Below are 144,179 nucleotides of genomic sequence, written 5' to 3' on the forward strand. Positions count from 1 at the left end.
ACCACTCTTCATAAATTTTCTATGCTTTTTCTATAAGATATAAAATAATTGTCTCAGGATAAAGGAGATTTGAAAATTTCTATATTTATTTCTTTTTAAATAGCTTAAAAGGCTGATATTGTCATATATCTAAGGATAAGAAAACATATTTCATTAACATACTTATAATATGTAATGATGTTTATCATATACAGTCAAAGTACACTTCTTAGAGTTGAGACTATTTTAATTCTAGTTTTATTCTGTCTAATATTAGAGATTAAGTGACACCATAGAATTTCAAAGCCAGGAGGAGAAAAGTTTAAATGATACTCAAGAGAAAACTGTGGCTCAGGGAGACTAGGTAAATTTTTTCTAGATCCCACAGCTAAACTGAGACAAAGCTATAATTTCAGAGCTGCTATCACATAACATTCTACACAAATTTACTAGGTAACTCTTCAGAATACAGGGTAGGCTGCAGGAAAATAAGAGCTGTAGAGAAAGAAATGTGCACAAGATTTTACATTTGAGATTTCTTGAAGATGAATATGCACAGACAAATGTCTGTGGTCCTTAATGATGCCAGTGATAGTAGGTTTTGCAGAAGGAATGAAACAACAATAAATTATATGCAATATTTCCTACTGGCAAATTTAGCAATCATAATTTCCAAGATGACTGTTAAGATATGAAATTATTATTTTTACATGACAGGTAAATAACAAGTTTCCATTAATTAGACTAGATTAAGAAAAGTGAAATTCTTTTGAAAAAAGCAGTGGAATGGAGTGGTGTCTTTCATCAAGAGCAGAATCATGTTAATGTCTTATGCTGTCTAGTTACCATGACAAATAGGTTGTGGTACATGCACACTTTAATTATTAACACTGAAATCTGCTGAAATTGAATTATTGCCCTTAGTAAGAGCTATTACCACTGAAATGACCCATTTAATAGTGACCCATGGTATCAAAGTATGGATTTATATTGGTAATTAATAACAGTTCATTTCTGAAAATGTTACACAGGAGTTCAACAAAAATGCTAACTAGATCTCAAATACCACACACAGTATATTGACATATTAATGTGTATTATGTTAAATACTTTGTAAATCTAGATATGAAACAAGATGATAAGTAAATATATTTCTCTAGTGTCCACTGAGTCATTAGTAAACTTAGTGGATTAGTTTACTTTTTATTTACAGGGTTTAGACCTAAAATTTTTTATGCAAGAGTTTCCTTTAACCATATTCTACAGAAGTCCAATAAACGGAAGTGAAAAAGAAATTAAATTTGAGAGCATAACCCTGAGGAGGAATTTTGCATGTAGATGTGTTGCTCATTTTACTGGTTACTTGTTCCAAGTCCCATATAACAACTAGCTGCCCCACACCCATTCTTTTTCTGCCTTTCCAGAAGAAGAATATAAAGCTCCGTAGGGTGACACATAATCTATTACATTATAATACAACATTAAATGATATTTTAGTAAACACAGAAAACAAACAAAACAAATAAAATTAAACATGCCTATGGCAACATGATCATTTCCAGAGTCATTAACATGTGGTTGGAATATATTGATTGATATTTGTTGAGATTTATTTACTCAATTGGCTTGTCTTAAACAGATATAAAAATCAAATTATGTTCTCTGAATATATTGACTAACAGTATCTTAAATCTGTTAGAATAAGTTAAGAGAAAAGAATGTATGATTTACAATTTTCTAACTATAATTTTAAAACTGCAACTTCCACCTCAGAATAAGTATATACTATATTATACTAACTATGATGAATATAAAAATATGCTGAATGATAATCATTCATCACCACCTAGGTCTTTAAATTTAAATAAGTATGGCAGAAAATTTTAAAAATTTAGGGACGTATATCAGTACATTTTTTTCAATATGATTGTTAGTGTCTACTTTAACACATAAAATAGAAATATGTGGTAGAAAACATTTCAAAACACTTTGAAAATAAGTACACATACACCACACATGCACATTGATTTTTTTTTAACCAGAACATTTTTTAATGACTAATTAGTCCATTACTTAAGATGAACTGAATGCTGTAGCAGCTGTCCTCTCATATCTGGGTATCATTCCTTCAGGGACCTCATGCCTGAATCTGTGGTCTGCTGTACCAATGACATTTTGTCATTTAGGCTTGGCACTGGAGTTATACATTCTCTTTGTGCTTAGAAGTTTAGATACATTTGTCACAGGTCCACTTCTTAAGGTGGTCGAATTATAGTGGCATCATATCATGTATATCTTATTATGACACTTTCCATTCCATTTGTCATCTGATTTCTGTGACCCAAACCAAAAATGATTACTTTATCTTTAAAGGAGATAGAGATATCTCCATGCTTATCTCTGTATTATAAGCATGGGCATTTATCTGTATATATAATGATTAGATCTCTGTCACTGTTGTCTTCAGAAACAAATCATAGGAATGCAACAAATTTTAAGCAATATGTTGAAAATTTCTCTTTTTGAGAAATTTATGAACTTAATAACCTATAAGAGAGCTGAAATTTAGAATATTCCAAATTCACTTACTCTAAATGTAAGTTGCTTTTGATAGATTTTATAGAAAATGTTTGCTTTATTACCTAAGAACTTACATATATACGTGTGTGTGTGTGTGTGTGTGTGTGTGTGTGTGTGTGTGTGTGTGTGTATCTGGCATAATAGCAACAAAATAGTTCATTAAGATTGTGACTAGCCATATATTGTAGTAGTATATGTTTAATACCTCCTGATACAGCAGTATAGTAAGTTATACTACTATTATCCCTAAATTATGAACAGTTAGGGAAAGCAGGTGTAGGAAGAATAAAGAGGATGAAACATGCATCTTTTAAAATCAATAACTGACTGCCTCTTCTAGGTTTTAGAGGATTTGGATTAATTCTTCCCTGGATAATTGGCTCATTTTGTAGAAACATGGTTTTGTTCTCAAACTTGTTTGTAAAAATTAGTGTTCCTCTCCTTTGTCAAAAGAATTAGACCTTGGTTGTACACATGTAGATATGACTTGCTTCATCATAAAGTGAGAATTTAGAATTTTTGAATACAAAACTTTCAGACCGAATAAAAAGTAGAATTACATTTTTAGAGTTTTACTTAAATATCCATTTGTTTTCCTTAGTAGGGTTACATTTGCTGTATTTTAAACAGTTTCTCTCAAAAGCCATCCTGGATGGATTTGTTTCTTTATTTATGTGACAAAAATATTTATGGCATAATCACTCTGTATTAACAGACATCTTTATTTGAAGCATCATCTTTTGAACATAAACATCTCCAAGTTTTGAAAGATTTATAGTTAATCTACAGGCATCCCTCAATTTATAGTGCCTCACTTTACTGTGCTTTTCAGATATTGATTTTTTTGCTTTTTTTTTTACAAATTGAAGATTTGTGGCAATTCTGCATTAAGCAAGTCTATTCGCACCATTTTTCCAATAGCATTTCTTCACTTAGTATCTGTTTTACATTTTTATAATTCTCACAACACTTCAAACTTTTTCATCATTATATTTGTTATGATGATCTGTAATCAATGATCTTTGATATTACTATTTTAATTGTTTTGAGGCACCATAAACTGTGCCCATACAGGATGGCAGACTTAATTAATAAACATTGTGTGTAATCTAACTGCTCCACTCACTGCTTTGTCTCTCTCCTCAAGCATCCTTGTTCCTTGAGACACAACAACATTGAAATTAAGCCAGTTAATAACCCTACAATGGCATCTAAATGAGTGAAAGCAAGAGTTGAACACTTCTCACTTTAAATCAAAATCTAGGAATGATTAAGCTCAGTGAGGAAGGCATGTCGAAAGCTGAAACAGGCCAGAAGCTAAGACTCTTGCACCAGTTAGCCAAGTTGTAAATGCAAAGTGTTGTCAGAATCATGGTAGACTGACACATTCCATGTGTTTCTCCCCTTTAATCTACAACCTGTAAAACAACCACCACCTAACAACGGTACCTCTGCCCAAAACAACAGGATATCAGAGAATTCCACATTTCTGTACATCTAACAGTGGATCAACTGGAACAAATAGAAGAGGTAGAACTGGAGGAAGAGTAAAGGTGCTGCCTGCAATTCTGGCCCTCTGGCCATGACAGAGGAGCTTGCAGCCACAGAGAACCCAGTAGCATCAATAGAGGGCATGTACATGACACTGAACTCCTGGCAGCAGTGGCATCTGTGGCCATAGGTAACTGGGAAGCAATGGTGTCTGGGACCCCAAGCCTCTAGTCACAAAGGCATGTGTAACCCTGGCCCCCTGATCCCCAACCCACAGCAGTGAAGCCCATGAATATTACAGCAATAGGCACAGCAGAGGTACCCATGCAAACCTGGATACTCCCCACTTCCCATCACCTTTCAGAGGCAGAACCTGTGACTCAGTATTTCACAGTTATGGTGGAAGAGCACATGATCCTGGTGCCATAGGCTTTGATGCCAATGACACTGGAAGCAGCAAGGCACCAATGACCTTGGAGGCACAAGAAGTGATAACAAGGGCATGGGGTGAATCTTCTGACAAATATGGTGGAGGATGGAAAGTGACAACTCTCAAATATAACCAGAGACAGCTCAGGTAAGAGAAACCAAAAACTTGAACGATTGGACCACCTACCAGAAAAGAAAAGAAAGACCTCTGATTTCTTACCTACTGAATCTCTAAAATCAAGAAGAAATGAATAGAAGTATTGAATCACAATGTTGTATAACAGGATCTAAGATAGTGTTCTGCATGAATCATACTTTAAGAACAAACAAACAAACAAATAGAAATAGACATAAAATCAGATCTGTGGTTACTGGAGGCAGGGGGTGGGGGAGGGAGAATTTGATACAGGCACTCAAAAGGCAAAAACTCCCAGTTATATGATAAATACAGGGACATTATATACAAAATGATTGATATAATTAACATTGCTGTGTGTTATATATGAAAGCTGATGAGAGTTAATCCTAACAGTTCTCATCACAAGGAAATTTTTTTTCTATTTCTTTAATTTTGTTTCTATATGAGGTAATGTTCCTTAAACTTACTGTGATAATCATTTCATAATTAATGTAGGTTAAAAAAGTTCTTGAAGGGTATTAAAAATGCTACTCCAGTGAACACATGAATGAGAAGAAAGTATAAAAGTATTGGCAGTGAATGCAAATAAGGGGAAATTTGTAGTGGTCTGGATAGAACATCAAACCAGCCACAACATTACCTTAAGCCAAGCCTAAGCTATAGCAGTGCCCTGTATTCAATTTTATGAATCTTAAGAGAGATGAGAAACCTTCAGAGGAAAAATTTAAAGCTAGCAGAGTTTGGGTAATGAGGCTGAAGGAAAGAGGACATCTCCATCACAAAAAAAGTACAAGGTGAAGCAGCAAGTGCTGATGTAGAAGCCACAGCATGGTATCCAGAAGACCTAGCTAAGATAATGAATAAAGGTGGCTACACCTAACAAGAGAGTTTCAATGTAGGTAAAATAGCCTTCTATTGGAAGGTATCATGTAGAACTTTCATGATTTGAGAGGAGAATCAATGCCTGGCTTCAAAATACAAGTTGACTCTCTTGTCAAGGGCTAATGCAGCTAGCAACTTGAAGTTGAAGCCAATGCTCATTTACCGTTCTAAAAATCCCAGGACCCTTAAGAATTATGCTAAATTTACTCTACCTATATTCCAAAATTAAACAACAAAAGCTGAATAAGAGCACATCTCTTTACAACTGAATATTTGAAGCCCACTGTTGAGGTCCATTACTCAGAAAAAAGGTTCCTTTCAAAATATTACTGCTCATTGAAAATGCACCTGGTAACCTAAGAGCTCTGATGGAGATGAACAATGAGATTCATGTGTTTTCATGCTTGCAAACACAAAATTCACTTTGTAGCTCGTGGATCAAGGAGTAATTTCAACTTTTAAGTCATATCAATTAAGAAATACATTTTAAGGCTATAACCTCCATACATATGATTCCTCTAAAGGATCTAGACAAAGTGTATTGAAAACCTTCTAGAGAAGATTCAACATTAGAGATGCCACTAAGAACATTCATGATTCCTGGGAAGAGGTCAAAACCTTAACAGGAGTGTGGAAGTTGTTTCCAGCCTTCATGAGTGATTTTGAGGGGTTCAAAATATGAGTGGAGACATAGAAAGGGAGCTGTAATTAGAAGTGCAGTCTGAAGATGTGATTGAATTGTTGCAACCCCAAGATAAAAGTTTCATGGATGAAGCATTGTTTCTTATGGATGAGCAAATAAAGTGGTTTCTTTAAATGGAAGCTGCTCCTAATGAAAATGCTGTCGAGAATGTTAAAATGACAACAAAGGATTTAGAATGTTACATGAACTTCACTGATAAAGCTCCAGCCAGGTTTGAGAGGACTGACACCAATATTAAAGTTCTATTGTGGGTAAAACTGTATCAAACAGCATTGCACGCTACAGAGAAATCACTTGTGAAAATAGTCAATCTAAGTGGCAAACTTTGTTGTTGTCTTTTTTAAGAAACTGCCATAGCCACCCCAATCTTCAGCAACCACCACCCGGATCAGTCAGCAGTGATGAACACCAAGGCAAGACCCTCCACCAGCAAAATGATTACAACTTGCTGAAGGCCCAGATGATATTTAGCATGCTTTAGCAATTTGACATTTTTAATTTAAGGTACGTATATTGTTTTTTAAAATATTTTTGCACACTTCACAGACTATGGTACAGTGTCAACATAACTTTTATATGAACTGGGAAACCAAAAAACTTGTGTGACTCACTTTATTGTGATATTCGTTTTATTGTGGTGATCTGGAACTGAATCCCCGATATCTCCAAGGTATACTTGTATTTCAACAAAGTTAACAATTTCTATTGCTTTGGATTATTTTGCCTGGGCTTAAGACAGGCCAGTTTTTTTGGTCTTTATCCTAACATATAAAACGTGGTTACCTACTCTCTGTCTTAAGCTCCTGATACAAAACACTTGGTTGATGATTTGTTTAGATAAAAAAGGAGGGGGCAATAAACAGTTATTCTTTTAGTAATTCTCTGCTTATCAGGTAAAATATCCTTACATATTGTCCTTCCTTGCCATATTCTACACTGCCTCAAGAGTTATTTTGGTTACTAAGTAAATTTCAGTGCTTAGTTGTGGCATAAGCTAGGCAATATTATAAAGACAAAACAAATAAGAATGTCATTGTATTGTTACATCCTGTAACATTGTGCATCTTAAAGTTGCAACAAAGCAATAATTTTATTTAAGGTTATCCTTAAGTCTATGTTTAAGGGTATGATTATGTAACATCCTAAAGGACACATTATTTTTTTCTAATAAATTAAATGTACTGTTCCCAAACTCCAAAATATACCATCTTTTAATACCATAAAAATAAGAAAACTAATTATCAAAACTTAGCATACAATGTTACCTTTCTCATATAATGCCCTTGAATAAACTATCATATCCTCACTGTATATGATGGAGATTCATTAAAAAATGATGAAAGATGACACTAACACTAAAATATGCAGTAGACAGTCAATAATTTGTCAGACCTAAGAGTATCATCAACTAAAATCAAAGACAATTGAATTGACCTGTAGTACAGATTTTCTGGCTAACTATTGTAAAACTATAAGAATTTGGCCAGGCCATTCATCTGACATTTTAAAAAAAGTTCATCCTTTCACTGTTGCTTCACAGAAACATAGAAAAACACATTTTAATGACCAGAAACCAGCTGTCTTTATATTGGTGTCTTTTTTTTTTTTTTAATAAAAATACACCATTTACTCTAATGAACAAAATCAAAGAATAACTAAATAAGTGGAGAGGTTTTCTGTGTTCATGGATAGAAAGATTCAAAAATATCAAGATGTCAATTCTTCCCAACTTGACCTATAGACTCAAAGCAATTTCAATGAAATTCCCACTAAGTTTTTTATGGATATAGGCAAACTGCAAAATTTATATGGAGAGGAAAAGACACAGGATAGCCATACAATATTGAAGAAGAACAAAGTTGGAGGACTGATGATACATGACACCAAGAATCACTATAAAGCTACAGTAATCAAGACTGTGTCATACTGGCAAAAGAAAAGACAAATGAGTCAATGGAACATGATAGAGATCCTTGAAATAGAACCCCATAAATAGAGTCAATTGACATTTGACAAAGGAGATAAGGCAATACAATGGAGTAAAGGTAGTTTCTTCAACAAATGGTGCTGGAATAACTGGAAATTCACTTGCAAAAAAAAAAAAAAAATGGATCCAGATATAGACCTTACACCTTTAACAAAAATTACTCAAAATGGATCATAGACTTAAGTGTAAAATGCAAACCTATAAAACTCCTAGAAAATAACTTGGAAGAAAACCTTGATGACATTGGGTATGGTGATGTCCTTTAGGTACAACACCAGTGACAAAACCACAAAAGAAATAACTGATAATCTGGACTTTATTCAAATTTAAAACTTCTGCTCAGTAAAAGACAGTATCAAGATATTTAAAAGAAAAGCCACAGACTGGGAGAAAATATTTTCAAGATAAATATCTGATAAAAGACTGTTATCTAAAGTATTCAAAGAAATCTTAAAACTCAACAGCAAGAAAAAAAGCACACCCTCATATGGTCCCCAGCAGGACTGAACATCAGATGTTCACAGTGGTAAGTAGCTCAATTAAACAACTTTGGATGGCTCTCCTTTTCTGTTGAAATCAACCTAATTCTTCCACCTTAATTCTCTGTGATATCTTCCCCAAATAATTTATTATATATGACCACTTGTCTAAGGATTTCCTTTGATAAAGGAAGCCAAGCTGTGTCTTGATTTGTCACTTGATTTTTAAAAATAAGTTTTTAAAAAATTGTGTCTCCGGAGATAATAGTATAGGAGAGTCAATGATATAAGTTCAAATCCCAATCAGAGTCGAAGGGCAGAACAAGACTAATGTTCCAGCTAGAAGACAGTCAGACAGAGAGTAAATTCTCTGTTAAACTTTTTGTTCCATTCAAGCCTTCAACAGATTGAATGGAGCCCTCTTCACTGGGAAAAGCAATCTGCTTTACCCAGTCTCCTGATTCAAACATTAATTTCATCCAGATATACTCTGACAGACACACTTAGGAGTGCCTTAGGGATAATATTTAACTAAATATCTGGGCACATCCTGGCTTAGTCAAGTTAACACATACAATTTACCATTATAGAAAGTGAAGATTTTTTTTTAAGATTATGAATTTAATTATTTAGTTTCCATCATTAACATTTCAAAAACTGGAGAAGAATTAAGAAAGAATATTGAAAATTGATGTACAATGGAGCAGCAGGACAGCCAGGAGGATATGGTGTCTAAAAGCAAAATTAAAAGGTTGTTTCAAGGAGGGGAATGAGGTCATGTGTATTAAATGCTACTGATAATTTACGTGAGATAAAGAATGAATATTGGCCATTGAATTTATCATTATGGATAGCATTGTTGATTTTAACAAAATTTGTTTTAATATAATGGATATAAGTTTAAAAGGGTTTTTGTTTGTTTTGTTTAGTTTTTCTTTTTAAGAAGGTATAACTAGCAAGATTCAGTGAAATTTCTTCTATAAGTGAAATAGAGAGCAAAGTCTTCAACTGTTAAAAAAAGTGAAGGAAGTTTTAGAAGTTTGAAGAGGGAGCAGACAACAGTATAAATTTCAAGGAAAGTTACTCAAAACGAGGAAATGTATATGATTGTGTGTTTGTTGTGTTCAGGAGAGTGGGTGACAGTGACACTAGATAGCTTTTGTTCATTTAGCAAGTTCCTTCTGTCTCTGGTTTCCATTAGCTTCTTGAATCAGTGATGTATATGGACTAAGGTATTATCTAGAATCTGTATACCAGTTTGGGAACTCATATACATACTTTTTCATTCATTGTTTTAAAACATATTTATTGGAGTATAATCACTTTACAATGGTGTGTTACTTTCTGCTGTATAACAAAGTGAATCAGCTATATGTATATATGATACCCATACCCCTCCTTCTTGGGTCTCTCTCCCACCCTCCCTACCCCACCCCTCTCAGTGATCACAAAGCACCAAACTGATCTCCCTGTGCTATGGAGCTGCTTCCTACTATCTATTTTACATCTGATAGTGTATATATGTCAATGCCACTCTCTCAGTTCCTCCCAGCTTACACTTCCCCCTCCCTGTGTCCTCAAGTCCAAGTCCATTCTCTACGTCTGCGTCTTTATTCCTGTCCTGCCCCTACGTTCTTCAGAACCTTTTTTTTTTTTTTTTTTTTTTAAATTCCATATATATGTGTTAGCGTACGGTATTTATTTTTCTCTTTCTGACTTACTTCACTCTGTATGACAGACTGTAAGTCCATCCACCTCACTACAAATAACTCAATTTCGTTTCTTTTTATGGCTGAACAACATTCCATTGTATATATGTCCCACATCTTCTTTATCCATTCATCTGTTGATGGACACTTAGTTTGCTTCCATGTCCTGGCTATTGGAAATAGTGCTGTAATGAGCATTGTGGTACATGACTCTTTTTGAATTATAGTTTTCTCAGGGTACATGTCCAGTAGTGGGATTGCTGGGTCATATGGTAGTTCTATTTTTAGTTATTTAAGGAATCTCAATACTGTTCTTCATAGTGGCTGTAACAATTTACATTCCCACCAACAGTGCAAGAGTGTTCTCTTTTCTCCACACCCCCTCCAACATTTACTGTTTGTAGATATTTTATTATGGCCATTCAGACTGATGTGAGGTGATACCACATTGTGGTTTTGATTTATGTTTGTCTAATGATTAGTGACTTGCCATTCATTTTTGATCTCTTTTATGTTTCAAATTTTTCCTGTTCTTCCCCACAATCACCACGCAACTGACTCAAGTCTATAGTAATATGAAGGGTTCTCTACACCCTTTCCAAACCATTAGAATTTTAGAGCTCTCCATCTCAAGTCCTTACTTTTGGGGGGGATTATGTTTCGTTAATGTGATAACAGGACTAGGGTCTAAACTAGATCCTTGTTCATCATTCCCTTTCTCTTTCCAAATGCATTTCTTCTTTCTTGAGGACCACCTTCTATATTTTCAGCATGGTGACCCCATGCTCTGGAACAAGGAGAACATAGTTCTTTCACGTTTGTTTCCTAGTACTAACCAGAAAGTCCCAATCAATTTAGGCTGACTAGGTAACCCCACCAATCTTGCTAATCCCACTTCCCTCACACCCTGTATTTAAGAAGTCACAACATTATACTGGTTCTGCTTCAGTCCTGACTATATATCTGTCCCTCTTCTTCACTTTCATTATCATAGCTCATAACCTCTCCTTTGATGACTGCAAGAGACTATTTGGTCTTTCTTATCTCTATATAGAACTGGTGGTGATTATTCTTAAAAATAGATCTGGTGAATTTCCATTAACTAGAGCAGGTTTTCAGACTGTGCTTGTTTAAGTCCTAGGATTTTGGAGTTATGCTTTCAAGGACATTTGTTTAAGAATCAATTGGTGGGATTATAGTTGAAAACTTCCCTAATATGGGAGAGGAAATAGTCAATCAAGTCCAGGAAGCACAGAGAGTCCCATACAGGATAAATCTAAGCAGAAACATGCCAAGACACATATTAATCAAACTATCAAAAATTAAATACAAAGAAAACATATTAAAAGAAGCAAGGGAAAAACAACAAATAACACACAAGGGAATCCCCATAAGGTTAGCAGCTGATCGTTCAGCAGAAACTCTGCAAGCCAGAAGGGAGTGGCGGGACATATTTAAAGTGATGAAGGAGAAAAAACCTACAACCAAGATTACTCTAACCAGCAAGGATCTCATTCATATTTGATGGAGAAATTAAAACCTTTACAGACAAGCAAAAGCTGAGAGAGTTCAGCACCACCAAACCAGCTTTACAACAAATGCTAAAGGAACTTCTCTAGGCAAGAAACACAAGAGAAGGAAAGGACCTACAAGAACAAATCTGAAACAATTAAGTAAATGGTAATAAGAACATACATATTGATAATTACCTTAAATGTAAATGGATTAAATGCTCCCACCAAAAGACACAGACTGGCTGAATGGATACAAAAACAAGACCCATATATATGCTGTCTACAAGAGACCCACTTCAGACCTAGGGACACATACAGACTGAAAGTGAGGGGATGTAAAAAGATATTCAATGAAAATTGAAATCAGAAGAAAGCTGGAGTAACAATTCTCATATCTGGCAAAATAGACTTTAAAATAAAAACTATTAAAGAGACAAAGAAGAACACTATATAATGATCAAGGGATCGATCCATGAAGAAGACATAACAATTGTAAATATTTATGAACCCAACATAAGAGCACCTCAATACATAAGGCAAATACTAACAGCCATAAAAGGGGAAATTGACAGTAACACAGTCATAGTAGGGGACTTTAACACCCCACTTTCACCAATGGACAGATAATCCAAAATGAAAATAAATAAGGAAACACAAGCTTTAAATGATACATTAGAGAAGATGGACTTAATTGATAATTATAGGACATTCCATCCAAAAACAACAGAATACACATTTTTCTGAAGTGCTCATGGAACATTCTCAAGGATAGAACATATCTTGGGTCACAAATCTAGCCTTGGTAAATTTAAGAAAATTGAAATCATATTAACTATCTTTTCCTACCAAAAGAGTATAAGACTAGATATCAATTACAGGAAAAGATCTGTAAAAAATACCAAAATATTGAGGCTAAATGTTACACTACTTAATAATGAAATGATCACTGAAGAAATCAAAGAGGAAATCAAAAAATACTTAGAAACAAATGACAATGGAGACACAACGACCCAAAACCTATGGGATGCAGCAAAAACAGTTCTAAGAGGGAAGTTTATAGCAATACAATCATACCTTAAAAAACAGGAATCATCTCAAATAAACAACCTAACTTTGCACCTAAAGCAATTAGAGAAAGAAGAACAACAACAACAAAAAAAAACACCCAAATTTAACAGAAGGAAAGAAATCATAAAGATCAGATCAGAAATAACTGAAAAAGAAATGAAGGAAACAATAACAAAGATCAATGAAACTAAAAGCTGGTTCTCTGAAAAGATAAACAAAATTGATAAACCATTAGCCAGACTCATCAAGAAAAAAAGGGAGAAGACTCAAATCAATAGAATTAGAAATGAAAAAGGAGACATAACAACGGACACTGCAGAAATACAAAAGATTATTAGAGATTACTACAAGCAACTCTATGCCAATAAAATGGACAACCTGGAAGAAATGGACAAATTCTTAGAAATGCACAAGGTACCGAGACTGAACCAGGAAGAAATAGAAAATATGAACAGGCCATTCACAAGCACTGAAATTGAAACTGTGATTAAAAATCTTCCAACAAAGAAAAGCCCAGAACCAGAAGGCTTCACAGATGAATTTTATCAAACATTTAGAGAAGAGCTAACACCTATCCTTCTCAAACTCTTCCAAAAGATAGCAGAGGGAGGAACACTCCCAAACTCATTCTATGAGGCCACCATCACCCTGATACCAAAACCACACAAAGATGTCAAAAAGAAAGAAAACTACAGGCCAATATCACTGATGAATATAGATGCAAAAATCCTCAACAAAATACTAGCAAACAGAATCCAACAGTACATTAAAAGGATCATACACTATGATCAAGTGGGGCTTAACCCAGGAATGCAAGGATTCTTCAATATACGCAAATCAATCAATGTGATACACCATATCAACAAACTGAAGGAGAAAAACCATATGATCATCTCAATAGATGCAGAGACAGCTTTTGACAAAATTCAACACCCATTTATGATAAAAACCCTGCAGAAAGTAGGCATAGAGGGAACTTTCCTCAGCATAATAAAGGCCATATATGACAAACCCACAGCCAGCATCATTTTCAATGGTGAAAAGGTGAACCCATTTCCACTAAGATCAGGAACAAGACAGGTTGCCCATTCTCACCACTCTCATTCAACATAGTTTTGCAAGTTCTAGCCACAGCAATCAGAGAAGAAAAAGAAATAAAAGGAATCCACATTGGAAAAGAAGTAAAGCTGTCACTGTTTGCAAATAACCTGATAGTATACATAGAGAATCCTAAGGATGCAACCAGAAAACTACTAGAGCTGACCAATGAATTTGGTTAAGTAGCAGGATACAAAATTAATGCACAGAAATCTCTGGCATTCTTACACACTAATGATGAAAAATCTGAGAGTGAAATTAAGAAAACACTCCCATTTACCATTGTAACAAAAATAATAAAATATCTAGGAATAAACCTACCTAAGGAGACAAAAGACCTGTATGCAGAAAATTATAAGACACTGATGAAAGAAAATAAAGATGATACAAATAGATGGAGAGATATACCATCTTCTTGGATTGGAAGAATTAACATTGTGAAAATGACTCTATTACCCAAAGCACTCTACAAATTTAATGCAATCCCTATCAAACTACCACTGGCATTTTTTACAGAACTAGAACAAAATATCTCACAATTTGTATGGAAACACAAAAGACCCCGAATAGCCAAAGCAATCTTGAGAACGAAAAGTGGAGCTGGAGGAATCAGGATCCCTGACTTCAGACTATATTACAAAGCTACAATAATCAAGACAGTACGGTACTGGCACAAAAACAGAAATATAGATGAATGGAACAGAATAGAAAGCCCAGAGATAAACCCACACACATATGGTCACCTTATCTTTGATAAAGGAGGGAAGGATATACAGTGGAGAAAAGACAGCCTCTTCAATAAGTGGTGCTGGGAAAACTGGACAGCTACATGTAGAAGCATGAAATCGGAACACTCCCTAACACCGTACACAAAAATAAACTCAAAAAGTGTTAAAGACCTAAATGTAAGGCCAGACACTCTCAAACTCTTAGAGGAAAACATAGGCAGAACACTCTATGACAGCAAGATCCTTTTTGACCCACCTCCTAGAGAAATTGAAATAAAAACAAAAATAAACAAATGGGACCTAATGAAACTTCAAAGCTTTTGCACAGAAAAGGATACCATAAACAAGACCAAAAGACAACCCTCAGAATGGGAGAAAATATTTGCAAATGAAGTAAATGAAAAAGGATTAATCTCCAAAATTTATAAGCAACTCATGCAGCTCAATAACAAAAAAAAACAAACAACCCAATCCAAAAATTGACAGACCTAAATTGACATTTCTCCAAAGAAGATATACAGATTGCCAATAAACACATGCCAACATCACTAATCATTAGAGAAATGCAAATCAAAACTACAATGAGATACCATCTCACACCCGTCAGAATGGCCACCATCAAAAAATCTAGAAACAATAAATGCTGGAGAGGGTGTGGCGAAAAGGGAACACTCTTGCACTGCTGGTGGGAACGTAAATTGATACAACCACTATGGATAACAGTATGGAGGTTCCTTAAAAATCTACAAGTAGAACTACCATACAACCCCGCAATCCCACTACTGCGCATATACTCTTAGAAAACCATAATTCAAAAAGAGTCATGTACCAAATTGTTCATTGCAGCTCTATTTACAATAGCCAGGACATGGAAGCAACCTAATTGTCCATCAACAGATGAATGGATAAAGAAGATGTGGCACATATATACAATGGATTATTACTCAGCCATAAAAAGTAATGATACTGAGTTATTTGTAATGAGGTGGACAGACCGGGAGTCTGTCATACAGAGTGAAGTAAGTCAGAAGGAGAAAAACAAATACCGTATGCTAAAACATATATATGAAATCTAAGAAAAAAAAAAATGTCATGAAGAGACTAGGGCTAGGATGTGTATAAAACAGAGACCCACTAGAGCATGGACTTGAGGATATGGGGACGGGGAAGGGTAAGCTGTGACGAAGTGAGAGAGTGACAGGGACATATATACACTACCAAATATAAAATAGATAGCTAGTGTGAAGCAGCCGCATAGCACAGCTCGGTGCTTTTTGACCACCTAGAGGGGTGGGATAGGGAGGGTGGTACGGAAGGAGATGCAAGAGGGAAGAGATATGGGAACATATGTATATGTATAACTGGTTCACTTTGTTGTAAAGCAGAAACTAACACACCATTGTAAAACAATTATACTCCAATAATGATGTAAAAAAAAAAAAAAAAGAAACAATTGGGGGAATAGAAAAGAGAGGCATTGCTGGCTCCTAGCCATCTCTCTGGCTTCCACTGGTACAAACCTCCTTTTCTTTGTTACATATTTATCTTCTGAATAAGGTCTTGTTCATAAAGAGTTTCACGGTGAGAAATAGAGACAGAGACAGAGGAAAAACAAAAGAGATAGAGGGAAAGAAAGGTTGTAAAACACAGATTTAGACTAGTCCTAACTCCTTAATATACATTCAACCTCCTTCAAAGCTAATCTCTTATTTCAATCTCTTCTTCAGTTATTTCTCCAATAATACACACTACAGTCCAGCCATACTGACTGTTATCGTCCATACGTCCTGGAACACGCCATGACCTAGAATATGGACATGAAATAAGCTCTTGCCATAGCATATCTATGCTCTCAAAAAATGGTTGCTATTACAAGTGATTGCTCCTTCTTGTCCAACCATATTTATTTCCTTCACTCTCTTCATCCTTAAAGAACTCACATGGAACATCATCTTCGTTCTGACTCCTCCAATGGGGTGAATTCATTGGTAGCATTGTGAAGGTATTTCTCAAATTGTGACCTAAGAATGTATATTCAGAAACTCATACTGTTTCTGAGACTCCTGTTACAATTTTATGTCTTTATTTTGATGATAGTATAAAAATAAAATTTACTAGTTTTAAGGTGGAAGCTTTCTCTTACAAGAAGTTTTAAAAAAAGAAGAAGGAAACAAAGTGACTGAAAGGGAGGAAATATAACTGATTGCCTGGAAGCACTAAGGTCTCATTTGAGGGTAATGATCATGAGATTGCAATAAGGCAAGTCAACAGGGTGACTTATTCTCTAGCTTCATTCCTATGTATGTATGTAGTCATTGAGTAGGCTGAGAGCTGGCATTCACTAGCATTGCAGTTTATCAACATGAAGAAAGGGCAAAGAAGTTGAAAGGATATGTATAGTAGTGCTATCAATGAAGGATAAAATAATTTAATCTGTCTGGGTAAGAAGAAATGCAAGAAAATATCATTGATAAGTAGAAAATCATAACATATAAGATTATATGAACATATAATTGCATATGTATATATAAATATATATGCATATTTATCCTGTATTTCATTGTTTATTGGAAAATGTCTCCTGTTTTAACTTTTGAAAGAATATAAGTAAAATATTTTATTTCTTTTTAGTCAATATTATGTTGTTTTTTATTTATTACCATTTCCTCAATTTAGTTTTTCTGTAACAAGTTAATGGGCACTGGGTTCTCAAAGAAAGAGAAAAGAAACTTTATTTATCTGTATTCTACAACTGCAAGCATGAAGATCGATGAAGTTCTAGAACAAGACATTAAGGTATTATAGTTATATCTAACACAATCAGTTCTAGGGTGTCTTGGATAAATAAAATAGATTTGCACTTGGTTTTGTGAGTCTGAGAGATTATAATAAGCTTGCAGTAAATCTTTTGGTATTTGCAAACCTGGCTTAATTACACTAAAGTTTCTTTAGGGAAGGGACCTGAATTTTTTTTCTTTTTAATACCGTTCAATCTGTAATTTTGTCAGTTTGCTTCAGTGCACTTTAATTATCTGACAGAGGTTTGTCACTAGGTAGCCTTTCACTATAGTGTCCGTCAATAAATCTCCCTTCTAAGTCCCCAGTAGGACTTTTAACCTGGCAGAGTATTTAAAGTCCATAATTACTTATATTTACAAAGCATGTAAGCCATTAACTTAAAAAAAAATAGAGCTATTCTATAAGGTGATGTCAAAACACTTAGGAATATTCAGTGTGTTAACTTCCATAAAGCAAAAAGACAAATCTATTATGTTTCAACGTTGCATTTACTAGAGATGCTACAAAAATGTTTGACACAGAGCACTAACATCAGCATTATACAAATTTTGTGATAGATGGCAAGATATCAAATCTATTGTCACTGCTAATGTGGTTGGGATCAGAAAAATAAGCCATAGTTTTACAGTTGTATCTGTCCATGCCTTTGTGTAATAGAACGTGAAACAGGGGACTGAACTCTGGTCCTAAATATAACTGCTTATGTTTTCCCACAATTTTTAGCCATTTACAATACACTGATGCATTACTGATTCAGGGAATTTTTTTAAACCTCTTCATAGTCAATTACAGTTTTCTTTATTGTATGTTTTCTCAACAGAATCTCAGTCCATTCAGGCTGTTATGACAGAATGCCACATGCTCGGTGGCTTATAGATAACAGAAATGTATTTTTCACACTTCTGGGGGCCAGAAAGTTCAAGATCAAGTCACCAGCAGATTAGGTGTCTTGTTCATAGATAGCTGCCTTCTCACTGTGTTCTCACATGGCAGAAGGGACAAAGCAGCTCTCTGAACTCTCTTTTATTGGTATTGGTATTGGGCACTAATACCACTCATGAAGTTTCCACCCTTATGATCTAATTACTTTCCAAAAGCCCTGCCCCCTAATATCACCACATTAAGGGTTAGGATCTAACATGGGAATTTTGGGGGAACAATAACATTTAGTCAATAGCACAGATATTAAGTTAACATGGAAAATTATAACATGATAACCAAAGCAATGTATGCTAGATGTTGATAACTCTAAAAATGCCAATTATTTTTCATACAAGTAAATAAATGCTCCAATAAACCAATCTGACACATTCACGACTTTAAAGCAATTAAAATTTTACTCATTTTCTTAATGAAGCAAAGTTGTCCCCAACTTTGACTATACACTTGGTTTAGAAAGCATGCCAAGTGTTACCTCAAAATTTAGGTTATGTTTCATACAAGGTATGAATTGCTCCATTTCATAGGGGGTATTTTATTTTTGAAAATCTTCAGGTAATTCACTTATTTGAACTGAAATTTTGTTTCCTTCTTAAAACTAAGCAGACCTAGAAATTCTAACATAAAATATTGTGTTGAAAGAATTAGCTCCCAAATTATATTTACTGGATTTCAAAATTAACACGAGTCTAAGAAAACTATAGTATGATCACATACTATAGTAGCTCTTAAACTAATTAAGGAAAATAATAAGTAGGAAATTAAAAGCTAAAAATATCTAGTTAAATATGTATAACATGTTTTCTGGATAATCAAAGAAATAAAATAGACTAAAATGTGCAACATTCTTATAAACAGGGCATAATTATAGAAATTGTATTAAAATACAAACCAGGATTTAAATTAGAGAAATAAGAATGAACCACTTGACATATGTATTTAAATGTTTTTATTTATCACTTTACTACTTCTTTTCAAGAATCTTCAAATAGGTAGCATACAAGTAGCAACAAATTGAGTACAATTGCCATATTCTGTTTATTTAGTCATATAAACCTAATGTTTGTATTAATTTTCTAGTGAAAATGATTCAATGTTAATATAAGGCACATCCTGAATGTTATGTGGAGTTTCCTGTATATAAACATGCTTAAATTAATTATTTTGTAGAATACATGTACTTTATAGCCAATGTTACAATTCACAGGTAATTCTTTGATTTTGTTTAATTTTAGCCTGTTAAATTAAAATTACCTTTAAGTACCATTAAAGCCAATAATCTAAACCAGGTGAACTCACACATATTTGTAGTAAATCATCTTGATTCTTAGAATGTGCTGCTTATATATGCTACATGTTTAATGTTACTCAGTAGAGAAAGAAATGAGACAATCCCTTACTGACTGCTCTGCATAACACATCTTACTAGGTTTTCTCTCTCTGTCTCATATATATATATATATATATATATATATATATATATATATATATATATAAAATTTTCACATTAATCTATAAAAGGTGAGGAAGATAATCCTTGTAGTATATATGAAATATCTGAACTAATGGGAGAAAATTGTTTGTTTTGCTAAAATACATTTATATTTTTATTAGGAATAGAACAAATCTGTGTTTGACTAACACTATTGCCTCCATACATGGCAATAAAAGGAAATTTAGTTCACATTTCTCTAATGTTTTTCAAAAAATGTCTAAAATTCTGAACCTGTGACATCAACAACATCATTATCATTGACATATCTAGTATTTATTGCACACTTACTTATATTGCTCATACATCCTAGTTTGCCCAGGATGATCCCAGTTTACATCTGTTGTCCTGTTGTCCAAGAATACCTATTAAAAGCATCCTCAAGTCAATAATAAATTATCCTACCTTGGTAGGATAATTATGTTACCAGCCTACTGATTATGAAATAAGAATTTTATTATATTTTGAATACCTTTAACTATCAATTCGTAAAACAATAACTTTGCACATGAATACACAAGATTAGTTTACCAACTAATACAGGTTCATCCAGTCAGCAAATGGTAGAAACAGAAAATAGATCCAGGTGCCTGAACCCTCCTACCAATGCACATAAGCTAATTTAGCTTCTCTCAAAAGAGTTTGAATGTTCAATTCAAGGCTATTAATTGCATGCAACTTGCATCAAGTGAGAAGTTTCCCTCTGTGAATGGAAAAATAAAAAAATATCTTTGGTCTAAATATCAAAGGGAATGCACTGGGGCAAAGTGAAACTTGAAGTAATCAGTTCAAGGGAAGGTGTGGGAAATGAGCTAAGGAGAGAAGGCACTACATGTGGAGGAAGAAAAATGATCGCATATACAAAGGTTTAATAGTAAGTTGCCTTTTTGGTCTGGAGAATTCAAATTAAATTTTAATGTAGAATTAGCAGTTCTTCACAGTATACCTGCACCCGATTTTTTTTTTAAACATGGAAAATCTTTATGCAACTTAATCATTACAGCAACTTTTAATCTGGCATACTTAATATTTCAGTGTTATAGAAATAATGCCTATGTCATATTCTAAACCCTATCATCATATGATACTCTTGAAATGCTTATATGTTAGTATGATATTACTATGATATTTTATAGGTTTTTAAGTAGTATTTAAAAGTGGTGTGTGCATTATAAAAAAGGTATTACACAATTGGACAAAGTAGGAAAAAGTAAAAATTTCCAAAAAGAGAAAGAAAAATTATAATCATTTGCCCATATGATAATCTATTGGGGAAACCTAATACAATCAATTTAGATGTTACTAGAAATAAAAAAGCATATTTGGTCAACAATTTCTGGTGAACATCTTCATGAGAGGTTGAGGATAAGGTATGATCCCTCCACACAAAGATACTACTTCTTAGCAGATTTCATATTCTATTAAATCTCTCCCGATTTATCTTCAATTTTAATCCTATACCTTTAGTAGCAAGGACTTTTATGTGAATAGCAAAGCCTCAGTATATTGTAAGAGGTACATATGTATGTGTGAACATATACACAAACACATGCATATATACATGTACTTGAATATTTGCTATATATACAAACATATATATATATATATATATACCTATGTTTGTGTACCCATACATGCACACACACACAAACACTTATTTGAACTGGTAAAATTGATGAACTGCAAGAAGATTGATCATTTTCTGAAAATTTGATACTTACTGAAGCAACTTGGAGCTTATAGTTTTTTTTTTTTTATTTGCTCCATAGGTCTTAAAACATTTCATTGTCCATAATATGTATATTCACATTTGTTGCATAAAGAAATAAAAGCTTTTGTTGCACAAATTGGTATGTTTACCAACAAATTGTGCAGCTGAAATTAACTCCTGAAAATAGGAATTTTCCCTCAAATTAATTCAGGACACACCATTCTTTTGATTTTTATATATCTATATATATGCACACATAAATAATTTTAGCTATTACATATATAATATAGTGTTTTCACAGTTTAAAAAGGAAGTTGCTATTGAATTATCTCTGTTAACATGCTATGATTACTATTAATTTTTTCTACCTTCTCCATTATAATTGTTATAGCCTTCATTATTTCATCCCATTAGTCTTTCTTGGATGTCAATGTATTCAATATAAATGTGAACTTTTCAGGCCTGACCTTCTTGATTTATTTCTGGAGGCTATGAAGAAATCTTACCACCTGTAACCTTCTAAAATGTAAAATAATTGAATTGAAAGTACATTGATGGAGAAACAGTTAACCTTTTGCTTTGGAAAATGCTGCTGCATTTATATCAGAGGAGCAACTTTAGAATGTTTCTGTAAACTTACTAAGGACAAATCTAAGCACTAGATTTCAAAGATTATCTCAAACCTGAAATCAAGAATACTTTAAAAACTGACCTACCCCTAGTTGTTTCAATTGTTCAAAGACAATAAACCAATGATTAATAAATTACACCTATTCTTTCAGTTAAAAACCTATCAGAAATGAGTATCTGTTTTTAGTTTGTTATACTTGGATCATTTCTCAGTATCAAGGCAACATAAACCGGAACAGAGTATTTCTATAGTAACATAAAATATTGAGAATAAGTTTTTTCAGAATATATTTTAATGAATTTTTTTTTTTTTTTTTTTTGTGGTACGCGGGCCTCTCACTGTTGTGGCCTCTCCCATTGCAGAGCACAGGCTCCGGACGTGCAGGCTCAGCGGTCATGGCTCACGGGCCCAGCTGCTCCGCGGCATGTGGGATCTTCCCGGACCGGGGCACGAACCCGTGTCCCCTGCATCGGCAGGCTGATTCTCAACAACTGTGCCATCAGGGAAGCCCGAAAAAAATTTTTAAATACTTAAGTGGAATCGCAAATCTATAATGAAATGGGATAATTATATTTGAAAAACATTTTCAGTCATCCCATGTCATATATGTGGAAAATATTTAATCTCAGCAAATAATCAGTTAATAACTTTATTAAATTTTATGTGCATTTTATATTCTACAGTGGCATTTATTCTAAAAATGGTTTAATTAAGGATTTCCTCTTCTTGAGGTATGACATGCGTAAAAAGTTATATTTTGCTCTATGTATCTCTTCCTTGAATACCTTTCTCATGCCCTCTAATTTTATTTCATCTCATCTCATCTCATCTTACACCAATCTCTTTCTTCATCTAAACTTCCAATGTTCAGCCTTCCATTGAAAAATCCAGCATCACTCGTTGTCAAAATTGAAAAGAAGTTAAAGATTATCCAGCATAAATTCTCATTCAAAGTATGGACAATATGACTAACAGAGTATCACTGGATCTTTCTGACCAATGGAATGTGGGCTGAAATAATGTACAGCAGTTACATGCCTGAACGTATGAAAGGTCTCTTTCAGTGTTTCTCATTCTCTCTTCCAAGGTCACCTTAGTAGGCACACGTTGAAAATGATGCTGTTACACAATGGAAGAAATCAGTAGACAGGAGGGATCAATGCCCCTAGCTAACAATGTGAAACAGAGTCATAAGGGCCGAATAAAATTAATAAGTTAAACCTGTGCTATTGAGAATGTATGTATTCTACTACCTGGTTATATTACCCTATGCTTCTTAGAAAAATGATTTTTGTGTAGCCCTCTCAAGAAGTGACTCCTTCCTCCTGGGTAGCCTTCATGAAATTGAGTAAATAGATGGAGTTTGTTTCTTCCCTAATGGTTGTAGAACATCTCCTTCCCTTCCTTTTAAGAACTAGAAGTTTATATCTAGTGCCATTCATTTAACAAAATTTATATATTTATCACGCACCTTCACAAACAGTCCCTCCTTGAATGCAGACATCTTCAACCCCCAGGTTTCTACCAGCAAGATTTGAAGTCTTGTCTCACTCTTCCTCATTCTAACACAAATGTCATGGTTTTTTTTTTTTTGAAATTTCACTATCTATATAATTAGTCTAAATATGATTTCATGATTTTTTTACCTTCTCACTTTCTTCCAATTGTAAGATAATTTTCTGCCACTTTATCTTAACCATTTACTTCCACATAGTGGTTTCTTATCTCACTCATAATGGTTCTCCATGTTTCCCAGAAAAGCCAGCATCTGTAAAATGATGTACACAGCTCTTCATGTTCTGCCTCACTTCACATATCCTACAACACTTAATCTGCTGCAACCCAATTGGCCTCCTAGATGTTCTTCAGATAAGACTAGCCATGGTTTCAGAGCTTCATGACTAAATATTTCACTTCTTCAAATTTCTGCTCAAATGCTACCTTTACCATGAGCTCTACTTTGACTAGCCTAATTAAAAAGGAGTGCAATCCACATTTCTGTCCAGTCATATCTAGCTACAAATGGCATACTATCCACATTTCTGTCCAGCTATCATTTTTTGGCACTCAACTTTCTGGTTACCAAGTCATGTTCTCAGGACACAAAATGAGATAAACAAGAAGGCAATAGCTATCCCTGGGAGAGAAAGGATCCATGACCAATGGATAAACTAAAGCAAGTCTATAAGTCAAAATTCAAAAATCTAATTCTTACCTTTTTTTTGCCAATCTGAATTTGAAAAAGAAGGGAATAAATGAAATTTTTCCTCCCTCTCTAAATCAGGCAGCACAGATTGACACCTGGGAAAGCTGACTTTGGTAACCATTCTCTTTGCTGGCTTCTGCTAGCTTTTCCAAGATTCTGTCTACCAGCTCCAGAGAAAGTAGGGTGTCCCAGCAGGTCTCTTCCTGGTCACCAGACACAGCGGAGGAGGAAACATAATTTGTCATCTACCCTTTATGGTGAGTGCTTGGCTGAGAACAAGTTTTCTCTAGGGCACCTCATAAATGGATAAGCTTGTCTAGGTTAAAAGTTCTCCATTATGGCCACTTTAATTCAAGATAATCTTTGGTAAAGTTCACCTCCTTGTTCAGCCTTAAACCAAAATTTTATACTCTGAGACTTCACACTGGACCCAGTTTAAATCAGACTCAGTCTGACTCGGGACACAGTCCAGTTTCTAAGTTGGATCCAGTCTAACTTTGGTTGATGGTTTCTGTGCCCAATCCACAAAAAGAGATGCTCAAATAAATTGTGAAAGCTTGTATGCAAAATCTGCAGAGCCAGGACCAGGAGCAACTGACTCATCACATCCAAAGGCAGCAAGAAAGCAGTTAGCTCAAAGGGCTCACTGGTTGTCATTGCTTCTGGGGGGTTTGGGGTCTCCTTCAGTTCCCTCTTTTGACACCACAACTGTTAAAAGATAAACTGAGACATATTAAAATTTTTGAGAGTTTATGTGAGCAAAAAGCAATTCAAATTCAGGCAGCATCCAGACTAGCAAACTGAAATGAGCTCTGAGGAGCTGAACAAAGTGAAGGACTTTCAAGGCAGAAAGGAGTGGGAACAAGGAAGTTATACCGAGCAAAAAAAGTAGGTTGGTGACAACCCTCAAAGTTACTTTCCTTTAGGGGATGGCAGGGTTCTATCAGGCAGGTAACTAACTCACTAGTGCTCTTCAGGTAATTCCTGATTGACTGGTTCAGGATTCCATTTCTAGGATAACTGAAAATGTAATTAAGTCTCAATTTGGTGAAATGAGTCAGCGTAAGTGTCTTCATTTTGGACATATTGTCTTATTTTTAACATTTTTAATAAATACCCAATAGAAGGAGATGAAATTAAGGTAATGCATAGTCCCTTTCAGTTAAAATAAAACAAAACAAAACAACACCAGAGCATGCTTACATTCAGGTTGCCTCAGTAAGACTAAATAATCAAAACATTTACTACTTTGTGATTCAGAATTAGACAAATTTTATTCAAAATTATATTTTACATATAAAATTCCATTAAATAAACATTTCATACGTTACCTGGACTTCTCCATTTCCTAACAAAATCCAATAATAAAGGTATGAGAATTAATTGACATCCATATATAAAAATTATTCTCATTAATGTAAGTACGCATCAATGTATGCAAGAACATATATTTATAAACAAATTTTAACACACATATACATATGCACCTACTATTATTTTGCTGAAAATTATATATTTGAATATTAAAATATGACTAGTTCTTGTAGTTTTGGGGATAGGCATTGACATGGTCATTTGTAAATAGTTCTAAAATGGTAGAGACATTGGATGGTTCAATATTACTGGTACTTGATTAAGCCAGCAAGTATCTTTCTTAAAGATAAAAACACATTCCCAGAATAAAGTTTATGAGAGGTTGATACCATTGAATGGGAAATAATGTCAAAGTCTGATAGCGATACAAGAATTGAGAAGTGGGTGGGACTTGACTCAGAAGACTGAACATTTGAATGTAAATTTCAATAACTGAACTGGTTAGTAATAGATGAATCTGGAGTCAAACTGCAAAAAAAATTGTTTTCAAAACAGGAATACAAGGAGGGAGGATGGGTCATCATGTCAGCATTAGAGATATGTCATAGAATACTAGGGTGAACATACATTTATTCATAGTTTCAAACATGCTGTTGTTTAACTGTCAGTGTTGAGATAGATGCAAGCTTAATGTTAATGCCTATTAAGATGGAACCAAATGTGTCATTTGGTGCAAAGAGAATGATGCTGTGAAAGAAAAGAAATCCACTAGGGAATACATAGAATTCAGAGCTAAAAGAATATTAGGGAAATATTTTGTTGAATTGCTTTTAAAAATATGAGAGGTAACATGATGCATTCAACAACAGACCACTAAACAAAAACAAAAACCAAGGTATTTTTTTGCTTTAGCTCAGGGTTCTTGTCATTGCACCATGCTACCCTTATGTATGAGATACTGCACTAGATCCTGTAAAACTTAGAAAGAGGAACAGAGGAATTCTCAATCTGAGAACATTTAGAATCTGTTTTGTTCATTTTTTTGTTGCTCTTATCCAATAATGATAAAAGTGATAGTTAAATTGTTTTCATTTCATTCATTCACTCATCAATATTTATTTAAATAACTTCCAGGTTTAATAATCAGTTGAACAAAATATACTTATATGTATTACTATAATCACACAATTTTCAGTTATTTCAGGAATATATTATTTAATAATCCTTTCAAATTTTCTTTGTTCATCATAGCCACTTAACTCCTTTAGGTGCTAATAATGCTATTAGGCAACACAGAAATCTCTGTTTTCTTGAGATTTGGCAGTAAGACACATTTACAGTTCTAAAGAGATTTATAAACTGGTTAGTCAAACTAAGCATATGTAAAGTATATTCATGGTGATATAATAGAACTTTCTACTTAAAGTCAAAATGAGGAATATAGATAATAATGTTATAAGAGTTCAGAGGAAGGAGCAATTAATGAATGCAGGCGATCATGGAAGAGTTTGTGGGTTAGAAGGGTGGGACTTATGCAGAGTATTAAAGGACTGATTTAATTTCTTAAAGTGATGCCTTTATTGAGGCAAATGACACACTTATTAATGACATAGGCTTCCATTATCTGATTAAATGCTTGACTTTACTGACCTGTTACTTTACCTTTGAGATTTCATTTCCTACCTGGCTAGCACAGCTCTCCATATGAAAAGGAAGGTCAGTGTTAATCAGAACACTTTTCACAAGGTTATACAAAATGCTAGCTAATCCTGGAAACTTTGCTTTTTTTTTTTTTTTTTTTAAATAGAAACATGGTTTTCTTTTGCTTTAACTTATTTTCTTGAAGAAAGTAGTGGTAGGTATTTTTTTAAAGCTGAGTGAAGCAAGTAAAATGCATGAGTGCTTATTTATTTTAGGTTTGGATTAGATGAGAAAAACAGATAGGGCATTCAGAATGCCCTTCCTCACCTTGCAATGAATCTGACTCATAGGCAATTTATAGCAACACATACAGTTTTAAAAGTTGCTGCAGTAATATTCAGCAGTCAAAGTATTATAATTTAAACTGACTAAAGTGTGCCCAGAGAACACATTTTAGAAGAAAGCTAAAATTTATTGAAAAAGCAATGTGAGTTAGGTTTTTCATTCATTGTTTCTATTCCTGGCAAAAAAAAAAAAAAAAAAAAAAAAAAAAAAAATTAACAGTGGCAATAACGCTTGTTAAGTTGGCATTCTGCTTGAGGCTTTTGCCATGCAAGTTAAACATTTGGTTTTAACAACCAAAGACAAGGTCAGAATTATACTGTTTTTCTGTCCACCTTACTATGATACAATACATCAAGAACATTTCCAAGTATTTAAATATTTCACACCCTAGATGAAATATAGAAATGTCTTTCCTTGTTCTTATAGACATTTTCAGAAATATCTAATATAAATTTCAATAGATGTAACATTATGTAAAAACAAGATTAAGACAATGGTGATAAGTATGGTCAACTGTACCCGGTAAATAATGCAAAAAGACAAAATAAGTAGTAAGAAGAAACATCAGAATTTTCCAAAACATCTTTTGATGTGAATTAACAGAAAAACAATTTTTTATCTCACCCATTAGGAGAATATTTTTTTAATCATGGTAAGTATTAGTTTTAGAATAAAATAGAAATACTATGGTTTATAATGAGGAAAAGAAAATCAAAGATACAACTAACTGAGTGTTTAATATTCCTGTTTTGATGTTTCTGCCATTATTTGGATTCACATGTAAGGTAAATGTTCAACCTTGATTGCCTGAGAGAGTTCCAGTTTAAACCTTCGTCCTGGAAGCATTATTACTAGTACCCATTTCACTCTAGACTGAAGAATTGGATGACAAATTATACAGTCATATTTTTATGGGGTATATTTCAAGAAGCATTCAATCCTTTCCTTGACTTGCAACTTTATCACTAGTGCCTGTAAACATGTTATGCCATCTTTGAGGAATAACACTGCCATTGCAAAAGTTTCAACAGAAATAGCAGATACGAAAAATTAAGATCTCTAAGGAAATGCATCTCTACCATCATTGTGTGAGATAATACAATTACTTTCCTATTTTTATTCTTATTATACAGGTAAACATGAACATTTTACAACTCAATAAATCTAAAAAGTCAGACAGCAAATAAAAATGTTTTGGGGTTATTACCCAGAGGCAAAATTTGGTAAAGCAATTTAAAATATTAAAAAAAAATTTTCTCTATGCATAGTGTTTATATGTCTTTACATACTTGTTATCCAATTATACATATAATTTTCTGTCTTTAGTTTTACCTCTAAGATTACAATGCAAGGACTTTCTTATTAAGATCACTGGTAACTGGCACATAATAATACTTTGAGTAAATACAACAATGCTTATTTACTTTTTGTCATTGAATATTTAATTTGTTTCCAAACTTTTAGAAATGATAAACTATATTTTTACCAACATACTTATCTATAAGGATTTGTTTTGTTTTATTTTGTTTTTTGTTTCATGATTTTAGGATTTTTAAAAATTCTAAATCCTAAATTAATTAACAAGTCTATAAATAAAAGAGTTGTCCAAACTTATACTACCACTATTTTTTTTATGGGCTTCTATTGGTCTTACATTTTTGCAAACATCAAGTATAATCTCTTAAAAATATTTGCCAGTTTGATTTAATTTGCCCTTTAATTATTGATTAGAATAAATATGTTTTCCACATTTGCCGTCTTGTTCTAGCTCTTTTGTTACTTTAAATCCTTTGTTAGCTTATATATTACATTTCACAAAAAGATAAGCAAATTATACAATATAAACAAGTGTATGTAAACAATGAGTTATATTTTTAAACCAAATATTCAAGGTCTACTATATAAGTTATTTTTCAGTAAACAATGAATGTTTCTGTCAGGGTATCAAGTGGTTGATAGAAAGCTAAGTAGACTTAGACGAAAATATGAAAAAAATATCTCACAAAATTAAAATATGTACTTATTATTTCAAAGAATTATATTTTTAGTAATAACTGTGCCATTAGGATTTTCACAACCATTGCAGTTGTTAATTAATTTAAAAAACAACTCCAAACTTACCTCTGGTTAGACTAGGCCAACATGCAGCCAGGATTGAGAATCTACCATCTAGGCTAATGGCTTTTCCATTGGTTAAATTTGCACTTTTGTAAAGTAATGATTGCATTATTGACTGACTTTTGAGATGCTGAGGCAAATAATAATGTAATTGCTATAACTGACTAGTATTGAACATGTAAACAGTGAACATTATAAACAGATTTCCATTGGAAATACAGATGTCAATAAATATACTGGCATAAATGAATAAAAGAAGTAATGATCTTGCACAAGCAGCTAAAAAAGAAAGTATAGAAACCACGGAATAGCTAGTAATTGAATTTAGTGGTGAGATATTTCATTTGTATTTCTAACTATGTTGTCTATTATAAGAACTGATTATCAAATAGTGAATAAAACTATCAATAGTTTCACATGAATTGCAAAGAAAGCACAGTGGCCCACCTAGTAACCAATTGTCATTTGGACAAATTATGCAAACTGATCTTTTTTCTAAAGATTTTTTTGATGTGAACCATTTTTAAAGTCTTTATTGAATTTGTTACAATATTGTTTCTATTTTATGTTTTGGTTTTTTGGCCCTGAGACATGTGGGATCTTAGCTCTCTGACCAGGGATCAAACCTGCACCCCCTGCATTGGAAGGTGAAGTCTCAACCACTGAACCACCAGGGAAGTCCCTGCAAACTGATTTTTAAAAAAATCTATTTTGATACAATTTTCAGGAAACTAAGGTGACAACATTCAGTGTTGAATGAATTACAAGGAATATAATAATATAACTAAGAAATTTGTGAAAGTAATCACAGAGATAACAACAAATCTTATTGCTAAAGGAAAGCACATAAACCTAAGAGCCCTGTTGGATATTGCATAATATTAATGTTGTGAAATATTTAAGAGAATACAGTATCATATATTCATACTATTAAATATATTAATTAACAAAGCTTTTGGCATATATATGGCCTGCATGTTAGACAGATATTCTAAAGAACTTATTTTTTTGTCACTGAAAATTCACATTGTGAAAAATATACATACACACATATTTTTTAAATAAAAAGCTATGAACCACAATACATACTTGAAAGGATACATTGAGAGTCAAAATTACGTTTGGAGTAAAAAGTCATTGTTACTTAGATTTAAAAAATTTCTATCTGAAGGTCGATCAGACATTATTTATTCAGACAACACATTGTTGCTATTCAATTGTATGTCTCTTCATTTCACTTCAGTGTTGGAGGAAATAGTGAATATTGAGAATGAAATTAAATTATATTCGTTTTTCAAATGCTCTGAGAAGAAATGGGCATAAACCACAAAATACATATTTCCTTTTCTATTATGTTGTCTGTCTCTGTTTTCCTTAATATTTGCCTTCATAATGAAACAAAGAGAGATTTTGTTTTTAAAATGATCACCCGATGAAGTTGGCATGTTACATTGGTATGGCATGATATCTACTCATTGACTTCATGTGGTTTGCATAATCTTTTGGACTTACTAAGTCATAGTTCTTATCTCAGTAATCTTTTCTGATCCGAAAACCAAGCAACTGGATGCCCTTATCACAGGTAGATGGACTAAGGTCTATAGGGCACAGGAAACTGTTCAATAAAATATGGATTCCAGTATACTATTTTTCAATGAGAAATATATTTGCACCATGGACCAAAATGGTTTCATCTGCACATTCATCACTTTCTCTCTTGGTATGTAACCAATGGGAAAAAACAACAAGAAAAATATGAAGGGCTTCCCTGGTGGTGCAGTGGTTGAGAGTCCGCCTGCCAATGCAGGGGACATGGGTTTGTGCCCTGGTCTGGGAAGATCGCACATGCCATGGAGAGGCTGGGCCCGTGAGCCATGGCCACTGGGCCTGCGCATCTGGAGCCTGTGCTCCTCAAAGAGAGGCCACAACAGTGAGAGGTCTGCATACCAGAAAAAAAAAAAAAAAAAAAAAAAAAAAAAGTCTATTTTCATTAGATCCTGGTTAGATTTGTGTACTCTAAAATTTGGCAGTTGAAAATTACATTTGATTTTTGTGGCAATTTTTATAGTAGTGAAGTCCAAAATCTTAACATAGTTAAGTATTCTTTTTATTTTCTGAGAATATATATATTTTTTAAAGATCAGTGACCTTTATGAGTTGAATAACTCTAAAATAGGTTACATGCTCTTTTGTTCTTACTAAAAAATGTTAACATCAATTTCTCTAATTATAATAGCAGAGCATATTACTACTCGATGATTCAAAAGCCCAAAAGAGGAGGAGGAGGAGAAGGAGGAGACAAGGAAAGGGAAGGAGAGGAGAAGAACAAGTGAGCAACAATAATCCAAGTTTTTATTCCTAGATATAACCATTGATGGCACATTGACTTATATTTTTTTGGTCACACACATACACACCTATATAAAAGAAAATATCAGCGTTTTATTCAAAATTACTAAACCTGTTTTCTTCTAGGTAAAATACAACAGAAATAGTACTTTTCTTGTAGGTTTTGTGACTATTATATCATGTTTTTCTCATAAACATTTACTGCTTTACTTACCCCATAGTAAGTGCTTTAGAAAATGTTTACTGGGTTATTGCAGTGATTGTTCTACCCTGTGACTCATGTAATCCAAACAATCCTTCCTTGTTAGCCATTTATTTTGCTTCCTTTTGTGAACTGTTTTGTTTATATTTTAATCCTTGCTCATCCTCTGAAGAGGAAAAAGTGCTTGCTTAACTGTGTACACTATAATTCCTGCTTGTTGTGCTGTTCAGGAGTGAGGATTTTTGAAGAAACTTTGGCAAATGTCTACAGCACCTCACAGTACCCTTTATGAAAAAGCATATGAGAGAGAAGCTAATAAATGGAGAATTTAAATCACATAGGTAAAAAGGAAGACAGCATTAGTTACTGAATATGAAGTTTTTGGAAAAGTCCAGATTGGTTTTACAATATATACTTATGTATATACTACTTTTAAATGACTCAAAATCTTAAAGTAAAGACTGGGATGAAAACGATGTATTAGCCTGCTAGGGTTACCTTCCATTGTGTTCCACTTAGCATTTCCTCTGTGCACAGTTGCTCCTGGTATCTCTTTCTCATCTTATAAGGACACTGATCCTATTGGATTAGGGCCCCACATTTATGACCTCAGTTAATGTTAATTGTCTCCTTGTATAAGAATAATGAAATGAACTTAATTTTTCAAAATCACATGCAATGAAGGGCACTTGTACCTGTCTCCAAATATGGTCGCATTGAGGCATAGGGCTACAACATATGGATTTGGGTGGACACTATTTAGTTCATAACACTTGGTAAGGATTTTGGAGTCATTTCTGTATTTCTCTTGATATACCTATGTTAATACTGGCCAGAAGTTGGCTCTTGAAAATGTGCATTACTTTGTGAGGTGGCAAGAGATGATGCCATTGCCTCAAATTTTGAGCCTATAGGCAGTAACAGTCAGATGCATCATAAGAAAAAACACAACAAGCCAAAACAAAATAAAAACAAAACCCAAACCTTACTAACACTGAGAAATAATTCCTGACTACTAAGTTGGACTTATTTACAGAAAAGTCAATATTAACCTTTGGATTCAAGATAATCTTTGGAACAAAATTGCAGGAACTATTCTGGGTTAATGCACACAGACTGTAGGTATTAGTGAGAGAATTAGACCTCATCAGGTCTATATGTGCAATCTAGATGGAGCATTTATGAGAAATTTCTCATAAGTTTTCAGACTGGTGATAAGTACTAAACTTATTAATAGCTAATAGCTGAGCAATTTGACTATTTCATTTATGGGAGAAAAGGATCTAAGTGAAATGGTTCAGGACTCTTGTCCATTTGTATTGCCTGGGACTAAATTTACCAGTAAGTATACTGCTATCATAGCCTAGAAATAAAAAAATGATCTGAAATTACTACATGAGGACTCTTGTTCCCAAAGAGCACAAAAAGACATGTGGAGAGCATTTACCAGGGATAGGAGAAAAAGGATTTGAAACATGTTTATTTGGTGGTAATGAACCTTATTCTACTAAATTAGTTATATAAGACCTGTCATATGATAAGATTTTTTAGATGAAATCGTATCTGCCACTGAACCTCCATTGTTCTAGGTTAGAAGAAAATAGACACCATTAAGGAGGTCAGGCAAAGGAAGCTGGGGTTCTTACCCATATCAGAACACTTAGAAAGATCCCTCTAAACTAGGGTCCATAATAGTCTGGTAACAATTCCATAGACACTTGGAGAGCATGACCCTGCATCTTCCATCTCATGCCTGGGTATAGACATCTTTTTATAGGCTTGAAGCCTAGTACATATGGTCTAGCCTCCAAAGGTGTAACATGAAGCAGCTCCTTTCCAAGGTTCTGCAAGTAAACCTTGTCTAAGCATAATGAAGCAATAAACAGTTTTCAAAATCAAACGCTATGAAGGATATTTATTATAAAATTCTTCCTTCTCTGAAGCACAATATTCCTGAAATGAGAAAACACAAACATGGAAATGGAACCGGAAATGGAATGATTGACAGTTAATGCAAGAAAAAATGAGGGTGGATAAAGCAAGAATAAAGTACAAATTAATATATGTGTTGATTATTCTGCTGTAATTTGAACATACTACTGAAATAATACAGTGTGACAGTTTTAAAAGATTGAGAACTGATGGAGGGTAGGTAAAAATTTGGAGGATAAAACATTAGGAATTATTCATTGAATAACAGCATCATAGATGTATATTTTGTTTCTGGTGCATAAGACAGCCCTAGAGAACTCACATGACAATTTGAATAAGTGTCCCTATTTATAAGTCTTGTATATAAACTATTAACTTACAAAAATAGAAGAAGTATTTGCATATATATTCAGGCTAGGGGGAATATTGTGGTAGTCCATAAAATTAGGTGGATTACATTTTGAGTAACTATACTACAGCAAGCTAGTAGAAAAATTATTAAGAGCTTAGAGAAAAAAAAAAAATCCAGAAACATGGTCAGCCAGCTGAATTCATATTACTGGTTAAGATAATTTTGTAGAATGTGAAAAAGTATTTTCCAGGGCTGCTCTGAAGAAGAAACAAATAAGTAAACAAACAAACAACAAGAGATCATTTGATGGAATTGAGACCAAATTAGGTGTTGGAGATTAGGGTATCTGAGATAATGCAAGGATTTCTTAGTCTGCATTCCATTTGAATCCCCATTAGGCAGTTTGCTGTATGCAAGATAAAGAACTAATGTGGGGTGTTTTTTTTTGTTTCTTTGTTTTTATTGAAGTGCAGTTGATTTACAATGTTGTGTTAATTTCTGCTGTACAGCAAAGTGATTCAGTTATACATATACACATTCTTTTACATATTCTTTTCCATTATGGTTTATCACAGGATATTGAATTTAGTTCCCTGTGCTACACTGTAGGACCTTATTATTTATACATTTTATATATAATAGTTTTATATATAATATCTGCTAACACCAAAATTTCCAATCCATCCCTCACCCCCCACCTTGACAGCCACAAGTCTGAAGAACTAAAGTTATATACAAAATTTTGTGTGTGAATAAATTTGTAGCATGCTTTATATGACAGCAGTTCTTCATATCCTTGATAGGTATGCACTAGACATTCAGACAGGGGGACTGAACAATTAGCAATTTGTTTTCGCTAGGTCTTCCCCAAATTTCCCAACAGCAAAGTTTCCAATGGATTGGGGACAAGGAGGACAATTAGAACAAGTCAGGTGGCACTGTGTTCAGAGGCATTACAAAAAGAAAAACTAAAAAGTATGCCCAGGCCAATTAGAAAAGGAAGAAATATTGTTAACTATAGTCAGCATGCTGAACATTAGATCCCAGGAACTTATAACATATATCTTATAATTTATAACTTATATCTTATAACTGGAAATTTGTACACTTTGACTATTGCACTTTAACGTTCTCACCATAACAACAATAACAAAGTGGTAATTATATGAAGTAAAGGATGTGTTAACTAACCTTATTGTGGTAAACATTTTGCAATACATAAGTGTAACAAACCATCACATTGTACACTGTAAACTTACACAATGTTATGTCAATTATATCTCAATAAAGCTGGAAAAACAGAACAAAGAAAAAAATGTTTACATGTGTTATTTTTCCTTTTTTCTAAATGTGAGATTTTATTTTTACATTTTAATTTACTATTTACTTTTAGTGACAATTTCAAATGAAACCAATTTCTTTAGATTAATAATTTTTTAAATTAAATTTAATTTTTTAAATTAAAGGAAAAAATAAAATAAAATTATTGCATTATTACTTGGAAGGGGCACTAGGTACCACAGTAAACACTGCAGCCCACTTTTTTTGGATGAATACCACTGCAGTATAGGGAAATGTTACAGTGAAACACAACACACTGCAAATATTCATATATCCAAAGAAAACCATAGTTCAAAAAGATACATGCATCCCAATGTTCATTGCAGCACTATTTACAATAGCCAACACATGGAAGCAACCTAAATGTCCATCAATGGAGAAGTGGATGTGGTACATACATACAACGGAATATTAGCCATAAAAAAATGAAATAATGCCATTTGCAGTAACATGGATGGACCTAGAGACTGTCATACTGAGTGAAGTAAGTCAAACAGAGAAAGACAAATAACGTATGATATCTCTTATATGTGGAATCTAAAAAAAAAAAAAAAAAAAAAATGGTACAAATGAACTTATTTACAAAAGAGAAATAGAGTCACAGATGTAAAAAGCACACTTATGGTTACCAGAGGGGAAAGGGGAAGATAAATACAGAGATTGGGATTGACATATACACAGTACTATATACAAAATAGATAACTAATAAGGACGTACTCTATAGTACAAGGAACTCTACTCAATACTCTGTAATGACCTATATGAGAAAAGAATCTTAAAGAGTGGAAATATGTATATGTATAACTGATCCACTTTAATGTACATGTGAAACTAACACAACATTGTAAATAAGCTATACTCCAATAAAATTTTTTGAAATAAGGAAGTAAAATGATTTTTTTTTTAAACAAATATCTATCCCTTCCACAACTTCTAAAGAGGAAGGACAGTTTTCTTTTCTGATAAACCACTTAGCCTTCACTAAAAGGCTAAAGACAGAACAGAACATACATTAGTACATGAGAAAGGGTGACAGATAAAAAGGAGTGAAGAAGGAGAAATTGTGAAAGTGGAATCTATAGAGGAGGAGAGAGAAAAAGGAAGTTGAGTGAAAAAGCACTTATTAGAAAAAGTACAACAGTGAATAGAGATATGTGTAAAGAAAACGTTAATGACTTCTTTTTTTTTCTTTTCTTTTCTTTTTTTTTTTTTTTTTTTTAATGTAGCGTTGCCTTATTCATCTCCTGGCAGAAATCTATATTAAACAACTGCATTACTTTTCAAAGGTTTAACATTGAATTGATTATTCTTTTAACTGTCAAATAATGCTGAAAGTGGCCTTAAGATGGCTCCAGTACGTGTGTATTACACGTGTAAAATGAAATGTGTGTAGACAGATTGCAGGCAGGAAAGAGGAGGTGAGAGAATAGCTAAGAGTTGGCAGTTGGGCATGGAGAGCAGCTGAGCCATTTTCCTGGATGGTTGATTGGACTTGCTCTTTTTGAAGTAGCCATAGGTGCTGAAGCCTACGTAGCTCTTCTTTCTCCTCCATGGCCAAGGTTCTACAGCTCTCCCTGTGCTTTCAAAGCCATGACGGTTGACTGTTTCAAATTTCTATGGTTTAATATGTGTCCTAGCAATCTTTCCCATCCCAAGTTGTTCTCTGTCTCAAGAAAACCAAAAGCATAGTTATTCCACTTCATATTGAAGTGGAATGTTGGATTTTTCAGTCATCCAAGGATATACTACCTTTGGAATATAATGCTGTTATAAATAGGATTTTCCAAAAGTGTAGAATATTTTCCAACAGGTTTGGTCAAAATTAACATTTATTGCTGTGGGTGTTAATTTTTCTTATAGACTCTGTGCATGATGCTGGATATTAATGTTTCTATGAAAAAAGCATTTGTTACATTGTCATAAAATATACTGATTTACTCCTCTAAAGGCTATTCCTAATAAATAGATCCATACAGATAATAACATAGTGGGGACATGTATACTCAGCTTTAAAGAAAAAAATTCCAAATGATCAGGTAAAATCCCTCACTTTTCCTTGTAATGAAGAGAGAAGATATATAAAATTCCTGTGTGATCTGAACTTTTGCTTCAGGAATCAATTAAAATAACAGTTTTTACTTTAAAATATGAGAAAGCTAATATTTAATTTTAAAGTCAGTTATTCTTAGTACTAATGTTTTATTTGTAAATAATTGAAATGTAATTAAAATGTGTGCAGTAAAACTGTAATATTTTAGACAGGAATCTATTTTTGATACCCAGTATTTAAAAAATAATAATTGTGAAAGAAAGAAAACATTAAAATGGCTCACATATTTCAGCTAGCAAACAATGCTTTATTAATAAATGACTACACTTCTCTGAGTCAATCTAAAATGAACTAATTGCCATTTAAGACATTTTCAAGCTAAATGTGACCCCCAAGTCAGTCAAATTCAAAAAAGTATTTCAGAAAATTTATGATGTACATGTTGTCTTAACATGCCCATAAGTAGAATTTATCTATCTTTTCCTATACCTTCATTCTTCTACTTTTGTTATATTTCCCCAATTAAATTCATCCATAGCTCAAGGTATTTTTTTGTTTTGTTTTACCATATGGGCGTGCTGTCATGGAAATTTTTAGCTTTCTACACTCCCAATCTTTCCAAAATACCCATCGGTTTTGGCTATAATGCAAATGTGAATATTATGTTTTATTATAGTTGATTTATAATATTATATTAGCTTCAGCTGAATATTCTTTCTTTGCAGTATGTGGGCCTCTCACTGTTGTGGCCTCTCCCATTGCAGAGCACAGGCTCCAGACACACAGGCTCAGTGGCCATGGCTCACAGGCCTAGCCGCTCCATGGCATGTGAGATCTTCCCAGACTGGGACACGAACCTGTGTCCCCTGCATTGGCAGGTGGACTCTCAACCACTGTGCCACCAGGGAAGTCCGGACTTCATTTTTTATATTGTACATTCTAGTTTGCATCTGCTAACCCCAAACTCCCACTCCATCACTCCTGCATCCCCTCTCCCCCTTGGCAACCATAATCTGCTCTCTATGTCTATGAGTCTGTTTCTGTTTTGTAGATAAGTTAATTTGTGTCATAATTCAGATTCCAGGTATAAGTGATATCATATGGTATTTGTCTTTCTCTTTATGGCTTACTTCACTTAGTATGATAATCTCTAGGTCCATCCATGTTGCTGTGAATAGCATAATTTCATTCTTTTTTATGGCTGAGTAGTATTCCATTGTATATACATTCCATGTCTTCTTTATCCATTCATCTGTCAATAGACATTTAGGTTGTTTCCATGTCTTGGTTATTGTGAATAGTACTGCTATGAATATAGGGGTGCATGTATCTTTTTGCATTATATTTTTGTCTGCATATGTGCCCAGGAGTGAGATTACTGGATTATTGGCAACTCTATTTTTAGTTTTTTGAGGATCCTCTATACTATTTTCCATAGTGGCTGCACCAATTTACATTCCCACAAACAATATAGGAGGGTTTCCTTTTCTATAAACCCCCTCCAGCCTTTATTATTTGTAGACTTTTAATGATGGCCATTCTGACTGGTGTGAGGTGATAATCTCATTGTAGTTTTGATTTGCATTTCTCTAATAATTCATGATGTTGAGCATCTTTTTATGTGCCTGTTGGACATCTGTTTGCCTTCTTTAGAGAAATGTCTATTTAGGTATTTTGCCCATGTTTTCAATTTGGTTGTTTGTTTTTTGGTTGTTGAGTTGTATGAGCTGTTTTTATATTTTGGAAATTAAGCCTTTGTTGGTTGCATCATTTGCAAATATTTTCTCCCAGTTTGTAGGCTGTCTTTTTGTTTTGTTGATAGTTTCTTTTGCTGTACAAAAGCTTATAAGTTTTATTAGGTTCCATTTGTTTATTTTTGCTTTTATTTCTATTGCCTTGGGAGAGTGACCTAAGAAAACATTTGTACAATTTATGTCAAGTAATGTTTTGCCTATGTTCTATTCTAGTTTTATGGTGTCATGTCTTATATTTAAGTCTTTAAGTATTTTGTGTTTATTTTTGTTTATGGTGTGAGGGTGTGTTCTAAATTCATTGACTTACATGCAGCTGTCCAATAAAGTTGATGTTTTAACTCTTTTTTCCACAAGTTAATGGAAATAAAACTAATATAAAGCATGGAGTTTTCACCTGTTACCTTAAGATTTTCCTTATATTTAAGTAGAGATCTACATGTATCTTACCTCAATCTTTACTTTAATTCAGCATGAGCAACAGAGTACTTGTGTAAAATTGGTTTTTAAATTTTCAGTTCTAGAAGCCATACATTTATAGATTGTTATTTAAAAAGATACTTTTAGATTCACTTCCTTTAGAGTTACCAAGGTTATATTCACTTGTTTCCCATAAAATACCAATATTGGAATCTGATGTGCAGAAATAAAGCACACTACAATACAAAAGAAGCAAACATATCAAAGAGGAATTAACTCTAATAAGCTTTGACAGATGCAAAGTGCTTCGTGCACATTGTTCTGTGAAGTTTAACACATGTTGTCAATTAAAAATTGCTTAAAAAATATTTAACAAGACAGATCCATCACACTCAGAGTTTGTTGAAGTAGTTTTTGTGTATATATGTTTTACTTTTGCATATTTAAGTTAATAAAGCAAAGTTTATTTGCCCAAGTTATGCCTTAATTATCTTTTTTGAAAGATACATTGTTTGATATTTGTTTTTCATAGGTGGTAAATAAATTTCCATTTTTAACACTTCATGGCTGACTGAATAAAATATTTAGCATAATGAAATGAGTGAGGAGGTAGTTCTTTTCATTTAGAAAAATTTGTTATTGCCACATAAATAACTTTATTTAAAAAGTAGTGTTGAGATACACATATGTATGTTCTTGTGCATTACTTTTACTGTTGCAAGAATAGGTGTTGAATAAATACTGACATAGAAAAAAATCAACACCAATTTTGATATACAATCCTAGAAAAATATGTTAGCTGAAGACCACCAAGTGTGTGAAACAAACTGAGGGCAACTCATCCTGTGCATAATGGTTTGGCCAGGCTTTTGGCCAAAACATTTGTTGATTGATAATGTAGTGCTGGGGACAACATGTCTCCAGCAGTATCTTGGATGACAGGATTCAGTGGCCTAACATAATCCTAGATTTAAAGTGGTCCTGATAACCATACTACTTAATTAGGCCTCAGGTAATTTTATTTATACAGTTCATTGTGGGATCAAATATATTAACCATGATCAAACATATAAAGAGATAAAAATATTAATTATGAAATAAAATAAAACAGAGATGATCTCCAAATGCTCTCAGCTTTTTCAAAAAGCAGACTGCTGGTGTTGAAAAACTAGATAGAATATTGAGTGAGTAAGTTGTTTGGTGCACACAGATTAATGATGAATGGATTTATTTTCATATTCATTCATTCATTTAAGCTAATGGATGCATTGGGTATACACAGGAGTGCAAGAGCTTATGCTGAGTACTGTGGATACACTGAGAAGTGTCTCCATCCATATATTTGTCAATCAGCTGGCCTATCATTTCTATCCTATATTAAATTACATCTATGTATCTGAAAATATGACATAACTAAGAAGAGTTCCCAAGAATGAACTAAAGTTCTTATGAAAGAGCTCAGATTTTCTATCAGTTTATAAACAAGGTCTAGTATTGACATTTCGCTATAAGGATGTCACATGGGGTATTGATTAGTGTCAGTGAACACACTCAAAACTAATACAGATCACTAGTGCTCACTATTGAAATCACTTACTTTTTAGAGCTGTTCATATTTTAGAGTTGAAAGAAAGAAAAAAGGAAGGAAGGGAGGAAGGAAAAGAAGAAAAAGAAGCAGTAGTCATTTTGATGTCTCTTTCAGAACAATAAATCATTTTGGCTCTTTTGCTATTTTTCCTACATATTTAAAATACTACTTTGAAAAACTTGGTTAAGTGGTTTTATATTTCTTGTAAACACTGTTTTTATCCAACTAGTTATAATTAATGTATTTCTGAATTTCCAGGTAAAACTTTCATTGCTTAAGTGCTAAAATTTTAATTGTTTTTCTAATATCATATGTGCTGAGCTCCCTCCAATCTTCCTTTATTCTTCATTCAATTTGTAAACTAACAGTTTTCAAATGGACAGTTTAACTCAAAAATCATCTTTTAAAATATTTATGATTTATAGATGTATAACTTCTTTTCTGCATCATTTTCTTATTTTTACCACATAATTTCATTTTGAAAGATGAACACATTATAGCTTTGGAAAAATAAGATGCTCTGTTTATCTAGAGGTTATGCACAAGATGAGCTTAAAATGTTTTTTCTTTAACATTTTACTGGAGTATAATTGCTTTACAATGGTGTGTTAGTTTCTGCTTTACAACAAAGTGAATCAGCTATACATATACATATGTTACCATATCTCTTCTCTCTTGCGTCAACCTCCCTCACACCCTCCCAATCTTACCACTCTAGGTGGTCACAAACCACCTAGCTGATCTCTCTGTGCCATGCGGCTGCTTCCCACTAGCTAACCACCCTACGTTTGACAGTGTATATGTGTCCAGGCCACTCTCTCACTTCGTCTCAGCTTACCCTTTCCCCTTCCCATAACCTCAAGTCCATGCTCTATTATGTCTGGGTATTATTCCCATCCAACCCCTAGTATCTTCATGACATGTTTTTTTCTTAGATTCCATATATATGTGTTAGCAAACGGTATTTGTTTTTCTCCTTCTGACTTACTTCACTCTGTATGACAGACTCCAGGCCTATCCACCTCATTACAAATAACTCAGTTTCATTTCTTTTAATGGCTAAGTAATATTCCATTGTATATATGTGCCACATCTTCTTTATCCATTCATCTGTTGATGGGCACTTAGGTTGCTTCCATGTCCTGGCTATTGTAAACAGCTGCAATGAACATTTTGGTACATAACTCTTTTTGAATTATGGTTTTCTCAGGGTATATGCCCAGTACTGGGATTGCTGGGTCGCATGGTAGTTCTATTTGAAGTTTTTTAAGGAACCTCCATACTGTTCTCCATAATGAGTGCATCAATTTACATTCCCACCACCAGTGCAAGAGGGTTCCCTTTTCGCCACACCCTCTCCAGCATTTATTGTTTCTAGATTTTTTGATGATGGCTATTCTGACTGGTGTGAGATGATATCTCATTGTTGTTTTGATTTGCATTTCTCTAATGATTAATGATGTTGAGCATTCTTTCATTTGTTTGGTGTCAATCTGTATATCGTCTTTGGAGAAATGTCTATTTAGGTCTTCTGCTCATTTTTGGATTGGGTTGTTCGGTTTTTTTGTTATTCAGCTGCATGAGCTGCTTATAAATTTTGGAGATTAATCCTTTGTCAGTTGCTTCATTTGCAAATATTATCTCCCATTCTGAGGGTTGTCTTTTGGTCTTGTTTATGGTATCCTTTGCTGTGCAAAAGCTTTGAACTTTAATTAGGTCCCATTTGTTTATTTTTGTTTTTATTTCAATTTATCTAGGAGGTGGGTCAAAGAGGATTGTGCTGTGATTTATGTCATAGAGTGTTCTGTATATGTTTTACTCTAAGAGTTTGACAGTATCTGACCTTACATTTAGGTCTTTAATCCATTTTGAGTTTATTTTTGTGTATGGTGTTAGGAAGTGTTCGAATTTCATACTTTTACATGTAGCTGTCCAGTTTTCCCAGCACCACTTATTGAAGAGGCTGTCTTTTCTCCACTGTATATCCTTCCCTCCTTTATCAAAGATAAGGTGACCATATGTGTGTGGGTTTATCTCTGGGCTTTCTATCCTGTTCCATTGATCTATATTTCTGTTTTTGTGCCAGTACCATACTGTCTTGATTATTGTAGCTTGGTAGTATAGTCTGAAGTCAGGGATCCTGATTCCTCCAGCTCCACTTTTCGTTCTCAAGATTGCTTTGATTATTCAGGGTCTTTTGTGTTTCCATACAAATTGTGAGATGTTTTGTTCTAGTTCTGTAAAAAATGCCAGTGGTAGTTTGATAAAGATTGCATTGAATCTGTAGATTGCTTTGAGTAGTAGAGTCATTTTCACAATGTTAATTCTTCCAATCCAAAAACATGGTATGTCTCTCCATCTATTTGTATCATCTTTAATTTCTTTCATCAGTGTCTTATAATTTTCTGCACACAGGTCTTTGTCTCCTTAGGTATGTTTATTCCTAGATATTTTATTCTTTTGGTTGCAATGGTAAATGGGAGTGTTTTCTTAATTTCACTCTCAGATTTTTCATCATTAGTGTTTAAGTGTGCCAGAGATTTCTGTGCATTAATTTTGTATCCTGTTACTTTACCAAATTCATTGATTAGCTCTAGTAGTTTTCTGGTAGTATCCTTAGGATTCTCTATGTATAGTATCATGTCATCTGCAAACAGTGACAGCTTCTTTTCCAATTTGGATTCCTTTTATTTCTTTTTCTTCTCTGATTGCTGTGGCTAGAACTTCCAAAACTATGTTGAATAAGAGTGCTAAGAGTGGGCAACCTTGTATTGTTCCTGATTTTAGTGAAAATGGTTTCAGTTTTTCATCATTGAGGACGATGTTGGCTGTGGGTTTGTCATATATAGCCTTTATTATGTTGAGGAAAGTTCCCTCTATGCCTACTTTCTGCAGGTTTTTTATCATAAATCGGTGTTGAATTTTGTCAAAAGCTCTCTCTGCATCTATTGAGATGATCATATGGTTTTTCTCCTTCAGTTTGTTGATATGGTATATCACATTAATTGATTTGTATATATTGAAGAATCCTTGCATTCCTGGAATAAATCCCACTTGATCATGGTGTATGATCCTTTTAATGTGCTGTTGATTTCTGTTTGCTAGTATTTTGTTGAGGATTTTTTCCACTATGTTCATCAGAAATATTGGCCTGTCATTTTCTTTTTTGTGACAACTTTGTCTAGTTTTAGTATCAGGGTGATAGTAGCCTCGTAGAATGAGTTTGGAAGTGTTCTTCCCTCTGCTATCATTTGGAAGAGTTTGAGAAGGATAGGTGTTAGCTCTTTTCTAAATGTTTGATAGAATTTGCCTGTGAAGCCATCTGGTCCTCGGCTTGTGTTTGTTGGAAGATTTTTAATCACAGTTTCAATTTCAGTGCTTGTGATTGGTCTATTCATATTTTCGATTTCTTCCTGATTCCGTCTCCACAGCTTGTGTATTTCTAAGAATTTATCCATTTCTTCCAGGTTGTCCATTTTATTGGCATACAGTTGCTTGTAGTTATCTCTAATAATCTTCTATATTTGTTCAGTGTATGTTGTTACTTCTTCTTTTTCATTTGTAATTCTATTGATTTGAGTCTTCTCCCTTTTTATCTTGATGAGTCTGGCTAATGGTTATCAATTTTGTTTATCTTCTCAAAGAACCAGCTTTTAGTTTTATTGATCTTTGCTATTGTTTCCTTCATTTATTTTTCATTTATTTCTGATCCAATATTTATGACTTCTTTCCTTCTGCTAAATTTGGGGTTATTTTGTTCTTCTTTCTCTAATTGCTTTAGGTGCAAGGTTAGGTTGCTTATTTGAGATGTTTCCTGTTTCTTAATGTAGGATTGTATTGGTATAAACTTCTGTCTTAGAACTGCTTTTGCTATATCCCATAGGTTTTGAGTCATCATGTCTCCATTGTCATTTTTTTCTAAGTATTTTTTGATTTCCTCTTTGATTTCTTCACTGATCACTTCCTTATTAAGTAGTGTATTGTTTAACCTCCCTGTGTTTGTATTTTTTACAGATCTTTTCCTGTAATTGATATCTAGTTTCATAGCATTGTGGTCAGAAAAGATACTTGATATGATTTCAATTTTCTTAAATTTGCCAAGGCTAGATTTTTGACCCAAGATATGATCTATCCTGGAGAATGTTCCATGAGCACTTGAGAAAAATGTGTATTCTGTTCTTTTTGGATGGAATGTCCTATAAATATCAATTAAGTCCATCATCTGTAATGTATCATTTAATGTTTGTGATTCCTTATTTATTTTCATTTTGGAAAATAAATTGGTGACAGTGGGGTGTTAAAGTCCCCTACTATGATTGTGTTACTGTCAATTTCCCCTTTTATGGCTGTTAGTATTTCCCTTATGTACTGAGTGCTCCTATGTTGGGTGCATAAATATTTACAATTGTTATGTCTTCTTCATGGATTGATCCATTGATTATTATGTAGTGTCCTTCTTTGTCTCTTGTAATAGTCTTTATTTTAAAGTCTATTTTGTCTGATATGAGAATTGCTACTCCAGCTTTCTTTTGATTTCCATTTGCATGGATTATCTTTTTGCATCCCTTCCCTTTCAGTCTGTATGTGTCCGTAGGTCTGAAGTGGGTTTTTTTTAGGCAACATATATATGGGTTTTCTTTTTATATCCATTCAGCCAGTCTGTGTCTTTTGGTGGGAGCAGTTAATCCATTTACATTTAAGGTAATTATCAATATTTATGTTCCTATTACCATTTTCTTAATTGTTTTGGGTTTGTTCTTGTAGGTCTTTTCCTTTTCTTGTGTTTCTTGCCTAGAGAAGTTCCTTTAGCATTTGTTGTAAAGCTGATTTGGTGGTGCTGAACTCTCTCAGCTTTTGTTCGTCTGTAAAAATTTTAATTTCTCCATCAAATCTGAATGAGATCCTTGCTGGTTAGAGTAATCTTGGTTGTAGGTTTTTCTCCTTCATCACTTTAAATATGTCCTGCCACTCCCTTCTGGCTTGCAGAGTTTCTGCTGAACGATCAGCTGTTAACCTTACGGGGATTCCCTTGTGTGTTATTTTTTGCTTGCTTCTCTTAATACGTTTTCTTTTTATTTAATTTTTGACAGTTTGATTAATATGTGTCTTGGTGTGTTTGTCCTTGGATTTATCCTGTATGGGAATCTCTGTGCTTCCTGGCCTTGATTAACTATTTCCCTTCCCATATTAGGGAAGTTTTAAACTATAATCTTTTCAAATATTTTCTTAGTCCCTTTCTTTTTTTCACTTCTTCTTCTGGGACCTCTATAATTCGAATGTTGATGCATTTAATGTTGCCCTACAGGTCTCTGAGACTGTCCTTAGTTCTTTTCATTCTTTTTTCTTTATTCTGCTCTGCAGTAGTAATTTCCACTATTTTATCTTCCAGGTCTCTTATCTGTTCTTCTGCTTTCAGTTATTCTGCTATTAATCCCATCTAGAGTATTTTTCATTTCATTTATTGAGTTGCTCATCGTTGCTTGCTTTCTCTATATTTCTTCTAGGTCCTTGTTAAATGTTTCTTGCATTTTCTCTATTCTATTTCCAAGATTTTGGATCATCTTTACTATCATTATTCTGAATTCTTTTTCAGGTAGACTGCCTATTTCCTCTTCATTTGTTACGTTTGGTGGGTTTTTACCTTGCTCCTTCATCTGCTGTGTGTTTTTCTGTCTTTTCATTCTGCTTATCTTATTGTGTTTGGGGTCTCGTTTTTACAGGCTGCTGGTTTGTAGCTCCTATTGTTTTTGGTGTCTGTCCCCAGTGGCTAAGGTTCATTCAGTGGGTTGAGTAGTTTTCCTGGTTCAGGGAACTAGTGCCTGTGTTCTGGTATATGAGGCTGAATCTTGTCTTTCTGGTGGGCAGGTCCACATCTGGTGGTATGTTTTGGGGTGTCTGTAGCCTTATTATGATTTTAGGCAGCCTCTCTGTTATTGGATGGGGCTGTGGTCCTGTCTTGATAATTATTGGGTATAGGGTGTCCAGCACTGTAGCTTGCTGGTCGTGGAGTGAAGCTGGGTCTTGGTGTTAAGATGGACATTTCTGGGAGATTTTCACCATTTAATATTATGTGGAGCTGGGCGGTCTCTTGTGGACCAGTGTCCTGAAGTTGGTTCTTCCACCTCAGAGACACAGTCCTGATGCCTGGCTGGAGCACCAAGAACCTTTAATCCACACAGCTTAGAATACAAGGGAGAAAAATAGAAAGGAAAGGAAGGAAGGAAGGAAGAAAAGAAGAAAGGAAGGAAGAATAGAAGGAAGGAAGGAAGAAAGGAGGGAAGGGAGAAAGGGAGGAAGGAAGGAAGGGAGGAAGGAAGAGAGGAAGGAAGGAGGAAGGAAGGGAGGAAGAAAGGAAGAAAGAAAGAAGATAAAATAAAGTAGGATAAATAAAGTTATTAAACTAAAAATAATTGTTAAGAAGAAAAATTTTTTAAAGTAAAACAAACAAACAAACCAACAAAAGGACGTCAGAACCCTAGGACAAATGGTGAAAGCAAAGCTATACAGACAAAATCTCACACAGCAGCACACACATATACCCTCACAAAAAGAGAAAAAGAGGAAAATAATAATATATCTTGCTCCCAAAGTCCACCTCCTCAACTTGGGATCATTCACTGTCTATTCAGGTATTCTACAGATGCAGGGCACTTCAAGTTGATTGTGGATCTTTAATCCGCTGCTTCTGAGGCTGCTCGGAGAGACCTGCCCCCCTCCTCTTTGTTAGCACAGCTCCTGGGGTACCGCTTTGGACTTGGCCCCGCCTCTGCGTGTAGGTCGCCCAAGGGCATCTGGTCTTCACTCAGAAAGGACGGGGTTAAAGGAGCAGCTGATTCGGGGGCTCTGGCTCCGGCCTGGGAGAGGGAGGGGTACAGATGCAGGACTGGCCTGCAGCGGCAGAGGCCTTCGTGACCTTGCACCAGCTGAGATGTGCCGTGTGTTTTCCTGGGGAAGTTGTCCCTGTATCCCATGACCCTGGCAGTGGCGGGCTGCACAGGCTCCTGGGAGGGGAGGTGTGGAGAGTGACTGTGCTCGCACACAGGTTTCTTGGTGGCCACAGCAGCAGCCTTAGCGTCTCATGCCTGTCTCTGTTGTCCACGCTGATAGCCGCGGCTCCCGCCCATTTCTGGAGCTCCTTTACATGGCATGCTTAATCCCCTCTCCTCTCACACCAGGAAACAAAGAGACAAGAAAAAGTCTCTTGTCTCTTCAGCAGCTTCACCCCTGTCTCTGGATCTCCTTTAAGTGGTGCACTTAATCCCCTCTCCTCGAGCCCCAGGAAGCAAAGAGGGAAGAAAAGTTCTCTTGCCTCTTCGGCAGCTCCAGACTTCTCCTGGACTCCCTCCTGGCTAGCCATGGTGCACTAACCCCTTCAGGCTGTGTTCACACCGCCAACCCCAGTCCTCTCCCTGGGATCCAACCAAAGCTGGAGCCTTAGCTCCCAGTCCATGCCTGTCCCAGCAGGTTGAGCAGACAAGCCTCTCGGGCTGGTGAGTGCTGGTCAGCACCGATCCTCTGTACGGGAATCTCTCCACTTCGCTCTCCACACCCCTGTTGCTGAGCTCTCCTATGTGGTCCTGAAGCTTCCCCCTTCCACCACCTGCAGTTTCTGTCTGTGAAGGACTTCCTAGTGTGTGGGAACCTTTCCTCCTTCACAGATCCCTCCCATTGGTACAGGTCCCATCACTATTCTTTTGTCTCTGTTTATTCTTTTTTCTTTTGCCCTACCCAGGGAGTTTCTTGCCTTTTGGGAGGTCTGAGGTCTTCTGCTAGCGTTCAGTGGGTGTTCTATAGGAGCAGTTCCACATGTAGATGTATATCTGATGTATCTGTGGGGAGGAAGGTGATCTCCATGTCTTACTTTTCCGCCATCTTCTCTAGCCCCCCCCCCCCTTACAATGGTTCTTTCCTTTCACCTTTTTATTGAAATAGCTTATGTTTTCTGCTCAGATGTAATCTCAAGTATCAAGCCTGTTTTCATTCACATTCTCATTTTAGTGAAATTTACAAGAAGAAATCTGTTATATTTATTTATTGTTTGCTGTTATGTATCCTCCTCATTTAGATTATTATAGAAATGTCTTTATATTAAAACTAAACTGAAGTTGTCATGGAGGAACATAGATCATCACTAAATACCAAAGATGAAGAATTAATACCTGATGTCCCCCATATAATAAAATGAATTTGATAACTGGTAACACAGATCCTTTAGAATGTATGTGTATATATGTGTGTGTGTATGCATGTGTGTGTGAGTGTGTGTGTTTGTCTTGATACCTATAGAAATACCTCCCAAGTGTTCTCCTCATCAACTATATTATTAGCTCAATTCTGTACCCAAATTTAGCAGCAGAAAATTTTTCAGAAAGCAAGCTACCAGTTCAATGCTTTGAACTTGCAGTCTTTTATTGAAAAATCTAAATCTCATTTTCTTTTCAGCTGCCAGTCTAGATGTCTAACAGAAAGTGAGAGTTTATAGAAGTAGAGAAGTGGCTGAGTAGGCAATGACATCTGAGTTTGAAGTAAATAGATTTTCCATAAAAGATCTGGAGCTGTCAACACTGTCAGTCTACGCTCTCATGATAAGCACACCATTTTAAACTTTGGAAAGATTTTTTCTAGCCTTCTTCCGACATTATTGAACCTCACAGTGCTTCACATATCTCGCTTTGGGTGCAGCTCTGTGTTACAAGTTCAATGACTGTTTCTACCTTGAAAATATTGGACATATTGCCGTCTTACCTATCACAGGCATTCAAGTGATCCTGCACCCCAAGGGACCTTACATGGAGACTCCCTCAGAGTCCAATACCCATCCCCTTTTGATGTAAACTGTAATGTTCAAAATGTAGAAAGTATTCTCATAATAGATGTCCTTCAGCTGCCAGTACATGGATGAATTTTTGTGTAACATTTTGTTTTAATTCTGCTCATAGAAGTAAACTCAATTTTGAGGGTATTCTCTTTTCCACTTACTCCCTCTAGTTCTTAAAACCTAAGAATACCATACAGCTTTGAGTAATCTTTCTTAGAAACAGATCCTGAGACAAGGACTTGAGTGCAAGAATTTATTTGGAAGGTACACTAATCACAGCAAAGATTGAGGAAGTAAGACAAGATAAAGGAAGTCAATGTGAGTTTGAATGCCAGCTTTGGACAGTTGGAGCTACCTTTGCAAGGGAAGCTTGGGAAATGGAATAAAACATATGTTTGAGAGTTACCACTCTTATAAAGGAGAAAATTGGGGGTATGTGCATACAGTCTCTAATAAAATATTTGGATGAAGCCTGCTCTCAGGGCTCTATAATTGCCCTTCAGGGATCTCCTTCAGACAAAAAGATGCAGATCCTAGGAGTGGGAAGACTTAGTAAGCACTGAGGAGGTAAGGTTTGAGTGTGGCGGGGTTTTAAAAGTATCCAGCATTCTTGACTCTTCACATCTTTCACATCCAATCATCTTTACCTTTGAACTATATAAAGAATCTGGCAACATTCATTACCTGCACTGCTGCACCAAGCCACCATCATTTATTAGTTGATGAAATAATTTGCTTGGAATAAGTTCAAAGGTGAATTGGAAGAAAATAGCCAGTGAAACCACTCTTTCTTTTAGTTTTACAGTGAAGGAAAACAGAGATTTAAAGTGCTAACCTCAAAGACAAGTGGAATCAAGACTGATCTATTTTTAAGGAGGAGGAAAATGATCTCATACTGGCATGATGATGAGAATTATACAATAGAGAGAGAAGAAAATGATGTCAAAGAAAGAGGGAGGAATTTCTGAAGCAAAATTATTGAGTATACCAAATTGAAGGCATCATTTGTATACTGGTGGAAAGTTTCTTTATTTGGACTATTAATACAGATTAACAGAAAAGAAGGCAAATTTATGATCACAGATGCAGGTAAATGAGAGGTGGTAGATGTGTGTCCAATCTCCTCAGAAGATCTCAAGGTTTAAATGTGATGGTGAGTGGCATTACTAGTGTGAATAATGAGGATGACAAAGGACTTGGAGGGTGGAGGAAAGAGGAGGGTTTATGAGTTTTCAAGAATGGGATAATAAATTTCTTAGAGAAATTTCTTATTATTTTTTGAAGCATCAAGAACTTACCTGAGCTTCAGTCATTATCCTTCACATTATAGAAAGGTTATTTAAAAATGTAAGTTACTTCGTATCACTTTTGGATTCAAACCCATCACTCTGTTTAAAAACAAAGCAGTTACCTGCTATGTTCTGCATTATGCAACCTCTGGATAACCACCTAATCTCTGCTGCCCACTGCCCACCTTATTTTATCTGCCACAGTCACAATGGTCTCATTTAGATTGATAAGTCATGTCAGGATGGCTTCAATCTCTGGGACTTCACTGTTTTTTCTGCATGAAAATCTTTTACCCCTGATAAGGGCCTGGTTTACTCCTTCAATTTCTTCAAGTTTACATCACTGTCACCTTATAAGAGAGGACTTCCTAACCTCACAGATAACATAGTGCCCTCCCCATTCTGTACTTCCTTATCCTACTTTGCTTTCCTTCATAGCACTTATCAATGGCTGATTTATGGATCATCCAGAGTTCTTCCCTTGACCATAAACTTTGTATGAGAAGGAGCTTTCCTTAGTTCATTGCCTTATCCTCAGTGCCATAATCAATGCCTGGAACTCAATGAACACTTATTGAGATGAATTGAGTCATAAAAGAATATACGCTAAGTATAAATACCAGAAATCATGTATTGCTATTTTTAAGAGTTGTTTTTATTTTGAGTATCTAGAGCTCACCATAAGAGTTATAAAAGGGGAAAGATTAGATATCTAGAACAGTAAGAAAAAAAAAAAAAAAAAGAGGATGCATGAAGTGAATGCTGGTCTTTTCTAATAAAATTTACAACAGCGGAAAACATACTTGTGAATTTCCTCATCAATTTTACTGAAATTGATTTGGATATGATGACAATATTTTCACAATATCTGTCAGCCCAGAATTGATTCAGCTGATGTTGTATGTTAGGTGGGTAGTCCTGCCTGCCACAGTATTTCAAGTCTTTTTATGTTTATATAGTTTTTTCTGTGTATGTTAAATAAAGGAAGTTGCAATAAACTATATTTTATTTATAATTTTCAAAGATGTTCAGACCCTTCTAACAAATTTAAGCTATATTTAAATTTTTATATGTTATTTAGACAGTCTTAAATTTTAGGTCAAGCAACACGTTATCTATTTTTAATTTTTAATACTATTTTTAATGTAGTAAAGTTAAATATGCTACACAAAATTAAGGTGAAAAGTGTATTGAATCCTTATGTATCCACAACTCAAGTTCAACAATTATCAATGTTTTGCTAATCTTATTTCACCCATAAGAATTGGAATTTTTTATTGTTTACACAATACAGATCCAGTTTTATTTTTAAACTATATATGGGTATAAAATTATCTCAATACCAATTTTAAAAGGATATTTTTCCACATTATTTAATATGTCACCTTTGTGTATGCTACATTTCCATATCTACTATATGCATATAAGTCAATATATAACTGATTATATATTTTAGTTATATATATTTATATTTAGTGAGTTATTTGATTTTGTGAAATTATTTTTCACTTGGCTCCTTTAGAATTTTCAGATACACAGACATATCATATGAAAACAGGGGTAGATTTACCACTATTTTTCTAATTCTTATACACATAGTTTATTACTCTTGTCTAATTATTTTATCTGGTGTTGCCAATACTAGCAAGTTAACTGTGAGATTATTGGCAGCCTGGATTTGCTCCTGATTTTATCAAGTTAAGTATGATGCTCAATTTTGGGTGTAGGTATTTATTTATGTGTTTATCAGTTTTCACTATCTATTTATCTATCTATCTAACTAACCATCCATCTATATATCTATCAACTTATCTATCATCTAAATAATCATCATGTTAAAAAAGTATGTATCTTATTTTTAAATGTTTCATCACATATACTTGTTCTTATAATAAACTTCCTTTTTGGCATCTAAGGAGATAATCCAGACTTCTTTTCTTTAAATTTTTTTTGAGTCTATGATATTAATGGTTTCCATCTATTGAAACTTCCTTGCATTCCTTTAATAAACTTCCTATGACAGAGTTAGCAGTTCTCCTACAATTGTACAGAACTTACTTTCTCTTTCAGTTTTCTTGATTATCTGCCCCAAGGAAGATTACTCACAATATTGTAGAATACATAAGAGGTACTCATTACGTACTAGTTGAATAGATGACTATCTTAATACATTAGTTTTCTTTGTCCTATTTTAGTAATACATGTCAACTCTTTAATGTCAGCTTTAGGTAAAAGGACATTATTATTATTGAAAATATATTTAGTTTAAAATGATCCATTTAATTTAAAATGAAATAAACCATTTAGTTTAAAATAAAAGAACTTGGGCAATGTATTTCTTGAAACTTCCAAAACAAAATATAGGGGAAGAGCTTCTTGGCACTGGTCTTGGCAATGATTTCTTAGGTATGACACCAAAAGTGCAGGCAACAAAAGCAAAGACAGACAAATGAAACTATATCAAACTAAAACGCTTCTGCACAGCAAAGGAAATATCAGAAGAATGAAAAGGAAACCTACAGAATGGAAGAAAGTAGTTGCAAACCATATCTCTGATGAGTAATTAATATCCAAAGTATACATTGAACTGCTACAACTCAATAGCAAAAAAACCCTGCAAACAATCCTATTTTAAAAGGATCAAAGGACTTAAGTAGGCATTTCTCCATAGAAGACATATAAGCTTGCCAGAGGTAAATAAAAATGTTCTCAACATCACTCATCATCAGGGAAATGCAAGTCAAAACCATGATGAGATAGCATCTCATACCCATTAGGATGGCCATTCTCAAAAAAACCAAGATAAGAAGTGTTAACCTGAATGTGGAGAAATCAAAATCCTTGTACACTATTGGTAGGAATGAAAATAGTGCAGCCACTATGGAAAACAGTACGTAGGTTCCTCAAAACATTAAAAGTAGAACTACCATATTATCCAGCAATCCCGTGCCTGGGGGTAAATCCAAAAGAATTGAAATCAGGATTTTGAAGAGCTCTTTTCACACTCATATGCATAGCAGCATTATTCACAATAGCCAAGACATGCAAACAATTAAATATCCATCAAAATATCACTGGATAAAGAAAATTTGTTATATAAATACAATGGAATATTATTCAGCCTTAAAAAAGAAGAAAACTGTCATATGCAACAACATGGATGAACATGGAGGTCATTATGCTAAGTCAATTAAGCTGTCACTGAAGGACAAATACTGGATGCTTCTATTTGCATGAGAGAGCTCAAAGAGGAAAAATTATAGAAAGACAGTAAAATGGTGGTTGCCAGGAGCTGGGAGAAATGGGAAATGGTGTGTTGTTTGTTCAATGGGTTTCAGTTTCAGTTATGCAAGATGAATAAGTTCTAGAGATCTTCCAATGAACAATGTGCACATAGTTAACATTTCAGTATTGTACACTTAGAAACTTTTTAGGATGCTAGATTTCATGTATTCTTACCACACACACACACACACACACACACACACACACACACACACTCAAAGGGGCAGGAGAAAACTTTTGAAGATGATGGATATGTTTATTAACTTGATTGTGGTAATGATTTCACTAGGGTAGGCATATCTTCATACTCATCAAATTGTATACATTAAATATGTCCCGTTTTTATACATCAATTATAGATCAATAATGCTGTTTTTAAAAAAATAAAGATTATCTGAATGAATAAAAATAAGTAATTTATGGACATCCATTATTAATTTTTCATAAACTTTAGGCCCAGTAAACTCCCAATATAAAGAATATTAATTTTTCAAAGACATTTATTGAGGACAAACTTATATATTTGAGATTCTGACTTATCTCATTGATTGAGAGATCTATCACCTATCTTTCTATCTATCTATCAATCAACTATCTTCCTATCTCCCTATCTTAATCTATTTTTACAAATAAAAGGATTTCTTTCCATTTTAACAAAATTCACCACAAGTTTGGGGAACAGAGAGTAGTTCAGAAAGATGGAACCCTATTGCAGTGTGCAGACTCATCCCTCTTTTTTACTCTGTTTCTCCTACAGACCACATTCTGTTCATTTTCAAAATGTATTATTCAGTTGATGTGCCAAGCTTGCTGACAGGTTTATGCTCTTTCTTCTACTTGTTGTTTTCTTCCTGACATATGTCATCATCTGACAAACTGCTGATCAGTCATCAAAAATGAGTTCAAATGTAGTATTCCTGGTGACTCTTTCTCATGTTACACCCAGATATTGTCACTCCTTCCTTTGTTTACTTACTGTTTATGTAAATCTTATAATTTAGCCTTTTACCTCTCCTATAAGAATGTGAATCCCTCAAGGAATGGAATGACAATAATCTTGATCTTTATTTCCTTGATTATGTGTGACAACAGAAATACATACATGCATACACAAATGAGCCATATGATACTTCAAAATGAAAGTAAGAACTTACATTAGATCTTCTATATATAGCATATTACAATGTGCATAGTGTTTGTTCCTCTGTCATTCTCCTATTCCTGTGTTCTCAATTCACACATCTTTGAATTACCTGCAGACCTCTTAAATCATGGATACTTCTTGTCTTTACCATGAAGGATTAAATTGTGCACTTTAAACAGACACCCTACATTATTGTGAAACAGACAATCCACAGATAACCCTTTGAGAAGCATAGGTGGCCTACACTAAAAATTTGAATTTATGCAGGTCTCCATTGAAGCATAAGATAAACTAGGTCATACATGTTAAACCAAGATAGGGTCAGATTAATTTAGACCACATTTTTAATGGAGCTTTTGTGGCAAGTCTCTTTCACCACTAGGTGTCATTGTTAATAATGTCTCATTGACTTTGTGATAAGCGACAGGTGAAGATTTTCTTTCTTCTTGTATATAAACTTCAAATTCATGAAAGTGAATAATTAATCCTGTAATTCTGCAAGAAGCAGGCAGTAATATTTTCACATACACACGTACTTTTCTGAAGTCTTATTTTTCCAGTAATTCTCAAATTCCTTTGTTCCTGTTTGAGTGAGCTTTGATGTCTCTGAAACCAAATCTGCCAAAATAGGGAACTGTGACTACAAGTGATGCTGTCTACCTCTGTGACATATCAGGCTGAAAGCCCTCCTGCCTTTCTATCCATCTACACATTTAGATGGCTTTAACAAGCATGATATTTTAGCAAGAAACAATACAAAGAGGGGAAAAAATATCCTTCATTGTATTTAAGCCTCAGGCTTCTCAGGGCTTCAGCCTGAGGGAATTGCATTCTTCTTCATAGGATGCAATTGTTGTCTGGGCTGAAATTTCCAATAGACTGAGAATTATTTTCAATTACATTGAGTTAGACCTGACCTCAAGGAAGAATTTTACATTAAGTGGATAAGTGATGGTAGTTGTTACAGAAAAAAAGACACACAAGCACTAGGAATAGCAAATAAAATGACTTGAATAGAGAAATTGAACTATTATCTAACATTCAAAATAAGGGGGTATTCCACATGCTACTTTCTTTGGAGCACTTTGGTCCCCTTTTGCAGTGAGCAGTACAGAGCTGGAAAAAGAAAAAGATTATGATGGTTTCATTTTTTAAAAGTGCATTTGTTTATTGATTTATATGTTAGTGACTTGATGCTCAGTTTTGATTGGCAATCTTTTCATATATTTATCATAGCACTGCTTTCAAAACTTTAAAACCTTACATTGGGCTTCCCTGGTGGCGCAGTGGTTGAGAATCCGCCTGCCGATGCAGGAGACACGGGTTCGTGCCCTGGTCCGGGAAGATCCCACATGCCGCGGAGCAACTGAGCCCGTGAGCCATGGCCGCTAGGCCTGCGCGTCCGGAGCCTGTGCTCCGCAGCGGGAGAGGCCACAACAGTGAGAGGCCCGCATACCGCAAAAAAAAAAAAAAAAAAAAAAAAAAAAAAAAAAAAACCTTACATTATCTTAAAATTGCTTTTAAAACTGATTGCTAAACTAAAGCTTTATATGCTTTAGTTATAAATTATAAAGCTGGAAAATTATAAAGCTCTTCATTTCCTGAAATTTTTATTCATTCTTTATTTATTTTTCAAATATTTATTATTCCACAGATATTTTTATAGCATTAGAAGTATTGTGGATTATTATAGTTACTTAGTTTTTGCTACTAATATGTCCCATATCATATAATTTATCTCTATAACTTTATTGAAGAATCATGGATAACTCACCCCAAAGTCTTATAGGAAAGTTTTAGAAAAAATATTTTAATTAATCATAAAATGTCTAAATAATTGGTAAAAGATAGTCTTAGCTCTGTAGATATAGAAGTCTAACTCAAATATTTGGAAATTTAATTTTATGATAATTAAGATTTCGTTGGCTAATAACTGTTCTCTGTATCTGTAATCCTTTTTAGTCATTCAAGGCAATGTCTTACTATTTATGTCAAAAAATAGTTTCCAAAATGATTAATAATTCCAAGTTCTGTTCCATTATCAATCCATTAAAAATAGTATAATTGCTTTGTAAATGAGTACTGCTAGAGAGATATATATTTCAGAAATACTTTTTACTCTGAAGTTTTGACAGACAACACATTTTTTTCCATTTTATATATAGAATCCAAATGAATAGTCTATTTTCTGAAAAACAACAAAAACTCCTGTTGAATTTATTCAATTATGTGTACACTTCCAGATATGGTTAATGCATTTTAACATGTATTATTTATTTATACATTTCTTCAGAATATAATTCAGTGATTTACTTAGTTTAGTTATGTTATCATTGTTACACTTGTAAAAAAACACATTTCATCTCATGAATTAATCACTCATAAAATTTCATACCTATGTGTTTTAAAAATAAGCTAATGTTTAAATTTTAAAATTAAGTTAATTTTCCTAAGCAAAATTGATAAAATATGAATATTAAATAAGGAGGACTGCATTACAATTGTTTCTTCTCATATTTCACTATTTCACTGATTATGCAGTATCAGATAATTGAAAGGAGTCACAAGGATTCAGAGGTTTATGCTCATATAAAGCTCTAATAAATGTAAATGATAAGATACAATGATACCAGTCAGGGTTCTTGGCCTTCCCCAATCAATAGAAATTGACTAGAGGCCAGACAAGAAATTCAGGCAAGGCTTTATTGTGGCCCCTGCTGCAGCAGAGGGTAGTGAGGACAAGTAATAGGTTCACTTGCTCCCTAAGTGGGGGACAAGCTTGTTCCTCATATGAGGTGAATGTAGGGGTGTGTCCAGGGCTCAGGGTGGAGGGGTGGCTTAGGTGATTTGCCCACCCCTTAGGTGGTGGTGTGTGCAGGGGCCATATGCAGTACCTTGCTTTTGCTCCCTATCCCCTGCTTTTGCTCCAGGCTCTTCAAAATTGGCAGTTGAGTTTTTGGTCTCTTTGTACCTTTTGTCCAGAATTTGCTCTAACTGCCTCATGCATGCAGTTATTTTTAGTCCCATATAGTTTCTTTGTATTTTGTTGCTAGAGGAGAGGATTGTCCAGGTGCAAGCACTGCAGAACTACAGCAAAGGGTCCCAGGTCCCAGCCTGTCTCAACAAGAAGAGAAAGAAAATGCAGTCATGGAGTTGCCTGAATATTTGTGGGTACAGAAGCTAGTGTACTTTCTTAATCACAAGGAACATATGTTGGATTCTGAACCTCAAGAAATATGCAAGGGATTCCCTGGTGGCACAGTACTTGAGAATCCTCCTGCCGATGCAGGGGAGACGGGTTTATGCCCTGGTCCGGGAAGACCACACATGCCGCGGAGCGGCTGGGCCTGTTAGCCATGGTCTCTGAGCCTGAGCATCTGGAGCCAGTGCTCCGCAACGGGAGAGGTCACAACAGTGAGAGGCCCGCTACCGGAAAAAAAAAAAAAAAAAAAAAAAAAAAAATTATATATATATATATATATATATATATATATATATATATATGCAACATATTTCAGTTTCAGGGAGCTCAGGCTTGAGTTTATTGAGGTATATATTATACCTCATTGGTCAAGAAGCTATAAAGCCCTGCTTTGTAAGTGGTTGAACCAGATGCAAACCATCCATCTTAATTCCAGGGGAGTTTCAAACTTTTAACAATGTGTTCATTATAAATCACTAGCTAGGGCATCTCATCCTTATCTCTTCCAGGGTAAGTACCAATTATACAGGCATATTCAGAAATAAACATAGAGCTATCCTAGTTTCATCTGTAAAATAACTCCATTCTTAAGCACAGCTTAAACTGAGGAAGCCATTTAAGATGTCTGTGACTTCGTATCCTCAGTATTTATATTTTAATATCATAATGATAAATAAGTCAAGTTTGCCAACATACAGTTAAGAGAATAAGCTTCTATTAGCAACTGGAAATTTCTGCTTATGCTTTGTGACTTTCTCAGTAACCCCAAATGACCTCTTTCCAGTTGGATAAAATCAGAAGTGTTCTTCCTTGCCCTCTAAGCTGAGCTTTTGGAAATCTACCTATAAAAAGTCAAAAATACTTCTCTAAAGGCAACCATTCCAACTTTATTCCTATCCATTTTCTTGTGTTGCAGACACAAATAGACTCTCTCCTCTTTCTCCTTCCTTCTCATATGCCATATCTATTTCTTGCCTTTAAATGCCTAGAGGCTGAGTAAAGTAGGTGTTGCATATATTTTTAAATAATATGAAATGGAGACCTGGGCAAAAAGTAAGTTGATCTTTTCAATATATGTTGCTTTTCTTTTTATCTTTTTTAACAGTTTACAAAGTATTTTGCTCCTACTATTGCAAGGTTAGCAGTCATTACAATATTTTTTTTCCTCTGTATAAACTAAACATTTTTTGTGAACTGTCCAAATGTATATACTAGACTTCAGTTTGGCAATTGCTAATATTTAAGCTTAAATCATTACTGACTTTAAGCTGACAATTTTTTTAATAAACAAAGGAATAAAAATTTATGTGATAGAAAATATATGTAAAAATGATGTAATAGAGATTATGTATGAGTTCCTGTGATAATTTTTGACTGAAATATTCTAAAATAAAAATTAAAACATTTGAAAATAAAGTATATATTATTTTAATACTATTAGGTTGACCTTGATTTATATTCATGTAAAGTGTATGTAGTTAGATGAGAAAAAACAAAGAAATTGTAACAAAAATAGCTGATAAAAAGATTCTTTTGCAATGATCTTATGTATAAAACTTATACAAATACATCCATAGTCTTTCTTCTTATTTTTAAAATCTTCTTTCAAAATTCTATTTTCTTTATTTTTTGACTCATAGTTCTGTCATCCAGAATGTATGAGTGATATATTTACACACATAATTCAAGACATATGTGTATTTGCTATTTAAAAAATAGCATTTTTACTTCTGTCAGAATATCTCTATTAGTCATGATAGTAATTTAACATGGTCTCTTAATAACTTCACCAAAAAATGTTTAGGAAATTAAAGCAGCTAAAATATAAACAGTTAAAACTTTGAACTTAATGACTGCAAAATAGAACACTTTTAACAAGCAATCCAGGTTATCATATTTATGATAGTCATTTTTACCCTTATAATAATAAAGGCTGGTATGTTGACTTTTCAATGAAGAAAGTTATATATATATAGTAATGTTAGATGCAAAAAGTAATTTTAACTTACCTAAACTGAAATGCCCTATGTTTTGAGCAAATAAACATGGGAGTCAGGGTAGATACTATTCCAAGTTGAGGAAAGAAGCAACTCCAAAGGACCAGATTTGCATTTCAAGAACTGAGTATTACTGGAGTTTCTGGAGTACACTGGGTAAAGGAAAAGTAGAATAAGGTTAATTGGAAGAGAAAGCTATAGACCAAAACATGCAAAATCTTGCAGGCCATAACAAGAATGTGGAAGTTTTCCAAGTGTGGCGAAGAGAGCTAGATGTAAGGAAAACAGGAAAGAAACAATCACAATAGTCTAAACAAGATATAATGTGACTTGAAATACCTTAGTCACCTCCATTTTGTACATGTTCATATCAGAAAATCAGTATCTTATATCTATTCATTTATATTTATGTTTATTCTATTGACATCAGCAATGTTTTAATGACATATATTATATATTTTTATTATTATGCATAATTTAAAGATAACTTGGATGTTTTTAGTATTTTTTAGGGGAATATTGGATACACTTAGATTTAAAACATATTTTCCTAAGACATATGCTTTCCAGGAAATAAAAAAATATCAAAATCCAAATGTTCAAATGTTGGAGTACAGCTTAGGCTGCTAGACTCTCCTCTCACATTGAGGGAACCTATTATTATTACTACTTCATACTTTTCTAAGGTAAGTGAATTGTGTCTGATCTTGAGTGTTCCTGATAAAAATTGTGGAGAAAATAATAGTTTAAAGTTCTAGACAAGGAATTGAGTTATAAACAATCAGAATTTTGAAGATGAGAAAATGTTTCAAGGAATTTTTAGATGAGAAGTTTCCTATTCACAGATTAATGAAAAATGAAATGAGTGTAAATGGATTAAAAGTATAACAGAGTAAGCTTGATACCTAATAACAGTTTAGTAAATATGAAATGGAGTAAATGAGGGAATTCCCTGGTGGTCCAGTGGTTGGGACTTAGTGTTTTCATTGCTGGTGGCCTTTGGTTTGATCCCTGGTGGGGTAACTAAGATCCCACAAGTCGTGTGGTACAGCCAAAAAATAAAATAAAATAAAACAAAATGAAATGAAATGAAATAAAATAAAATAGTAAATGAATATAAACTATTTTTACTAAACACAAAAGAGAAAATAAAATGCAATTAATTGGTGGAAACATCAGCATATTGGTTTACCTGTGGAGTACAGTTGCTAAGAGTTGGAATTTTTAGAAAGTTAGTTTGTAGAGAAAATGCTAGTGTGAGGATATAAAGGATTCAATAGAAAAACACATAACATTATTTTAGTTAAATACTGTGTATAAATGTCAAGAATTGGAGAAATAGAACTAAAATTGTAGAATTGGTTAAATAGTGATAGATTTTTTCTGAATTCTAGTGCCTAGCAAAATGTCTGAATTCTAATAGACATTCAATATTTGTTGAATTTATGATTCAATTCAATGTCTGCAGTTGACAGTATCATACGGAGAGAAAAGAAAAGTGAGGCAAAAGAAGAATGAATATCTACTTGATACTCAAGAGGTTTCAAAATTGCTGCAGCCTTAGATATCCTATAATGCAAGAACAAATTAGATATACATGTTGTTATCTAGCATTTATATACATTTATATACATAACTTTCTCAAAGAGCTCTGCAGTCATTTTCAAAATGCATGCTGTAATCATGCTAGCACAATGAGTTTATCACTAGGAGACAAGGAATCAGCACAATTTCATGCTTTGCTTTCTGTGCATGAACTTATTAACAGATGCAGAGTGACCAACTACCTACAGAATTTGAAAAAAAATTACATTATTGGTAACTGATCCTGTTGTTCATCTGTTATTTACATAATGATTTGTGAAATGTAGAACTAGCAGGAAAGTTTGTTCTTTACTACGTACTTACTCACAGTTAATGAATTGTTAAAAGATAAACCGAGGTCCATTAAAATTTTTAATAGTTGATTTGAGCAAAAATTGAATCCAGTTGGGCAGTGCTAAACCAGGAAATGGTTAGGAGTGATGTGCCAACAAGAGCCAAAGGAAAGACATAGAGAAGGTGCAGATGCAAAGAAAGAAAGTTATTTGATTGGCTCTAGCTTAAAACCTACTTGGCTGTTTGTTATTGGTTGTCCTTAGCATTTTAATTTCAAATCTTTGAGGCATTTACAAGTTTAGATATTAGTTTGCTTATGTAGGCTGTCCCCATATTAGAGCCCCCTCAGTCTAATGGCCTCCTAGTTTAATTAATTAAACAGTAAAAATTAAAAAGTGAACTGCTTGTTGAAGAACTATTGTTAGTGAGATAAGCCTTGGTAACTGAAATTCGAACATGTCTGAATCTTGCAAAATGAAGGCTTCCAGTATTAAAAATTTAAGCCTAATTTTAGATTTATTCCTCCAATAAGCTGTTCTCTATGACATAACCCCAGTCCTATTTGTGAGATGCCTCCATTTTGTGAGTTTTGGTGTCATCCTTTAGAAGCTAAATGTAACCACAAAGTAATTACCTCACCTGGCATGATGTCAGCTGAGACATATATATGTGAATCAAGATTGACCTAATGGACTCTTCCAAGAAGGATTTGTAACAAGAAGGAGTGACTCGAAGATTCATATCAACTGGAAGTTATTCAAGGCTGTCATGTTTTCCACGAGTAGCAGTGCAAAGCATCCAGTGAGGGCTGTGAAGTCTTTTGTGGCAAAGCCACTGTTACCGAGGTCCAAGGGAGGTGTCTTGAGCATGCGAGGCCCATGGTGAGAGTGACTGTATTCTCCATGGTCTCTCTTCCTTGGGTTGTGCCCATTTTCTGGATTTGATTCTTCAGGACTTCCTCTTATCCTGTGAGCTTCCTTGCATTTTTCCAATCCTCTTTTCTTCTTAACAGATCCAGAATCATTATCAGTAATGGACAGAAAGCTGCATTTGTCAAATCCTTTCTGCTTTAGCCTTGCTCTTTCTTACCTCCTCATTTTGCAGCCCAATAATTTTGAACAATTTGTATGTTTGTTGTTTTCAAACCAGTTCCTTTGTGCATTTCACTCTTTCCATCTATAATCTGGCTTTCTTTCTTTCCTTCTGTTTTTAATACCTCAACTTTTCTTTAAGTGTTTATTGTTTTCCATTAAAGGAAATCCTGAGAACATCTTCTTTTCTGGAAAGCTGTTTCTGAAGCCCCAAGCAAAATGGTTTTCAGATTTCAAATATTTTCTCTTCTTGTTTTAGTGTCCTCCATAAAATGGATCAATGTAAGTAAATATTGTCAGTATTAATGTTATATATTCAAAGGGGTCCAGAGTTCCTGGCAAATAGTACATACTCAGTAAATGGCAATTATTATTATTATTGTTATGATTATTAAATGTATATGCAGGTTTAGAAATCAATGCCTCACATTTAAAGAAGTTTCTTGTTCTATAGAAGCATTTCCCCACATCAATGCAATGGTCAATATGTGACATGCCTCCATATATTTTTCCTGATTCTCCAAATTATTTTTTATTTCATTTCCTTCCCACTGCCAGTCACCATCTAAGAGATCGTTCAGCTGTATATACAAAGTTTTTCAAATCCATGTAACTTCCCCAGAAATATACTGTAGATTGACACATTTAAGGCAGTAAAATATCAAAACTTCTGGGCCAGGACCTTACAATAGTATACAATGGTTTTCATATTTTTATGTTGTAGAATGATTTTAGGCTTAAATTACTGGGATACTCTACCCAAGGGGTAAAACAACAATTCAACAACTCTAAGGCGATTGTTGGTAGAAGATAATGAACAGTGGAAAAACACCCTTGGCAAAATACATTAAAACCTCCAAGGACTGATCCCAGCTTGTGATTTTGCCTGAGGTCAGTTTTGTTTCAATGCTACTCTACATAAATTAGCTACTGGGTCCCTGTTTTATCCCTAACTATGGGAACCATTGGTAATGGTAAAGCAAATATTAACTAACAGTTCGGTTAATCTGTGAATGTTTTCCTGGGGGTGATTTCTATTATTTTTCTAGGTAATGTAAGACAGTGAGGTGAAAAGACAAACCTGAAAGCAGAAGAGTGACTTTTATTTTTATGTTCATTTTGATTTCTATCTTATCTCTAACTTTTTGTTTTGTTTTGTTTGTTTTGTTTTGTTTTGTCATTGGGAATTTAAATTAGTCTTCAATTCTGAAATGTAAATTTAAAAAGTTAGATTAGATGTTCTCTCAATTCACAACTCCCTTTCCCAAATTTGTCTGACATTCTATACTGACTTATATGCCAAAGAAAAAGGTAATGGCATGAGATCAAAAAGTTCATGACAAACTGCAGAGGTGGTTAGGGGGAACAGTATTTTGAAATGTGTATATTTAAGAGCATACTTTTTAAAATATATAAATTCATATATTTTCAAATGTTCTTCTCAATCAAAAACATCTTAATTCCACCTATCCTCAACCCTAAACCTAAAAAAGAACTATAGTCCTGTATTCCTCTAACCCTGTAAAATGAAGTACTCTTAAAGTTCATTAGGTTACATAATCATAGAGAATGTTACACTTAATGGATCTAGTCCACCCCTGCAAGTGGGTTTAGAAATATTTCTTCTATTTCTAGATCTTTTAGAAAATCTGATGAGACTATGAATCCTGCTGCTCAGAAAAGTACATGTACCCAGAGAATACACATGTTGTAGTTGATCTCATGGGGTGAGGTAGAGGGGTTCTGAAGGATCCATGCCCCACGGTAGTGATAGAACAGGCAATTTTGAATTCAAATATAACATTTGTTATTTCTAGCCACTCATTTTTTGGCACAATTTCAAAAGTTTATTGTTAATGGACTTTATCTTTGTTTTCCTAATTAATTTCTAACTTTCAGTTAAACAAAATTAAATAAAATATGCTATGCAAATGGAAGTTAATAATTATCCTATTTTATAAGCAATAATAAATGCCCTTTGAAAAGATAATTAAAAATTGATTCAATCATATATCATCAAAAAATCAAATAATGAATTATTGCATTAGTGAAGTTATTTATGACATACATATTTCTTTACCATATTAACATACATGTTTCCTCTTACTCTACTCCTTCAAGTTGAAGCAAACAAGATAAAATTCTGCACATAATTAAACCTCCTTTTTTTCTTCTAAAAATGTTGTTACACACAGAATACAAATGGTAAAAGATAGATATAGAAAATTTTTCACTATTCTTTTAATTAAAACTTTTCAATTTCATGAATTGTAACTTGAAATTTCTCAGCTGTTCATTGACATGGATTGATGACAACTGTTTGTTGTCATAGATTGCAACTTGAAATTGTTGTCAAGCCTTACATCAAATATTTAAAAGTTTCAAATAAACACGAATCAAATAACATACATTTACACGAAAATCATCATGGTTTAATGTGTAGATGGAGACACTATATTAAATAGTATTTCATGTCGACTTGGAAAAGTTAAGCCTCCAAACTTATCATGGAACATTATATCATTTATAGATCCTTTGACATAGTGCTAAAATTTCTCAATAATTTTTAATAAGATACAAATTATTAGTATGCTTCAATGCATATGAAAACATATTTAATATGTATATCACAATAAAATTTGCTGGCAAAAGTTTAAAAATTCCCTTTCAATATTACTTAAAATGTATAAAACTTATTTTCATGACCTGCAGATTTATGATTGAAAATTGGGAAGAGTTTGTATATTCCAATTTAGAGATTGCATGAGTCTATAACTAAAAACATTACAAATAAAAGTTAGGAATATCTATTTTGATCGTATTTTAACATTTCCTTTCCATTTAAACACAAAAGAAAAACATAATATTAAAAATGAAGATCTGACAAGAAATAGGTTTACATTTTCAAAAGGAGCTTCTTGCAACACTTTAATTCTTCAGTTTTCCTGATCACACTTACCACACAAGATACATTTTATAACAGATTTGAACAAAATGATCACTTTCATACAAACAGTGTAAAACACACTGAATTTTAAATGTATTAAATAATCTTTGAAATGATTTTTCATACATTGTTAGGCAATTTTTAGTTATAACACCCAAGGATTTTTTTTTTAAATAGCAACTATTAATATGCTCATCAGTCAAGATTTAAATTAATTATAAAACTTTGGAAAATGCCAAGCTTCCCATATTTATAGATATGTTGGGGAAAATAACTTTACATTTCAAGTTATGTATTATGCAAACAAGTGATAATGAGGATTTATGGTTACTATGGCAAAAATAACAGAATTAGAAGGAAGGGCTCTCTTATTAAAAACACATAAAATGCTAGATACTTTCTAATACCACATATTATAGAAGGAGAAAAAAATAAATAAGAACATCCCAGCTGCCAAAAGTCATATTAAATGACCACAAACTGAAGCTGAGCAACACACAAAATATCAAAAGGCAAAAAGACACTGATTGTGGATTGAGATTTTAATTACAATGTGATGACAGAAGAAAATTTGTAGAATCCTGCCAAAAGAGAAAGCTAAAATTGAGTTTAAAACTGATCTAAATGTATAAAGTAGATCTGCAAATCACTGTCACATCTGTGAAACAGGGATTATAAATGCTCCACCCACAATCCTTGGGAAACTACAAATAATCTTCTTATTCATCATAGGCTCAGAGGTAGGCTGGGAAGTATTTTATTCTCCAAAAAGTAAATACAGAGCAGACTTCAATAAACATATATGCTGGACCCAAAATCTTACTAAATTCTTAGCTTAGTAATTTCAACCAAAGGCATCAATCTTAAAATGACATCAAGACTAGATATCCCATACATGTCTACACAACACAACACAGATTGGTATCCCATCAAAACAAACTGTTTGAAATTGAGTCAAGAAGAAAAAATTAAAAATTAACTAAGGAAAGAAAACTTCAAGAGATGAAGTCAGCTGACATAAAATTTGGATAATTTTCTTACCAAACATAAGAAATAACATAAAGATTTGAAAGTTTCCAAAATAAGAATGTTTAAAATGTACATAACACAAATAAAGTAAGAGAAATCATAAGGTAATTGCATAACAGTAGAGAAAAGAATAGGCCTGTTGGAATAAAAAATATATTATTTGAATGGGAAATTATGATAGACATATTAGCAGTTAGACTAATTTTATATTAAAAAGAATTTGTTTTTAGAACATACATCAAAGAAAAGTACACACACTGGAGCAAAAGTGTGAGAGGTGTAAATTATGAAAGAGAATTTGGTAAAATAGAAAATAAAAATAAAAGATAAACTGAAAATGGGGAAATAAAACTATATTTTAAATCCAATAGTAAATAATTTTTCAAGATTGAAAAGTCATGAGTCTTCTCTAAAGGATTAAAATACATAATAATAAGCATGCATAATAATAATAAAGGTGCATAATAGTAAAAATGCAGATTACTCCTCCTCAAAATAAAATCTCAAAAGCTATTAGAAACTAAACAAAATGGATTATTTGTGAAAAATGACTTTTCATCAGCAACCTTAACTACCATAATTCAAGATGAAAATATCTCCAACTAGCATTAATGAATGAGGGTGATGATATTTTTAGAAATGAAAATTCAAATTAACCACTGGAAGACCCACCATGTTAGTGAAAATAAATTGTAAGACTGTTCATGTATAGATACTAGGTAAAAAAACTATATATTAATGATTAATTTTTGTGGTTTAACACTACAAAAGGAGAACATGAGAGGGTAGAATTTGGTGTTAAATGATTTTAAATATTTTTAAATATTTGAGTTACAAGAATAAAATGATTGAAAAAATTTTTAAACATCTTTATTGGAGTATAACTGTTTTATAATAGTGTGTTAGTTTTTCCGTTACAACAAAGTGAATCAGTTATACATATACATATGTTCCCATATCTCTTCCCTCTTGCATCACCCTCTCTCCCACCCTCCCTATCCCACCTCTCTAGGTGGTCACAAAGCACAGAGGTGATCTCCCTGTGCTATGTGGCAGCTTCCCACTAGCTATCTAATTTGGTAGTGTATATATGTCCCTGTCACTCTCTCACTTTGTCACAGCTTACCCTTCCCCCTCCCCATATCCTGAAGTCCATGCTCTAGTAAGTCTGTGTTTTGTTCCCATCCTACCATTAATCTCTTCATGACATTTTTTTTTCCTTAGATTCCATATATATGTGTTAGCATACAGAATTTGTTTTTCTCCTTCTGACTTACTGCACTCTGTATGACAGACTCCAGGTCTATCCACCTCATTACAAATAACTCAGTTTCATTTCTTTTTATGGCTGAGTAATATTCCATTGTATATATGTGCCACATCTTCTTTATCCATTCATCTGTTGATGGACACTTAGGTTGCTTCCATGTTCTGGCTATTGTAAATAGAGCTGCAATGAACATTTTGGTACATGACTCTTTTTGAATTATGGTTTTCTCAGGGTATATGCCCAGTAGTGGAATTGCTGGGTCATATGGTAGTTCTATTTTTAGTTTTTTAAGGAACTTCCATACTGTTCTCCATAGTGGCTGTATCAATTTACAATCCCACCAGCAGTGCAAGAGGGTTCCCTTTTCTCCACACCCTCTTCAGCATTTATTGTTTCTAGATTTTTTGATGATGGCCATTCTGACCAGTGTGAGGTGATACCTCATTGTGGTTTTGATTTGCATTTCTTTAATGATTAGTGATGCTGAGCATCCTTTCATGTGTTTGTTGGCAATCAGTATATCTTCTTTGGAGAAATGTCTATTTAGTTCTGCCCATTTTTGGATTGGGTTGTTTGTTTTTTTGTTATTGAGCTGCATGAGTTGCTTATAGATTTTGGATATTAATCCTTTGTCAGTTGCTTCATTTGCAAATATTTTCTCCCATTCTGAGGGTTGTCTTTTGGTCTTGTTTATGGTATCCTTTGCTGTGCAAAAGCTTTTAAGTTTCATTAGGTCCCATTTGTTTATTTTTGTTTTTATTTCCATTTCTCTAGGAGATGGGTCAAAAAGGATCTTGCTGTGATTTATGTCATAGAGTGTTCTGCCTATGTTTTCCTCTAAGAGTTTGATAGTGTCTGGCTTTACATTTAGGTCTTTAACCCATTTTGAGTTTATTTTTGTGTGTGGTGTTAGGGATTGTTCTAATTTCATACTTTTACATGTAGCTGCCCAGTTTTCCCAGCACCACTTATTGAAGAGGCTGTCTTTTCTCCACTGTATATCCTTCCCTCCTTTATCAAAGATAAGGTGACCATATGCGTGTGGGTTTATCTCTGGGCTTTCTATCCTGTTCCATTGATGTATATTTCTGTTTTTGTGCCAGTACCATACTGTCTTGATTACTGTAACTTTGTAGTATAGTCTGAAGTCCGGGAGCCTGATTCCTCCTGGACTTCACACTATACTATAAACCTACAGTAAACAATACAGTATGTTGCTGGCACAAAAACAGAAATATAGATCAGTGGAACTGGAGAAAAAAACCAGAAATAAAACCATGCACATATGGTCACCTTATCTTTGTTAAAGGAGGCAAGAATATACAATGGACAAATGAGAGCCTCTTCAATAAGTGGTGCTGGGAAAACTGGACAGCTACACGTAAAAGAATTAAATTAGAATACTCCCCGACACCATACACAAAATAAACTCAAAATGGATTAAAGGCCTAAATGTAAGGCCAGACACTATAAAACTCTTAAAGGAAAACATAAGCAGAACACTCTATGACATAAATCACAGCAGGATTCTTTTTGACCCACCTCCTACAGAAATGGAAATAAAACCAAAAATAAACAATTTGGACCTAGTTAAGCTTACAGTCTTGCACAACAAAGGAAACCATAAACAAGATGAAAAGGCAACACTCAGAATGGGAGAAAATATTTGCAAATGAAGCAACTGACAAAGGATTAATCTCCAAAGCAGCCCATGCAGCTCAATATCAAAAAAATAAACAACCCAATACAGAAATGGGCAGAAGACCTAAACAGACATTTTTCCAAAGAAGATATACAGATTACCAAAAAACACATAAAAGAATGCTCAACATCATTAATCATTAGAGAAATGCAAATCAAAACAACAATGAGATATCTTCTCACACCAGTCAGAATGGCCATCATCAAAAAAATCTACAAACAGTAAATGCTGGAGAGGGTGTAGAGAAAAGGGAACTCTCATACACTGTTTGTGGGAATGTAAATTGATACAGACACTGTGTAGAACAGTATGGAGAATTACCATATGACCCAGCAGTCCCATTACTGGACATTTACCCTGAGAAAACCATAATTCAAAAAGAGTCATGTACCACAATATTCATTGTCTCTATTTACAATAGCCAGGACATGGAAGCAACCTAAGTGTCCATCAACAGATGAATGGATAAAGAAGATGTGGCACATATATACAATGGAGTATTACTCAGGCATAAAAATAAATGAAATTGAGTTATTTGTAGTGAGGTGGATGGACATAGAGTTTGTCATACAGAGTGAAGTAAGTCAGAAAGAGAAAAACAAATTCTGTATGATAACACACATATATGGAATCTAAAATAAATAAATAAATAAATAAATGGTCATAAAGAACCTAGGGATAAATGGGAACAAAGACACAGACCTATTAGAGAATGGACTTGAGGACATGGTGAGGGAGAAGGGTAAGCTGGCACAAAGTGAGAGAGTGGTAGTGTATATATGGACATATATACACTACCAAATGTAAAATAGATAGCTAGTGGGAAGCAGTCGCATAGCACTGGGAGATTAGCTCGGTGGTTTGTGACCAGCTAGAATGGTGAGATAGGGAGCATGGGAGGGAAAGATGTGCAAGAGGGAAGAGATGTGGGGATATATGTATATGCATAACTGATTCACTTTGTTATAAAGCAGAAAATAACACACCATTGTAAAGCAATCATACTCCATTAAAAATGTTTAAAAAAAAAGTTAAATGCTTAGAATATTCATGTTTATTGCATTCCCCAGTTATAATTATTTAGGTTGTTTACAGACCAAGCTTTAAGCTTAGTGTTTTAGAGTCTCCGAGGGTTAATTGGTTATCATTTGATATAATTAAGGGTCCAGAAGATGCCTTACAATAATTTTACATAAATTCTATGGCAGTCAAAAAAGTATGGGCAAAAACAACTGCCAGAATGAGAGAATTTTGATCTGTTTTTTCTTCTGTTGCTGCTGTTAGATGAGCGACCAAAAGAGCAGATGAGAAGGAGTATCTATATACCTTGATGTTCACTTTGTGTTTATTTATCTAGTTAATAAAACTTTATTGAGACACTTCTTAAACTTTATTGAGATACTCTGATATTCCAAGAATAGATATCAGTGAACAAAATCATAAAGCTCTCCTGCTTCCATTTGAATATAGTAAGAAAGACAGGTATTACAACTGTTAGTAGAAGTCTGATAACTTTGTATTTGTTTAATCATCTAATGCATAGTTATTGCATAGTTAAGGTTATAATTCTTTGGAGTTGTAAGTTTCAAAGTTATTTCTCCCTGTGCTAATGTTTCAATTTTTAAGTATAATTTTGCCTCTCCTCAGAATCCTGGAAGACATTCATGGACAAATCTTGGGTTTTGTTGTTTGTGTCCCTCAGACCAGGATACAGAATTGAACAGGATTCACTTGGGAGAAAGTGGGATGAGAAATTTTCTTTGACTCAGAGAATAACAATAATAGATGTTACTGACACTTGTTGATCACTTAGTGATGTCAGGCACAGAGCTAGATGCCACATGTACATCATGAGAGACACACAGGTAAATAACCACCCCATGTAACATAGAAAGTAAGAGGACACCTGGGATCTGAACTTTGGAAATTAACACCAGGGCCTCTGTTCCTCAGAATTCTGCCAGACTGAGAGAGGCAAATTAACCATTGAACAACTGCCTTATATTATAAGCAGGAAAGGTATTTTTGTTTATTTGTTTGTTTTTTAATTTACAATTTGCTGACACATAGATATTTTAGTAAAATTAAAATAAATGTAAAACACTAGAAAAATAAAACAAAAAATATACAAAGTAGCAGCCCAACTTCTTTTATATTTATGAGAAACACTTTTACTCTATCAAAGGCCTGTACAAGTGAATCATAATTTATCTACATTTTTCAAATAATATATCATTTAAATATATCTCATCAAGGACCTGCAACAAATAATTTGCAAATCAACACCAGTCCAGAGCTGTACCTTTGAGTAGCACTGCAATAAATCCATCTCATGGTGATTCAGATTTTTTTACTATATATATTTTATTTCCCCATTGAAACTGAGAGTTGGGAATCAAGAAAACACATGTAAAATAGTATAAGCCTTATCTGTATGTGGATATTTTACTAATTACAAGGAGTTGATATTTTCTGCAATGATTTCCTTTTGATCACATTTAGCTTTAAGTAATAATTTAGAAAAAGTCAATCAATACTAAGCTAAGAAGAAAAAAGGAAAGGGTTATTTTTAGTGCTGCTTTATACTGGCTCCTGTCTATATCTACACTTGAGACAAAGTTATAAGGGCTGAGAAACTTCGTCTTCTAACCAGTGTGGTGAGAGAGGCAAATCCAAATAAATATTCCAAATGAAAAGTCAGGTTCAGAGAAACTACCAGTATGAATTTTTTACCATATTATATTTACTCTCTGGAAAAAAGTGTGTTTGCTTTTAACAAGTGTATACAATCTCTTGCAATACATTTATAATACATCATATCTTTGTAAACAAAGGGCTCTAAAATGTCATCTTTAGTAACCTTCTGGATGGTCTTCCTCACCAATGGTGGGAGCTGTAGTGACCTGAAAACATATTATTGTTGCTTTCTGGCATCAAACATCATTTACCAAATAGTCTGTTTTGTGCCTATATTGGTTTTAGAATTTTAAAATTTTTACTTTAATCTTGGGAAAAGCATGCCTTAATATGTTTATAATTACAAAATATGAGCAGCTATATATGAATGCTATTGTAGTTTTACAAGAAGCAGACATTTTTTTCTGGATTGATAACTTATATAAGATTAGTAGAAGAGAAAATTTAGCAGTTGTCCTTGAAAATATAATTCAGATTTTATCAATCCATAATTTGCAGACATAAATACACTGAAGATGATATAGTTTCCTTCAAAACTGATGACATGATGAGTAATTTTGACTAAAAAATAAGTTAATTCATATAAAGCAAGCTTTCGAAGGGAGCTTTCTAAATGGAACACAAGAAATAAGTATATTAAATTACTAGTAGCAGAAAAAGAAGTATGAAATAAAACTCCTTTCAACATTTATTTCAAAAATTTTATGCTAATAATAGTTTTAGGCAAAGTATTTTACGTTTATCTAAATATAATTTTATCCCAAGTAATATACAGCAAATATTTAGGATATATCTAATACCATTTTAAGGAAATAAATGGTAATATTAATAACATGAAACAACTGGGTAACATAAAAAGATTGTGTTTTTTTTTTTTTTTACTGCATAGATTTTATTTATTTTTTAACAGTTTTAAATTTACATAAAATTTGAGTTAAATGTAAAGGTTTTTCCATATACCCCCTTCAACTCCTCAGCCTCCTCGCCACCCAGTTACCCCTATTATTAGCCTATTGTATTTATGGTAGTACAGTTGTTATAATCAATGAACCAGTATTGATATTTTACTATTAACTAAATGTCCTAGTTTACAGTGGTGTTCATTCCTTGTCTTGTACAGTTCTATGGGATGTCTTGTATCCATCATTATGGTATCATACAGAACAGTTTCAGTGCACCTAAAACTCTCTCATGCTCCACCTCACATATTTTTCCCCAGCCTGGCAATCACCCATCTTTCTACCATCTCCGTAGTTTTGCCTTTTCCAGAATTACATTTAGCTGGAATGATCAACACTGCCTTAACATTCTCCTCAGCTTATTTAAACTGTAAACAGATTTCTTTCTGACTATAAACCCCTAACGTTCATTTTCTTAGAGCATTTACTTTAGAAAACTTATAATTGTTAATTCTTTCTCTGCCCCTTTGAAATGTATGGACGTTTTCTCCCAGCCTCTAGCCGCTTTTACAATCCCGGGAAATGATTTTATTAATGATCAGGAAACCATTTCTTTGAAATGTAAAGGTGGAAGGAGATAGCAACCCTATCTTCCAGTCTCTGTTCCATGGTTGGGGCATAACTTACGTGGGCTCCAATTAGCAAACACGTATGGCCTAATTAAAGAGAAAAACTTTTGTCCATTTACTTAGGAGTAACTCAGTGTGTTGGACACACTCATTAATCAACTTTCCCTCTAATTTCCTCCAGTAATTTTCCACTAGACAGCCACTGTGCTTAAAAATCCTACTGAATTTTGTTTCAGTGGGGTTGAGTTCAGTCTCTCTCCTCCACTGCAGTAGTCTCAATAAGTCTTCCCTGCCTGTTTAACTTTGTCCAGTGCAAATTTTACATTGACAGAAGCATACAGTATGCAAACTTTCAGACTTTTCACTTTTACTTAGTAATATACATGGAAGGCTCTTCCCTGTCTTTCTGTGACTTGTTTTCCTTTGATTATATTTTTATATGAATGTATCATTTTTTTTATCTATTCACTTATTCAAGGACATTTTGGTTGCCTCCAACTTTTGTCAATTAAGAATAAAGCTGCAATAAACATCCATGTGGAGGCTGTAGCTGGATATTTCCCTTTCCCAGGTTGATTAGGCTCTTGTGAAACCTAAGTCAATTAAGCTCTGTCAAAAGAGTTTTCCTTGAGGGAAGAGCTTTGTTAAGGAGAAGGAAACACTATGGGTTTATTTTAAAATGGTTACGTCTCCACTTTACCTGCAGGAAATACTGGGAATTTGTCTACTTTCTTTACCCTGAGAATTTAATGGGGTTTGTGGTAGTAAAATGCACAAAAGTGTGAGTTTTTAGCTTTCAAGCTAGGCCATAGTTTATAGCATTTACTCAATTACCCTTTCAGTGTTCCTCTCAATTTCTGGCTCCAGAAACAGATTCTGGTCCTGGTGAGCTGTGACTCTTTATATACAGTAGTCTTCCTTACCTGTAGGGGATACATTCCAAGAGCTCTGGTGGATGCCTGAAACCACAGAAAATACCAAACCCTGTACACACTATGTTTTTTTTCTTATACATTCATACCTATGATAAAGTTTAATTTATAAATTAGGCACAGTAAGAGAATATCCAAATCTCTAGCATTGTTACCCTTGTGCTTTGGGGCTGTTAATAAGTAAATAAGGGTTACTTGAACACAATCACTGCAATATCACAACAGCCAATCTGATAACCAAGACAGCTGCTAAGTGACTAAGATGGGGGTGGTGCATACAGCACCAATACAATGTACAAAGGGCAGGATAGAGCAAGACAGCTTGAGATTTCATTATGTACTCAGAGTGGCACACGATTTAAAACTTATGAATTGTTTATTTCTGCAGTTTTTCATTTAATATTTTTGGAACAAGTTTGACCACAGCTAACTAAAACCAAAGAAAGTGAAACTGTGGATTAGGAACTACTGCATTTGCCTATATGTCCAGTTTTCAGGGCAGCGGCTTGCACTGTAACTTCAGTTCTCTGATGTATCTAAGAAGAATTAATTTCCAGTTTGTTCAGTGTTTTTCTCGTTGTGAGGAAGGAAGGGATTATTCCAAATTTGTTACATGTCTGACCAGAAATTAGAAGTCCTGATGATATTTTTAGAATAACAACAACAAAAATTACTGTAAAAATTACTTAAATTAAACTCTTCTTGTATCTCATATATATAGTAACAAGTAAATGAAATCAGTTCATAATACAAAATGCTATTCTGAATGATTAGCTAGGTTTTTCTGAAGAATATATTAATCAACTACAAGGATCAATTCTAAACAGAAAATATGCTTCCATGGAAATCAGAAAACCTTGTTGATACTTATCAATCTACCAAGGAACTAGTTATGTGACCTCTAGCTCTCTGAGCATGGATTTTTTTTTTTTTTCTTATAAAATCAAGGGAAATAGTTTAGACTGCATGTTCTCTAAATCTATGGTAAATGCTAATGGTCCATTATCTTCTGCAAGTGATAGTCTAATATGCTGTCATTTAAGAAGACAGCCTATCTGAATTTGTACTACTTCACTACAAAATACTGTTTTAAGAATGACTACAAACAGTTAAAATGATTTCCTTTATTTCCTTGATTTTCAGGTCTACTTTTATTTTCTTCATTCTCCTTTGAGATAGTTCAGTCAGCACTTCTACTATTTACAGACCAAGCTAAATATAGATGGATAAAAAAAGGTTAACACAGAAAAGCAAAACATTTAGAAGAAAAATAGATCAGACATTTAAACTCATAGCTAAAGAAACTACATGAAGCCCTTGGGTTATATACAAAGGAAATAAAAAGAAAAAATAAGAGCACAGTGAATCTCATAACCACAATACTTTTAGACCCCAAATATTTCCTCTAGGGACTAATGACCCTACATATATTTATAATCTTTATAGCCCTGGATCTAACCTACAATATGATTCATAGACATTTAAACCACTTTTATTTTTTTTTATTTATTTATTTTTTTTTTTTGGAGTGTCTACTTGCCGCAGGAAATCAGTGGCAGAGGATAGTGGTACTGATACACTCTTTTAAAAATAGGTCTACTCTCAAATATATTTTATCTCAGTCTGTTTATTTTTATTTTTTCTTTTTTTATTTGTTTTAGGTTTGGGCTGTTTGGAGGGAGCACTGCTATTTAGACCATTTTAGAAATTGCTAAAAACCTTAGTGATAATAGAACTAAAATTGAACACTGTGTAGAAGAGCAACTTTAAGACTGCTTTTGCACATCAAAATTACAAATACCATAGTAGATTTCAGTTTCATACACAAATCAAGCAATATAAAATTCCAATTCACACTCATAATACACATATTGGAAAAAACATACTTTTTCAGATTATACAATCAACTAACAGTCTTTGTGCTCTATTATTTGTATACTTTAGGCAGTTTTCAAATACCAAACATGGTATATTAGAAATTATTTTTATTCTCTCTGGAAAGTTTAAAGAGTTAGAAAAATTCAGCACCTTAAAGGACCAACCATTTTCTCCCCTTTAATCTGTTTTTTCTTGATTTAAATATCACTTATATTGTGAAGAGAGTCATTAACTGCCACTTCTCATATTTTAAAAGAAAAAAAAAAAAGTAATGATTTAAGGAAAAGAGCAGCAAATTTGAATTTTAAATTGAGATTGAATGTTAAATAGTGGGAGTATAGGACATTTCAAATTTAGCTAACAATAAACCTTTACTAAGACTTTATTTGGTAGTAAGGGAAATTGTTAGACTGTCCACACATGGCATCAAAATCTTGATTTTACGTTGTTAGTTGAGTTCTTTGGATTTATATATCCTTCTTTAACAATGCTTGAAGGGATTTGTTAGCTTGCTACTTTGGGACTGTCTTGTAAAACAAAATAAAATAAGCAAAGAAACATTCCAAAAAATGTTATATTCTTAACCAGAAGTTTGGAATTAATGATATAAAATGTGCTAGATAGTATATCTAATTAGCAACATTTAGATATAGTAAACAGAATAATTGCCTATATAAAAACTTAATTTTTTTAAAAAAAGCATGGTCCCCACATTTACTTTTAGCATCTTTTTAGGGGACATTAGTCAGCTTTTGCTCAAGTAATAAAAAAATCAACAAATCTCAGAGGTTTAAAACACTGAACATTTATTCCTTGGATTCATTACATCAGTTTGGCTGTAGCTCTATTGGGCTTGCCTGGGATTTCATGGCCACATTTGGTTGAACCTGACTCAGTTCTACATGTCTTCTCATCCTATTATCACAGCAGAAGCCCAACATTCAAGTATGGATTCAGGAAGAAGTGAGTAATCAAACAATGTAATGATATTTAAAATTATAGTTTAAACATGTCATATGTCACATCCATTTGCATGCCATTGGCTAAAGCCAACTATGTAATTAGCCCAGAATCAGTGACTTGGTAAAATATATTCTTCCTGCAGAGACTCATGACAGCAGTGCATAGGGAACTTAAAAGTATGACAAAATGCGAGCAAGTACAAACAAGAATTGGTACATCCTATTTTGGTGTAAGACATTTCTTACATATATGTATATAATATGGGTGTTATATTATGCAATTATTTTCTCTTACAGGTTATTCTATTTTATGTAAAAATGTTTTTTTCTACTGATTTTGTCTATTTTTTAAAAATCCAAATAGCAGATTTCTCAGTCTCTCAACTGTGGTTCTAAGATTTATTTGATTAATACATGAAACTCCCTCTACTCCTGTCCCTAAAGTGTTCAGATATCCACATGTGCATATGTGCATACACAGGTGCACACACACATAAAACACACACAATTCTGAAATGTAAGATAATTTGATCTTTTAAAAAATTCTCTGAGTTGTCCAAAGCATTGACAAAAGTTGAATAATCTACCCTTTCTTTTTGGCAAGATAAAAAGTTGTTTTCCAATAAGAATATAACAATAAAAAATTCCTCCATTGTACAGAAGTAATTAACTTTATTATAATACATATAGAATAATATTAAATACTTTCTTTGATTGTAATTTCCTGTTTACCTATTTTATAACCATCTTGATTTGAACGAACAAAAAGTAATAACTTGTATTGAGATAGAGCTTTGCAGAACCAGAAAGCTAGGTTGTTTGTTAGTTAAATAAGATCCAGGAGAGATTAGTGGGCTGATAAAGGCATCCACTGGAGGGGCCCATGACCCTTAGGTAGGATGAATTGTTAAAAGACAGAACATTGTGCGGTAAGGTAGAATGGGGACTTAACCTATTGTAACATGCACACTCAGGTTAATGTAACCTCATTAAGTCACATTAACTGTGTATCCTAAGTATGTCATAGGCTGCAGTGTTTCAGTTATACCAGATATTCAAGGTAAAGGCCAATATGCTGGTGTTAAAAATCTTACAAAGTTCTTATTTTTGCACAGGGATTGCTTATAAAATGTCCAGAGAAGACATAACAAAAATTACTAAGATATCGTATTTGTTAGTTTTCTGGGGACAGGCATCAACCTTATCCTATGTAAAATGCATTCAGGCACATGTATTACATTCGAATTAAGCAATTTTGTCTGAAAAATTAAAGCTACTTTGATCATTACCATTCCATGCACATAGCTCTTAACATTTGACCTTTTCTGAATCTTTAGCTTATTTGTTTTGCTCACCTTGTAGGAGTGTCTAGTATGTCTGACTATCTATTTGTGTAATGCAAAGTATATATTCACATATATATAATGGTATATGTATGTATACATTTCTTGATTTACATTAATAACATTATATCATATCATGATCCTAATTTACATCATGTTGCATATTGATATAGTTAAGAGATTTATCAGTACCATGGTCTGAATGTTTTGTGTTCCCCAAAAATCTATATGTGAAAACTAATTCCCACTGTGATGGTATTAGGAGGTGGGCCTTTGGGATGTGGTTAAGTCATAACCTTCTTGAGTAAGATTAGTGCTTTTATATAAAGACCCTACAGAGCTCCCTAAACCTTTCCACCATGTGAGGAAACAGTGAGAAAGAACTGGCTATGAACCAAGACAAGAACCCTCAACTGACAATGCTGGCACCCTGATCTTGGACTTCCTGGCTTCCAGAACACAACAATTTCTGTTGTTTATAAGCTATCCAACCTCTGGTATTTTGTTATAGCAGCCCTAAAAGACTAAGACAAGAAGTTAAATAATCTTAGAGATAGTGAAATACTTGTTGAAAGGCAGAAAGTTATTGAATATCAAAGATGAATTGAATTTAATTTCATGAGATAAGTAGAATCTATCTTAATACATAGATTTATGCCTATGGAACCTTAGACATTCTATAAGAGCAGGCCTGGAAGTTCCTTGGCCATTTACCAGTTAATGATTCTTTATTCATTGCTTAACAAAAGGAATTATTAAACCATTATTAGATGACACAACACAGATACAAGGTTTGAGTATTTTCCTTACCATAAGAAGATTTAAGTTTTCCAGAGAGAGAGAGAGAGAGAGAGAGAGAGAAAGAGGAGAAAGAGAGACAGAGCATAAAGTGCTCCTATTTTGTTTTATTTTTATTTTTCTTTTTAGAAATTACAGCTTCACTGAGGTAAAACTGACAACAGTAATGTCATATATAAAGTGTACAACTTGATACATTTTTATATACGTACACATTCATGAAACATTTACCACAGTCAAAAAAAACAAATATAACCATTATCTCCAAAAGTTTTCTTGTGTGTCTTTGTAATCTCTTTCCCCCTCCCTCCCTGATGCCTAGACACTGTCCACAAACAAACCATTGATATGATTTGTATCACTATAGATTAGTTTGCATTTTCTAGAAATTTATATGAATGGAATAATCTATTCTTTGGCTTCTTCTACACAGCATTTTTATTGAGAAATTCACCCATGTAGTTAGAATGTCTGTATTCATTCCTTTTCATTGCTGTTATATTTCACTGTATGGTTATACAAACACCTATTCCCTAGTTCACAGATATTGATATTGCTTTCAGTTATTGGCTATTACAAACAAAGCTGCTGTAAACAGTCATGTAAGAGTCTTTGCACAATTGTTTTTATTTCCATTGGGTAAAATACTAGTACTGTAGTGACTTCAACGTATAGTAAGTATATTTTTAACTTCTTAAGCAACAGTCAACTATTTTCCAAAGAAATTATTTCATTTTGCATTCCACCAGTAGTGTTGCTTCATATGCTTGCCAACACTTGCTATGGTCAGTCTTTTAATTTTAGTCATTCTAACGTGTTTAGCAGTATCTCATTTTGGTTTTAACTTACACTTTCCAAATATTTAGTAAAGCTGAGCATCTTTTTTTTTTTTTTTGAGCATTTTCCTTGTGATTATTTGTCATCCATATAGCTCCTTTCGTGAATTGTCTATTCAACTATTGTGCCCATTTAAGAAACAAAGGATTTTTTAAATTGAGTTTTGAAGTTTCTTTATGGATGGAAGCCCTTCCCACTCTGTGGCCTGGTTCTTCCTTTCTTTAACATTGTAGAAAGAGCAAAAGTCCTTCATTTTGATAAAGTTTAATTTATCAGTTTTTCCTTTAATGGATTGTGCTGTAGGTGTGCTTAGTTATTTTCTTAACGAAGAAATCTTTGTCAAACTTAAGGTCATTAAGATTTTCTAATGTATGTTCCAAAATTTATAGTCCTAGTTATTATATTTAGGAATATGATAAATACCAAACCACTTCTTATATCAGGTGGAATGTGAGGGAAAAGATTAATTATTATTTTTCATATTGCTATCTAGTAGCTCTAGAACCAGTGAATTACCTTGGCATCTTTTTCAAACTAAACTGAACGTGTGGGTTTACAACGGGATTTACTATTCTCTTCCTTTCCTAAAATTAGTAATTTCTATCTTTTTTCCTAATCATTCTGGTTGTAATTTTACTCCTTTAATCACAAATAATCAAATTTTGATTATATTAATTTTCTATATTCTGTTTCTCTGTTTTCTATTTATTACTTTCTGTTCTTATTATTTCATAAATACTACTTACTTTGGGTTATTTGTTCTTTTCTGAGTTTCATAACATGCAATCTAAGGTCATTAAGAACTTTCTAATCTTTAATATGTGTTTAGTGATATAAGTACCTCAACAAACACTGCTTAGCTATACTCCACAATTCTATGTTCTATTATATTTGAATTCAAAATAAAATAATTGCTCTAAATAATTTCTTATTCCCATTTTTATTTGACTCATGAGTTATTTAGATTTATTATATTTATTTTCCATAAAATGAGGATTTTCCAGACATCTTTATATTACTTATTTCTAATATGGTTTCATAATGATCAGAAGCATATTGCAACACTTGAATTTTTAAAACTTTGTCAAAACTTGTTGCATGACTCATATTATGGTATGTTGTTAAATTTCCGATGTTCACCCTAAAATACATGTGCATTCTGCTGTATTGGATGGAATCTCACATAAGTGTTAATTAGGTCAAGTTGATGAACATTTTCTATATTCTTTAAAGTTTCTCTGAAATTTGTTCTATCATTTATAGAGAGGAGATGTTGAATCTGACTATAGTTGACGGTTATCTGCTTTTCTTTGAAGTTCTATCAATTTTTTGCTTTATATATTATGCACTCTTGAGTAATTGACAACAGTATCCTTATGAAATTACTTTTTAACTCCTGTCTGATTTAAATATTGCACCTCCAGATTGCTTTTGATTGATGTATGTTACATTTTTTTCCCAGCATTTTTTTGAAAATACATTTTTCTTTATATTTAAAGAGGATTTCTTTAGATAACATAATATTTTTTCCCAGTGTGATAATCCCTGCCTTTTAATTGGTGTATTTACATACTTTCTCTTTCATTTGATTATTACTATTATTTAGTTTTTCAGACTTTCTTGGATTGTTTTCTATGATATGATTATGTCCTTTTTCAGGTTATTATATTAACACATTATTCTGTTTTTCTATTTTTCATGGGTTTGAGAAACTTGATTATGATGTAGCTGGAAGTTTTCTTCATGTTCTTTGTATACTGTATAGGCTTAATTGAGCTTATTGGATCAGTTTATAGTTTTCATCAAACTTGAAATGTTTTCAGGCATTATTTCTTTACATAATTTTTCTTCTTTCTCTCATTTCCTTTAGGGACTCAATTACATATAGATTAGAGTGCTTGAAATTTTCCCACAGCTGTTTGATGCTTTGCTCTTTATCTCTTAGGTTTGCTTATTATTTATTTATTTATTTAGGAGTCTTTATTTTGAAATTTTTTATTGTATTGATTTCAACTTCAAATAACACTTTACTCTTCATTGGATAATCTGCTGTAAACCCCACCCAGTTCATCATTTTTCATTGTCCAGTGTATCTTTTCTTGTTCTATCTTGCATTACACTGCAATAATTTTTGTGTACTTGCCTGTGGAAAATAGAGAAGGCTCACACATAGATGCCACAAACAAGAACATAAAAATATCATTGGTATTAATACAGTATGTTACGGTTTCTAAAGATTTGAAGATGATTACAAATGAAGAAACCATTCATATAGCAGCTTCTTTTTTTTTGTTTTTTTTTGTTTGTTTGTTTGTTTTGTTTTGCGGTACGCAGGCCTCTCACTGCTGTGGCCTCTCCCATTGCAGAGCACAGGCTCCGGATGCGCAGGCTCAGTGGCCATGGCTCACAGGCCCAGCCACTCTGCGACATGTGGGATCTTCTGGGACGGGGGCAAGAACCCGTGTCCCCTGCATTGGCAGGCGGACTCTCAACCACTGCGTCACCAGGGAAGCCCTACAGCTTCCTTTTTGATGTGGGAGACATTTTTTTTCCCTGTCTTCTTTTGTGAAAAAATGATGAAAGAAAGGAGAAAACGCATCTCTAGTAATGTTCAGAATGTTTAAAGATTTCAAGAAAAGATTCCTTATGTCCACCTTAAAAATTATGCAGTATATATGATTATTCTTAATATTATAAGTTAAAATATTTCACACCAATTTTTTTTCTTGGAATGTTGTATCTTTTGCTCACTGTTTTCTAAAACATGAACTTTTAATTATCTTAAGATCTGATAAGATTAAAGACTTCTAATTTATATATGGCCATATGAATAATTTAAATAATAAATTCAATAATTTAAACTGACAGCAGTTGGGGTTTGTATTCCACATCACTCAGAAAAAAAAAAGACTCACTTGGGAAATGAAACACCACATGCTTTGAGAAACCCTCCAGTTAAAAATATCTAAAATTATAGAACAAATATACTTTCTAGAAAAACTTTCTTATGCAAATTAGTGATAAACATTCAGGGAATCTTATACAGATAAAAAACTTGCAAAATTACATTTTTTAAAGGAGTGTATTGGCTCTGAATATGACTTTTGCTTTACACTGCTAAATCTAGTAGTTTAGAGCTTCTGCTTTTGCAATCCACACATGGCAGGGAGGTGACAAAGGCTTGTTCCCTTGTAAAGTGGGAAGTTGAATCAGAGACACTACAAATAAACAGAAACCTGTAAAAGATGAAGACATCAAACCTTGAAATTATAGTTGGTGGGTATAAAGAGAAAATAAAAAGATTTCTTAGAATTCCTAACTAAAAGGTTATCCTCCAGTGAGGAAAATACCAGAATTCAAACTTCCTTCATGCAAATAAATCTAAATATGCCAAGCTTGGTATTGTATTTAAATAAACCTGCGTTAGTGCACATAGTGTCCTGTTGTACGATTTTGAAAAGCTTCTACAGGAATACACCTTATATACAAGCAAAAAATAATTTTTACTAATCAAGCAAATTTAAGTTCACAATAAAAGAAAAAATGAGAGGCAACCCAGTCAAACACAAAAGTACCATCCAAAAATATAAAATTGAGGAGTCTAATTAAAAACTGGAGGTATTGAAATAATCTGATTCAAGGTATAACTATTCATGCTTAATGTAATTAAAGACATATAGGATGGTTTCAAAATATTCAAGTCAATAGCTTTTCAGAGATGATAAATGAAGTTTTAAGAACAACCAAATTGAAAATTTTAAAAAAATAATATGTAGCTGCTATTGAGAAATTGATTAATGGTTTAGTTAATATTAGAGAGAAAGTAGAAGTGGTGAAGTAGAAGATTATCTTGAAAAGATATAAATGAAGAATGAAAAAAGAAAGAAAATTATGAAAGGAAAACTTAGCAGATATATGGATTGAAAAGAACCAAACCTAAGTAGTTCTGGAAAAGCGTGTTCTGACTGGAAATTGTAATGCTAAAGACCATAATAACTATTGGTGAATATGTTTTACATTTGAACATGAGTTAGGAATTCTGAGAGTATTTAAGATGCATTATAGAGTTGAACAAATAAGCAAATGAACTGCAGGTAATGATAGCCAAGTTTTTCACTCTCAGCAAAAGAAATTACAAATAGCAATGGGAGGCGAAGAAAGCAAGAATTAAACTTGTGGTGGTGAATCAGAGTTGGAGACACACACATACACTTGCCAATACATACATGTTCACATATATAACTGTCTATCAATCAATCAATCATCTATCATCTGTCTATCATTTATCTTTTTATCATTTATCTACCTACCCTATCTTTGAGTTCACACCAGCACCTCTAATTCCAATTCAACATCCAAGGAGTTTTATACTTTGTATGTATTATGCTGTTTGTTTTTCCCAGTTTTCTCTTTCTCTATATTTGTAAAGCCTTTCTTTGACAATGAGAAATTTAATTTCCATCAACCCCAATATATTTATTTATTTGCTAAATAACCTTATATATCCCAACCCAGCTAGTCACCTCCTTGATTTCTGGCTCCACCATTGATTCCTGATGTTAATGTGGTCTTTTTTTATGTCCCCACCATTTTTTTGGTCTCTAGCTATGCTGCCACCTCCAAGGGGAAAGAAGAAAAGAAGTATTAGGACAAAGGAAAGAAATGATTGGAGAAGCAGGAGAGCATATTCAGGTTTTATATGCCTATAATTTTTTAAAAAATTATCTTATTTTTCTAAGTTTCACAATCTATTCTGGTTCTATATTAATATGGCTCACACTAAGTAAAACTTGATTATAATAAGAGGGTTTACCTCATTTTCCATAAAGAATAGAATGTAGAATGTCCCAATTATATAGTCTGGAAAATGCAGACAATATTCTCTATCTTTAGTCTGTGCTAATTATAATGAAATGGCCCTTGCATAGCATACCTGGTCTTTCTAAGACAAAGAACTCGGCTTTTCTTGTTTCAAATTTGAAACACAGGAGTCAAGGCCAAGACTGGGAGCCTATGTTTCAACTGTTTTCAAGTATTTCAGCCCCATGGATGCACCATGCAGTCAATTAAGTTCTGTTGAAGGAACCTGCAAATTCCTCTTTTTTCCTGATTTCTGGTAGCTCTCAAAAACTTCTCTGATTATCACATATATGTTTTGCTTCTCTCTCTGAGGAACTTCTCAACTTAATAACCAAATTATTTTTTCTCTATAAACCTACAAATTCTAAAATAAAGCTTTTGATATGATTTTTTTTTTCCCTAGGAGTCTAGAAACTCTGAATAACACTAACACAACATAAGTCATTTACAGAAATGGAGATTTAGAAGGGATAAGCTAATTGCTTGGGATCAGAAATCATTAAGTATTCCAAAACAAACTTACATCTTACAGATAAACATAAATTAATATCTCAATACATATTCTAGACTTTGCTCTTACATTATTTTTTTTTTGGTAGGGAAGTGAATATTAGTGACAGTCTGAATATTGTAGGTTATGTTTTGTGTTTGGAATAGAATTATTAAGTAAAAACACAGTCCACTATATGACGAAGACAAACTTGAAGTAACAACCAGGTATAAGACCTAGGTATTTACATTAAAATAACTGAAATTAATCTGAACATATACCAGAGATGTAATGCAAGATGGGAGCAGTGAAAAGAATTCAAAACAAAGAAAGTAATCATAAGTGAAATCTTAGTAATTCTGTCTTAGATTCACTCTTTTACCTAAACGACTTTTTTTTTTTTTTTTTGAGTATATACTTCTTGGAACTCACAAAATTAATTTTTATTTTAATCCATTTTACATTTTAGTTTAACTCTAGGCTTTTGTTTTTATTTGAAAGAAGATTTCCTTGGGAAGAATAATAATAAAGAAAATAATGTTAAATTTACAAAACTCACAGTACTAGAAGCTTTTAAAAATGTCTGGCATTTTATTTGAATGCTATATACAGTGCCAATGATCTAACAAAATATAATAATTTACATAAGTTCTCAATATTAACAAAATTATTTTCAAATCAACTGACATAAAGGTTTGTTATGATTTTTTCATAGTTTGCATATTTTAAATTATTTTATCTTCAAATTATTAATATGTTTTGAAATGCCTTAAATGGGTATTAAATGGATAATGCTCAGAATTTGATGTCTTATGGACTCAATTTTTTTAACATATTTAAAAATATTATTTTAATTTTATATGACCATTGAGACTGATTTGGGGGAAAACTGATGAATCAGATGCATTTATAGTAATTCATCCCCTGAAAGTGTCCTTTAAAATCTTCTATGAATAGAAGTAGTTAGATGGTGAATGCATGAAATTGGATTTTTAAATGTAGTGTTGTTGTTGCTGTTGATTTTTCTTATGACAGTGAAACTTTATTTGCAGATATGCATCAAACCGATAATACATAAAGTGAAATCATGTATAAAGTGAAAATCATATATAAAGTGAAGTTTTCTACCTTATTTTTAATTAATCCTCAATATTTCTGATAATATCAATATATATATATATATAATTCTATTATGTATGGAATGATGACTTTGTTCTAATTTTACTTTGATTAATATTTCAAGTAGTAAAGGGGTTCTTGGGCTTTAATTCATAGTGAAAGACCTAAATTATCTGTAGTAAATCAATACCTTTAAGACCTGATTCTTGTAGCAACTGCAACTTATATATACTAAATATATATTTTAGTAGCTTGATTTTCAGATCAGTGAAATACTATCTCTTAGCTACTGTGTCTAATATTCCCAGGCTAACTAAGAGACTTTCTAAAATGTCATGCATCATGCACAGGCTAAAGAAAGAGCTGCTTTAGATATATATATATATATTTTTTTTTTCTAAATTACAGTACAGTTGACTTATTATTTTCGTTTCAGGTGTACAACATAGTGATTCAACATTTAAATACCTTATGAAATGATCACTTCTATAAATCTAATAACCATCTGTCCCCACATGAAGTCATTAAAATACTATTGAACATATTCCTTACACTGTATATTACGTCCCTGTGACTTATTTATTTTATGACTGGAGGTTTTTACCTCATTTATTCCCCTTCACCTACTTTGCCACTACCCCGTCCCCTTCCTTTCTGTATCTATGAATCTGTTTTCATTTTCTTTTGTTTATTTGCTCATTTTGGTTTTTAGATTCCGCTAAAGTGAGTGAAAGTGAGATCATGCAGTATTTGTCTTTCTCTGTGTGACTTCTAGGTAAAAACACTATCTCCACATTCTGAGGTACTGGGGGTTATGACTTTAACATGTGAATTGAGGGGATGCACAATTCAGCCCACAGCACCTCTTAGGTCTAATCACTTTCTCATTGTCATCTGCACCCTCTTTTCTATCTGGCCATCCTCCTTACCTCTCTTGAACTGACAACCTGTGCAGGACTGCTGTCCCCCCTCTTGGATAACTTCATCACTCTTATGTGCTCTGACACCTTGCAAGAGATCACCCTTTTACATGTAAACTCTCCAAACTATCTGAGCTCTAACATCCTGTGCTAGCCTACACCTTGATGTGGATTCCCTCTTTATTCCATTTCAGGTTGGTCCCCCCAATACAGTAACCCTCCAAATCCCTTTTAGGTTTGACACTTCCTGCCAGGAAATTCTTTGTTTTAAGTATTGCCAAAGAAATTCAAAAGTTGACTAACAATAACCTTGTTGAACTGCTAAAGTAATTCAAATATTCCTGAACCATACTCAAGAAGTGAATTTCCAAAGAAGTTTAGTCTCCTAGAGGACAATCCTCTCATTCCTAAATCGGATGTGTTCATGGAAAAACATGAATATAATAGCACTTATCAGATTTTCAACCCGGAGGCTGCCAAATGAAGTAGCTCTCCAAGGAAACAGTATCCACTTTCAGGTCAGGTGTTCCTTGTGATTTCTGGCACTCAGGAAGTCATGTAAGCTTTGGTAGCATCTTTTATTATATACACCTACACTAAAACAACATTTAGTAGATAATTCCAGTTTTTAGTTTTTATCCTTTCTTTTTCCATAAAACGTATCTTATTGTAATTGCCAGGTTGTCTGTTGCAGGTAAATAAATTTTCTATTTCATGTGAGTTATTACACTATATATTATGAATCCTAAATTTGGAGCTAGAAGCAACAACTGGATGAAGTTTTGGTTTATCTCCCTTTTGTGTGAAGTACATTTTGAGTAGCAGTGGTCAATATTGATAATGTATGCACAGAGAGTCCAAAATGGGCCCCATCTGCTAGGGGCTTTGTCATCTGACTCTGTGGATGGGAGGATACAGGAACCAAAACACTTGAATCGTCACTGAAAATATTTGCCACCAAGTAAATAAAACAATGAAACTTACTTGACATGTGGCCTCCTGATAATATGATATATTTGCTTCATTATTTAACTTGATGTTTATATTATTAACTGATTCAGGATATCCTGACATTATTGCAATCTTCAATAAAATATAGCCATAAGTGAACAAAACTCACCCAAATAATAGAGCTTGTCAGGAGATTTTAGTACATTTCTCCATTAAAAAAAAAAAAAACCTTTAATTTTTTTTTTGTGAAAAATAACATGAAAACATAAATATGCACAGACACAATAGTATAGTTTTCCAGCTATTTCTGCCTTTTGACATACTATGTTGTAGCTTTCAATTTTTTGTATGTTATGTATAGAAGCATGCTGTTTATTCTCTGGTGTCTGAATATTTTCAGCTTACACAATGTTTGTGATATTCATGTATACTGGTACTGGTTCATGACCTTTTAGGAACCGGGCCACACAGCAGGAGGTGAGTAGCAGATGAGCAAGTGAAGCTTCATCTGTATTTACAGCTGCTCCCCATCATTCACATTACCGCCTGAGCTCCACCTCCTGTCAAATCAGCGTCTCATAGGAGCGCGAACCCTACTGTGAACCATACATGCGAGGGACGTAGGTTGCACTTTCCTTATGAGAATCTAATACCCGATGATCTGAGGTGGAGCTGAGGCACTGGGGAGTGGCTGCGAATACAGTTTATCAATAGCAGAGATGTCTGACTGCACAGAGACCATAATAAATCAAATTCTTGCAGACTCATATCAAACCCCTATCAGTGAGTAGCAAGTGAAAAGGAGCTCTGGGCTCCCACTGATTCTGCATTATAGTGAGATGTATAATTATGTCATCTTATATTACAACATAATAATAATAGAAATAAAGTGCACCAAAAATATAATGTGCTGGAATCATCCTAAAACCATCCCCCCCACCTCTCGTCCATGGAAAAATTGTCTTGCATGAAACTGGTCCTTGGTGCCAAAAAGGTTGGGGACTGCTGATGTATACGATTCCATGTATTTGTAGCTCATTATTTTTATTGTATAAATGGATCACATTTTTTTTCTTATATGTGTGATGGACATTTGAGTTGTGTGCGGTTTTTGGTTTTAACATATAATGCTGTTTTGCATATTTTGTGTGTATACATGCCATGTTCTACTGGAGATACACTCCAGGAGAAAAAACAGGGTCAGAACAGGTGCATATTTTCAACTTGTTTTTCAATGAGACCTATTGGAACTTTGCTTTTTTCTGGTAAAATAATCTCTGGGCAGAAATCTTGAGAGCCAGAATCATAGTGAAGAATGCATTAAGAGCCCTATTTTGTAGTTTTAGTGCATCAGATTAGGAGGAGATGTGCATAACCAGACTGTATATTATATGGATGAGAACTTCTGAAGCATGTGGAAGTATATACATATGGAAGTAATGAATTGGCACTTGACTACTTAAGCCATTTCTGATTTTATAACTTTAGAAAGCTTAACCTGCTATAGTCCATAAGGCCTGAAAATTATTTTCAAATTTAAAGAGCTAGGCTTTTGATCCTTTGATTCATTGTCATGGTGTTTTATAGTTGACAATGAACCCTAAAAGGTATGTTATGAATCTTTCAAAATAACAAAGGGTTTTAAATTACTTCAGTCTTTGTGTCATTTTAAATGAATTTGTACAGCTTTTAGAATATATTGCATGCTGTACTGAAACGGCAACTGGGATGTGTATCTACTAAGAAAAAGTGCAATCTAGAAAACTAGATCAAATGATAAAAATTAGTATAGCTCAGTGCCTTTGGTCAACATGTTTCAAGTTCTAAGATCAGAAAGAAACACAAAAAAGTCTCCTCTTTCTCCAATTTACAGCTATGATTCATTTAATTCTTTTTACTACAGACTTGCTTGGGTTGAATATTCCCACTGATGCAACATACTATGTTAAAACACATATTATGAAATTAAAATTTATTAGTACAGACAAATTTTTAAGAGGAAACATCCTTCTCATAGAGTCAATGTTTAACTTGAGATATTGACATAATTGAGTTGACTTTGCTAATCTTTCAAAAATTGATTAGTTCTGTATTTTTTATCTTAATGTATCAGAGAAGTTATAAGCAAAATTAATTAGGTGCCCTTATATTGTACATATGTTCTAAACACTTGGGAAACTTTTCAAACTATATACTCCTAAGCAGCTCTGACCATCAAAATTCCAGGTGAAATCAATTTTAAATATACAAAATATCTCTATGCAGTTCTAAGGCCACTTAGTAACTATATTTGGAGTAATGATAAACAATAAAATAAAAGGAAAGACTTTGACATAGACTCAGTATTCCATACATTAATTGAATGAATAGACTAAGAAAACCTTGATTCTAACTACTCTTTTCTTATCTCACTTGTCTGAAAACTATGGATATTTGAATTTTTTCTAACATATTTTTTTGGAGTATAATTGCTTTACAATGTGGTGTTAGTGTCTGATGTATAACAAAGTGAATCAGCTATATTTATACATATATCCTCATATGCCCTCCCTCTTGCACCTCCTTCCCACCCATTTAGGTTCTTTGTGGATATTTGATTTTAATATTTCTGTGCCTCAATTTTCCTATGTCCAAAATGAAGTTTTTGAACCTAGGCACAGAATAGTAGCAGTTGTACTGAAAATTTACCAATAGATCCTGATAAATTTTTGACATTGTTAACCTTAAAATTGCCATTGCTTTAGTCATTCACTCATTCATTCAAAAATATTAATTACACATTTACTATGTGAAAGCACAGTAAAATCTTCAAAGAATAAAATTTGAAAAAGACAACTTTCTGCCTCCAAGTTGCATAGTCTGTCAGAGACAAACAAAAGTTCCCCAAATTGCAATATTGTATATACAATATTGCAATATAAAATTGCAACATTGTATATACAATATTGCAATATAAAATTGCAATACAATATTATATAAGGATATTGAGCCAACATAGATTGAGGCGCATGAACCTGTCACATTTGTGTTATGATTTTAATATCGTCCCTGATAATAAAACTAGTGCATATATATCAATCCACATGGAATAATCAACATGTTGCACAGTGCCTGGCACAGAGTGAGAAAGTGGTGATTTTTGTTGCAAGAATAAACTTTAGTTAACATTTATTTCAAAGTTACTTTGTTCACGTTAACATTTTAAGTGATTTTATATGTATTAACCGATTTTATTTTTACAACATTCTTATACTACTTTTTCCATTTTATGATTAAGGAAATCAAGACATAAGGATAATAAGCTATGCATCTCGTATGTAGAATAAGGAATAGAAACTAGGTGAGTTAATTATAAAATGTGAAATTAAAAAAAAAACACTCTGAAGCTTAGTATCTTTAAACAACCATTATTTTGCATAATATGTTGTGGATCTGGAGATTTGGATGGGGTATGGCAGTCATATCTGATGAATTGTCAGTCTGGAGTGGCTAGAAGACCCACTTTCAAGATTGTTTTATCAAGCACATGTCAGCACTGAGGTGCTCCCTGGATGCTCTCTCCTTGACATGTCATCTTCTGCGGAAATTCTGTGAGGCTTGGGTTTCGGACAGAAGAGTGGTCTCAGAATATTTCCACTTATGACATGGCAATTAACTTCTAATAGGCAGAGAAAGGAAGCTGCCAAGCCAGTTAAGTATTACACATCTTTTCTGTCACATTATATTGATCAAAACAATCATAAAGCCCATGCAGTCTCAAGGAGCTGGAGAAATAGAGAGTCCTCCTTGAAGGGACAGTATAAAGGTCACACTGTAGGAGAGCCTGTGGTATAGGGAATATTTTTGAGGCCATCTTTGGAAAAACATCTTCTAACACCAGGAATGTGATTATAATATCTTTATTCACAATATTTGATGCTGCATTCAATTTATGAAATTCACATTCTCTACTTGGAGTTCGCTAAGTCTTGAACGTAATTTTGAAGGTGTTTTCTGGGACAGTGGTGCAGGCAAATACTAGTTAACAGCAAAGAGAAAAATATGGGCAATGCAAAGAGAAGCAAAATATATGGCCTGAGGTTTTGCAGCATTTTTTAAATGTTTTGTTATTGTTGTTTTGGAGGAGGTTCTGAAAAAAAAATAAACAACAAAAACACAATGACTTTAAATTACCAAATGTGTTTTTTCTTTTCAAATGGATTTAATAATTACTCACTGATATTTATGCTAGTTCTCCTCAGTGAATTCTTCCTTGTGGCTAAATTAATTTCGTTATAATTACATTTCAATGTTTTATTTATCACAGATTTAAAATAATGGAAACTGTCAAATATGTTACATCTTTAAAAGCTGACATTGAGTTATATGTGTGGTTTACAAAAATTTTCTATTATCCTTAAAAACGCTTATAGTTCTGAATTACCATTCTATAAGTTTGACTTTATAAATCTGACATAATTAAGGAAATAGAATAAAAAGTTCAATTTTATTTTATTATTTATTTATTTATTTTTATTAACAAAGTCCACTTAATGTCTTAAAAGTTATGCCAACATGTAAGTGCTACAGGGAAAAGGACCTTTGGAACAGGGATAGATTCTGCATGGCACAAAGTAGTACTTAAAATATGTGTATAGAATAACTGAAACTGATTTATTTTCTCTGCCATGGAAACATGTAGACTTGGAGAAGATGTGAATGTTGACTTACACTCAGTAGGAAGACAGAAACTAGAAGATGGTGACCATTGCAGATTCTACAACAAAGTGGAATGCAAAAAGCAGAACAGAGTACCTGGAAAATAGAGCAAGAAACAGTAAATGGGCAATTTACCTCAGAGACCCATTCACTGAGTAAGAACATTCAATAAACAGCTGCATTGTTCCAGAAACAGGTCCAGATGTGGAGGATAATATCATAAACCAGATAGATCACAGCAGTAAGCTGTACAGGGGCAGTTAAGATGAGCATGAGACATAGGAAACTCCATCATTGTACCTTGAATTTGAGAAAAGGAATCTAGACCCTGGCTACAAATGGGGAAGAGAATGAAGCTCCATCCCCCAAACTCAGGTTTATTTGTTTGTTTATAGTATTCAACACTTGCAGTTTAAAAAAGATCATCAAAGACTATGCATTATTGGCCCAGTCCCTAATGAGATAATCCACAGGCCCTAGACATCCTGCAGGCTTTTGGACGGTTGGTAAGAAGTTCTTTCTTTCTTTTATTTATTTATTTTAATTTTATTGAACTATAGTTGATTTGCAATGTTGTGTTAATTTCTGCCGTACAGGAAATTTACTCAGCTATACATAAATCTTATTCTTTTCCATTATGGGTTATCACAGAATATTGAATATAGTTCCCTGTGCTATAAGTAGGACCTAGTTGTTTATCCATCCTATATATAATAGTTTGCATCTGCTAATCCCAAACTCCCAATACTTCCCTCCCCCACCCCAGAGGTTCTTTCTCTTTTAAGCCAAACAAAGCAGAATGACAACACAAGTCTAGGGCCACAGCCTTGAAGGATGTTTCCACTCAGAAAAAACTCTCACCATTTTATTATAGAACATTTATTTCTAAAAGAAAATTAAAATTAATTTTAAAGTCTCAAGACTTTAATTTTCTTATTATATGTTATTTTAAAAATCCAATTATCAGAATGTAAATAACCTAAAATTGTTTTTCTAATTTCTATATTACTGTGTTCAAAGAAGTTCAGTATTCCTGCTTATTCTGAGGGAAAAGAAAATCTTCCCTAGAAGAAAGTTATATGTATTGCATACAACTGTTTCTATTCTGAGGACTGCTTTTTCACATTTTATGGTATTATTGTGAAGTACAATGTATTATTATGATTTAATACAGTAAAACACTTTGTGACTTTGTGTGTGCTACTCAAGAATTCCTTCTCATTTTCCTCCATTTAAAAATATTTATATTTTAATATTTATATTTAGTTATTTAACACACATAAAATTAATATGTGTGAATATGGTGAATTTAGGAATCTGATTTTATTTTACTGTATTGTATTCACAATGACAGTCACCATGCAGCATCCTTTACTAAGAAAATTCAGCTTCTTTTCAATTATCTGCAATGTCACCTCTCTGTGTAGATCTGTTTCTAGTCTCTTCATTCTGCAGTACTGACCTATTTTCTAACTCTTTTTCAGTACTTCTATATGTTTTCTTTAGTATTTCCCTGGCATTCGATGTCATTTGTCCTACATCTAGATTTTAGATTCATTTTGTTAATTTACTAATCCACACATAGAGAAAACACAGTTTGCAATATTTCCAGAAACCCCTAATTATCAAAGAGGAGGTGGTTTAATACAAATGCAAATTTTATGTTTTAGTAACAACATACATGTGGGGTCAAATACTGCCCTTTTACTCCCTTTAACTTAAACGCTGTACTTTTAGAAAAATCACTTAACTTCTTGGAAAATCATGATCTTTACCCATAAAAAGAGGAAAATAATAATCATACCACAGAGTTGTCAAAATTAAACAATATACTACTTATGAAGATTACACATATATAATACATATATAATAATATATTTTTATTCTATTCTATTATTCTATTCTAATATATTATATATTATATCAATATCATATAGTATATTAATATTATAGTATATATTATAGAATATTAGTGTTGTATTATATATTATATTAATATTACATAACTATATTAATTGTTAATAATATATTATTAAATAATACATATGTATTACAATATAATACATATAAAACATAATACATATGTACATAGTAAACATTTAATAAAAGTAGCATTAGTTACTAAAGACATATCTACTCAATATACTCTATTTTCAAGACATTTTGATAAGTTCACATTAAAAAAAAGAAAGGTTTTTTCGGGGGATTTTTGAGGTTAATATTTTAATTTTAGAAAATTCTCAGATATTTGAGTGATTACATAATTTCATTTTGGAGAAAGCATAAGGAGATGAGTACTTGCACATGTTACTGATGGGATTATAAATTGCTACAGCCTCTCTAGAAAAAGATTTGGGAACAACTGTCAAAAGCCTTAAAACCACATATAACATTTATCCAGCAGTTCCACAACTAAGAATTTATCTTAATGAAATAATTAGGGATATGGTTGAAAATTTTACTGTGAAGAGAGTTTACCTCAGAACTGTTTACAATGGTAAAAAAAATCATAAAAGTAAGTGAATATTAATTTAAGTAGAAAGATGTTTATGATGTGCTGTTAAGTAAACAAAATCTGTTACCACAGAGCATATACAGTATAATCCCATTATGTGTGTATGTTCATATGTATGTATAACCATATTTTACTACAAACTACATCTGGATGCTGGGATTGTATGAGTATGTGTCTGTGCATTTTTAATTCCCTTTTGCTTAGCTGTATTTTTAAGTGTTCTATACTTCATTGATATTACTTTTTTCTGAAAGGTTTAACAGTTAAACATTTGTAAAGTTTATATGAGAGCCTAGATGAATACATGTATATTAATAATCACAAAATACATTTGTGTTAGATTATAATTAGTTTCAAGGAAAACATTAAGAAAAATATATGTGGTGATGTGGTAGTACAGTGGGAAAACAATATTTAACTTAAGACTTTGAGGCTGAGTTGGAATAAACCAAGTGCCACTGTGTATTGGACAGGGGTAAGGGGAGATGTTTTACCAGTAAGAGCATTCTAGAAAGACAACAATGTACAAAATCAGTGAACCAAGAAAGAACTTGCTGTTTAATAAAATACATGCTGATAATGAAAGGGTTTTCTTAAATTTCATTCTTATATTTTAAAATTTATATTTCCCTTTTACAAAGAACAAAAACCACTACATGAGAATAAATTCATTTAGCGGTTTTTTTTCTTTATAACATATCTGTCTATAATATTCTACTTTTTAATTCTTTAAGCTATTTATAACTAACTTTTTATGAAACTTTTGCATTACACATTAATTGCAGAGTCCAATTTTCATGTAACAATGTAAAAGGCCCTAGGTAGTATTTATCTGCATTAGTTCTCTCTAACCTATTTATATGATAAATATAACATGACTCATTATGTATTTTAGTAATTTAATATTAATATATATTATTAAACATATAATTATATAATAAATATTAAATTATAACATAGTGATTAACAGTGCTACCTGTGTTCAAATACTGGTTTAGTCACTTAGTAATTTTGTCCATTTTGGAAAGCTTCTAAGCTTCAACATGCTTTTTATATTATCATAAAATGATAATAATAAAGATGATAATAATAATGATGTTTATGTCTAGCTATAAGATGGTTGTGAAGTTTTATTGAGTTAATGGGTCTAAGAAGTGACTTGTGCTTAATGAATACTGAAAAATTATAGCTAATATTGTTTTTTTATTGACATTTGTTATGATATATTTCCTTGTTATTTTGAAAATAAAGCAAATACTGAGTATCCTAAAATCAATAAACTATAACTTAAATATCCAGAATTTTTGAAGCAGCATGTTTATTGTAGCAAGTTAACAATGGTAATGATACCAAAAGTTATCAAGATTTTATTGAGAACAAAAGTCACAACTTCAATATCTAAATTATAATCTAAGATGAATAAAATTTATTTTGTCACATATTTATTCAATTTTTTAAAATGTTAAATGTCTGCTATGTAATATAACTTTGGTGGTTTTAGATACTAAAATAGAAGTAAAAAAAGGTCAAATGTGTTTCATAATTATGACTATCCATAAATAAAAATAATTTTAAAAATAAAATATAGTCAATATTGGACACATAAAATATAGCCAATACTTTATAATAACTGTAAATGGAATATAAGCTTTAAAAATTGTGATTTTTGTACAGATATTGTATTTTATTTTTGTACAGATATTGTATATCTGTAACTTACATAGTGTTGTACAGAAGCTATACTTCAATAAAAAAGAAATAAATAAAAATTGTTTTAAAATTTTAAGAAGCAAGGGAAATTTTAAAATCTTTGCAATCTGAATGCAAATAGTGGTATATCTGGGGCAAAGATTTAAGTAATTTTTCAATATTCCACAGTTATGAACAATTAAAATTATGAAATTATATAAGGAATAATGGTTTATCATTATTTGCCGATTGAAAAGCTATTTTCAGGATTATTTGGGAATAATGAATTATACATTTAAGCATTGAAGGAATGTTATAACTAATGCTCAGTTTTGTAAGTTTGACCTTCATACAACATCAGACTCTGGAGTTTTAAGAATGTTCCTAAAGCTGAGTTTCAATTATTAATCAATTAATTTGATCAATTAATTTTTGGTCATTATTTGATCAATTAATATTTTGATGTTTCATGGAGAAACACTGCCTGCTGGCCATTAGCTTACTTTAAATACCTTTTACAGGTTTTATTTTTTCTGTAGAACAATGTTATTAAATTGTTTTTAATTTAATTGTATGTCTATTTAATTTTAGATTTAATAACTTCTAAATCTAAACATGAATATTAAAATTGTTGCTTCTAGTGATAACACATGTAGATTTCACAAACTAATATAGGAAGAAAATCTTTAGACATTCTAGATTGTAAATTTTGAGAATAATCAGATGCTTAGGTGGACCAAAGATAGTCAATGGTATGTTTAATTTTAAGAAAAATAACAAATTAAACAAAAATATTTCAGAAAACATATTGCTGAATATAGTGTCTTAAAAGTGAAGTAAGTGCTTCCCTGGTGGCGCAGTGGTTGAAAGTCCACCTGCCGATGCAGGGGACATAGGTTTGTACCCCGGTCGGGAAGATCCCACATGCCACTGAGCGGCTAGGCCCGTGAGCCTGTGCGTCTGGAGCCTGCGCTCCGCAACGGGAGAGGCCAGAACACTGAGAGGCCCACATACCGCAAAAAAAAAAAAAAAAAAAAAAAAAAAAAGTGAAGTAATATCTTGAAATTCTCTGGGAATAGAACCCCTGCTTTCTTAATGTCACATTCTGGTTCAAGTTTCACACATTCAATGTTTATACACATTTGTGGAGTGTGTTAGATACAGAAGTAGGAAAGTACACTTCAAAATATCTGAGAGATAATTTTTGTGTGTGTGTGTGGTACGCAGGGCTCTCACTGCTGTGGCCTCTCCCATTGCGGAGCACAGGCTCCGGATGCACAGGCTCAGCGGCCATGGCTCACGGGCCCAGCCACTCCGCGGCACATGGGATCTTCCCGGACCAGGGCACGAACCCGCGTCCCCTGCATCGGCAGGTGGACTCTCAACCACTGTGCCACCAGGGAAGCCCTGAGAGATAATTTTTAAAGGTCTAGAAAATTGAATGAAAATATTTTTTATCAACTGAAAATAAAGAGAAAGCTGCAAGAAATGATAGGGCCAAATACATTCTGTATCATATTTTTTGCCTTCATTGACTCAAAAAAAGTGGGGATTAGGCTCTTAAATAAGCCTGTACCCTGAATCACTAATCTGGCGATGAATGTTGAAATATACTGTAATTTTAAACTATCTGAGCCTGAAGAAATCAATTGCTTCAATAATTCTATTTAATTTGTAAACACCGATGATTAGTCTATGATACCCTTTTCTAAACCCCACCTGCTTCTTTCTGCCATTATTTTCCTGCCAACAACACAAATATGACACATTCCTAATGTGCTTTGATTATTAAAATAATTTTGCAAACTCTCTTCTCATAGTGTTTCATAACCTCTCCTTAACTACACCCCAACTGTCCCTTCATCTAATTTTTGTTTAAAAACTTCATCTTGTTTAAAAACTACACACTTCCAAAGCAGGTGCACATTTCCTATATAATAGCTTAAGACATTGATATTATATTTATTTTGATGTAGATTCCTAGGAATGCATTTAGTATACAGGGTATTTGACCAAATGTAGGTACCCTGATAGAAAGAATAATAACAACCATTTTTTATCCATACAATAATAGATATTATTGCTAAAATGTTTGAAACAATACAAAATTATACCAAGTAAAGCAAATTAATTATTTTATTTTCATATTTGTAACATAGTGATATTATTTTGATCTTTTTAATGTATGTTTAAAATTGTTTTCATTCTGTTTTACATAAGACATACTTATAAAATGTACATATATATACCTATACATGCTCCTTTTATTAGAACATATATCACATCTGATTTTATATATATTTTTTAACATCTTTATTGGAGTATAATTTCTTTACCATGGTGTGTTAGTTTCTGCTTTATAACAAAGTGAATCAGCTATACATATACATATATCCCTGTATCTCCTGCCTCTTGCATTTCCCTCCCACCCTCCCTATCCCACCCCTCTAGGTGTTCACAAAGCATTGAGCTGATCTCCCTGTGCTATGTGGCTGCTTCCAACCAGCTATCTGTTTTATATTTGGTAGTATATATAAGTACATGTCACAATCTCATTTAGTCCCAGCTTAACCTTCCCCCTCCCGGTGTCCTCAAGTCCATTCTCTGCATCTGCATCTTTATTCCTGTCCTGCCCCTAGTTTCTTCAGAACTTTTTCTTTAGATTCCATATATATGTGTTAGCATACGATATTTGCTTTTCTCCTTCTGACTTACTTCAGTCACTATGACAGACTGTAAGTCCATCCACCTCACTACAAATTTCTCAATTTTGTTTATGGCTGAGTAATATTCCATTGCATATATGTGCCACCATCTTCTTTATCCATTCATCTGTCCATGGACAATTAGGTTGCTTCCATATGCTGGCTATTGTAAATAGTGCTGCAATGAACATTGTGATACATGACTCTTTTTGAATTATGGTTTTCTCATGGTATGTGCCCAGTAATAGGATTGCTGGGTTGTATGGTACTTCTATTTTTAGTTTTTTAAGGAACCTCCATACTGTTCTCCATAGTGGATGTATCAATTTACATTCCCACCAAAAGTGCAAGAGGGTTCCCTTTCCTCCACACACCCTCCAGCATTTATTGTTGCTAGATATTTATATGATGGACATTCTGACTAGTGTGAGGTGATAACTCATTGTAGTTTTGATTTGCCTTTCTCTAATGATTAGTGATGTTGAGCATCCTTTCATGTGAGTGTTGGCAATCTGTATATCTGCTTTGGAGAATGTCTATTTATGTCACCTGCCCATTTTTGGATTGGGTTGTTTGTTTTTTCGACATTGAGCTGCATGAGGTGCTTGTAAATTTTGGAGATTAATCCTTTGTCAGTTGCTTCATTTGCAAATATTTTCTCCCATTATGAGGGTAGTCTTTTCGACTTGTTTATGGTTTCCTTTGCTGTGCAAAAGCTTCTAAGTTTCATTGGGTCCCATTGGTTTATTTTTGTTTTTATTTCCATTTCTCTAGGAGGTGGGTCAAAAAGGATGTTGCTGTGATTTATGACATAGAGTGTTCTGCCTATGTTTTCCTCTAAGAGTTTCATAGTGTCTGGTCTTACATTTAGGTCTTTAATCCATTTTGAGTTTATTTTTGTGTATAGTGTTAGTAAGTGTTCTAATTTCATTGTTTTACATGTAGATGTCCAGTTTCCCAGCACCACTTATTGAAGATGCTGTCTTTTCTCCTTTATATATTACTGCCTCCTTTATCAAAAATAAGGTGACCATATGTGTGTGGGTTTATCTCTGGGCTTTCTATCCTGTTCCATTGATCTATATTTCTGTTTTTGTGTCAGTACCATACTGTATAGATTATTGTAGCTTTGTAATATAGTCTGAAGTCAGGGAGTCTGATTCCTCCAGCTCTGCTTTACTTTCTCAACATTTCTTTGGCTATTCAGGGTCTTTTGTGTCTCCATACATACTGTGAAATTTTTTGTTCTAGTTCTGTAAAAAATATCATTGGTCATTTGATAGAGATTGCATTGAATCTGTAGATTGCTTTGTGTGGTATAGTCATTTTCACAATGTTGATTCTTCCATTCCAAGAACATGTTATATCTCTCCATCTGTTTTTATTATCTTTAATTTCTTTCATCAGTATCATAGTTTTCTACATACAGGTCTTATGTCTACTTAGGTAGGTTTATTCCTAGGTATTTTGTTCTTTTTGTTACAGTGGTAAATGGAAGTTTTTTCTTAATTTCACTTTCAGATTTTCCATCATTAGTGTAGAGGAAGGCAAGAGATTTCTGTGCATTAATTTTAGATCCTGATACTTTACCAAATTCAACGATTAGCTCTAGTTTTCTCATAGTCTTTAGGATTCTCTATGTATACTATAATGTCATCTGCAAACAGTGACAGCTTTACTCTTTCTTTTCGGATTTGGATTTTTTAAATTTCTTTTTCTTCTCTGATTGTTGTGGCTAAAACTTCCAAAACTATGTTGAATAATAGTGGTGAGAGTGGCAACCTTGTCTTGTTCCTGATCTTAGTAGACATGGTTTCAGTTTTTCACCATTGAGGATGATGTTGCCTGGGGGTTTGTATATATGGCCTTTATTTTGTTGAGTAAAATGCCCTCTATGCCTACTTTTTGGAGGGTTTTTTTCATAAATGGGTGTTGAATTTTGTTGAAAGCTTTCTCTGCATCTTGATATGGTGATACGGTTTTTCTTCTTCAGTTTGTTAATATGGTGTATCACATTGATTCATTCGCGTATATTGAAGAATCCTTTCATTCCTGGGATAAACCCCACTTGATCATGTGGTATCATCTTTTTAATGTGCTGTTGGATTTTGTTTGCTAGTATTTTGTTGAGGATTTTTGCATCTATGTTCATCAGTGATATTTGCCTGTAGTTTTCTTTCTTTGTGACATCTTTGTATGGTTTTGTTATCCGGGTGATGGTGGCCTCGTAGAATGAGTTTGGGAGTGTTACTCCCTCTGCTATATTTTGGAAGGGTTTGTTAAACATAGGTGTTAGGTCTTCTCTAAATGTTTGATAGAATTCGTCTGTGAAGCCGTCTGGTCCTGGACTTTGTTTGCTGGAAGATTTTTAATTACAGTCTCAATTTCAGTGTTTGTGATTGGTCTGTTCATATTTTCTATTTCTTCCTGGTTCAGTCTCAGAAGGTTGTGCATTTCTAAGAATTTGTCAATTTCTTCCAGATTGTCCAGTTTATTGGCAAGTAGTTGCTTGTAGTAATCTTTCATGATCCTTTGTATTTCTGCAGTGTCTGTTGTTACTTCTCCTTTTTCATTTCTAATTCTATTGATTTGAGTTTTCTCCCTTTTTTTCTTGATATGGATTGTTAATGGTTTATCAATTTTGTTTGTGTTCTCAAATAATCAGCGTTTAGATTTATTGATCTTTGCTATCATTTCCTTCATTTCTTTTTCATTTATTCCTTATCTGATCTTTATGAATTCTTTCGTTCTGCTAAATTTTGGGGTTTTTTTCTTTCTTCTTTCTCTAATTGCTTTATGTGTAAGGTTAGGTTGTTCATTTGAGATGTTTCTTATTTCTTAAGTTAGGATCATATTGCTATAAACTTCCCTCTTAGAACTGCTTTTGCTGCATCCCATAGGTTTTGGGTCATCGTCATTTGTTTCTAGATATTTTTTTTTTTTTAATTTCCTCTTTGATTTCTTCAGTGATCTCTTGGTTATTAAGTGTGTACTGTTTAGCCTCCATGTGTTTGTATTAAAAAAAATTTCCTGTAATTGATATGTAGTCTCGTAGCATTGTTGTTGGAAAAAATACTTAATACGATTTCAATTTTCTTAAATTTACCAAGGCTTGATTTGTGATCCAATGTATTATCTATCCATGAGCACTTGAGAAGAATGTGCATTCTGTTGTTTTTGGTTGGAACGTCCTATAAATATTAATTAAGTCCATCTTGTTTAATGTATCATTTAAAGCTTGTGTTTCCTTATTTATTTTTATTTGGATGATCTTTCCATTGGTGAAAGTGGGGTGTTAAAGTCCCTTACTATGATTGTGTTACTGTCAATTTCCCCTTTTATGGCTGTTAGTATTTGCCTTATTTATTGAGGTGCTCCTATGTTGGGTGCATAAATATTTGCAATTGTTATGTCTTCTTGATTGATCTCTTGATCATTATGTAGTGTCCTTCTTTGTCTCTTGTAATAGTCTTTGTTTTAAAGTCTATTTTGTCTAATATGAGAATTGCTACTCAATCGTTTTTTTGATTTCCATTTGTGTGGAATATCTTTTTCCATCCCCTCACTTTCAGTTTGTATGTGTCCCTAGGTCTTCTGTATCCACTCAGCCAGTCTATGTCTTTTGGTGGGAGCATTTAATACATTTACATTTAAGGTAATTATCTCTATGTATGTTCCCTTTACCATTTTCTTAATTGTTTTGGGTTTGTTATTGCAGGTCTTTCCTTCTCTTTTGTTTCCCACCTAGAGAAGTTCCTTTAGCCTTTGTTGTAAAGCTGCTTTGGTGGTGCTGAATTCTCTTAGTTTTTGCTGCTCTGTAAAGGTTTTCTTTTCTTCATCAAATCTGAATGAGATCCTTGTTGGGTAGAGTAATCTTGGTTGTAGATTTTTTCCTTTTTATCACTTTAAATATGTCCTGCCACTCATTTATGACTCACAGAGTTTCTGCTGAAAGATCAGCTGTTAAACTTATGGCAATTCCCTGTATATTTGTTGCTTTTCCTTTCCTGCTTTTAATATTTTTTCCTTGTATTTAAGTTTTGATAGTTTGATTAATTTGTGTTTTGACATGTTTCTCCTTGGATTTATCCTGTGTGAGACTCTCTGTGCTTCCTGGACTTGATTCACTATTTCCTTTCCCATATTAGTGAAGTTTTTAACTATAATCTCTCAAATATTTTCTCAGCCCCTTTCTTGTTATCTTCTTCTTCTGGGACCCCGATAATTCTAATGTAGGTGTGTTTAATATTGTCCCAGAGGTCTCTGAGAGTGTCCACAAGTCTTTTCATTCTGTTTTCTTTATTCTGCTCTGCCATAGTTATTTCCACTATTTTATCTTCCAGGTCACTTATCCTTTCTTCTGCCTCAGTTATTCTGTAATTGATTTCTTGTAGAGAATTTTTAATTTCATCTATTGTGTTGTTCTTCATGGTTTGTTTCCTCTTTAGTTCTTCTCAGTCCTTCTTAAACATTTCTTGTATTTTCTCCATTATATTTCTAAGATTTTGGATCATCTTTACTATCATTACTCTGAATTCTTTTTCACGTAGACTGCCTATTTCCTCTTCATTTGTTTGGTTTAGTTGGTTTCTACCTTGTTCCTTCATCTGCTGTGTTCTCTGTCTTCTCATTTTGCTTAACTTACTGTGTTTGAGGTTTCCCTTTCACATTCTGCAGGTTCATAGTTCCCATTGTTTTTGTTGTCTGCCCCCAGTGTGTTTAAGGTTTGTTCAGTGGGTTGTGTACGTTTCCTGTTGGAGGGGACTGGTGTCTGTGTTCTGGTGGATGAGACTGGATCTTGTCTTCCTGGTGGGCTGGACCACGTCTGGTGGTGTGTTTTAGGGTGTCTGTGACCTTATTATGATTTTAGGCAGCCTCTCTGCTAATGGGAGGCGTTGTGTTCCTGTCTTGCTAGTTGTTTGGCATACGGTGTCCAGCACTGTAGCTTGCTTGTCGTTAAGGTGAGCTGGGTCTTAGAGTTGAGATGGAGATCTCTGGGAGAGCATTTTCTGTTTGATATTACATGGAGCCAAACTGTCTCTGGTGGACCAACGTCCTGAACTCATCTCTCCCACCTCAGAGGCACAGGCCTGACACATTGCCAGAGCACCAAGATCCTATCAGCCACACACCAAACTAAAAGTTACAGTGACTCACAGAAGCAAACAGTGCAAAGGACTCAAGTGCAAGAATCTCACTTGATTCCGGAGGTTCAAGGGGTTGTTGCCTTCAGATCTCTTATGACACCAAGTAATGTCAACCTCATCAGAGAGCTCACAAGTGGTGTGGGAGAGAACTCAGAGCACAGCCTCTGCTTCATCTTATATTTTATATTTTCTTCTTTATTACCTTATTAACTATAATTTTCTCTTGTTTCCCTAGGTTTTATAGTATGCATTGTTAAATAATCATGCTCTGCCTTCAAATAATATAACATATCACCTCTAGTATAAAACCATGCAATTACTTATGTCCATTTCTCCTCTCCCAGTATTTGTGTAATTTTGTTGATTTTACTTCTGTAGGTAATATAAACACTACAATAGAATATTTTTGTTTTTAGTGAATCAAATAACCACCTGAAAAGATTAAAATAATGAAAAAATATTTTAAATGGACCCACATATTTAATGTTTCCAGGTTTCTGTATTCGTTTGTATCAGTTCATCTGCTATCATTTTTCATCTGTGTGTAGGACTTTCTTTAATGTATATTGTAGCTATTGCTTTTTAATGCTGGTTTCTCAACTAAACAAGTTTGTTTTTACCTTCATTCTTGAATTATAGAAGTGTTTTTAAGATATAAAATTTTAAGTCATCAAGTTATTTGCCGTCTGCCTATGTTTGTTCATCTTGATGTAATGAGTCTACTTTTAAGATTTTATTTTTATCTCTTATTTTGAAAATGGTGATTATGATGTCTTTTAGGTAGTTTTTCATATTTCTTTTGCTTTGGATTCATTGATTTTTTTTCTTATTTATTGTCTTATTGAACAAAATATGACACCCATTAATATATGGAACAAGAATTGTAAGAGTACATGCCTGGCTCTTGAAGCTAAGGCATTCAGTTTCTCACTATTACTTATGGTTTAGCTATAGGTCCTTTGTGTATCCTATTTAATAGATTAGGAAAAAATTTTCCTGTAGAGTTTTTTCATAAATAGGGGCTAAAATGTTGATTGGTTTTGTAGTTTCATCTCACAATATTATGGACTGCATAAATTACTTTATGAATATTAAACCAGCCTTATTATATTCCTTGAAGAAGCCTTACTTTTTTCTGATATTACCTTTTTTATTGTTTACTGGGTTTAATTTGTTAATATCTTGTTGATGATTTTCTATTGATGTTCATGAGAGATATATTTCTGTGGTTTTCTTTTCCTGTAATGTCTTCAGTTTGGTAGTAGAGTAATATGGGTTTCATAGAGAGTTTGAAACTATTTTCTTATTTTCTATTTTATAGAAAGAGATTTTTATAGAATTGGTATTATGTCATCCATAATATGTTAAGTCAAATTCACCAGTTAAAGCATCTGGATATATTTTTTCCTTTATCTAAAAAGTTTAGTTAATAATTTGATTTCTTTTTCAGAGATAAAATATTCAGGTTAACTATCTTTTCCAGAGTAAATTTATGTGGTCTATGTGGATGGAATTTGTTCACCTCATCTAGAATATCAAATTTATGGGCATAGAGTTGTCTGTAATGTTCCCTCTTATTTTTTCATATCTGTGAGATCATTAGCATCCTTTTAAAAATTGTGTTGAAATACATGTAACATAAAATTTTCCTTCTTAACCATGTTATACATACAGTTCAGTGGCATTAATTACACTCACTTCATTGTGCATCACCACTATCCATCTCCATCACTCTTTTTATTTTGCAAAACTGAAACTCTATTTCTATTAAACAACTTTGCATTTTTCTCTCTCCCCATCCTCGTAACCATTGTTCTATTTTCTGTTTCCACAAATTTGACTACTTTAGATACTGCATATAAGTGGAATTATATAGTATTTGTCACTTTGTGTATTTATTTTCTTTTAAATATTCTTAAGTTGTGTTTAAGGTCCACAACGTGGTCTATCCTAATAAATGTTATTGAGATGAATGTGTATTTTACTATTCAATGGAATATTTTATCAACGTCAGGTAGATCAATGTGTTGATACCATTGTTCCTTTAATTTATATCTTTGGTGATTTTTGCCTGCTTGGGTTTTCAATTATTGAAAGAGATGTGTTGAATTCTCTTAAACTCATACAACAATAGGTTTGTCTATTGCTCCTTTCAGTTTTAATTTTTTGCCTTACATATGTTGATGCTTCATTGTTAGATACATATATGTTTAAGGTTGTTATGTCTTCTCACAGAAATGACTTCTTTATCATTGTGTAATTACTGCCTTATCTCTGATAATCTTTTGTGTTCTGAATTCACTTTGAAACTAATATAGCTATTCCAGTTTTCTTTTAATTGGGGAATAACTTGGTATATATTTCATCATATCTTTATTTCTAACCTGAGTCTTTATAGTTAAAATGTGTTTCTTGGGCTTCCCTGGTAGCACTGTGGTTGAGTCCGCCTGCCAGTGCAAGGGACATGAGTTCGAGCCATGTCTGGATTCTGGGAGGATCCCATGTGCCATGGCGCAACTAGGCCCATGTGCCACAACTACTGAGCCTGAACTCTAGAGCCCGTGAGCCACAACTACTGGGCCCATGTGCTGCAACTACTGAAGCCCGTGTGCCTAGAGCCTCTGCTCTGCAACAAGAGAAGTCACCACAACGAGAGGCCTGCACACTGCAATGAAGAGTAACCCTCGCTCGTCACAACCAGAGAAAGCCTGCACACAGCAACAAAGACCCAACGCAGCCAAAATAAATAAATAAATAAAATTATTTTTAAAAATAAAATAAAATGTGTTTCTTGTAAACAGAATATAGTTGGATTTTGCATTTTTAATCCAATCTGGTAATCTCTGTCTTTTAACTCATATTTATGCTGTTCACTTTAAGGGATTATAGATATAGTTGGAGTAAAATCTACCATCTTTGTAACTCATTTCTATTCAATGATTTGGCCTTTTTTCCATCTCTACTTTCTGTGCACTCTGATTTTAATTAAGCATTTTATTTGATTCCATTTTGTCTCCTCCTTGACATGTCATTTATCTTTTTTTTTTTTTTAACTTTGTGTGTTTGTCCCAGGATTCAGACAAACCATAACACCATAGACAAACAGAAAACATCATACTCTTTTATTTGTAGTTCAGTTATTTCATAACAGCTGCCACTCTTTTCTCTATTGTATATTTTATAAGACCTAATGATTTATTTTATGGTGAGATACAACACAGTGACACTTGAATAGATGAAATGCTGAACTCCTTGTTACTTACAGCTCTCAATCATAGAAGTCTGCCACACAAGGTCACTTAGAAGTTTGCATTTAAGGACAGTGTAACCATCAAGCTTAGCTGTAAGGGGAAGTTTGTATATGCAAGTGGTTAGGGGTACTATGTTTCACTAGGCTTCCTGAAGACTGAATTATTTGAACAATTTCATGATCTCCAGGGTAGAAAGGCTGTCCTTAGCTGTTTGGTACCTGGTCCCAGAATGTGAGATCCTGATAAGTGAGGCAGTTGCTGTGTATTCATTGTAGTTCCAGAGAATAGAAGCCTGGTAAAGGGAGTGTTTGTTGTTGGGGAGTGACACATTTTGAAGGGGAATTATAAAGTTTTTAACCATGATTTCAAAACTGGGTCAAGACAGTACTTGTGAAATACTATATTACAATTGACACCTTGATGTCTTGACATCAGTTTTCAACTCAATGATTTGAGGTACTTGACTCGCCTGAATAGTAGAGGAGACCTCCAGAGAGTAGGGCATGTGTTGTCCTAAACAGCATAGAAAACATTTTGTTATGATGGTAAAAAGAACCAAGTAGAACATGAGAAATTCTTGAATGCTCTCTATTTGCTTGGTGTTAGTCTCTCCATTTGATTGGTATTAATGAGGGGAAAAAAATCATTCATGACAGGAAACCCTAGGAATATTTTAGTTGAATTATGAAATGTGTTAAAGTTGTGGGTTATTTATTTTTTTGATGATGATGATTTCATGGTTCACATTTTTTGTTAGACTACCCACTTGACAGATAGATGTTGTCAATCCATATGCAAGTATTAATATTAAAAACACTGTCTTGATTAACTAATAAATAATCAATGGCCACTCTATTGTTAAAATACTATTTTTACCAGGTTTCCCTGGCTTTGTTTAAGTAGGTTTGATACATGAGGTATTTTAAAATATGAGATATTTGAGTTTTAGACATGTGTCAGTTAGTGTCAATGCTTTTTTCCCCCCCCATTTTATTTAATTTTTTTAGTGTCAATGTTTTTTAACTGTTGGGTTAAAGCTATGGTTTCTGAAGCCATTCAAGCAAGTCCCAAAGTGGTGGCAGATACCAATGTTATAGGTATATTAATGATATTTGGCCAGGGTAGGGGGAAGAATGATTTACATATATATAAATGGAAAGGCCAAGAGAGACTGGAATGTATCCATGTGATTTGAGACTTAAGGATAGTGGAAGAGAAAAATAGAGAATATGAACAGAGGGCCACAATATAGACTTGTAGACTTATCTTTAGATTGGGAAATTGCAAATTGCTTTACACATTGGGAATTACTAAAGAATAGGACTGGAGGAAGATATTGGTGTTTGGAGGACATATGGTGAGGAGGTAGAATTAATTGTCCATTAGGTATCTCCTCTGTGTGGCATATTGAGGAGACATGACAGCAGTCTCCACTTGAGGAGACTGCTTGGGTGACACAAGAGGAGACACCCAAGAAATAAGCAAAGGTAACAGTTTGAAAGGGGTCTAAATTTCCCATTACCTATGTATCTAACAGTGGGATAAATGTGTGATATGGGCTATGTGGAAGCAGGCTGATGACAAATTCAATAATTATGGAGAGTCAAAGCATGAGAGGCTGGTTCAGTTAGATATATGTAATGTCTGTATAAAAATCTAAGGGGCTGGGGAAATGGGTTTGGATTTTCTTTGCCATGTGATCTTTTGGAGGCCAACAGATTAGACACAGCATAGGAAAGTTGGCAAGAGGAGATGGATATTGGATAATATGGAAAGGGAGAGGAAGAGGATAGAGGAGAATAAGTGGTTTGACCACTGAGAAACCAATAAATTCTGTTATACTGAGAAGAAAACACAGGATTGATATTTTGATAAAGTCACCTGTTAGTCAGGAAAGATGAATGGTACTAGCAAAATTTTAGCCTTGGACATATTGCAGAAGTATCACATAATGGCTTAAAATTATATGTTAGAATTATAGGGGTCAGACTTTACAGTTTTATAGGTAACACAAGAAAAGATTGAATTGTGGAAAAAACAAACTGAATGTCTGGAAAATCACTCTAGTTTGGGGTTGGCTCCACCTTTTAAAATGAGACTCAGCAGTGCATTTAGTCACTAGAGAACTAAGGGTATCTGAGGGTATCTTGGCTAGAGCAACTTGGGGCTGGAATATCCTTCCCAGTTAGACACCAGCTAGAGTTGATGTGGTCATGTATTAGTAGTTCTATAATATTATAATGAGGCTGCTCTGCTTGTAGAGTATGGAGGCAACTTAGGTATGTGAACTTGACTTCAAAATACATGTTAAATCAAGAAGTTTTGGGTGTATACTGTTAGCAAATGTAATGATGGCATCTTTGATACTGCCATAAATGGACCAAAGGACAATGATCCAACAGCTACCATTAAAGTACCAATTAAGAGTGGCTGAATCTAAAAGCTCCTAACACAGCAAGGTTTTCTTCAGATTAGTGATGAGAGGGGTTCTGATACAAATAGATTTAAGATAACAGGGTCTGATTTTGGTGTATGTGATTAATAGGGTGTCAGGATCTTTGCCAAATAAAATATCCAATGTTGAGGCTGGAGCCACAGCATTAATCTGCAGGCAGGTCCTCAAATTTAGCCATTATTGTGGACCTTTTATTTCGGTTGTCAGTTTGGTTAGTGAAGAGCAAGCTAGTGAGGTCTTTGGGCTGTAAGGCTTGCATTAGCCAAACTCAGTGGTTTGTGGGCTTTTGCCTTCACCCGGTTTGGTTCAAATAATGGCTTATTTGGAGAGTTTGAGTCTCCAGATCATAAACCAATGAAAACACTCAGATCAATAATAATAAGACCAAGAGCCAACAGAATAGTGTAGCAATGCATCTTATAGGGATTTTATTGTTTGATGTTTCTTTCTCTCCATCATGAATTATTACCAAAGAGGGATTGTCTAGTTTTATTTGGGTAGAATAAGGTCTTATTTCCATAATTATTTTTGAATTTGATTTTCATTTGCCAAGTGGTGTTGCTTATCTCCCTTCTTGGTTGTCATTCTGTCTGTAGAAATGAACTTGGAGCAATAATTCCTACTTTTTGAAGAGAATCAGAGAAGGAAGCCAGTTTAATCATCCATCCTTTATAGCATGAAGAATGTGGAAGATTTTTCAAAGGTAAAAATGTAGGTTCAAATGGGTTCCACAGCAAGTGGGGCAAATGTCAGGCCTGTAGGACAATTTGTCCTTGATCTGGCTTCCAGCTCCTGGGGAATGGGACAAGACTGACTACTTATATTCATTGAGAGAGGTTTTCTTAAAGGGCCTGTTGTAAAGAATCTTCCTAAACATAAAGATGAGGCCTGTCCCCCTTTAAATATAGAAAAGCTTGATAGGAATTTATGTAAAAATTAACATGTAGCATAAGTCTGCTCAAAGGTCTGGAATTAAGAGAAATTGGAGCCTGGTGTAAAACTGAGACTCATTTAAGAGTACATTTCCAGACTGAAGTTTAAAAAGCAGTTGTTCAACTGGTTTAATTAAACCAGTTGCCTGGGGGCAATATGCCAGATGGAAATTGTATTGAATACCCTGTTCCAGGGTCAGTTGTTTCACTGTATGTGCTATAAAATGAGAACCTTGATCTGACTCAATAATGTTAGAATCCCAAAGGGGACAAGAATGGTTTTAGTATGACCGTTTATTGTGGTTTCAGCCATTGCACACTTAGTATGAAAGGCCAGTAGGAGGCCAGTATAGTTATCTACCATAGTTTGAGGATAATGCATGATCTCTGCTGAAGGGGAAAGCAGTCTGATATCATCTAGTTGCAATCTCCTGTAGGGAATATTTCCCCAGGGAATATTTTTTTCTATCTCATGAGTTACCAGTGACAGATTTGATGACAGTGTGTACATTTATTAATAGTTATATTTGCCAGGGTTGTATTAGAGAAAATCCTGTAGCTTTGTCCCAATATGTCAGAGAAATGACTCCCCAGTGGCTAAATGTCTCATGGGTTTAGACTCCCCATGGAAATAAAAATAAGGAAGACTGAGTAAGAACAATGCTGGCCTGTTTATCAACTTGATTTTGGAAGAGAGCCTTGGGAGTATTGGCCTTGGTATGAACAGAGAAATGAGCCACCCAAAGGGAATACTCCTCAGTTGCTGCCAAATGGACTATCCTCATAGTTCTTTACCCTGCATGAGGAAGTTGTCCATTTCCCACTGACTGGAACAAACAGCAGGCTGTTAGCTAGTCCCCAGGAATCTGTAAAAAGGTGAACCACTGATAACTTGGGCATGGCCTATAATTCTTCTAATTAGGCCAAGCCAAGGATGCTATCCCATGTGAGGGAATAGTCAAGTGGAATGCAGTGCCCTCTACGGAGCTCCATCACATGTGAAGTTGGTAATTCCATCAGTGACTCTCCTTTATTTTCAGATAGTTGGTTCCAAGGGGCTCCTGATTTTACAGTGGGGTTGAAGATGGGGGAAGCCACCTCCTCCCATAGTATGGAAAGACCTTCGATGTTGGGTTTAGCCCTATCCTGAATAGTGAGGATTCTGTGGCCATGCTGAGCCATGTAAATGGTAAGATTTTAACCCACCGAATTATGGACACCCAAGTATGCAGAAGAACATATTAGGGCCCTGTAGTGGCTTTTGTTTCCAGGAGTGTCCAGTGTATTGGGGCGTGTTGCCCCCCAATGTGTACCAGGTGTCTGTCACATGCAGTCACCAGGTTCAAAATCCCAGAGACTGTCTCTGACCTTAGGCTTCAAGAGACATAGTCCTTGGTGACCAGGTGTCCAATCAAAAGTTGGACCCCAGCAATGCCAAAGACAAGTCCTGTGGGGTGGCCAACTAGGCAAGCTCCCAGGCATATAACAGTTGAATAATGTATGGTTAATCTGATAGATGGTCCTTATTATGATAGACAAATAAAGAATATGTTTTCTCTAAAACCCAATGAGACCCAGCAGATGTAGGGCCTGTTTAAAGGTAGTTGAGGCTTTTAGTATCAACTGTTGATGCTTAATTACCTCAGGAACCTTTCATCCATCTACTGAACAGATAATGCTCCCAAATTCAACAAAAAATACTGACTTTTGGATTTTATGCTAATCTGTAACCCAACCTCTGGTTTGAGGTCCTGACACCATCACATCCAAACTGAACTAGATGACCCCTAGTTATCTGGGTTTTAAAATAATATTATTTAAATAATATCAGCAGAGCAAAAGTCACAATGGGTATATCTTCCATTTCTTGGAGACAAAGATTATGGACCACAGCAGGGGTATTTAAATATCCTTTAGGCAAACAGGTAAAGGTATACCTTCTTCAATGGAGAAGGCAAATTGCAACTGGGAAATTGTAGTAATAGGAACAAGATAAGACATACTGACTAAGTCAATGATGGAAAAAATACTTCCTAGAGACTTTTGAATGTCCTCATTCATCTCTAATAATATTCAATATGGGAGCTTTGATGGGAGGAACTACAGCATTTAGATTATCACAATATTCAGTGGTGAGATTCCAATTATTTTTATCTGCCTTAAGGACAGGCCAAAATGGGCTATTAAAAGGATAAATTGCAGATATTATGACCATTTCTTTAAATAAATGTTGTATGTCTGGCCACAGTTTTTCTGGTTCTTGTTTCAACTGGTAGATTGAGATGTTAGCTATATTAACCAGCATAGGTAAATCAGTGGGTTTCCATTCAGCATGGCCCACCAATAAGGCTACAGATTTCTTTTTTTCCAATCAGTGGATTTTCCTGAGATGACATTTATTCCAATTATGGGGAATTTAAGTTTAATAAGAAGGGTAACCACGGTTAATATTTCTCAATCGAATTATTCCAATTTTAACATCCTATTTAGTTAACTCGACTAAGACTTTAAAGCTAGTGACCCCCTGTAAGTTGAAAAGAGATGCCTTATATTTAGACAGATCCCTGGGCAAGATAGTTATTTGTGATTCTGTATTTAGAAGAGTCAGGAAATGCTGGGAATTTTTTGATTCCAATGGACCACCAAGGTAGTGTAGGGGCAATTGTCCTCTGACAGCTATAGAGGTCTAAGAGGCATATTGAATTCCTATGGGAGGGGCCGAGTTGGTTTCCTTGGGGCAAGTCAGTGGAGGGGCTTCAGCTGGAGCTGATGAGACCAGGGCTCTGGTGACCCTTGGGGTTTTGGCTAGGAGAACTTCTAAGGATGAGGCACATTAATGGAATTTAGGATGTCTTGTCATTGCTAGGTGTGAGTGCTTCTGAAATTAAATCATTTGGTACTCCTAAATGCTTAGATGTCTTAATTGCCAATAGAAGGTTTCCTGGGGATTTTGAGATGAAGGGAACTAGAGGGAGGCTCAGGAGGCTGGGTAGAATTAAAATCACTGGACAGTTTCTTTGGAAGATATTTTAATTGTCCTATTAGTAGTTAAAGTGAGGAAATTAAGAGAGCCATCTCCACTCTGAGTTAACATCTCTATGCTATCTAATTAATCTTTAACTGTATGAATAAAATTTATTAAAGAGAGTAGAGAGGCCTGATAATGAGTAGGGCTCCCTTGTAAAAAGAGTTATTTTGCTAACACAACATTGTAAATCACAAAGATTTTTTTAAAAGTTATTTTGTTTCAACTCAAAAGAAGAGTTGCTTCAGGTGTAGTTATAAGCTTCTCTCTCTCTCTAGATGTTCTGCAAATGATATACCCATTATACAATGCAGATTTAGGTAGCAAGGTATGAGCCTCCTCCCAAATATCCCAAGGGTGTTAGCCTTATAGAAATAGAAGGGTGGACAATTTTCAGGCCATAAAGACTCCATAATAAGGGCAAAAGATCTTGGGGTCAGGCTTCATCAGAGGAAGCAGAGTGCTGTATTTCTGAATTATGTCTTTTTTAACTCTGGTGGCCTCTCACTATCATGGGCAGTTTGAGGCTTTAAGGTAGTTGGATCTCTTAACAAATCATAGATTTTTGGATCTCTAGACAAACCAGCTGTCTTATTTCCACTGCAGTAAGTAGTAGGTCTAAGGTACATTATATAGACCTAATAGCCAGCTGGCTGCTTTGTCATTATTATTTTGGACAAAGTCACTAAAAATGCTGTATGTTTCTAATCGAGTAAAATTGCAGCTTTCTGATGTGGTGTCTATTTGCTGCCAACTGTTGGGACCTGCTGGGTGATGAGAGGAAAAACCTCAGCACTTCAAGGAGGTCTAGGTAGCACTCCTCATAGGTAGCTGCCTCTCATTGCAAGGCCTTCCAGCCACCACCCAGCCACGCATATTGTCTGGGGCTTTTACACTCTTTGAATAATAGACACACTTTAGCAGGTATTTGGTCTGGGGTGGGGGCAGGTACAAGAATAAGGTAATTATTCCTCTGTCCCCTTTGATTTAAATGTTGAGCCAGTGGTCTCCTCTATCGCCATCCACAACACCTCTGGTGGGCTGGGGACATTTAAGTTAGTTGGTGACAGCAACAAAGTATGCAACAGCAAAGATGAGTGAGAGGCTTACCCCCACTGGAGTAACCTAGACAAGACGGTACCATATTACTACTACCCAGAAGTTTTGCTTTGTGTATATTGAAGATGCATTATAAGGTGCACAAAATTTGGAATGACTGGATTATTGAGTGTTTTTATCATTACAAAATATGCTTATTTAAAAGGAATTTTTGGAATTAATCTAATTTATCTGTTACTATTACAGCTACACTATCTTCCTCTTCTTTAGTTTATGCATGGTGTATTTTCCCTATTCTTTTATATTCACCTTCTATGAATGTTTATATTTAAATTGTGGTTATTTTATTAATAGTATATATTTGTTTGCTTATATGTTTTTATTCATTCTAACTTTATCTTTTTTTGAACTATTAGTCAACTTATGTTCAACACAGTTAGTAAATTTATCATTTTTCAATTTGATTTTTATTTAGAATACTTTCATTATACTTCTCCTGTGTTCCATTTTGCCTAATATTGTGTTAGATATGATCTGCCTATTTTTTGAATTTATCCTAAATATTTCAACTTACATTATTGACTAATTAAAGTCTAGAATAAAATAGTCCCTATACTACTTCGTGGAAAATGTAAGGACATTTAAAATCATTAAATCCATTTATTTTACATCCAGTTATGTATTTCCCAGGTATTATTCTGATCATGCATTTTAATCCTCTCTTTGGGAGTATTTAATCATATGTTAAAATCACCTATTCAATCCAAAGGGTCATTTTGTAATATTGTTTGGTTCAATAATTCCTCTCTATAGTCCCCTGCTCCCTCCTGCTTCTCCTCCTTATATTTCTCTGCTGAGATTTTCAGCCTGTAACATATTATCTGTCACACATAAATCAGTTATTTTAAAAGCGTTTTTAATTTATCAGATATCTGTATCCCCAGTGGGTGTTATTCTATTTTATATTTTTCTTTTGCCTAAAGCCACATAATTATACCTCCTGATAATGTTTTAATGAATACTGAATGGTATGCATTAAAAATTAGAAAGATTTTAAAACTTTCTATATGGTAATAGGAATATACATATTGATAATTACCTTAAATATAAATGGATTAAATGTTCCAACCAAAAGACATAGATGGGCTGAATGGATAGAAAAACAAAACCCATATATATGCTATCTACAAGAGACCCCCTTCACACCTAGGGAGACATACAGACTGAAAGTGAGAATATGGAAAAAGATATTCCACGCAAATGGAAATCAGGAGAAAGCTGGAGTAGCAATTATCATATGATACAAAATACACATTAAAGCAAAGACTATTACAAGAGACAAGGAAGGACACTACACAATGATCAAGGGATCAATCCAAGAAGAAGATATAACAATTGTAAATATTTATGTACCCAACATAGGAGCACCTCAATACATAAGGAAAAAAATATCAGACATAAAGGGGAAATCAACAGTAAAAGAATCAGAGTAAGGGACTTTAACACCCCACTTTCACCAATGGACAGCTAATCCAAAATGAAAATACATAAGGAAACACAAGCTTTAAATGATACATTAAACAAGATGGACTTAAATGATATTTATAGGACATTCCATCCCAAAACAACAGAATACACATTCTTCTCAAGTGCTCATGGATCATTCTCCAAGATAGATTGTATCTTGGGTCACAAATCAAGCCTTGGTAAATTTCAGAAAATTGAATTCATTTCAAGTATATTTTCTGACTACAACACTATGAGACTAGATATCAATTACAGGAAAAATCTGTAAGGAATACAAACACATGGAGGCTGAACAAAACACTACTTAATAACCTAGAGATCACTGAAGAAATCAAAGAGGAAATCAAAAAATACCTAGAAACAAATGACAATGAAAACATAATGGGATGACAAATGAAAACCTATGGGATGCAGCAAAAGCAGTTCTAAGAGGGAAGTTTATAGCTATACAAGCCTACCTTAAGAAACAAGAAACAACTCAAATAAACAACCTAACCTTACACCTAAAGCAATTAGAGAAAGAAGAACAACAACAAAAAAAACACCAAAGTAAGCAGAAGAAATCATAAAGACCATATCAGAAATAAATGAAAAAGAAATGAAGGAAACAATAACAAAGATCAATAAAAGTAAATGCTGGTTATTTGAGAACATAAACAAAATTGATAAACCATTACCCATACTTATCAAGAAAAATAAAAGAAGACTCAAATCAATAGAATTAGAAATGAAAAAGGAGAAGTAACAACTGACACTGCAGAAATACAAAGGCTCATGAGAGATTACTACAAACAACTACATGCTAATAAAATGGACAAGCTGGAAGAAATGGACAAATTCTTAGAAATGCACAACCTTCCAAGACCGAACCAGGAAGAAATAGAAAATATGAACAGAGCAATCACAAGCACTGAAATTGAATCTGTGATTAAAAATCTTCCAACAAACAAAAGCCCACGACCAGATGGCTTCACAGGCGAATTCTATCAATCATTTAGAGAAGAGCTAACACTTATGCTTATCAAACTCTTCCAAAATGTAGTAGAGGAAGGAACACTCCAAAATTCATCCTACAAGGCCACCATCACTCTGATACTGAAAAGAGACAAATATGTCACAAAGAAAGGAAACTACAGGCCAATAACACTGATGAACATAGATGCTAAAATACTCAACAAAATACCAACAAACAGAATCCAACAGCACATTAAAAGGATCATACACTATGATCAAGTGGAGTTTATCTCAGGAATGCAAGGATTCTTGAATATACACAAATCGATCAACATGATACACCATATTAACCCAATTGAAGGAGAAAAAACATATGATCATTTCAATACATGCAGATAAAGCTTTTGACAAAATTCAACACCCATTAATGATAAAAACCCTCTAGGAAGTAGACATAGAGGGAACTTTCCTCAACATAATAAAGGTCATATATGACAAATCCACAGCCAACACCATCCTCAATGGTGAAAAACTGAAACCATTACCACTAAGATCAGGAACAAGACAAGTTTTCCCACTCTCACCACTATTTTTCAACAGAGTTTTTGAAGTTTTAGCCACAGCAATCAGAGAAGAAAAATAAATAAAAGGAATCCAAACTGGAAAAGAAGAAGTAAAGCTGTCAGTGTTTGCACATGGCATGATACTATACATAGAGAATCCTAAAGATGCTACCAGAAAACTACTAAAGCTAATCAATGAATTTGGTAAAGTAGCAGGATACAAAATTAATGCACAGAAATCTTTTGCATTCCTGTACACTAATGATGAAAAATCAGAAAATTGAATTAAGAAAACACTCTCATTTACCATTGCAACAAAAGACTAAATTACCTAGGAATAAACCTACCTAAGGAGACAAAGACCTGTATGCAGAAAACTATAAGACACTGATGAAAGAAAGTAAAGATGATACAAAAAGATGGAGAGATATACCACGTTCTTGGATTGGAAGAATCAACATTGTGAAAATGACTGTACTACCCAAAGCAATCTACAGATCCAATGCAATCCCTATCAAACTACCACTGGCATTTTTCACAGGACTAGAACAAAATATTTCACAATTTGTATGGAAACACAAAGCATCACAAAGAGTCAAAGCAATCTTGAGAAAGAAAAACGGAGCTGGAGGAATCAGACTCCCTGACTTTAGACTATACTACAAAGATGCTGTAATCAAGACATTATAGTACTGGAACAAAAACAAAAATATAGATCAATGGAACAGGATAGAAAGCCCAGAGATAAACTCATGCACATATCTCCGTTTTATCTTTGATAAAGGAGTCAAGAATATGCAGTGGAAAAAAGACAGACTCTTCAATAAGTGATGCTGGGAAAAATGGATAGCTACATGTAAAAGAATGAAATTAGAACACTCCCTGACACCGTATACAAAACTAAACTCAAAATGAATTAAAGACGTAAATGTAAGGTCAGGTACCATCAAACGCTAGAGGACAACATAGGCAGAACACTCTGACATAAATCACAGCAAGATGCTTTTTGACCTACCTCCTGGAGAAATGGAAATAAAAACAAAAATAAATAAATGGGACCTAATGAAACTTAAAATCTTTTGCACAACAAAGGAAACCATAAACACAATGAAAAGACAACCCTCAGAATGGGAGAAAATATTTGCAAAGAAGCAACTGACAAAGGGTTAATCTCAAAAACATACAAGCAACACATGCAGCTCAATATTTAAAAAAAACAAACAATGCAATCCAAAAATGAGCAGGTAACATAAAAAGACATTTCTCCAAAGAATATATACAGATTGCCAACAAACACATGAAAGAATGCTGAACATAATTTATCAATAGAGAAATGCAAATCAAAATGACAATGAGATATCATCTCACACCAGTCAGAATGGCCATCGTAAGAAAATCTACAAACAGTAAATGCTGGAGAGAGTGTGGAGAAAAGGGAACCCTCTTGCACTGTTGGTGGGAATGTAAATTGATACAACCAATATGGAGAACAGTATGGAGGTTCCGTCAAAAACTAAAAATTAGAACTACCATATGACCCAACAATCCCAGTACTGGGCATATATGCTGAGAAAACCATAATTCAAAAAGAGTCATGTACCATGATGTAACACAATGTTCATTGCAGCTCTATTTACAATAGCCAGACATGGAAGCAACCTAAGTTTCCAGTGACAGATAATGGATAAAGAAGATGTGGCACACGTATACAATGGAATATTACTCAGCCATTAAAAGGAGCAAAACTGAGTTATTTGTAGTGAGGTGGATGGACCTAGAGACTGTCATACAGAGTGAAGTAAGTCAGAAAGAGAAAAATAAATACCATATGCTAACACATATATATGGAATCTAAAAAAAATAATAATGGTCAGAAGAACCTAGAGGCAAGACGGGAGTAAAGATGCAGACCTAGTAGAGAATGGACTTGAGGATACGGGGAGGGGGAAGGGTAAGCTGTGACAAAGTGAGAGAGTGGCATGGACATATATACACTACCAAATGTAAAATAGATAGCTAGTGGGAAACAGCCGCATAGCACAAGGAGATCAGCTCGGTGCTTTGTGACCACCTAGAGGGGTGGGATAGGGAAGGTCGGAGGGAGGGAGATGCAATAGGGCAGAGATATGGGGACATATGTATATGTATAACTGATTCACTTTGTTATAAAGCAGAAACTAACACAGCATTTTAAAGCAATTATACTCTAATAAAGATGTTAAAAACAAAAAAAAAACCAAAAACTTGCTATAATATTTTCCTCCAATATGGCAGCCCTCTAAATCCAATCTGAGATTGTGCTTATTCAAGACTGGGTTTTAAATCTTTCAAGGGTTTTTCTATTCTAGGATTCCTTTTATTTAAAAGTTGTTCCCTTCTATGATTGCATTATAAAGACTGAATGTTTATAGCTCTCTTATGTCTTGGTGGACACCTCTATATTCCCAACTCTGTGAGAGTGTTAAAAGTTTATCTTGACTTCCCACCTTCTTGACCAATAAGTTGATTTGGAATTTTAATCCGGTCAGACATTCTGATATATGTGGGTGAGCTTCAATCTTTGTAAGACCCAGGTTTTTTACATTGGAATTGATTCTTAGGAATAGCCTTTCAAGAATTCAGATCGAAACTACTGGGTGTTTAACATGACCCTTTCATATTTGAGAGTCTTGAACACTATTTTTTGTCTACTTAATCCTGTAAGACAGTCTGATAATTTTTACTAAATTTTGCTCACTATAGAATTAAGTATATGAGGCATAATTTTAGCAAAGTTCAAGGAAAAGCTATAAACTTTATCTCTGAGAACTTCAAACTATACTTTCATAAGTAGAACACAGAGTTTTGTTTGAAAAACCCACTGGAATTTGAAATAATTACTTTAACACCACTGACTCTCTATACTGCAAACAGACTTCTCTTGCCCATCTGCTTACATTTGAATTAATGTGTTGCTATTCTCTGCCTGCCTGCACACCTAGACTCAGGATTTCAGAAACAGTATATCCTGAGATTTCAAGAAGCAAGAGAGAAGGGAAAGGGATAAAAATATATATACACAAGTTTTTCTCTCCCTTTCATTTATTTCTTGCTCTTTAGAAATAGCCTTGCAATATCTCTCAAAGTGCTTTGTTCCTATTTATATTTGTGTACAAATATATGTATATTTGTATATATATCTGTGTATATATATATAAGACCACATTTCACTTACCATGATAATTAAATAGATCCTTAACCTGGTTTTTTGGGGAAACTCTTTTTCCTTTTCTTCTCCATTTTATTCTAATGCTTACATTTCATTCTTCCAGGACTACTTCTCTAATCAGGTCACTCCAATGATAAACATTTTTGATAGCTCTGTTTTTTATAAAGAATAATGTCCACAATTCTTAGATAATCATTCAATGTCTACATAATACAATCTCAATTTATCTTTTCAATTATATTTCTCACAGTCTTCAGGATATTTACCATTAAAATTGCACAACTAATATTTTCAAATGAAATTGATATTTGAAGCTCACATAATCTAGTATTTTATTTGACTACCTTTATAAGAATGTCTTCATCAACTCTCTCATCAATTTTCCCTTCAGACATGTATTTTGTGTCCATAACTTTTTTCTCCATGTGTCTTCTGGAATTCCCTTCTATCTTATTGTATGTTTATTTACTTATGCATTTTATCTCCTCAACTAATTTCTATATTTTTCAGAGAGCAACTTTTATATATGATTAATACTTGTTTGCTCACATTATTCAACATAGTGTCTTATATCTTGCTGGCACACAAAAACAATTTGTTGAATGAATATATTGGTTTTCTATTATTAAATAATAAATTACCACAATTTTAAAATTCTATCACTCATTATTTAATAGTTCTATAGGTTAGAATTTCAACTGAGCTTCTGTTTAGTATTCCAAGGCTGAAATTAAGGTGTTGGCTGGGCTGGGATTTTATGGGGAGTCTCTGGGGTAGAATATGTTTCCAAGATCATCAGATGGTTGGCAAAATTCATTTCCAAGATGTTGTAGGCTGAGGTCCCTGTTTGCTTGTTTACTTTCATCCATGGACTACTCTCAGTTTCTAGAAGCTGCTGAAAATCTTTGTCATATGCTTCTCCCCCAACTCCAGTCTTCAAGTCAACCACAATATGTCAAAACTTCCCCATGTTTTGATTCTTTCTGATATCTCTTTTCTATCAACCAGGGAAATATCTTTATTTTTAAAGGGTTCACCTGGTTGTGTCAGGTCCACTGAGATAATCTCATCTTAATTTGAGACCTCTATTACATCTACAAAAGAATCAACGAACTGATTAGGTATATCCTTAGAATTATGCCAACCTCAATGAATAAAAAAAGAATTCTCACCATTTTATATCACATTCAAAATGTTCAATATTTCACTATAGAAGACTTTCTGCACTGAAGTTTAGGAAAATTTTAAGCGGCATTGTTGTGATTCTTTTTATATTATTTTTATAATACTATAAAAATTCAATATTCAATGTGTTCAATATTCAAAGTCTCTGTTTTTTTAGAGTTTTTCTTATCCTATGAGTTCCAATATGTTTTTATTCAGCAAGACATTTTTAAAGTCTTTTATTTAACTCATGAACTACTAATAATTAATTCTAAGAGATATTTAACTTCCTGGGAAATACATTTGTGGGAAATAATGCAATTTTTATTGCCAGGTATAGGATGTGTTTGGTTTCTCTTTCTGAGATGTTAGAAGTAGTATATGATTGTCAGAAAAATAATCATAGAATTTTACAAAGTACTGTTACATGCTAGATTCTTTGAACAAAGCTTGAAAGAAAGTTTTGTATTTTCATTGTGTATGGTAATAAATGGTGTTTAAGTGTCCAAAGCTATATGATAGGTAAGTGCCATAATTAAAACTTGGAAACTGGGTCTTATTTTACATTCGGTGCTTTATCCACTGAATAACAACTATGAGGTATCACTTTTTATACTTATAAACCTATATGACACATAATTTTATTTCTTTGTAGGCAATTTCCCCAAGGCATATGCTTTGGGATAAATTCTCAATGGAACAGCAGCTATTTTAGTACACTTTTTGTCAATTTTTTTTCAATTAAAGTTACCTTAAGATTATGAAATATATTCTGGCCATATATCATATGTTAAAATTTACCCTTTTATAGATAAAATTGTACCTTCCAATGAAATAAAGATAGATTAGGGGATAGATGAAAGTACAATTCCATTTTAATGAGGAAGATCTTCAGAATAAACTTGTTTTTTTAAAGAGAATAACATTTTTATGCCAATAAATATGTATAATGAGAAATACAAGGGACACTCAGGGAATATACAGTTTCATATTCTTCAGTATGGCTGAACTGTCTCTACAATAATTCAGTGTTTAAATGATTTACATTTTTTAGTCATCTTTATTGAAGTATAATTGCTTTACAATGGTGTGTTAGTTTCTGTTTTATAACAAAATGAATCAGCTATACATATACATATATCACCATATGTCCTCCCTCTTGCTTCTCCTTCCCACCCTCCCTATCCCACTCCTTTGGTCACAAAGCACCAAACTAATCTCCCTGTGCTATGCTGGGGCTTCCCACTAGCTATCTATTTTACATTTTGATCATCATAGCAGCTAGTAATTTTACAGCAAGAAAAGACCTAATATAATGCAAACTTATTCCTTACATCCTCCAAAAATTAGTGTTATTTTATATTTTCTTTAGTAATTTTCCACCCAAAACTTTCTACAATATTTTAAAGTAATTTCAGTTTTCTAATAGTATCTGTTTCATCTCCGTGTCATTGTTTTCTCCTTGTTTTCCAAGCCAACCATAACACTAAGTAGGTACATTCTCAGAACACATCTCCCCAGTTACATTAGCGATTATATATATATTTTTCTTTTTCTTTAGTAAAGTACAAACACTTCTGCACAATAACTAAATAAATACAATGGCCTTTTTGAAAGGTTGTGCACCTATCTCCTGAGGTTTCACTCTAGTCACTGACATAAGATATCTTCTCTCTGCTCTATACTGCTATTTCCTCATGAACTATGGAAAACTGAAAGAGAAAAATAGCACAAAAACACACAATATCTCTGGTTTTATAATACCAAGACATATTAATACGATAAATACTATTTGAAAACAAATATATTTTCAGCATTCTGGGCAGTTATTTATATGTGCGTTTTAACTAGCTTAAATCATATAATAAGTTAAGTGCTTTAGACCATAATCATGAGGACTCAGTCAATGTATCTTTCCAATTTGACTTTAAATACTTAAGATGATATTTAAACTCCAAGTTTTGTAATTAAATGTATATAAGTTTTATAATTAAATGTATAAAACTACTAGTTTTATAATTAAATGTACAAAAATTATTCTCTCTCTCTCAACTGAAGGTGGAAAAATTATCTTGTTCATATTGGTCAGTTCAAAGAACATTGTCCAATATAATCATTAGTCCTTGCAAGTTCCTGTTTTTGTTTTATTGTTTATTTATACACACCATTTTATCCACATAGCTCATTCATATTCTCCACCCTAGTAGCAAACTTTGATTGAATGTACTTTTCCAACATGAGCATTTTTATTTGATTGTGTAAATATTTAAACTACATAAATTTTATTAAGAAATGTATGAGTATCCATATATATATACACACATATGCATATATAAGTGTGTGTAATGATGTGTTGGTAAATATTTAAGTGCACTCTGGAAAAAAAAAAAAAAAGACAATATGTGGTGTTCACTGGTTTCTGTAGAATAGACAACCCAGCATAGCTGAATTCAAGCTACCAACATGAGGTCATTGAATGCAGATTTGGTTAACAGTGTGCAATAGCAAGTTTTATAAAATATGTTTACCATATGGATATGGTACATATAAATAAATATCACAAAAGAAGAAATAATAGTAAATTGTTGTGAAATAATTAGTTAAAAATAAGATTTGGATATTTATTAGCTTTGTTTTTTTACAGCTTACTCAATATGTTTGTGAAGCTTAATTTTAGTAACAGTTGTATTTAACAATTATTTAATAAAATTCATGAAAATATCACAATATTTTCATAGACGTGTATGAGCTCTCAACACACCACTAATTCTAAGAATAAACAATTTTCCTGAAAGAGAAATTTGAGCTCACTTTACTTCCTTTTTCTACTTTATGTAATAAGGCAGCTGCCCAGACATTTCTGATCTGGAAGAAGCTGAGAGATTTCCTAAGATTCATGAAATTAGTTATCCATGTCATTTGTCTAAGAATGAAATGGCAAAATTTTTCAACGTGAATGAAAATCATGATTTTGTATTTATTTTTTCTTTATTTCTTTATATTTATTTCTGTAGTCTTGTCAGTAATACCTTTATCATACGTGAGTACAATTAAATTAAATAAATTATGAAGTTATAAAGTAATCAATCTATATAGAGAGAACAGTAGCTCTTGGAAAGGTAAAATAAAACTTGAATATATAGAGAACTAGTTTTGGGGGTAAGGATATAAAGGTAAGCTGTGATAGTATGTCATATCGTTCTAATTTAGAGTATGGTTCTCAAATAGTTCTATTTTTTTTTTTTTTAAGCTGACAATGCTCTTTAAAGCTGAGAGTCTCTTACTTAGAGATATGCATTATAATGAAATGATACTGTGAGTAAGACACAAATTTGGAAAAATCAATTTTATAATTGCATTTAAAATTGTATACTGTATTATAACTTATTAAGACCTCTAAAATATTTATGAAATTTCATCCAGTAAACCAACTTTTATGACACTTTTAATAAAAGAAAAATATTTTTAGATGTACACAGGGTTTTTATTTATGAGGACACAATGAGAAAAAATGTCAAGTAAATTGGGAATAACATAATTTTTTTTTTTACATCTTTATTGGAGTATAATTGCTTTACAATGGTGTGTTAGTTTCTGCTGTATAACAAAGTGAATCAGCTATGTGTATAGATGATACCCATACCCCCATTTGAATCTCCCTCCCACCCTCCTTATCCCACTCCTCTAGGTGGTCACAAAGCACCGAGCTGATCTCTCTGTGCTATGCAGCTGCTTCCCACTAGCTATCTATTTTACATTTGGTAGTGTATATATGTCAGTGCTACTCTCTCACTACATCCCAACTTCACCTTCCCCCTTCACTGTGTCTTCAAGTCCATTCTCTACTTCTTCATCTTTATTCCTATCTTGCCACTACATTGATCAGGAAGATTTTTTTTTTGTGTGTGTGTGGTATGCAGGCCTCACTGTTGTGGCCTCTCCCGTTGCGGAGCACAGGCTCCGGACGCGCAGGCTCTGCTGCCATTGCTCACGGGCCCAGCCGCTCCATGGCATGTGGGATCTTCCCAGACCAGGGCATGAACCCGTGTCCCCTGCATCGGCAGGCGGACTCTCAACCACTGCGCCACCAGGGAAGACCAATATATTTTTTTTTTTGAGATTCCATATAGATGTGTAAGTATATGATATTTGTTTTTCTCTTTCTGACTTACTTCACTCTGAATGACAGACTCTAGGCCCAACCACCTCACTACAGATAATTCAATTTCATTTCTTTTATGGCTTAGTAATATTCCATTGTGAATATGTGCCACATCTTCTGTATCCATTAAAGTTTCAATTAACATTTAGGTTGCTTCCATGTCCTGGCTATTGTAAATAGTGATGCAATGAACATAGTGGTACATGTCTCTTTTTGAATTTTGGTTTTCTCAGGGTACTTGTCCTGTAGTGGGATTGCTGGGTCATATAGTAGTTCTATTTTTAGTCTTTTAAGGAACAATCATACTTTTCTCCACAGTGGCTGTATCAATTTACGTTCCCACCAACAGTGCAAGAGAGTTCCCTTTTCTCCACACCCTCTCCAGCATTTATTGTTTGTTGATATTTTGATGTGGACATTCTGACTGGTGTGAGTTGATACCTCACTGTAGTTTTGATTTGCATTTTTTTAATGATTAGTGATGTTAAGCATCCTTTCATGAGTTTTTTGGCAATCTGTATATCTTCTTGGGAGAAATGTTTATTTAGGTCTTCTACCCGTTTTTGGAGTGGGTAGTTTGCCTTTTGATATTGAGCTGCATGAGCTGCTTGTGTACTTTGGAGATTAATCATTTGTCAGTTGCTTCATTTGCAAATATATTCTCCCATTCTGAGGGTTGTCTTTTCTTCTTGTTTATGGTTGCCTTTGCTGTGCAAAAGCTTTTAAGTTACATTAGGTCCCATTTGTTTATTTTTGTTTTCATTTCCATTACTCTAGGATCTGTGTCAAAAAGGATGTTGCTTTGATTTATATCATAGAATGTTCTGCCTCTGTTTTCCTCTAACAGTTTGATAGTGTCTGGACTTACATTTAGATCTTTAATCCATTTTGAGTTTATTATTGTGTATGGTGTTAGATAGTGTTCCAATTTCATTCTTTCACATGTAGCTGTCCAGTTTTCCCAGCACCACTTATTGAAGAGGCTGTCTTTGCTCCACTGTATATTCTTACCACCTTTGCCAAAGATAAGGTGACTATATGTGCATTGGTTTATCTCCGGGCTTTCTATCCTGTTTCATTGATCTATATTTCTGTTTTTGTGCCAGTACCATACTGTCTTGATTACTGTAGCTTTGTAGTATAGTCTGAAGTCAGAGAGCCTGATTTCTCCAGCTCTGTTTTTCTCTCTCAAGATTGCTTTGTCTACTCGGGGTCTTTTGTGTTTCCATACAAGTTGTGAATTTTTTTGTTGTAGTTCTGTGAAAAATTCCATTGGTAATTTGATTTGTATTGAATTAAATCTGTAGATTGTTTTGGGTAGTAGAGTCATTTTCACTATGTTGATTCTTGCAATCTAAGAACATGGTGTATCTCTCCATATGTTTGTATAGTGTTTCATTGCATTCATCAGTGTGTTATAGTTTTTGTCATACAGGTCTTTTTTTCTCCATTGGTAGGTTTATTTCTAGGTATTTTATTATTTTTGTTGCAATGGTAAATGGGAGTGTTTCTTAATTTCTCTCAGATTTTTCATTGTTAGTGTATAGGAATGCAAGAGATTTCTGTGCATTAATTTTGTATCCTGTTACTTTACCAAATTCATTGATTAGCTCTAGTCATTTTCTGGTATCATCTTTAGGATTCTCTATGCATAATACCATGTCAATTGCAAACAGTGACATTTTTACTTCTCTTTTTTTCCATTTTGGGCTCCTTTTGTTGCTATTTCTTCTCTGATTGCTGTGGCTAAAACTCATCATAATTTTACCTAATTAGTCTTTACATCCCCAAAGGGAGAACAGAAAAGGAAATAAGTAACCAACTATAATTTTACTCTTGGAAAACAAAAAAGGAATCAAGGATCTGTGCTCCAATCCTTCTGAAATTATGACCTTGTCTAATTTCCAGCTCAAGAAACTTGGATTTAAATGGAGTTTTTAAAAGTTAAAGGAGTTAACAATAAAAAAAAAAAAAAAAAAAAAAAAAAAAAAAAAAAAAAAAAAAAAAAGGAGATCTTTTCCATGACATTGAAACTACCATGCACTGGTATGAATGAAACCAAAAGAATTTAAGTTATAGACCAATATACATAAGTGGAATCTTAAATAAAACTTTAACTAAGTTTCTTTACTTAACAAAAAAAGAGACTGAGAGAGGTAAGAAAAATAGACTGGGAACTCAGAATCAAAACTTTATCATCTGGAAATATTTAGTGTAGCTGAGAGGCAATGTAGTAATGTGGCTAAGCACATGGATTCTGGAACTGGAATACAGGTTTGATTTCTGGCTCTGCCACTGTGCTTGCTGAGCTGCTGTGGCAGTTACTTAATATCCTCTGGCCTCTGTCCATCTCTAAAATCATGACCTCCCTCGTGGGCTTGCCATAAACATTAAATAGAGTTAATATTTGCTGAGCACTCAGAATACAGCCTAGACATCATAAACATGGAAATGCTTGCTACTAGATTTATAGTTCTATGTATTTTGATATATACATTTATTTAATATGTGTAGTCTGTCAAATTGATTGCATCATGATGCATTAATCGTTTCTCCTTTTGCTATGTAAGTGCTTACTGAATGACAGATAGATAGATGGTAGATAGATCGATATAGATAAATCTAAAATAAACTAATCAAAATCAGATTAAAATAGCTCACTGTTATGTGATGGAAATTGAGCCTTGTATTTCTGAATGAAACTATATGCATATAATCCTGCTTGGAATAACAAAAATTAATCTGTTTTAACTATTGAGTAGATTGAATTGGTATGCAATTTCAAGCCTAATTCAATAGATAATTATTTTACATCTTTTTGAAAAATCTATATAAATATTTACACAACTATCAAGAAAAAAATGCATAGTAGGTAAATTGTGTTTTGAACAATAATACCATATAATAGTTTTTTCAGTAAAATTTACAAAAGTCTCTGGTTCTCATTCAAACAGAATGCAAAGAATTATTGATGACATGAGTAGAAACAAATATCATTTATCATTCTAAAATAATAGTCATTCAGAATACAAAGTTTTAAAAATTAAAGTTAATTCCTCTGTACAATTATCAGCAACTAAAAAGCAAGGGAACACAAAAAACTTGTGGCAAAATTAAATAAGTTTCAAAGAAAGGATAGGTCTATCTGCTTAAGTGATGTAATTTCATATTTACAGGACACCATGTCCTATGGATATTAAATATTATGAAAGATCATTTTATTTATAAATGAACAATTTATATTAGTGCAAAATGAGCTCTGAGCCTATGTCTTTTATTATCTCCATCAAATTCTCAAAAATGTTCAAAATTTAATATTAGTGATATAAATCATGGTAAGATTCCATTCATAAAACAGAAGATTCAAATACATTTTGCAGTTGTATTGTGTGGGTAAATCTGGGTTAATTTAAGTGCTAATGAAACCGTGACTAACTAGACGTGAGGAATAGGACCAAAACCACATAAACTTAAGGATGCCTAAATCAATCCATGCTTATTTAGGCATCAAGAGATATTACTGTTCTAAGGAGAAGGAGGATGGTGTGTGTGATCACACAGGTACACCTAAAACTCCAAAGAATGGAAAAGCCCTTCGTATTCTCATATCTATACATACAGATTTACCTCATTGATTTTATTGGCTTCAAAGTATGACATGGTAAGTTTATATTAAAACAATTTCCTTATTTAGAAACAATTTTTTTTTCAGTAGACTATATTCGTAGAGGAAATTGAAACTAAAAGAACTGCCTTGAAATTTTACTCTATGTAAGCAGTTAAGATTTGTTTATAAGAAGGAATTGTAGACTCTACTGCCTGGGCTTGAAAACTGCCTTTGTCACTTAAGAGTTGTGAATTTCTGGGCAAATTACCTAAGTTCTTTGCCTCAGTTTTCTTACCTATAAAATGAGAATAATAATATTGATATCTAAAGCAGAGTGTGTATGAGAAATAAATACATGTAAGGTTCATAGAAAATAAGTGCTATGTGATGATTTGCTATTTTTATTATACATTATATATTTGAATTTATTTGACATGCCCAGAATGATTGCCTTTTGTAAACTAGTTTTTGTGCTACATTGTGGGGCATAATGAGATTTGCTAGTTTCCTCCTAAGCTTTTTTTCTCCCTTTCCACTCAGCCAAGTGATTTTGGTATAATTGCCTCACTCCAAGAATAGGAATGGACCTTTATTCACTTTAAAATACTCAAGTCCGTGACCACAGAATTTTTTCAGTTTATTCATGGTCTACTTCAGGTCAGTGGAATGTGCTATGTGTTAACTGATGGTTTCAGAGAATGAAGCTCAGCGTCTTTCTCCAGTTAGATGTAAATGACCAAGCCTTTTGCAATCAGTAGCCTTAATGTAACACTAAAGAAGATAGTCTTCAAATGATAATGCTGCTCTCACTGTGGAAGTCAGAAGGAGGAGATGAAAAAATCCTAACAAATTCATTTGTTAATATTGGTAACATAGTTTGAACTTATAAATGACAAGAATAAAAATAAATTTTTAAGCTAAAATTATATTCAGTTCAAATGAATAAGATATATTTGAAAACTTCAAGATATGTGGTGGTCAGTTCAGCTCTACATCTTCTAGGAATATTTTTCTGGAATAATCAGGCACAAAGAATAAATATCCAAATACATCCAACTTGGAAAATGGACAGCAAAGTCCCAGTAAATAAGATTGGAATGCCATTTGTCTCAGTTGTCTTTTCTTCTTAATTTTCTCTGAAAACTCTTTCACTTGACTTTTGCTTTTCTTTTTCTGGTGAGAACACCAGTTCTACTCTCAGCAAATTTCAATCATGCAGTACAATACATTATTATCAACTATCCTCACCATATTATACATAGATTCTCTGACCTTATTCATCTTATAATTGAAAGTCTGTGCCCTCTTATCATACTCTCACTATTTCCACACAGCCCTCAGTCTCTGACAGCCATCATTCTATTCTCTGATTATGTAAGTTTGACATTTTTTATTCTACATATAAGTGATAGCATGCATTATTTGTCTTTCTCTGTCTAGCTTATTTCACTCAGCACAATTCCTTCTGGGTTCATCCTTATTGTCACAAATGGTAGGATATCCTTCTTTTTAAGTGTAATAATAGTTCATTGTGTACATAAACCACATTTTCTTTATACATTCATCTTTTAACAGACATTTCAATTGTTTCCATACCTTGGCTATTATGAATAGCACTGCAATGAACGTGGGAGTACAGCTATCTCTTCAAGATAGTGGTTTAAATTCCTTTTGATATATATTCAGAAATGGGATTGCTGGATCACATGGTAATTCTATTTTTAATTTTTTGAGGAAACTTCATACTGTTTTCCATAGTGGTTATACAAGTTTACATTCCCATCAACTGTGTACAAGGATTGATTGTCTTTTCTCTATAATCTAATCAAAATTTGTTATCTCTTGTCTTTTTGACAAACATACTAACAGGTGTGAGGTGATATTTCATTTTGGCTTTGATTTCAATTTTCCTCATGCTTAATGATGTTGAGAACCTTTTCATATATATTTTGGCCATCCTTATGTCTTCTTTGGAAAAGTGTCCTCTCAGATCATTTGCCCAATTTTTTGCTATTGAGTTGTTTGAGTTACTTATATATTTAGCTATTAACCCCTTTGGGGATATGTGATTTACAAATATTTTCTCCCATTTCATAGGTTGCCTTATCATTTTGTTGGTTTCCTTTGCTATGCAGAAGCATTTTATTTCATTGTAGTCCAATTTGTTTATTTTTGCTTTTGTTGTCTTTTCTTTTGGTGTCAAATCCACAATCATTGACAAGACAAATGTCAAGGATTATGCTCTTTGTTTTCTTCTAGGAATATTTTGGTTTCAAGTCTTATTTTTAAGTCTTCAATCATTTTGAATCAATGTTTGTATATGATAGGGATTCAGTTTCATTCTTTTACATGTGGATATCCAGTTTTTGCAGCACCATTTATTGAAGAGACTATTCTTTTCCCATAGTAAATTCTAGGCTTTTTGTCAAAAATTAATTGATCAAATATGCATGGGTTTATTTCTTGGTTTTCTACTGTGTCCCATTGGTCTGTGTGTTCTGTTTCAATTATTGTAACTTTGTAATATAGTTTAAAATCATGAAGTGTGATATACCTCCAGCTTTGTAATTTCTCAAGATTGTTTTGACTATTCTGGGTCTTTGGTGATTCCATACAAAATGTAGGATTGTTTTTTCCTATTTCTGTAAAAAATGCTATTGGAATTTTGATAGAGATTGGAATTGAATCTGTAGATTGATTTGGGTAGTATGGAAATTTTAATAATATTAATTATTTCAGTCTATGAATATGGAATATCTGTCCATTTATATGTTTTTTCTTCAGTTTCTTTCAACAGTGTTTTATAGTTTTCCATGTACAGATATTTCACTTCTTTGGTTAAAGTTATTCCTAAGCATTTTATTCTTTTTGATGATATTATAAATGGGATTGTTTTCTGACAGTTCATTGTCAGTGTAAAGAAACACAACTATCTTTTGTATATTGATTTTGTGTCCTGCAAATTTACTAAATGTATTAGTTCTAACAAGTTTTTGTGGAATCTTTAGGATTTTACATATATATTATCAGTTCATCTGCAAATAGAGAGAATTTTACTTCTTCCTCTCCAATCTGGATGCCTTTTATGTCTTTCTCTTGATTAATTGCTCTGGCTAGGACTTCCAGTGCTATGTCAAGTAAAAGTGTCAAAAGTGAGCCTCCTTGCCTTGTCTTTGATCTTAAATGGAAAGTTTTCAACTTCTCATCTTTGCATATAATGTTAGTTTTGGCTTCTTATATGGTCTTTATTACATTAAGGTACGATTGTTCTGTACCCAGCTTGTTGAGAGTTTTTATCATAAAAGGATATTAAATTTTATCAAATGCTTTTTCTGCATCTGTTGAGATGGTCATATGATTTTTAGCCTTCATTTTTTAATATTGTGTATTACATTAATTGATTTGTGTATGTTTAAACACCCTTTTATCTATGGAATAAATCCTACTTAATCATAGTGTATGATCCTTTTAATGTACTGCTGAGTTTGATTTGCCAATATTTTTGCATCTGTGTTCATCAGAGATATTGGTCTGTAATTTTCTTTCTTTCTTTCTTCTTTTTTTATTTTATTTTTTTTTATGTGTCTTTGGCTTCAGTGTAATGCTGGCCTCCTAAAATGAGTTGGTAGTGTGACTTCCTATTCTATTTTTTGGAATACTTCAGAAAGCAGTGGCATTATTTTTTCTTTAAGTGTTTGGGGACTTTACTAGTGAAAACTGTCTGTCCTTAGATTTTCCTTTGTTGGGAGGCTTTCTGATTACTGGTTTAATCTCCTATTACTGTTTTAATTTCCTTAACAGTAATGGGTCTGTTCATATTTTCTACTTCTTCATCATTTGATCTTGGTAGTTTGTATGTTTCTAAAATTTAACTTATTTTTCTAGTTTATCTAATTTGTTGGCATATAATTTGTTCATATAGCTTCTTATGATTTTCAGTATTTCTGTGTTATGAGTTAAAATGTCTCTTCTTTCATTCCTGATTTATTTATTTGACATTTCCCTCTTTTTTTTTTTCTTTGTCTAGCTTAAGGTTTTCAAGTTTGTTTATCTTTTCAAAAAGACAGCTTAGTTTCACTGATTTTTTTCTACAGATTTTAAGTCTCTATTTTATTTTTTTCTACTCTGGTCTTTGTTATTTCTTTTTCTATTTATTTGATGTGTAAAGGTAGGCCACTTATTTGAGATTTTTTTTTAATGTAGGTATTTTTTACTATAAACTTCCATCTTAAGACTATTTTTGCTGTATTCCAAAAGTTTAGTATGCAATATTTCTATTTGCATTTTCTTAAGATGTTTTTATTTATCCTTTGAGTTTTTCTTTGACCTATTGGTTTTTCAGGAGCACACATTTAATCTCCACACATCTGTGAATTTTCCAGTTTTCTTCTTGTACTTGATTTCAGCTCCTTATATCATTGTGGTCAGAAAAGATTCTTGATATGATTTTAGTCTTTTAAAATTTACTAAGACATTTTTTTGTGCCCTAACATAATGATCTATCCTAGAGAATATTCATGTGTGCTTGAGGATAATGTATATTCTGATGCTGTTCTATGGAAAGTATGCACATGTCTGTTAGGTTTGGTGTTCCCATCTGATAGTATGATGCTGTGCTGTGGGTGGTATTTATGGCAACAGTGTGTCTTATCCTTTCCTACCCATTTGGATGTGGGTGGTCTCTAAATGCTAGGTCTGAAAGAAGGTCTGATCATGTAAATGACAGGTGCACAGAAAGTTTTACTTTAGACTATTTGGCAAGGGAATAGCATACCAAGCTGTCATCTAATCCAAGAGTCCTCCCTTCCCCTCAAACCATAAGGTAAAATAATGAAATTATCACAGGTTTCTGTACAAGATTTTCAGGTTAAGAGAAGAATCAGATTGGAAGGCATACCATTTCTTAACAGAAATTCTTCAAATCTGTTTTCTTATAATTGCCTCAGGGTCAAAATAAGAACAGTGAAACTGCATTGTTATATTGCCATCAAATATCTCCCATGATGATTTCAATATGAAAGCATCAGGAGACACTCTGAGCTAGTGCTATAGGCCAAATTGTTGTGTCTCTCCAAAATTCATATGCTGAAACCCTAATCCCCAATATAATAGTATTTGGAGATGAGGCCATTGGGAACTGATTAGGTCATGAGGGTGGGGAGCTCATGAATAGGATTAGTGCCCTTATACAAGTGACCCCCTAATAGCTACCCCTTCTACGATGTGAAGACACAGTGAAAAGAAAGGCTGTTTATAAACTAGGAAACAGGCTCTACCTCACCACACACTGAATGTGATGGTGCCTTTATCTTGGACTTCCCAGATTTCAGAGCTGTGTTTACTGTTAAGCCACTCATGTTATGGGTATTTTTTTTATAGCAGCTACAATGTACTCAAGACAGATGATAGAAAATGAAATATTTGAGGAATGAGGTGATATAGCTATATAGTACAAGAGTTTGATGGAAGAGACAATAACATAGATGAAAGATGAGATACAAGCAGTATGAATATTTATGCCATAAATAGTGATGAATTACAGTATCCAGTTCTAAAACTAGGAATACTGGAAAATCACTTCTGAGAAAAAAACAAACAATTAATTCAATTTACTTTATGTTCTGATCAGAAATGTCATATAGCACTCCAATGCCAAAATACAAGATATATAATTGTTTAGTTCATGAGAAATGAGATAGATTTGAAATGTAGAATTGTAGTTATTCGCATATAGAACATGGAGTCAGGTAGTGGATCACCCTGACAAGAAGAGTAGGTGCAGAGAGAAGAGAAATGAGATAAGGGCAAAAATCCTGGCAAAGTCAACTTTTAACATTTCATTGCAGCTTGTAGCCTTCAGAAAGACTGAGAAGAAATAGCCAGGGAAGTAGGAGAATAGTGTCAAGTGAGCCAAGAGAAGAGAGAACTCTAGGTGGGGAAGCAATACTAAACAATGAAAAATACAGCTGAGCTACAATAAGAAAAAAATGTGCATGCTTATAAGATTTAGTAACAAAAGCGTCATTAGTGACCTTGGTAATTAAAGTTCAATAGATGGATAGGATTGAAGTAATAATCCACAGAGTAAAGAAAAAGTGGGTGTTGAATACAGATGCTTACGTAAATGCATATAAAAGCATTTTAGAGAAAATGTGCTTGAATATGCTGAAGCAGGTGGGGATAATAAAAAGGGATCAAGAGATCTAGTTTAAACAACAAAGAAATGGATCCATTTTAGAAAAGGAGTTGACACCATTCAGTGGGCACATGGAAAATAAATCAGAGAGGAAAGGAAATCTGGGAGGTCCACCAAATATTTTCTAATTTGTCTGTGAGAAAGTCACTAAATCTTATTTTATGACTGAATAGATAAAAGATTATAGAATATACATCTTAGTCAATTTCCATCTATAGAAATACTTTATATTATCTTAATAATATAAATTCATTTTGCATTAATAATTTTATTAATATAAATTCTATATACCTTATAATTATTAAAAGAATATAGCATATGTTATAGGAATTGTCTAATTAAAAGAATATTTGAGTAAACATTTCCCTTCATCTCCTGACATGAGTACATGAGAGTTTGCTTTTCCTGATATGAGAAAATCAAGCTTTTACTATTTTCTTCTTCTTTTTTTTTGTTCCTAACAAATCAAAGTATTAAACTACAGCAGTTGGCTTATAGAAGCTCAGGTCAGAGGAAAGTGGATTGCTCTGGATTGCTGATGTTTCAAAAGTTTTATTCAGTCTTTGAGAGATAAGGAAATGATCTCAAATAAAACTTTTCACAACCCTATTGTACTTTATGTTCTAAGTAGAGCCCCTTGTCAGCCTTTGATCCTACTCCACTAAAGTTTCCAGTAATTCAGTTGTCCCAGAGTGATATGTTCTACAGCATTTCCGTAATTGCAAACCAGCTGGTAGAACTTCAAGAGACCAACAAAAATATCTTAAAAGACTATTTTAAAAACTATTAGTTGCTAAATTACACTCGTTTCCCTCTCCATTTGAAGTATTATGCACATTAAACATGACTGGGATTACCTAATTAAAATACAGAAGGAAAAATTTCCTTGCAATTTACCTTTAAGCAAAAGCATATTTTTATAATAACCCTGCAGCTGCATTTTTCTCTCCAGTGATTTTTCCTAACAAGATGTATGCCATATTCAGTAATCCTTTCACCTGTGGGTCTATTGGGCACTGCTAATAATAACTAGAACTTTCTATTTGTAGAGAAAGTAGCCCAGTGGAAATAGGGTCACGAAAATCTCTTTTTCAATGGATGTACAACTTCCTGTAGAAAAGGAAGGAATGTATGTAAGGCTGTCTTCCCAATATATAGAAACATACTTTCTAACAATTTAAATTCTATTCAATAATTTTTATACAAATAAATATATTTAATATTTTATAACTTTATGATTATGTTATGTAGAATCATGTTTCAAATAGTTATTTAGATATAAAGGTTTGTTTAAAGCATGTGTGGTAACTTCTTCATCAACATCATGTAAGGGATCTTTAATTTTATACTTTTACTTAAGTCAAACTTTTCTTTCCTCACTGAAGTCTTAAGTTAATGCTACGTTAATGGCAGTAGGAATATAGTATGATTTTAACCTGAGGGAGGGTCGGGTACAATTTGATATAATTTGATACTCTGATGATATTTCTCTGTAAAATTTTCTGATGATATGTTTTTTTTTTCAACTTTTAAAAAATGTTTTAAACATTTCATAATGCAAATGTATGACATTGGTGTGAATTTCAGGGTCTGATGAGCAATTAGGTCTGAACTGAAAGGCCTGATCAAGTCAAGCTCAACCTCAGAAACTTTCGTCTATTTGAAGGATTATTCTTCCCATCTCTATATATTTACATATGTACTATGTAAACATACATTTTAGACAAATATAATTTTAGCTAAGTCATATTCTTAAAAATTTCAGGTAACTCTTGCTCAATTAAGTGGACAATTTAGCAATTTTATGAGAAATTTGAGCAATGCAAATAAAATTTCATTGTCCTTAAATATACTTTTCCTTAAAGACAGATTTCTTTCACATGCATTTGCCAGATGATTTCTCAATTTCTTCCTTGGACATTCTTTAAGAATATTAAAATGTTAGCTTTGGAGATAAGCAATTTGTGTCATAAAAAGGACTGGAAAAACCAATAATTTACTTCAATAAGAATAAAAATTACTTTTAACACACATTTTACTGTGATACTTAGATTAACATTTATCATAACTCTGTTGGCCAAATATGAGTAAATTGGGATCAAGAATATAAATATAGTAGTTAAATAGCTCTAGATTCCAATTCAACATCACACAGAAAACATAGCTTACTACAGAACCTCTCACATGATAAGAAAAATTGTATGGTGATTATTTTCCAAATCAATGCTGAATAAAAAGGTGAAGAGGTTATGATCTTTGCTATCATTGAGCTCAGGAAATCAAACCTACATATGTGAGCCAAAGTTATTAGTTGAGCTTTTTTTGATTATGCTTTATAGGCAACCAAAGATTTCTAATGTCATTAGACAACTAAAATTGCAAATGTGTCTCTGTACCCTGTTTAGCATCTTGTACAAATAAATGAGGGAAAATTTGGAGCATCCATCAAGTTCCTCTCTTCTCTCTTGCTTTCTTTTAATTTTGTTTTTCTTTTTCTTGACTCTTTCTTTTTTCTTTTTAATTTTGAAACTACCATGAAAATGAAAGGGTTATGGCTTTTTACAAAACCCCCATGAGAAAATGGTCATGGAGCTGTGGTCCTTCAAGAGAGAAAAACAAAATCAGACGGATTCAGAAAAAAGTAATACAGACAATCCCCTGTATATGCAGGTTCTACATTGTGGATTCATCCAACCAAGTATCAAAAATATTTTTTTTAAATTCCAGAAATTTCCAAATGGCAAAACTTGAATTTACAATTATTTATATAGCATTTACATTGTACTAAATATTATAAGTAATAGAGAGATGATTTAAAGTATATGGGAGGATATGTGTAAATTATATGCAAATACTAAGACTTTTTATATGAGGGAATTAAGCATCCACAGATTTTGGTGTCCAAGTGAGAATTCTGAAACCAGTCCCCCATGTATACTGAGAAACAACTGTAATGTTCCATTTGGGATAGGTGGTCTTACTTTTCTCGTATATTTCAAATAGATCTTGAGCACATTCTTTGGAAGATACATGATTAAATATCTTATTTTTGAATTTTTAACAAAGAATCTGCTATGAACTTTGCAGTAGATGAGGGATTTTGTGTGTGTGTGTTTGTGAAACAATGAATTTTACCATTAAAGAAGAATTAAAGGATAAAGAGCTATTTTGGAATGTAAATATAAGCACATGGACAGAATGTTAAATGATCAGTTTATTACAAAATCTACTGGGTAGTTATAATGATGCCAAAAAGAATAACTGCTTGGATAACTACTACAAGGAGATCATTCATTGTATCAATGAGTTTTTGCTGGTCTATTAGATTTCCTCACAAAAATTGAATTTCAGAGCAAGTGGGTTTGAGTGGGTATCTATTCAGTTTCAGGCTAGAGACATTAACTTTCCTTTAAGTGTTCAAAATATGTGTGTACTTTTTAGCCTTTGTACTTACATAGACCTTTCTTCATACCTCAAATACTATAGTCAACACCTAGATCTCATTTGTTTTTTTCTTCTCCTTTCCCTTGCCCTTTCTCTTCCTCTTCCACCTCCTCCCACTCTTCCTATGTCACTTCCTCTCCCTCTCTCTCAAGAGTGAGTCTGGTAAGGATAAGGGACTGAGCAGAGATAGAATTTGTGCACAGTGCTGGGTATGCTGAAAATAAGACCAGTGACAGAATATGTTAAGAGTTAAAACTTTAGTCAGTTTTAATGCATTTTGCCTCTATATTAAGAGGAATGAGAAGCCCTGATGGCTTTAAGTTGGGAGAGTAAAGTACTCTGGCCAGTATTTCAAGAGATCTTTCATGCAGTAAAGAAAATGAGCACCAGACAGAGAGGCAGAGCAGACTAGTGTAGACTAGTTAGGAGACTATTTTTGTGGTCCAGGAGACTGATGATAGCTTGTTCAGAGGTATAAATATAAGTTGTATAAGTGAAGAAAAGTAAAAGATGAAAAATATTCATCATAAAAACCTTTGCTATTTGCTGTTAAACTGAAAAAGGGCCAGACATGAGTTTTACTGAAGAATGTTGCCATTTGGCTCCTTAGGACTAGAGCCTACTAGAAAAGGGAATTTAATACTATCCTTTCAACATTCATGGGAAGGACTTCAGTGTTCAAAATTCAGGCATCTCTATGTTGTTCAAATTTTGTTTTATATTTTTAAATAGTCTTAACTTCTCATTACAAAACTTCATGGGATCTATTACAAAATAGCATTGCTAAAACATGATTTGGCCGGTGAAATTAACATCAACATTTAGTGATTAGATATGGATTCAAATTAGTAAGTTCTTCAAGGATGATCCCTTGACATGTGACCTCACCAGTAGAGTGGAAGATCAAGTTTAAAGAGATTTTATGTTTATTTTAGAGTACTTTA

Source organism: Kogia breviceps, chromosome 16 (assembly GCF_026419965.1).
Source record: "Kogia breviceps isolate mKogBre1 chromosome 16, mKogBre1 haplotype 1, whole genome shotgun sequence".
Lineage (NCBI taxonomy): Eukaryota > Metazoa > Chordata > Mammalia > Artiodactyla > Physeteridae > Kogia > Kogia breviceps.